At 57.1% G+C, this 137,431-nt stretch overlaps 5 protein-coding genes across 7 annotated transcripts in view; 1 reads left to right on the plus strand and 4 right to left on the minus strand.

Annotated features, from left to right (window-relative positions):
• Window positions 1-21,779: 21,779 nt before the first annotated feature.
• HES2 (hes family bHLH transcription factor 2) lies at window positions 21,780-22,621 on the minus strand. Its single transcript, XM_049775431.1, has 4 exons — window positions 22,577-22,621; window positions 22,382-22,473; window positions 22,134-22,240; window positions 21,780-22,036 (listed from the first exon to the last, which is right to left on the minus strand). Exons 1-4 carry the CDS (start codon window positions 22,619-22,621, stop codon window positions 21,780-21,782), a joined length of 501 nt encoding a protein of 166 aa, XP_049631388.1.
• An 8,771-nt stretch (window positions 22,622-31,392) lies between these two features.
• On the plus strand, window positions 31,393-59,535 carry ESPN (espin). 3 transcript variants are annotated; one of them, XM_049775303.1, is made up of 15 exons: window positions 31,393-31,686; window positions 34,755-34,948; window positions 42,193-42,379; window positions 42,552-42,734; window positions 43,230-43,361; window positions 44,901-45,102; window positions 45,852-46,123; window positions 48,240-48,407; window positions 48,498-48,687; window positions 50,615-50,641; window positions 51,844-51,989; window positions 52,050-52,361; window positions 57,760-57,839; window positions 57,952-57,963; window positions 59,303-59,535. In XM_049775303.1, the coding sequence occupies exons 1-15, from the start codon at window positions 31,393-31,395 to the stop codon at window positions 59,448-59,450; spliced, it is 2,547 nt and encodes an 848-aa protein (XP_049631260.1). In that variant the 3' UTR covers window positions 59,451-59,535. The 3 variants fall into 3 exon arrangements, with proteins under 3 accessions (XP_049631260.1, XP_049631261.1, XP_049631258.1); XM_049775304.1 differs by lacking the exon at window positions 50,615-50,641; XM_049775301.1 differs by lacking the exon at window positions 50,615-50,641 and having other exon boundaries at window positions 48,240-48,687.
• A 1,394-nt stretch (window positions 59,536-60,929) lies between these two features.
• TNFRSF25 (TNF receptor superfamily member 25) lies at window positions 60,930-65,017 on the minus strand. Its single transcript, XM_049775432.1, has 10 exons — window positions 64,979-65,017; window positions 64,508-64,592; window positions 64,258-64,392; window positions 63,666-63,797; window positions 63,474-63,624; window positions 62,698-62,753; window positions 62,486-62,590; window positions 61,945-61,982; window positions 61,429-61,600; window positions 60,930-61,325 (listed from the first exon to the last, which is right to left on the minus strand). Exons 1-10 carry the CDS (start codon window positions 65,015-65,017, stop codon window positions 60,934-60,936), a joined length of 1,305 nt encoding a protein of 434 aa, XP_049631389.1. The 3' UTR covers window positions 60,930-60,933.
• A 2,239-nt stretch (window positions 65,018-67,256) lies between these two features.
• On the minus strand, window positions 67,257-94,089 carry PLEKHG5 (pleckstrin homology and RhoGEF domain containing G5). The gene is made up of 20 exons (XM_049775292.1): window positions 94,073-94,089; window positions 79,991-80,120; window positions 76,336-76,438; window positions 75,836-75,896; window positions 75,574-75,665; window positions 75,324-75,460; window positions 75,004-75,146; window positions 74,383-74,559; window positions 74,112-74,297; window positions 73,829-73,924; window positions 72,821-72,871; window positions 72,300-72,449; window positions 71,934-72,044; window positions 71,048-71,197; window positions 70,822-70,959; window positions 70,184-70,303; window positions 69,695-69,827; window positions 69,122-69,237; window positions 68,850-69,031; window positions 67,257-67,995 (listed from the first exon to the last, which is right to left on the minus strand). The coding sequence occupies exons 2-20, from the start codon at window positions 80,031-80,033 to the stop codon at window positions 67,257-67,259; spliced, it is 2,928 nt and encodes a 975-aa protein (XP_049631249.1). The 5' UTR covers window positions 80,034-80,120; window positions 94,073-94,089.
• Window positions 94,090-126,947: 32,858 nt separating this feature from the next.
• Window positions 126,948-137,431, minus strand: part of NOL9 (nucleolar protein 9) — a 13,144-nt gene continuing 2,660 nt past the window's right edge. Inside the window, exons 3-12 of the mRNA XM_049775433.1 lie at window positions 136,916-137,043; window positions 134,388-134,520; window positions 134,207-134,303; window positions 133,464-133,561; window positions 132,634-132,795; window positions 132,245-132,545; window positions 131,014-131,125; window positions 128,990-129,167; window positions 127,723-127,856; window positions 126,948-127,594 (exon numbers count right to left, since the gene is read on the minus strand). Coding sequence (XP_049631390.1) covers window positions 127,418-127,594; window positions 127,723-127,856; window positions 128,990-129,167; window positions 131,014-131,125; window positions 132,245-132,545; window positions 132,634-132,795; window positions 133,464-133,561; window positions 134,207-134,303; window positions 134,388-134,520; window positions 136,916-137,043 — 1,520 coding nt within the window. The 3' untranslated portion in view covers window positions 126,948-127,417. The remainder of the gene's footprint in view (window positions 127,595-127,722; window positions 127,857-128,989; window positions 129,168-131,013; window positions 131,126-132,244; window positions 132,546-132,633; window positions 132,796-133,463; window positions 133,562-134,206; window positions 134,304-134,387; window positions 134,521-136,915; window positions 137,044-137,431) is intronic.

The following is a 137,431-nucleotide window of genomic DNA, read 5'->3' on the forward strand; positions in this document are numbered from 1 at the left end:
ACGGAACCTCCTGTGCTTTAAGCCCCTGTATCTGATTTGGTTGATGCATTTCACAACAACAGACATCACATTGTCACACGGCAGGCATTTACTGCAAAGGACCTGCTGATGGATAATGCAGTGAAGAGCAATGGCCTTCTCTACACCCTCCTCTTCAAGTTTTTTTTGAACAAGTGCCACCAGTCCATTTTTCCTCCCTGTCATCAATGGCGCTCCATTGGTTATTATTCCAACAAACCTCTTCCATGGCAAACCTTCATTCTCAATGGCATCACACAGATGCCAAAATATCTCATTAGCAGTGGTCTGGCCATGCATTGGAATTATTGTGAGCAGCTCCTCTGTCAATTCAAAATTGCAATCAACATCACGGACATAAATTGTGAGCTGCGCAGTGTCTGTTATATCTGTGCCCTCATCAAGAGCAACTGAGTATGCATCAAAACATTTGGCTTTCTCACAGTTGATGATAAATGTCACTTGACATGTCAGAAATGCGCTCTGCCACAGTGTTGGCAGAAAGGTTGCTAAACTGACCTTTCTTTTCCAGACAGATAATACTTGCAGCCTGTAACATGATTTTTTTAACAACTCTCCTTCTGTGAATGGTTTCCCTGCCTTAGCAATCATCTCACTAACCATGTAACTAGCTTCAACTGATGCAACGTTCTCTTTGGTTGCTTTCTTGAAGAAATCTTGTTGCCTCATTAGATATGCTTTAAGACTGGCAACCCACTTGGCTCTCTCGTTTCCTTGATATTTTGCACATTCCTCAGCATGTTTAGTTGAATAATGGTGTTTCAAGTTGTATTCCTTGTGCACTGCAACTTTCTCTGAGCAAATGAGACATGTGGGGATGCCCCTGTGCTCAACAAAGAAATACTGCATCTCCCACTTTTCCTGAAATTGTCTGTGCTCGTCATCAATCTTTCTCTTCACTGCAGGCTTTGATGAAGTCATGATGAAGGTATGACAAAATCTAATTCTGTAATAAACTTCTCTCCCTTAGGCCTCCGATAATGCAAGGGACAGTGGGCAGGAGCAGCGGAAATGACGTCTGCGCTAGGCACAAAGTATTCACGATTATTTGCTTACCGAATATTCGCAATAAAAAATCGCAAAAAAAAAAATCGCATTAAACATTTGCATACCCTGAACGGAATTGCTCAGGGTATGCGAATGTTTAATGCAATTTTTTTCTTACTAATGCAATTTTTATTGCTATTATTTGGTAAGTGAATAATCGCAAATACTGTGATATTTGAAGGCTGGCTGCGGGCCACAAAATGTGGGGAGAGCCACAAACGGCCCTCAAGTTTGAGACCCCTGCTCTAAGCGCTGCAAAGCAAAACAAAACAAAAACCTGGCATTTTGGAGCCGGTTAGGAAAGCTCCAGCCAGAGAGAACTTGAAGAAGACTAAACCCAACACCTGGGTGTCAGGCCTAGGGCAGCCTATAGGGCACCCCTGGGGTGCCAGGGATGGGCACCAGAAACACCATGCTTGGATGACACCGGATTGATCAGCATTGAAGGAACCTGAGTTTGTCTGGAATTCTGTGCCCAGGGACAGGGGGTCCAGACATGCAGGACCCTAGGATGCGGGGATCCCAGCTCACTCTGATCCTTAGGTGTCCTTTAAGAACATGCCCAAAACGAAGCCAGCTAGGAACGGGGGTTCAGGCCCATCTGCAGGACAGGCATCGAACAGGGGTGCTCGCTGTCTCTGCCCTCCCCCATGACTGGACTACAGGAGCTTGACTTTTGGCACTAATAACCCAAATATCTCACGAGTTGGTGGCACATGGTGAGATCTCTCCCCTAAGGGGCCATATGCTGATGTTCAGGGACTAATCTCAGCTCAGGAGTTATTGCTCACAAAGGGTCTTGGGGCTGAGGCAACGCCAGGGGTCATCGCAAGGATTTCCGTGCTCCAGACAAGAGTTTATGCTATCTCTCCCACTTTTTAGGAGTCTTTCTGTGCAAGTATCTGAAAAACTGTCGGATATGGTTGCAAGAGAAACCAAAGACCAGGCAGAGGACCAGAGAGATAGTACAGAAGGTAGAGCACTTGCCTTGCATGCAGCTCTCTGAGGTTCAATTCTAGGCATCTCATCTGGATGCCAGAAATAAGCCCTGAGCACAGCTGGATGTGGCCCCAAAAGATCAAGAGACAGAAGTTTGGGTGTAGCACTGGTAGGTACAAGCAGACAAATTAGATCTCCATCTCCAAATTCCTCCCAATTCCCTCATCTCCCCATCTTCCCCATTCCCACAGCTCCCTGTCCCCCACATCTACCCATTTCCCTGTCCCAATGTCCCCCCATCACGGTGGTCTTCAAACTACGGCCCATGGGCCACATATTGTATTTGTTCCCATTTTGTTTCTTCACTTCAAAATAAGATATATGCAGTGTGCATAGGAATTTGTTCATAGTTTTTGTTTTTGCTATAGTCCAGCCCTCCAATGGTCTGAGGGACAGTGAATTGGCCCCCTGTTTAAAAAACTTGACCTTTGAAAGGCTTCACATGCTGTATTCCACCGGGGAAACGGGTCTGGAGCAAGGGCTGCTGCAGAAAATAATCCAAAGCAGGCTGAGAGGGTGAATCATGCATGGTCAGGTAGCTTTCTGCCTCGTTGAGTGAGAGCAAGAGAGAACAAGATAGAGAGATCAAAAGAGAGGGGCTGGAGAGATAGCATGATGGTAAGTCATTTGCCTTGCATGCAGAAGAATAGAGATTCGGGGCCGGGCAGTGGCACTGGAGGTAAGGTGCCTGCCTTGCCTGCGCTAGCCTAGGACGGACCGCGGTTCGATCCCCCGGCATCCCATATGGTCCCCCAAGAAGCCAGGAGCAACTTCTGAGCGCATAGCCAGGAGTAACCCCTGAGCGTCACAGGGTGTGGCCCAAAAACCAAAAAAAAAAAAAAAAAAGGAATAGAGATTCGAATCCTGGCATCCCACATGGTCCCCCCCCCCCCATAGAGCCTGCCAGGAGCAATTTCTGAGCATAGAGCCGGGAGTAACCCCTGAGCGCTGCTGGGTGTGACGAGTGACGAGAGAGAGAGAGAGAGAGAGAGAGAGAGAGAGAGAGAGAGAGAGAGAGAGAGAGAGAGAGTGAGAGAGAGAAAGTGAGAGAGAGAAAGTGAGAGAGAGAAAGTGAGAGAGAGAGAAAGAGAAAGAGAGATAGAGAAAGAGAGAGAGAGAGAGAGAGAGAGAGAGAGAGAGAGAGAGAGAGAGAGAGAGCTGCCTGCCAGAACTGCAGTTTTTGCTGACTTCAGAGATTACCTCCAGGAGTAAGGACAAGAGGCCTATCCTGAGCAAGTCCCTCCCAGGTATATTGAGACATGCAAAACAAGATGGTAAGTAGGAAAAAGCTCTGTTTTGGGTAATACCAAATTGCAAATAGTGAGCCAACAATACCTCCTTTTCTGTATACTGAAAAAGCAGAAATATGAGATAAACCAGAATACACCATGTTCTAAAATTCTAGAACTTGAGAACACAGAGGGATTGGGTGAGAATCACCAAATAGGAACTATAAAAGTGTTTGTTATTTTGCATAGGCATGGTAAAAGCTGGGAAAATAAAATAATAAATAAAAAAAATACTTTTAGGGACCGGAGAGATAGCATGAAGTTAGGCCATTTGCCTTGCTTGCAGAAGGACAGTGTTCGAATCTGACATCCCATACGGTCCTCTGAGCCTGCCAGGAGCGATTTTTGAGCATAGAGCCAGGAGGAACCCCTGAGCACTGCAGGATGTGACATAAAATAACAACAACAACAACAACAAAATCTTTTAGGGGCTGGAGCAATAGCACAGTGGTAGGGCATTTAACGGCACATTGCTGACCTGAGGCAAACCTGGGTTTGATTCCCAGCATCCCATATGGTCCCCCAAGCCTGCTGGAGCAATTTTTGAGTGCAGAACCAGGAATAATCCTTGAGTACCACTGGGGTATGGCCTAAAACTCCCACCTTCCAAAAAGAAGATATACACATATCCCCCTTTTTTTCTACGTGAACAAGTCCAAAGGAGCAATACTTTATCCCAATAAAGAAATATACAGGGGCCGGGCGGTGGCGCTAAAGGTAAGGTGCCTGCCTTGCCTGTGCTAGCCTTGGACGGACTGCGGTTTGATCCCCCGGTGTCCCATATGGTCCCCCAAGCCAGGAGCAACTTCTGAGCACATAGCCAGGAGTAACCCCTGAGCGTCACTGGGTGTGGCCCAAAAACAAAAACAAACAAACAAACAAAAAAAAAGAAATATACAGGGCCCGGAGAGATAGCACAGCGGTGTTTGCCTTGCAAGCAGCCGATCCAGGACCAAAGGTGGTTGGTTCGAATCCCGGTGTCCCATATGGTCCCTCGTGCCTGCCAGGAGCTATTTCTGAGCAGATAGCCAGGAGTAACCCCTGAGCACTGCCGGGTGTGGCCCAAAAAAAAAAAAAAAAAAGAAATATACATAAAGAAATGTAGTATATGAAAATATTTCCATGGGGCTGGAGAGATAGCATGGAGGTAAGGCGTTTGCCTTTCATGCAAGAGGTCATCGGCTCGAATCCCAGCATCCCATATGGTCCCCCGTGCATGCCAGGAGCAATTTCTGAGCATGGAGCCAGGAGTAACCCCTGAGCACTGCCGGGTGTGACCCAAAAACCACAAAAAAAAAATATTTCCATAAGATTATTCTTGGAATTGTTGTCTATAAAAATATTTCCTGGGGAGTCTAGCAGGAGGAGGCTTGGCAGGCCCACACCATGCCGGAGGCCTGCTTGGCCAGGCCTAGGGGGGGGTGCGGGATTTGGGTAACCCCAGCACCCCTCTGCCGCCTTGCTCCAGATCTCCAGGGCTTCCCCGGGCCACACCCCTGGGCAAGCCGGTGAGTTGGGTCCCTTGGTGGAGTTTGAAGGTACCCTAGGCCTTCCCCCACTATCCATGCGGCTCCTTAGGGAGGGTCTGGGTGGGGCTCTGAACTTCTGTTCTCCCAGCTTCTTGAAGGATCTCTCCTTCCTGGGAGCCGGGAGTCTAGCAGGAGGAGGCTTGGCAGGCCCACGCCATGCCGGAGGCCTGCTTGGCCAGGCCTAGGGGGGGGGAGCGGGATTTGGGTAACCCCAGCACCCCTCTGCCGCCTTGCTCCAGATCTCCAGGGCTTCCCCGGGCCACACCCCTGGGCAAGCCGGTGAGTTGGGTCCCTTGGTGGAGTTTGAAGGTACCCTAGGCCTTCCCCCACTATCCATGCGGCTCCTTAGGGAGGGTCTGGGTGGGGCTCTGAACTTCTGTTCTCCCAGCTTCTTGAAGGATCTCTCCTTCCTGGGAGCCGGGAGTCTAGCAGGAGGAGGCTTGGCAGGCCCACGCCATGCCGGAGGCCTGCTTGGCCAGGCCTTGGGGGGGGAGCGGGATTTGGGTAACCCCAGCACCCCTCTGCCGCCTTGCTCCAGATCTCCAGGGCTTCCCCGGGCCATACCCCTGGGCAAGCCGGTGAGTTGGGTCCCTTGGTGGAGTTTGAAGGTACCCTAGGCCTTCCCCCACTATCCATGCGGCTCCTTAGGGAGGGTCTGGGTGGGGCTCTGAACTTCTGTTCTCCCAGCTTCTTGAAGGATCTCTCCTTCCTGGGAGCCGGGAGTCTAGCAGGAGGAGGCTTGGCAGGCCCTCGCCATGCCGGAGGCCTGCTTGGCCAGGCCTAGGGGGGGGAGCGGGATTTGGGTAACCCCAGCACCCCTCTGCCGCCTTGCTCCAGATCTCCAGGGCTTCCCCGGGCCATACCCCTGGGCAAGCCGGTGAGTTGGGTCCCTTGGTGGAGTTTGAAGGTACCCTAGGCCTTCCCCCACTATCCATGCGGCTCCTTAGGGAGGGTCTGGGTGGGGCTCTGAACTTCTGTTCTCCCAGCTTCTTGAAGGATCTCTCCTTCCTGGGAGCCGGGAGTCTAGCAGGAGGAGGCTTGGCAGGCCCACGCCATGCCGGAGGCCTGCTTGGCCAGGCCTAGGGCGGGGAGCGGGATTTGGGTAACCCCAGCACCCCTCTGCCGCCTTGCTCCAGATCTCCAGGGCTTCCCCGGGCCATACCCCTGGGCAAGCCGGTGAGTTGGGTCCCTTGGTGGAGTTTGAAGGTACCCTAGGCCTTCCCCCACTATCCATGCGGCTCCTTAGGGAGGGTCTGGGTGGGGCTATGAACTTCTGTTCTCCCAGCTTCTTGAAGGATCTCTCCTTCCTGGGAGCCGGGAGTCTAGCAGGAGGAGGCTTGGCAGGCCCACGCCATGCCGGAGGCCTGCTTGGCCAGGCCTAGGGGGGGGGAGCGGGATTTGGGTAACCCCAGCACCCCTCTGCCGCCTTGCTCCAGATCTCCAGGGCTTCCCCGGGCCATACCCCTGGGCAAGCCGGTGAGTTGGGTCCCTTGGTGGAGTTTGAAGGTACCCTAGGCCTTCCCCCACTATCCATGCGGCTCCTTAGGGAGGGTCTGGGTGGGGCTCTGAACTTCTGTTCTCCCAGCTTCTTGAAGGATCTCTCCTTCCTGGGAGCCGGGAGTCTAGCAGGAGGAGGCTTGGCAGGCCCACGCCATGCCGGAGGCCTGCTTGGCCAGGCCTAGGGGGGGGAGCGGGATTTGGGTAACCCCAGCACCCCTCTGCCGCCTTGCTCCAGATCTCCAGGGCTTCCCCGGGCCATACCCCTGGGCAAGCCGGTGAGTTGGGTCCCTTGGTGGAGTTTGAAGGTACCCTAGGCCTTCCCCCACTATCCATGCGGCTCCGTAGGGAGGGTCTGGGTGGGGCTCTGAACTTCTGTTCTCCCAGCTTCTTGAAGGATCTCTCCTTCCTGGGAGCCGGGAGTCTAGCAGGAGGAGGCTTGGCAGGCCCACGCCATGCCGGAGGCCTGCTTGGCCAGGCCTAGGGGGGGGTGCGGGATTTGGGTAACCCCAGCACCCCTCTGCCGCCTTGCTCCAGATCTCCAGGGCTTCCCCGGGCCATACCCCTGGGCAAGCCGGTGAGTTGGGTCCCTTGGTGGAGTTTGAAGGTACCCTAGGCCTTCCCCCACTATCCATGCGGCTCCTTAGGGAGGGTCTGGGTGGGGCTCTGAACTTCTGTTCTCCCAGCTTCTTGAAGGATCTCTCCTTCCTGGGAGCCGGGAGTCTAGCAGGAGGAGGCTTGGCAGGCCCACGCCATGCCGGAGGCCTGCTTGGCCAGGCCTAGGGGGGGGGAGCGGGATTTGGGTAACCCCAGCACCCCTCTGCCGCCTTGCTCCAGATCTCCAGGGCTTCCCCGGGCCACACCCCTGGGCAAGCCGGTGAGTTGGGTCCCTTGGTGGAGTTTGAAGGTACCCTAGGCCTTCCCCCACTATCCATGCGGCTCCTTAGGGAGGGTCTGGGTGGGGCTCTGAACTTCTGTTCTCCCAGCTTCTTGAAGGATCTCTCCTTCCTGGGAGCCGGGAGTCTAGCAGGAGGAGGCTTGGCAGGCCCACGCCATGCCGGAGGCCTGCTTGGCCAGGCCTAGGGCGGGGAGCGGGATTTGGGTAACCCCAGCACCCCTCTGCCGCCTTGCTCCAGATCTCCAGGGCTTCCCCGGGCCATACCCCTGGGCAAGCCGGTGAGTTGGGTCCCTTGGTGGAGTTTGAAGGTACCCTAGGCCTTCCCCCACTATCCATGCGGCTCCTTAGGGAGGGTCTGGGTGGGGCTATGAACTTCTGTTCTCCCAGCTTCTTGAAGGATCTCTCCTTCCTGGGAGCCGGGAGTCTAGCAGGAGGAGGCTTGGCAGGCCCACGCCATGCCGGAGGCCTGCTTGGCCAGGCCTAGGGGGGGGAGCGGGATTTGGGTAACCCCAGCACCCCTCTGCCGCCTTGCTCCAGATCTCCAGGGCTTCCCCGGGCCATACCCCTGGGCAAGCCGGTGAGTTGGGTCCCTTGGTGGAGTTTGAAGGTACCCTAGGCCTTCCCCCACTATCCATGCGGCTCCTTAGGGAGGGTCTGGGTGGGGCTCTGAACTTCTGTTCTCCCAGCTTCTTGAAGGATCTCTCCTTCCTGGGAGCCGGGAGTCTAGCAGGAGGAGGCTTGGCAGGCCCACGCCATGCCGGAGGCCTGCTTGGCCAGGCCTAGGGGGGGGAGCGGGATTTGGGTAACCCCAGCACCCCTCTGCCGCCTTGCTCCAGATCTCCAGGGCTTCCCCGGGCCATACCCCTGGGCAAGCCGGTGAGTTGGGTCCCTTGGTGGAGTTTTAAGGTACCCTAGGCCTTCCCCCACTATCCATGCGGCTCCTTAGGGAGGGTCTGGGTGGGGCTCTGAACTTCTGTTCTCCCAGCTTCTTGAAGGATCTCTCCTTCCTGGGAGCCGGGAGTCTAGCAGGAGGAGGCTTGGCAGGCCCACGCCATGCCGGAGGCCTGCTTGGCCAGGCCTAGGGGGGGGAGCGGGATTTGGGTAACCCCAGCACCCCTCTGCCGCCTTGCTCCAGATCTCCAGGGCTTCCCCGGGCCATACCCCTGGGCAAGCCGGTGAGTTGGGTCCCTTGGTGGAGTTTGAAGGTACCCTAGGCCTTCCCCCACTATCCATGCGGCTCCTTAGGGAGGGTCTGGGTGGGGCTCTGAACTTCTGTTCTCCCAGCTTCTTGAAGGATCTCTCCTTCCTGGGAGCCGGGAGTCTAGCAGGAGGAGGCTTGGCAGGCCCACGCCATGCCGGAGGCCTGCTTGGCCAGGCCTAGGGGGGGGAGCGGGATTTGGGTAACCCCAGCACCCCTCTGCCGCCTTGCTCCAGATCTCCAGGGCTTCCCCGGGCCATACCCCTGGGCAAGCCGGTGAGTTGGGTCCCTTGGTGGAGTTTGAAGGTACCCTAGGCCTTCCCCCACTATCCATGCGGCTCCTTAGGGAGGGTCTGGGTGGGGCTCTGAACTTCTGTTCTCCCAGCTTCTTGAAGGATCTCTCCTTCCTGGGAGCCGGGAGTCTAGCAGGAGGAGGCTTGGCAGGCCCACGCCATGCCGGAGGCCTGCTTGGCCAGGCCTAGGGGGGGGAGCGGGATTTGGGTAACCCCAGCACCCCTCTGCCGCCTTGCTCCAGATCTCCAGGGCTTCCCCGGGCCATACCCCTGGGCAAGCCGGTGAGTTGGGTCCCTTGGTGGAGTTTGAAGGTACCCTAGGCCTTCCCCCACTATCCATGCGGCTCCTTAGGGAGGGTCTGGGTGGGGCTCTGAACTTCTGTTCTCCCAGCTTCTTGAAGGATCTCTCCTTCCTGGGAGCCGGGAGTCTAGCAGGAGGAGGCTTGGCAGGCCCACGCCATGCCGGAGGCCTGCTTGGCCAGGCCTAGGGGGGGGAGCGGGATTTGGGTAACCCCAGCACCCCTCTGCCGCCTTGCTCCAGATCTCCAGGGCTTCCCCGGGCCATACCCCTGGGCAAGCCGGTGAGTTGGGTCCCTTGGTGGAGTTTGAAGGTACCCTAGGCCTTCCCCCACTATCCATGCGGCTCCTTAGGGAGGGTCTGGGTGGGGCTCTGAACTTCTGTTCTCCCAGCTTCTTGAAGGATCTCTCCTTCCTGGGAGCCGGGAGTCTAGCAGGAGGAGGCTTGGCAGGCCCACGCCATGCCGGAGGCCTGCTTGGCCAGGCCTAGGGGGGGGTGCGGGATTTGGGTAACCCCAGCACCCCTCTGCCGCCTTGCTCCAGATCTCCAGGGCTTCCCCAGGCCATACCCCTGGGCAAGCCGGTGAGTTGGGTCCCTTGGTGGAGTTTGAAGGTACCCTAGGCCTTCCCCCACTATCCATGCGGCTCCTTAGGGAGGGTCTGGGTGGGGCTCTGAACTTCTGTTCTCCCAGCTTCTTGAAGGATCTCTCCTTCCTGGGAGCCGGGAGTCTAGCAGGAGGAGGCTTGGCAGGCCCACGCCATGCCGGAGGCCTGCTTGGCCAGGCCTAGGGGGGGGAGCGGGATTTGGGTAACCCCAGCACCCCTCTGCCGCCTTGCTCCAGATCTCCAGGGCTTCCCCGGGCCATACCCCTGGGCAAGCCGGTGAGTTGGGTCCCTGGGTGGAGTTTGAAGGTACCCTAGGCCTTCCCCCACTATCCATGCGGCTCCTTAGGGAGGGTCTGGGTGGGGCTCTGAACTTCTGTTCTCCCAGCTTCTTGAAGGATCTCTCCTTCCTGGGAGCCGGGAGTCTAGCAGGAGGAGGCTTGGCAGGCCCACGCCATGCCGGAGGCCTGCTTGGCCAGGCCTAGGGCGGGGAGCGGGATTTGGGTAACCCCAGCACCCCTCTGCCGCCTTGCTCCAGATCTCCCGGGCTTCCCCGGGCCATACCCCGGGGCAAGCCGGTGAGTTGGGTCCCTTGGTGGAGTTTGAAGGTACCCTAGGCCTTCCCCCACTATCCATGCGGCTCCTTAGGGAGGGTCTGGGTGGGGCTATGAACTTCTGTTCTCCCAGCTTCTTGAAGGATCTCTCCTTCCTGGGAGCCGGGAGTCTAGCAGGAGGAGGCTTGGCAGGCCCACGCCATGCCGGAGGCCTGCTTGGCCAGGCCTAGGGGGGGGGAGCGGGATTTGGGTAACCCCAGCACCCCTCTGCCGCCTTGCTCCAGATCTCCAGGGCTTCCCCGGGCCATACCCCTGGGCAAGCCGGTGAGTTGGGTCCCTTGGTGGAGTTTGAAGGTACCCTAGGCCTTCCCCCACTATCCATGCGGCTCCTTAGGGAGGGTCTGGGTGGGGCTCTGAACTTCTGTTCTCCCAGCTTCTTGAAGGATCTCTCCTTCCTGGGAGCCGGGAGTCTAGCAGGAGGAGGCTTGGCAGGCCCACGCCATGCCGGAGGCCTGCTTGGCCAGGCCTAGGGGGGGGAGCGGGATTTGGGTAACCCCAGCACCCCTCTGCCGCCTTGCTCCAGATCTCCAGGGCTTCCCCGGGCCATACCCCTGGGCAAGCCGGTGAGTTGGGTCCCTTGGTGGAGTTTGAAGGTACCCTAGGCCTTCCCCCACTATCCATGCGGCTCCTTAGGGAGGGTCTGATTGGGGCTCTGAACTTCTGTTCTCCCAGCTTCTTGAAGGATCTCTCCTTCCTGGGAGCCGGGAGTCTAGCAGGAGGAGGCTTGGCAGGCCCACGCCATGCCGGAGGCCTGCTTGGCCAGGCCTAGGGGGGGGGAGCGGGATTTGGGTAACCCCAGCACCCCTCTGCCGCCTTGCTCCAGATCTCCAGGGCTTCCCCGGGCCATACCCCTGGGCAAGCCGGTGAGTTGGGTCCCTTGGTGGAGTTTGAAGGTACCCTAGGCCTTCCCCCACTATCCATGCGGCTCCTTAGGGAGGGTCTGGGTGGGGCTCTGAACTTCTGTTCTCCCAGCTTCTTGAAGGATCTCTCCTTCCTGGGAGCCGGGAGTCTAGCAGGAGGAGGCTTGGCAGGCCCACGCCATGCCGGAGGCCTGCTTGGCCAGGCCTAGGGGGGGGAGCGGGATTTGGGTAACCCCAGCACCCCTCTGCCGCCTTGCTCCAGATCTCCAGGGCTTCCCCGGGCCATACCCCTGGGCAAGCCGGTGAGTTGGGTCCCTTGGTGGAGTTTGAAGGTACCCTAGGCCTTCCCCCACTATCCATGCGGCTCCTTAGGGAGGGTCTGGGTGGGGCTCTGAACTTCTGTTCTCCCAGCTTCTTGAAGGATCTCTCCTTCCTGGGAGCCGGGAGTCTAGCAGGAGGAGGCTTGGCAGGCCCACGCCATGCCGGAGGCCTGCTTGGCCAGGCCTAGGGCGGGGAGCGGGATTTGGGTAACCCCAGCACCCCTCTGCCGCCTTGCTCCAGATCTCCAGGGCTTCCCCGGGCCATACCCCTGGGCAAGCCGGTGAGTTGGGTCCCTTGGTGGAGTTTGAAGGTACCCTAGGCCTTCCCCCACTATCCATGCGGCTCCTTAGGGAGGGTCTGGGTGGGGCTCTGAACTTCTGTTCTCCCAGCTTCTTGAAGGATCTCTCCTTCCTGGGAGCCGGGAGTCTAGCAGGAGGAGGCTTGGCAGGCCCACGCCATGCCGGAGGCCTGCTTGGCCAGGCCTAGGGGGGGGAGCGGGATTTGGGTAACCCCAGCACCCCTCTGCCGCCTTGCTCCAGATCTCCAGGGCTTCCCCGGGCCATACCCCTGGGCAAGCCGGTGAGTTGGGTCCCTTGGTGGAGTTTGAAGGTACCCTAGGCCTTCCCCCACTATCCATGCGGCTCCTTAGGGAGGGTCTGGGTGGGGCTCTGAACTTCTGTTCTCCCAGCTTCTTGAAGGATCTCTCCTTCCTGGGAGCCGGGAGTCTAGCAGGAGGAGGCTTGGCAGGCCCACGCCATGCCGGAGGCCTGCTTGGCCAGGCCTAGGGGGGGGTGCGGGATTTGGGTAACCCCAGCACCCCTCTGCCGCCTTGCTCCAGATCTCCAGGGCTTCCCCGGGCCACACCCCTGGGCAAGCCGGTGAGTTGGGTCCCTTGGTGGAGTTTGAAGGTACCCTAGGCCTTCCCCCACTATCCATGCGGCTCCTTAGGGAGGGTCTGGGTGGGGCTCTGAACTTCTGTTCTCCCAGCTTCTTGAAGGATCTCTCCTTCCTGGGAGCCGGGAGTCTAGCAGGAGGAGGCTTGGCAGGCCCACGCCATGCCGGAGGCCTGCTTGGCCAGGCCTAGGGGGGGGAGCGGGATTTGGGTAACCCCAGCACCCCTCTGCCGCCTTGCTCCAGATCTCCAGGGCTTCCCCGGGCCATACCCCTGGGCAAGCCGGTGAGTTGGGTCCCTTGGTGGAGTTTGAAGGTACCCTAGGCCTTCCCCCACTATCCATGCGGCTCCTTAGGGAGGGTCTGGGTGGGGCTCTGAACTTCTGTTCTCCCAGCTTCTTGAAGGATCTCTCCTTCCTGGGAGCCGGGAGTCTAGCAGGAGGAGGCTTGGCAGGCCCACGCCATGCCGGAGGCCTGCTTGGCCAGGCCTAGGGGGGGGAGCGGGATTTGGGTAACCCCAGCACCCCTCTGCCGCCTTGCTCCAGATCTCCAGGGCTTCCCCGGGCCATACCCCTGGGCAAGCCGGTGAGTTGGGTCCCTTGGTGGAGTTTGAAGGTACCCTAGGCCTTCCCCCACTATCCATGCGGCTCCTTAGGGAGGGTCTGGGTGGGGCTCTGAACTTCTGTTCTCCCAGCTTCTTGAAGGATCTCTCCTTCCTGGGAGCCGGGAGTCTAGCAGGAGGAGGCTTGGCAGGCCCACGCCATGCCGGAGGCCTGCTTGGCCAGGCCTAGGGGGGGGAGCGGGATTTGGGTAACCCCAGCACCCCTCTGCCGCCTTGCTCCAGATCTCCAGGGCTTCCCCGGGCCATACCCCTGGGCAAGCCGGTGAGTTGGGTCCCTTGGTGGAGTTTGAAGGTACCCTAGGCCTTCCCCCACTATCCATGCGGCTCCTTAGGGAGGGTCTGGGTGGGGCTCTGAACTTCTGTTCTCCCAGCTTCTTGAAGGATCTCTCCTTCCTGGGAGCCGGGAGTCTAGCAGGAGGAGGCTTGGCAGGCCCACGCCATGCCGGAGGCCTGCTTGGCCAGGCCTAGGGGGGGGAGCGGGATTTGGATAACCCCAGCACCCCTCTGCCGCCTTGCTCCAGATCTCCAGGGCTTCCCCGGGCCATACCCCTGGGCAAGCCGGTGAGTTGGGTCCCTTGGTGGAGTTTGAAGGTACCCTAGGCCTTCCCCCACTATCCATGCGGCTCCTTAGGGAGGGTCTGGGTGGGGCTCTGAACTTCTGTTCTCCCAGCTTCTTGAAGGATCTCTCCTTCCTGGGAGCCGGGAGTCTAGCAGGAGGAGGCTTGGCAGGCCCACGCCATGCCGGAGGCCTGCTTGGCCAGGCCTAGGGGGGGTGCGGGATTTGGGTAACCCCAGCACCCCTCTGCCGCCTTGCTCCAGATCTCCAGGGCTTCCCCGGGCCACACCCCTGGGCAAGCCGGTGAGTTGGGTCCCTTGGTGGAGTTTGAAGGTACCCTAGGCCTTCCCCCACTATCCATGCGGCTCCTTAGGGAGGGTCTGGGTGGGGCTCTGAACTTCTGTTCTCCCAGCTTCTTGAAGGATCTCTCCTTCCTGGGAGCCGGGAGTCTAGCAGGAGGAGGCTTGGCAGGCCCACGCCATGCCGGAGGCCTGCTTGGCCAGGCCTAGGGGGGGGAGCGGGATTTGGGTAACCCCAGCACCCCTCTGCCGCCTTGCTCCAGATCTCCAGGGCTTCCCCGGGCCATACCCCTGGGCAAGCCGGTGAGTTGGGTCCCTTGGTGGAGTTTGAAGGTACCCTAGGCCTTCCCCCACTATCCATGCGGCTCCTTAGGGAGGGTCTGGGTGGGGCTCTGAACTTCTGTTCTCCCAGCTTCTTGAAGGATCTCTCCTTCCTGGGAGCCGGGAGTCTAGCAGGAGGAGGCTTGGCAGGCCCACGCCATGCCGGAGGCCTGCTTGGCCAGGCCTAGGGGGGGGAGCGGGATTTGGGTAACCCCAGCACCCCTCTGCCGCCTTGCTCCAGATCTCCAGGGCTTCCCCGGGCCATACCCCTGGGCAAGCCGGTGAGTTGGGTCCCTTGGTGGAGTTTGAAGGTACCCTAGGCCTTCCCCCACTATCCATGCGGCTCCTTAGGGAGGGTCTGGGTGGGGCTCTGAACTTCTGTTCTCCCAGCTTCTTGAAGGATCTCTCCTTCCTGGGAGCCGGGAGTCTAGCAGGAGGAGGCTTGGCAGGCCCACGCCATGCCGGAGGCCTGCTTGGCCAGGCCTAGGGGGGGGAGCGGGATTTGGGTAACCCCAGCACCCCTCTGCCGCCTTGCTCCAGATCTCCAGGGCTTCCCCGGGCCATACCCCTGGGCAAGCCGGTGAGTTGGGTCCCTTGGTGGAGTTTGAAGGTACCCTAGGCCTTCCCCCACTATCCATGCGGCTCCTTAGGGAGGGTCTGGGTGGGGCTCTGAACTTCTGTTCTCCCAGCTTCTTGAAGGATCTCTCCTTCCTGGGAGCCGGGAGTCTAGCAGGAGGAGGCTTGGCAGGCCCACGCCATGCCGGAGGCCTGCTTGGCCAGGCCTAGGGGGGGGGAGCGGGATTTGGGTAACCCCAGCACCCCTCTGCCGCCTTGCTCCAGATCTCCAGGGCTTCCCCGGGCCATACCCCTGGGCAAGCCGGTGAGTTGGGTCCCTTGGTGGAGTTTGAAGGTACCCTAGGCCTTCCCCCACTATCCATGCGGCTCCTTAGGGAGGGTCTGGGTGGGGCTCTGAACTTCTGTTCTCCCAGCTTCTTGAAGGATCTCTCCTTCCTGGGAGCCGGGAGTCTAGCAGGAGGAGGCTTGGCTGGCACTGGTAATCTCTGTCCAGTCTATATTTTCAAAATCGCGCGGGGGCTATCGCCCCCGCGCTTACAAGAAACATTAATAGTACTCTCACAAGAAACATTAATAGTACTCACTATCATTGAATTATGTTTTTATGTATGCAGAATGTCCATTTTGTACTCTGCCCTTTTGCATACCCCTTCATAAGTTCATATTTCTCTTTAACTTCTTTAACTCCTATCATCATTACTCCTTTTTTACCCTTTCTAACTTAAGTACTGTTGAGTCCTAATTCACAGACCAAAGTGGTGCCCTAGAGTTAACACCCACCCAACTATTTTAAAAGGCATAAAAAGGACACATATCTTTTCAACATTTTATGGGTGTTTTCTTTGACGGCTATAACTTTTGCTAAATACTTTCTTATACAGTGATGATCCCCCCCCCCATGTTTTTTATCTTCTCTTTATGAACTGCTCAATATGGAATTTGGTGTGAAAGAATCCCTCAGTTTAATACTTATGTTTGAACCAAGTCATGGGTCTTGTTGGAAATGTTCTTATTCCCCCATATATCTGATAGCACCACGTGGCTTTATATCTTGTTTGCGTAGGCACACTAACATAGGAAAATACTATACATACCAATAAGTTCTTATCTAATAGAAATGGGAACTCACAAATCTTGTAGTGCAATGAGACCTTACACCCTGAACATTGACATAAAGACCTGGCACAGGCCTCAGAAGAATGGGCATTCTCCATTTACCCCTTGATCTACAGAAGACATTTACAAAACATCCAAGGTTGTATATAACATCACCTGGAGGCATTCCTGTACCAGGGACGACCCTACAGCTGCTCTGACATCGATCTACTCAAAAGAGACATCCCTTAACACTGAGAAGACAACAAGAACAATGACCTGTTTACTGGACAGGGCTTGCTGTATTGCCCCTTTATGGTGAGGTTTGTCTATAACATCACCTGGAAGCAATCCTCTACCACGGAAGACCCTACCACTGCTCAGACATCGTCCTGCTCAAAAGAGACTTCCCTTAACACTGAGAAGACTTAACAACAACAACCTGCTTACAGGACAGGGCTTCCTGCATTCCCCTTTCATGGTGAGGTGAAACGAAAAGGCACTCCACATCATGACTTCAATGTAGGACATGCAGATTCCAGAATCTTTAATACAGAAACATGAGACCAACAACAGAGACTGTGTGATAAGTGTGTTGGCGCTACGGACAATGTCTTGGAGCGAACGATAACTTTCCTGAGGCCTAGAGCTGGTCTTATGCCAGGAAACTTCAGGGGTAGGATCTCTTTGTATTTAGGCCAAGGCTATTCCTTTCCATGCCTCTCATATTTTGGAGGGCCTATGCAAACAACAATTGCCACTCTAACACCGTTTTTACTGTGCTCCTTTGACTCTAATCCTTAAAACACACCCACTTAAAATTTGAGGTTAACTTAAGCTAATATGCATGTACATGGAAATGTAAAAAATACTATGCCTCTAATGTTTAAGGAGTTACGTAAGTTTGATGGCTTTAGATTGCCTTGTGTGCTGTTAAGAAATATTATAATGTGCTACAATCTGGGGACTTGAGGGAAAAAGTAATTGCACATGGATTCTGTTTTATTTATCTTAACTTTCTTTGGTGAAAATTCAAAGTTAAGATATCAGCAAGGGGACTTCTTCTGATAATTATGTTATGGGTGATTGTCCTTCCACTGTAACTTTACCTTATCCTCTTTCTTTGCATCTTTTGTTCTCATAATTCATAATAAAAAATTATAAAAAAAAAAATATTTCCTTAGGTTTGTTCTGTGACTATTGCCCCACCTAGACCTTCCAGGTGGGGGCGCTGTGGAGTTGGCAATAAATAGCTTGATGGACAGAGGAGAGGGGATCTTTTTGCCAGAGCTGGGAGCAGGCTGCAAAAGGTCTCTCTCTCTCTCTCTCTCTCTCTCTCTCTCTCTCTCTCTCTCTCTCTCTCTCTCTCTCTCTCTCTCTCTCTCTCTCTCTCTCTCTCTCTCTCTCTCTCTCTCTCTCTCTCTCTCTCCGCCCAACCTTTGACACCCTAACCTTCTTGTCTGTGTGGATTATTATTTGCTGCGGATAAATATTACCAAGATCTCCCCCCCCCCCCGAAAGGGGACAAGGGGATGGGAAGTAATTTCTCATTCTGGGGACTGTTTGTGGGTTCACAAACACCCAACAAAGGATTGAACAGCACAGATTCACAGCAAAGAAACACAAATTAAAGAGGCCAGAAAGATAGCACTGTGGTAGCACGTTTGCCTTGCTAGTAGCAGATCCAGGATGGATAGTGGTTCAATCCCCGGCATCCCAAATGGTCCCCCAAATCTGTCAGGAGCAATTTTTGAGCGCAGAGACAGGAGTAACCCCAGGGAGGCAGTGCAAATGTCCTTCAGCTTTTGGGTGAGGTCATAAGCCAACATCAGTCCTTGAGCCAGGGCCCACCCGAAAAGCTAATTGTGGTTCCGAGAATAGTCCATGGGGAGAGTAAAAGGGTAGGGGGCGTGTAGGCATGTGGGGATAGGGTGGTGTTCCAGGACACAAGGGGTGAAAGGCTAAGTACAACACAGACAGATATTAGATTAACCTAAAGGTGGCCACCATGCACACACATACATAAGCGGTTTTTAATATGTTACAGCTGTAAAACTGACCCATCTGGGAGCTGGAGTAATAGCACAGCGGTAGAGCATTTGCCTTGCACAGGGTCGGCCCAGGATGGACCTGGGTTCGACTTCCGGCATCCCATATGGTCCCCAAGTCTGTCAGGAGTGATTTCTGAGTACAGAGCCAGGAGTAACCCCTGAGTGCCACCAGCCACCAGGTGTGGCCCCAAACCCAAAAATAAATAAATAACAACAACACAACAACAACAACAACAACAAACCCATTTAAGGTTGGTAACTGGGAATGGGTCAAAGCACTTCATAAATATAAAGCCAGCAAGTAATGTGGTGACATTTTAAGCCAGTTACTGTAATAGCTAATTCCTAGGGATTACTGCTAGTGAAAGAGTCCTGGCTGTACAAATATTATAGGTTTGGGGGCCAGAGAGATAGCGCAGCAAGAGGGCATATGCCTTGCTTGCGGCTGACCCAGGATGGACCTTGGTTCTATCCCCAGAGTCTCATATGGTCCTAAGCCAGGAGCGATTTCTGAGTACATAACCAGGAGTAATTCCTGAGCATCACCAGATGTGGCCAAAAAAAGAAAGAAAGAAAGAAAGAAAATCATAGGTTTGTTTATGTATACCACATTCTCAAGCCAAGAGACTTTTCCATATCTTCTCTTTTTTTTCATATCTTTTCTTAAAAATACATGAAAGTTTTATTTTATTTTATTGGTTTTTAGGCCACATCTGGCAAGCACTCAGGGGTTACTCCTGACTCTGCACTCAATATTCACTCCTGGCAGGCTTGGGGAACCATATGGGATGCCAGGGATGGAACCCGGGTTGGCCATGTACAAGGCAAATATCCACCCGTTGTACTCTCGCTCTGGCCCCATCAACCCCTGCTCCAGGCCCATTTCTCTGGATTGGGACACAGCGTGTGCAGCCTTTATACCATTCCTCCCTCCATCCCTTTCCCAGCACCTTGTCCTACATCTCTCCAGCCCCATACATTGCCCAGAGTAGTCTCATGGCCTCCCAGAATTGTTGAACCAAAGCAGCACCACATTAAGGGGCCTGAGCATCCAACCTTCCAGCCTGGTTGTCTGAACCCTGTTAGGGCTCTGAGCACTAGATGAGAGTCCATGCAGGAAGCCTGAAGGTGGGGCTGCCACTGGTTGGATATTCCCAGGACTGACACCTCCCACCCACAGGAACCATTTTACACCCAGGCCCACAGTCTTGTCTCCCACTGTTTCCACAAAGGGTCCAGAACCATGGAGCCTCTGGGAAGCCAAGATTAGAATCACCTGTTTCTGCGGCCGGAGCGGCTCTATGTTCCTTGAACACTTCTATGGCAGCTGGTGTGCCTGGCATTGGGGTTTATCCTGGCATCACGCCACCAGCCCTCACCAAGCTCCAAAGGAAATGAGGGTTTCTGGATCCCGCAGAGAAGGGCCCTGAGCTGAGGACTGTGTTGGCAGCTCGCACTGGCCGGGCACCACAATCCTGGCTGAGGTGCCCTGGACAGGCCTGTTTGCTGGAGATGGACCTGAAGGGCCACGGCTCTTCGGGTCCCACAGACCTGATCTGCAGGTGGCTTCTAGAAACCACACTCAGGGTCTTAGGCTGGAGTGAAGCGATAACACAATGGGGAGGAAGTTTCCCTTGCACGCAGCCAACCAGGGTTTGATCCCCAGCATTTCATCAGGTCCCCAAACCTAGCCAGAAGTGATCCTCGAGCGAGCACAGAGCCAAGAGTCAGCCCTGAGAACTGCCAGTGTGCCCCCCCCCCCCAGAAAACAACAAAAAACCTCAGGGCCTCATGCAAAAGTAGGGACTTTTGCTAGTTAACCCTCCTGGGCCCTACCCTGAGGATTTCAATGCCTCTAAAATGGGGATCCCCACTCTTAGAGATGATTAAGCCGGAGGCCTCCTTTCCTGGGCCCCAGTGACTCCCCAGCCCGATTCCTGCTCTTTGCTGTCCCCTAGTGGATTCCCAGTGTAAAGACGCCACTTGTGAGCCACCTTCTGGCTCTTTGGCACTTTCTCAGGCACCTGAAACCCTTCAAGGTTTTTTTTTTTTTTGGTTTTTGGGCCACACCCGTTTGACGCTCAGGGGTTACTCCTGGCTATGTGCTCAGAAATCGCCCCTGGCTTGGGGGGACCATATGGGACGCCGGGGGATCGAACCGCGGTCCTTCCTTGGCTAGCGCTTGCAAGGCAGACACCTTACCTCCAGCGCCACCTACCCGGCCCCTCCCTTCAAGGTTTTTATTAGGTTTTAATGAGACGCTCTCAGCGCCCCGGGTGCTCCGGGACCTTTTCAACCCCAAGTGAAACCAGTTCCCCACTGGGAATCAGCATTAGACATCTGCCTCCTCTCTCTCCCTGCAGCCCAGGCTGCTGTCAACAGGGAGGTCGGCCACAGGCATGTAGGGGTACACACAGTAATACCAGGGGTCATCCCAGCTCTGTGCTCAGGGTCGCTCCCAGCTGTGATGGGAATTCGCACCCACAGACCCACAAAGTCTTCATTTCCGCCTTGTGGGCCAAGGCTCCCAGACTCCGAGCTGCCCTTTCCCATTGCTTTTGGATTTGGGGCCACACCTAGAGGTGCTCAGGGCTGACTCCTGGCAGTGCTTGAGGGAACCCTATGGGGTGCTGGGAATTGAACCTGGATCAGCCATCACACAAGGCCTGATGCATCGTCAGGTATGGACCCAAAATAAAAAGAATCTGAGTGGAAATGGGACCCCTAAACAAACCAATAGAAAATAAGCAAACAAACAAACAAAAAACAAGCAAAGCAAAGTCTGGGTCCCTGGTGTGTGGGTAGGAAGCAGGACAGCTAGCAGACCTGTCCCTTATCTGCTTATCTTGGGGTACATTCAAAGGGATTTAAGGGCACAGAGCAGGAGTTGGGGCCAAGGTGGGTGGAGTCAGCGCAAAAGAACCACTCTCACACACACAATAGTCTCTGGCTTTTATTGGGTGCTAGTGTTGGGGGCCATGTTCTTCTCTCAGGCCTGCATTTGAGGACCCTTCCTTCTGCCTGGCCAGCTAGGTCAAGAGATGGGACGGACAACAAAATTTTGGGGAGGACTCACCCATGCCCCCCCAAATCACACCAAGTCCTCCATCCTGCCACGCATATGGGCTAAGGTGGTCAGAGTGCCCACAAGCATCAGTGGTGAATCCTGACTCTCACGCTGATCCTCCAAATAGGTCTTGACGCTGAAACTAAAGCAAGAAATCCCCAAAAGTACCAAAATGTGCAGCAAACCCCCATAAAAAGGGTCCACATGACCTGCTGTGCTCATAGACAGTACTGCTGGCTTTTGGGGGAGGTGAGGTTGCCCCCCCCCAGGAAGAGGAACCCCAGCTCTTCTGAACTGGCAGCCCCCTCTCTGCTGGGCTCTGCTCCTACGAAGTGACACTTCACGGAGTCCAGGGACCCTTCATTTTGCCCCACACATGCCCCCAAGAGCCCTGGTGTCCCTGTCCTTGGTGGTATGTACCAGGAGGCAGTGCCCTTGGAGCCAGCTGGTACCCCTGACTCAGCTGAGTTGCAGCAGCCCAGCGCTGGGCGATGCCAAGTGGGGCTGGTGACCTCAGTGGCCCTGGAAGCCACTGGTCCAATCACTGCCATCATCAGGGGAGTGGGGTGGGGACTGACCCTTCTCTGCTGCCCAGACCTGCTCCCCCAGATGGGGTAAGGCAGGGCTTCTCCCCTTTATTCCCCCCAGATGAGTGGCTACCACACAGACCACAAACATCCTGGTTCCAAACTGATTAGGAAGCTAAACTGGTCATCGGAGTTGGGGACACTTCCTGGGGCCACCAGAAGCTTCCTCGACGGTTCAACTCTGGGGCCCCTGATTGGGGGGAAATAGCGCAGGTGGTCTGGTCTGGAGGTTACCAGGGCCGCCAGAAGCTGGGCTGGAGCGGTGGCTGGGGTGGCACAGAGGCGAGCTGGGGCGGGTAGGGCACAGGCGCATGACAGGGCTTCCCAACAGCGCGCACGCCATCGGGGATGGCACGGGCTGCTCTCCATCGCAGATGTTCCAGCAGGCACGCTCTCGCAGCGGGGTCCAGGACCGGACAGGCGGGCAGCAGGCGTGCCAGGCGTGCCAGGCAAGCGCGGTAGCCCTGGTCATAGTTGTCGGTGGCCTCTGCAATCCCAGAGAAGAGGATGAGGCGCCTTTGTCGTCGGGTGGGGAGATGGAGAGGGCTTGGCAGGGGTGAAGCGGGTAGGGCAGGTCCACTCACCGGACTCTGGCTCAGGACTTGTGGGGGACACGGGTAGCCCCCGCAGGAACCTCACGGTCATTTCCAGGATTTCCGCCTTCTCCAGCTTTCGGTGGCCCGAGTCCCGCACCCGAAGAGCGGGAGAGGGATGGACAGAGAGACACGTCTCCTGGGGCTGGCTGGAGTGCGCGGGCCTGACTGCAGCGGGGTGCCTTGGCCCGGCTAACGGGGAGACTTCTCGCAGCTGCACCCCTGCCCCAAGCTCCCTCCTGCCCAGCAGCGGCAGGAGGAGCCCCCCGAGTTGTCCCAGGCTGGCGTTGATGCGCGCGCGCCGCCGCCTCTCCAGCTGCGGCTTCTGGCTCTGGGGAGGCGCAAAGGGCGCGCGAGGTTGGTTACGCGGGTGGTTCGGGGCCCCGAACCCCTAAGTGTCTTCCCGGACTCCAGAACCCCAGCTCAGCTCCTACCTGGCGCCGCTCCGCCTGGTCCCCCACTCTGCGAGGCAGCCCCATGGTCTGGCTGGACGCGGACAAGAAGATGCCCAGCGCGCCCTGCCCCGGGGGCGCAGATTTGAAAATGCTGCGTCGCCCTCCCAGCCCCGCCCCGGCCCGCGGGTCCCGCCTAGCAGAGGCTCTGCCCCTTTGTTCTGCACGGGGTGGGGAGCCAGGTGGGGACGCAAGGACCCCTGAGATCCAGCACCTGGCGGTGGCTTCCCTTCTAAGAGCCCGGTGCCCCCATATCTGCAGCCGTGTTGGGGAGACGGTGGAAGCCCTGCCTTCCAGGGGCCGGAGGGGAGAGAGTGGACATGAAGCTGGTCCAGCAGCTCCCTCCCTTCCTTCCTCCCTCCCTTCCTTCTTCTTCCTTCCTTCCTTCCTCCCTCCCTTCCTTCCTCCCTCCCTTCCTTCTTCTTCCTTCCTTCCTTCCTTCCTCCCTCCCTTCCTTCCTCCCTCCCTTCCTTCTTCTTCCTTCCTTCCTTCCTCCCTCCCTTCCTTCTTCCTTCCTTCCTTCCTCCCTCCCTTCCTTCTTCCGTCCTTCCTCCCTCCCTTCCTTCTTCCTTCCTTCCTTCCTCCTTTCCTTCCTTCCTTCCTTCTTCCTTCCTTCCTTCCTTCCTCCCTACCTCCCTCCCTTCCTTCTTCCTTCCTTCCTTCCTTCCTCCTTTCCTTCCTTCCTTCTTCCTTCCTTCCTTCCTTCCTCCCTCCCTCCCTCCCTCCCTTCCTTCCTTCCTTCCTCCCTTCCTTCCTCCCTTCCTTCTTCCTTCCTTCCTCCTCCCTTCCTTCTTCCTTCCTTTCTTCTTCCTTCCTTCCTCCCTTCCTCGCTCCCTTCCTTCCTCCTTTCCTCCCTCTCTCCCTCCCTTCCTCCCTCCCTCCCTCCCTTCCTTCCTTCCTCTTTTCCTCCCTCCCTCCCTCCCTTCCTTTTTTCCTCCCTTCCTTCCTTTCGTCCTCCCTTCCTTCTTTCCTCCCTTCCTTCCTTTCGTCCTCCCTTCTTTCCTTCCTCCCTTCCTTCCTTCTTTCCTCCCTCCCTCCCTCCCTTCCTTCCTCTTTTCCTCCCTCCCTCCCTTCCTTCCTTTCGTCCTCCCTTCCTTCCTTCCTCCCTTCCTTTCTTCCTTCCTTCCTCCCTCCCTCCCTCCCTCCCTTCCTTCCTTCCTTCCTCCCTTCCTTCCTCCCTTCCTTCTTCCTTCCTTCCTCCCTCCCTCCCTTCCTTCCTCCTTTCCTCCTTTCCTCCCTCCCTCCCTTCCTTCCTTCCTTTTTTTCCTTCCTTCCTTCCTTCCTTCCTTCCTCCCTCCCTCCCTTCCTTCCTTCTTTCCTTCCTTCCTTCCTTCCTTCTTTCCTCCTTTCCTTCCTTCTGGAATTCCCCCACTCATCCAGGGTGGGGATAGAGGGGGAACACAGTTGCCCAAAGCTAGGTTTGGGGGTTGCACTAGGTCCTTCACCTTCTCACAGTGGCTCTGCAGTGATGACAGATCAAAGCAGGGGACCCCCAGGCCCCTAAGACTTACTTCCTGAGGCCCAAGCTAACAAACAGGTAGCCACAGTGCCCAGTAGGCCTTGGCTGGATTTGTATCCAAAGATCCTGGAGAATCTTCTAGTCAATCACCAAATTAAAAAATTCGGGACTGCGTTCGCGTTCTCCCCTAAAAAAAAAAAATCAGGCTTCTAAGAATTCACCTGAAATCACCTTCTCCTAGCCTGGGGAGTGCTGGGAGGATTGGCAGGCCCCAGCTGTCCCCCTCTTTTTTCCCCTGGACTCCAGGCCCTCCCTGAGTGCCGGCTCAGATGGCCAGAAGTGGGTTCAGGTGGATCCTTAGGGGTCCTCAGGCTCCCCCCTCCCTTCGTACTCCAGGGGGAAGGTGCATGGGGAGGAGGTTGGGCAGATATCTGGCTTTCAGTTTCCTCTTTGATTCTGGAGGAATTTTGCCAGGTATGGGGTTTGGGGAGGCCCCATGCTGAAGGCCTTCTCCCTAGCCTGGGGAGTGCTGGGATGCTTGGCAGGGCCCCATCCATCCCTCTCTTTTTCCCCTGACTCCAGGCCTTCCCTGGACACCGGTCCAGGTGGGCTCTATAGCGGTCATCAGTCTTTCCCCTTACCTCTCCCTACACTAATGGGAATGCACTTTGGGAGGAGGGCGGGTCGTTCTAGCACTGGTTTATGTTGGGATAGTCACTGGAAATGTTTTCTCCTTGGTCTCCTATTGACAGTATTGTATGCATATAGTTTATATATGCATAATATCCAACTTGTATTGTGACCTTGATACTGCCCTATAAAGCTCATATATAATCTTTTACTGCCTCAGTCCCAACTCTTATTTTCCCCCATCTACCCATGTAGGTGCAGCTCATGACATGAAGCTCACCACATAGAGTGATGTGCAGTTAGAGAAATAACTACATTGAAAACTATCATAACAATGTGAATGAATGAGAGAAAAAGAAAGCCTGTCTCGAGTACAGGTGTGGGTGGGGTGGGGAGGAGGGATATCTGGGAAATTGGTGGTGGGAATCTTGCACTGGTGAAGGGGGGGTATTCTTTATATGACTGTTATCATACAACTACAATCATATTTGTAATCACGGTGTTTAAATAAAGATAATTAAAAAAAAAGAAAGAAATGTGGGCTGGGGCCGGAGAGATAGCATGGAGGTAAGGCATTTGCCTTGCATGCAGAAGAACAGTGGTTTGAATCCCGGCATTCCATATGGTCCCCTGAGCCTGCCAGGAGCGATTTCTGAGCATAGAGCCAGGAGGAATCCCTGAACGCTGTCAGGTGTGACACAAAAATTAAAAAAGCAAAACAAAACTGGGGTTGTGGACCACCCATCCAAAAAAAAAAAAAAAATACACACAAAGAAACAAATTCAAGCTCAACTGCTACTCTGAGCCTTGGTTTTTGGATGGGGAAACTGAGGCCCAGAGAAGAAAATACCTTCCAGAAACCCACAGAGCTCCAGCTAGTCCCACTTTGGCGGTATCTGTAGGCTTGGGGACGCGACCAGTGGGTCGGGGCGGGAAGGGGCGGGCCGGTGAACGCTGGTGGCCGCCCCACTGCGCCCTGGGACCGCCTCCGACGCGTGGCAGTTGCCACTGAAACCTGGTGGGGCTTCCCCCGCCCATCTGTTGAGGCTGCCCTCCCCCCAACGGACTGACTGGTGGGGTCAGTGTTGGAGGAAGTTGGCTGAGCGCTCAGGCGCTGTCCTGGGTGCTGGAAGGGCCTCCTCCTCACCCCCTCCCAAACTCTGTCCCCTACCCATCCCTGCCCACCCCCATCCTCCAGGGAGATGCTGGGCCACTGGGGCTGTCTCATGCCCAGCTGATGCCCACCAGACCTCAGAATAGCCTTGATTCTAAGTGTAAGTCATGCCACAGTTCTGCAACAGATCTGGGGATCCCTGGGTCTCTGCCCCCCTTTTCATGCTGAGCCCAGGGCACCTGTTGCTCCAAGAAAACTAATATTTTGTTTTTTCTTTTGGGGTCCATATCCTGTGACTTTCAGGGATTACTCCTGGCTATGCACTCAAAAATTGCTCCTGACTTGGGGGACCATATGGAACGCAGGGAATCGAACCCAGGTCCATCCTGGATGGGCCGTGCGCAAGGCAAACACCCTACCGCTGTGCTATCACTCTGGCCCCTGATTTTTGTTTTTAAGCCACACTTGACTGTGATCTCTGCTTACTCCTGTCTCTGAGCTCATAGCAGGGTTAGGATGTGGCGGGGAGGAGATGCGGTCCCAGGGACTGAACTGGGGTGCAAGGCAAATGCCTTCCCCACTGTCCTATCTCTCTGGCCCCCAAATGATTCTTAAAAGTTTTCCTTGGGGACCAGAGCAATAAAAAGCACATGAGGGAGGGTGTTTGCCTTGCACCTGGCATCCTGTAGGTGGGTCCCCTGAGCCTGCCAGGAGTAATCTCTGAGTACTGCCCAAGTATGGCCCAGATAACCAAAAAATATATTTTCCTTTAATTTTTTTCTAAAAACTCAGCGTGTGAATTGCTCAGGGTCTATTCCTGGCTCCTGGCTCAGGAGCGACCCCTGGTGGTTCTCCAGAGCACAGGGGGCCATAATGAAGCCAGGCCCTAATCAGGGAAGATGGGAAGGTCAGTGGAGTACAAGGGAAGTCCCTCTGGATGGGACGCTTGTTCCTTTTTCTTTCCTTTTTATGTGTTTGTTTTTTGTTTCTGGGACATACCCAACAGTGCTCAGGAGGTCCTCCCAGCTAGCTGTCTCCAGTAGTGCTCCAGGGAATCCAATCTGGGTGTCCAAACTGCAAAGCTGCATGTCAGCTATTGGTCTCTCTCCCTGGCTAAATTGATGGTTCTTTGAATGAATAAATGAATTAATTAATGAGTGAATGAATGATTGAATGAATGGATTAAGGGGGGTTAGGTGGTGCTCAGAGTCTATTACTGAGCAGGGCCAGGGATTCAAAACAGGCTCAGGGCTGGCGAATGCTGATTTGCTGCACCATCTCTCCAGTCTGCCAAGAAGGAATGTTTTAGGGCTCAGAAAATAATTTTGCAGACTGGAGCAATAGCACAAAGGTAGGGCTTTTGCCTTTCAGGTGGCCAACAGAGGATGGATCTCGATTCGATTCCCGGAATCCCATATGGTCCCCCAAGCCTGCCAGCAGCGATTTCTGAGTGCAGAGTTAGGAGTAACCCCTGAACGCCACCAGGAGTGACCCCCCCCCCCAAGAAAAAAGGAAAGAAAGAAAGAAAAAGAAAAAAATTTGGCTCCACAAAGAGCTGGAGTGTAGTGAGGGCAGAGAAAGGGCCACTATGACAATGAGAGTTGGAAATGATCGCTCTGGACAAGAAGTGGGTGCTGAAAGGAGGGAAAGTGATAGGCATCATAGCACTTCAGGATCAGTATTGCAAGCCATAGAATCTAAAATGAAAAAGAGAGAGGGAGAGAGAAGAAGAGGAGGAGGAGAAATAAAGAAGAGAAGGAAAAGGTGGTAGAGAAAGAGAAGGAAGAGGAGAAAGAGGGGGAGGAAGAAGAAGAGGAGGAGGAGAACAACAACAACAAGAAAAAGAACATGAACAAGAACAAGAAGTAGTCTGTCATAAAAGCAAGTGGGGGACAGGAGGAAAAGAGGGGGACACTGGTGATTTCACTGGTGGTGAAAATTGTGCCTTGGTGAAGAGACAGATGTTGGAACACCATAAAACTGAAACTCAATCATAAACAACTTTTTCGAAGGGGAAGCTTTTGGGCCATACCTAGCAGTGCTCAGGAGTTGCTTCCAGCTCTTTACTCAGGTATTATTCCTGGCAGGCTCGGGGACCCTCTGGGATACCGGGGATCAAACACCCGAGTCAGCTGCTTGCAAGGCCAATGCCCTCCCCACTGTGCTCTCACTCTGGCCCTCAATCCTAAACAGCTTTGTAACTGTATATCTCCTGGTGATTCAATTAAAAATGTGTCAATCAATCAAAGAATGTAGTGGGTGTCCACCACATGCACTCACTCTGCCAACACCCTGTGCCCACAGCCCCCTGGCACCACTCTGCAGCCTGACCAAGCAAGCCCTCAGCACCTGCTCCCCTCAGACACCCCTGCCAGGCCCAAGATCTCTCCTTTGGAGGTGCAAAGACCGAGGGGCTGGTTCCTCCAGCCCAGACTGCTAAGCTCTCCTAAGCATCCTCTTTCCCCTTCAGCTCAGGGGTTTTGATTTATTTCTCAGAGGTAGGAGTAATTTCAAACTGCAGAGATGGCACCGGAGCAGTGGCACAAAGGGTAGAGCGTCTTCCTATTCTTGCATTTTTACCTAGGGGGCAGTTTGTGCCACTTCCAGCGGTGCTCAGGGATTACTCCGGGCAGGCTTGGGGGACCCTATGGGATGCCAGGAATAGAACCGGGGGTGGTTGTGTGCGCGGCAAATGCCCTCCCCACTATGCTATCTCTCCGGCCCTTGATCTCGCATTTTACAATTCACTGAGAGGTACCCACCAGTGGCCGCTGTTGTGAAAAAGAAGCCATAGGATAACTCTCCTCTGTCTAAATTGAAGACCTCTAGGGTACCCCTTGGCCCCCAGCTTCAGGGATAAATGATCTTGGAAACCTGGTTTAGGGAGAGATGTCACATCAGGTGTCCGTCATCAGGGGGCGCGCCTAAGGGAATCGACTATTATTTTGTTGCTGGTTTTGGGCGGCACCCAGAGGTGCTCAGGGTTTGATCACTCCTGGTAGTTCCTGCTGGGAAATGATCTGGGGTGCGGTGGGGGGTCGAACCCCTGGAGTGAGCCTGGTGGGTGCACAAGCCTTCCCTGAAGTTCTCTGTCCGCCCCGGGGTCTAGATGTTCTGGGAATAATCTCGTTGCGCAATTGCGGCTGCCCTGCGGGGCGGGAGGGACTAGGGCTAGGCACAGTCTGGCCCTGGCATTGCCAGGGGCCTAGGGGGTGCGAGCGCAAAGCAGCTGCTTCAAGGTCCCGGGAGGCGCCAGCCCGCTCCCACGCCAGGCCTGGCCCTGCCCGTGTGTCCAGGCGTGTTCCTCCCTCCACAGCCCTTTGCAAGCTCCCACCAGACTCAAGTGGGCTTGGGTCTGGTGCTAGTCCTAGGCCAGGGGTCCTGACTCTACTCCCACTGCCCCCAGCCCTCCCAGGCCTGCTGGGGACCACTCAGAGTGCTGGGCTTCAAGCCCGGGTCAGCCGGGTGCAAAGCGCACCTTACCCACTGTTTTGTTGTTGTTGTTGTTGTTGTTTTGTTTTTTTGTGGTTTTTGAGTGACACCCGGCAGTGCTCAGGGGAAATTCCTGGCTCCAGGCTCAGAAATTGCTCCTGGCAGGCACGGGGGACCATATGGGAAGCCGGATTCAAACTGATGACCTTCTGCATGAAAGGCAAATGCCTTACCTCCATGCTATCTCTCCGGCCTCTTACCTACTGTGCTTTTTTTTTTTTTTTTTTTTTTGGTTTTTGGGCCACACCCGGCGGTGCTCAGGGGTTCCTCCTGGTTCTCCATTCAGGAATCACTCCTCGCAAGCTCGTGAGAGACCCTATGGGATGCTGGGAATCTAATCCGGGTCAGCCACATGCAAGGCAAACGCCCTTCCTTCTGTGCTATAGCTCTGCTCCCTCCAATTTTATTTACTTTTTATTTGGGGGCCACATCTCAGCTGTGCTCAGGGATAACTCCTGGCTCTACATTCAGGCTCATGAGACCAAAAGGGATGCCAGAGACCAAACCTGGGTCAGCCACCTGCAAGGCAAATGCCCTCCCCACTATTTTATATTAATTCAAGTTTCAATCTGCAAACCAGATTTTTTTTGTGGGGGAGGGTCACACCTGGTGGCACTCAGGGGTTCCTCCTGGCTCTACGCTCAGAAATCACTCCTGGCGGGGCGGGCGGTGGCGCCAAAGGTAAGGTGCCTGCCTTGCCTGCGCTAGCCTTGGACGGACCTCGGTTCGATCCCCCGGTGTCCCATATGGTCCCCCAAGCCAGGAGCAACTTCTGAGCACATAGCCAGGAGTAACCCCTGAGCGTTACCGGGTGTGGCCCAAAAACCAAAAAAAAAAAAAAAAAAAAGAAATCACTCCTGGCAGGCTCAGGGGACCATATGGGATGCCGGGATTCAAACCACCATCCTTCTGCAAGCAAGGCAAATGCCCTATCTCCATGCTATCTCTCTGGCCCCAAACCAGATTTTTTTTTTTTTTTTGTGGGTTCTTACTAAGCTGGCAACCTCTGATGCAAAGAATTGCACACACCAAAACATACAGACCCCCAAACTCCCGGAAAGTCAATAGAGTGTCAATAGGCCAGTGCTTCTCAAATAGTGGGGCACGCCCCCCAGGGGGGCTCGAGGTTCTGTAAAGGGGGTGCGTTTGATCTCAGCAAACACTGTCATAACAAGCTAAGCCCCATGTTTACATCTCTGTATGTCTCTGGAGCTGAGAGCTGCTGTGTCCTGCTTCAAATCCCGCTTCCAAAAGCTATGCATTGCAAAACGAGCTCATTGTAGCCATTCATCCAGACATCACCTCTGATTAAAAGATCAGCTCAAATTATTTTATATATTTTTGTTTTGCAGGTTAAAGTTTTTTTTAAATAAAGATACTATTTACAGTCACGCAGGGGGGGGGTGCTAACAATGTTTTCTTCTTCCTAGGGGGGCATGACAGAAAAGAATTGAGAAGCACTGCAATAGGCCCAGTTTGGGAATCTTAGGGAGTCATCAAGGCATGCATGAGGCAACAGGGGGGGGGTGGAGATGGGGTGGGGGGCACCCATGGTGCTATCAAGGTCCTCAGGCCCTTTTTCTACTGTAGGAACTCTGTCCTCGTGATGTCTCCAGTGTGGTGCTGTACCCCTCCTTATTTGGGGGGGGTCGTGGAACCCAGACTGTCACAAGTGCCAGGCAGGGGCTCAACTTTCTCCCAGGGGCGCACAACATTTTGCGCATCTGATGTCTGTCACCTGTCGCTTGGGTTCTATGACTCGGGTCCCCATGGCTTAAATTTGGGGAGCAATTCTTCTGCGGGCTTGGCTGGGTTTAGGAGACAAATTCAGGGACCCAGAGACGGTGGGGGGGGGCGGAGTGGGGCGGGACAGAGGCGGGTCGGGGCGGGCCCGACGGTTAAGCCGGTCGCCTGCCGGGGCCGGGCCCAGTGCGCTTTGGAGGCGGAGCGCAGGGAACCGGGCAGCTGCGAGCCGTGCCCAGGGTCCCCCCGCCGGCAGCCGGAGCGCTGGGACCCCCGACGGCCGCGCCTCGAGCCCCCGGAGGAGCCGCCAGACGGGCGCATGGGGACCCCAGGGACGCGCTGAGCGAGTGGCACCGTGCCATGGCGCTGGAGCAGGCGCTGCAGGCGGCGCGGCTGGGCGAGCTGGACGTGCTCAAGGCCCTGCACAACGCCGGCCTGCTGGCCCCCTCGCTGCGGGACCCGCTGGACGCGCTGCCCGTGCACCATGCGGCCCGCGCGGGCAAGCTGCACTGCTTGCGCTTCCTCGTGGAGGACGCGGGGCTGCCCGCCGCCGCCCGCGCGCGCAACGGGGCCACCCCGGCCCACGACGCCGCGGCCACCGGCCACCTCTCCTGCCTGCAGTGGCTGCTCGCAAGGGGCCGGTGCAGCGTGCAGGTGGGTCCGAGAGCGTCCTTTGGCCCCGTGTCCGGACACAGGTTCGGGCCCAGAGCTTCCTGGGGTGGGTCCCCGGCTCCTCCTGGGCTGGTTCGTGAGAGTGAGGCTGGGCACCCCAGACTGAAGCTGGCTGGCTTTGGGGCACTTACCAGTGGGGCTTGTTGAGAGTACTCTGGAGATTCTGCTTGCAAGAGGAGCCGGGTTGGGGGATCCCAGGGGCAACAGCACTGGTATTTGCCCTTGGGGACGAAGGGGAGCACCATATATGAATCCCAGAGGAGGAGGATGCACTGGGCCTGGGCGCCATGGTCAAGAGACCCTGGACAGGAACCGGAGAGATAGCATGGACATAGGGCGTTTGCCTTGCATGCAGAAGGTTGGTGGTTCAAATTCCCGGCATCCCAGATGGTCCCCTGAGCCTGCCTGGAGCGACTTCTGAGTGTAAAGCCAGGAGGAACCCCTGAGCGCTGTTGGGTGTGACCCCTCCCAAAAAAGAGACCCTGGACTGCAGTCAAGAAAGGTGAAGGAGGGCCCGGAGAGATAGCACAGTGGCGTTTGCCTTGCAAGCAGCCGATCCAGGACCAAAGGTGGTTGGTTCAAATCCCGGTGTCCCATATGGTCCCCCGTGCCTGCCAGGAGCTGTTTCTGAGCAGACAGCCAGGAGTAACCCCTGAGCAAGGCCGGGTGTGGCCCTAAAACCAAAAAAAAAAAAAAAGAAAGAAAGAAAGGTGAAGGAGTGAAGGGTCTGGGGAGGACAGGAGCTGACCCTGGACAGGGCGTTTTCTGCCCCTTTCCCAGCTCCCATAGCTTCACCTAATCTTTATTTTGGGGGTAGGAATCACACCAGGTGATGCTCAGAACTCTGCACGCAGGAATCACTCCTGGCAGCCTCAGGGGACCATGTGGGGTACGGATGGTGGCACCCCAGTTGGCCACACACAAGCCAAACTCCATACCTGCTGTATAATCGCTCTGGCTTCCCCTCGACTCAGCCTCATCTTAAAGGTGGGGCCAAGCAGAACCCCCACTCACTCAGTGACACTCCCATGATGGTTCAACCTGCCCCCCACTGGAGACAGGAGGCTGCAGCTCTGATCCTGATCAGAAGCTCTTGGTAAAGGCTGGAGGGATAGCACAGCGGGGAGGGCGCTTGCCTTGCACATGCCTGACCTGGGTTCAATTCCCGGCATCCCATAGTGTCCACTGAGCACTTCCAGGAGTGATTTTTGAGTGTAGAGCCAGGAGGAACCCCTGAGCACTGCCGGGTAAGGCCCAAAAAGAACAAAACAGAAAGAGCTCTTCGTACCCAGAAACTGCCTCCACCAGCTCCAGGGGCACAACAGCTCGAATCCAGAACACTGGGCCACAGGGAGGTGATTGGGGAGGTGGCCACAGAAGGTCCCTCGGAGGAGTCTCATGGCTGCCTAGGAGGTGCTCACATGCTGTATCACGCTGGCAGGACATGTGGCGCCCTGAGCCCTGGTCCCTTAGAGGTGGGGCAGAGATGATGCGCAGAAGGTCCTGGTGGGCGAGGCCAGTCCCCAATGCTCGTCCAGGCCAGGGTCAGGCTCTGGGACATGTTGGCATGAGCACTCTAGGGCACAGCACAGCATCAGGGCTTTGGGCTGAGCACAGAGGAACCCAGTGAGGCCAGATGGGGCCAAGAGCTGCCCACAGCAGGCTGGTCTCAGGAACCTCCAGACCTAGCACTGCAAACCTCTTTCTTCCTTTGGGGGGTACTCCCATATCTGCAGGCTAGTGCCGCTATCAGTTGGGGGGGTGCCCCCATATCTGCAGGCTAGTGCCGCTATCAGGGATTCCTGGAACGAGGGGGCCTGCCCACTTGGCTGCTGGCGGGGGAGGTGCCGCCTTCCTCTGTCCGCCTCTGCAAGGAGCTGGAGACTGGACAGATTATCAAGTCCCACTGTGGGAGGGATCCAGGGACACTCTGGATCCCTGCCATGTTGGGTTTGCAAAAATAAGCAGCTTTGGGGTACAGGTCTTCCAGAATATGAGCCTCTATGACCTTCAAGGCAGGAATCCCCACACCTATGCACCCCAATTTATAGCCTGGGCTTTGGGACCCTGGTGGGCTCAGGCCACAAGAACTCTGGGCCTTTCTCTGATTCAAGAAGTTTCTCTGGAGACAGGAGCGATACCACAGCGCATTTGCCTTGCACGCAGACAACCCAGGATAGACTGATTTTGATCCCTGACATTCCATAAGGTCCCCCGAACCTGCCAGGAATGAGGAGGAAGTCCTCCTCACTCAAAGCTCAAACTAAGTCAGACTCTCCCGGGCTATGATCCTCAGCACCCTAGTGGTCCTCCTTGCCTGACTCTCACCTGGTTCCTCCCTCATGTCCTAGGGCAACTGGGAGGTGTTCCTGCCACCCGCTTTCCCCTGGTCCTCACCACACCTCCCCTGAGTGCCCCACACAGCCTTCCTGGGTGGGTCCTCGCAGGCTTCATCCACATTTCCTGTCAGCCCCATGGCCAGACTAATCTGGTTCCCCATCTCTTACCCCCCCCCCCCCGCACCTGAGGGGGTGTCTCTTGCTCAATTCTCCCACCCCAGGGAGGCCTCTGGCTAGCACCTGCCACCTTTGGCTGGCTGCCCCCACTCTCGAGAAGCTTCTACCGCCCTGGGGCAGGAACATGGGATGAGAAACAGTCTGTGCCCATGGCCTGGAGCGGGAGTCTCTGGGAGTGCAGGGAAGACTCAATGGGTGTAGCCACCCTCGCTGGCCTGTGTCTCCCACTCACTCCACCATCTGGGAGCCTGCTGGGCGGGCATAGTGGCCCCCGAGGGTCTCGCTTGAACACCCACAAACTGGCATATCTTGAAAGCCTGGCCCAGTTCTGCCAGGATCCATAGCTGCCTCCTTGCCATTGTAGATGTATGAGGTGGGGGTGCTGATGGCGCAGATAGGAAAGTTGGGTGGTAGGGCGAAGACACCCACCTCTGACCTCCACGTGCTGCCCTCCAGGAAGGGGCTGAGAAAGTGGGGACAGTGCTGGGGGGCACAGGGGGCTCTGACCGGCTTCTTCCCCCCCCCCCCCCACAGGACAGAGACAATTCTGGTGCCACAGTTCTGCATCTGGCAGCCCGCTTCGGCCACCCGGAGGTCGTGGACTGGCTCCTGAGATACGGCAGTGCAGATTCCACCTTGGCCACAGAGACGGGGGCCCTGCCCGTCCACTACGCGGCTGCCAAAGGGGACTTTCCCTCCCTGCGGCTGCTCCTCCGACACCACCCCGAGTAAGCACCCTCTTCTGAGCACCCTGGGGGCCACCAGGCCAGAGACACCTGCAGGTGCACCTGCAAAAATCTCCACACGCAGCAATCCTATAGGCAGGTGCCTGAATCTGGGGTACAGGGGTCACAGGTTTAAGCTTGGGGAACACCCTCTGCAAGGCCAGACTGACTTGAGGTTGGTGTGGTTCGGGGGGAGGAGAGATGAGACAGAGCCAGGTCAGTCCTCAAGCCCAGTCGGATGTGGGAACCCCTGTCCTCCACCTGGGCCTTTTAGTTTGGCATTTCCTGTGGCCCCCAGCCAGGCCCATTACTAGGAAGGCAGCCCCCAAATCTCCTGGGACCCTCACCTGAGTTGTCCATGTTGGGAATGGGTTGGCAGTGGACACAGCCCAGTTCGAGGGTCCTTTGGTGGGCAGGGACCCAGCTGCCAGGCTCTGTGCACCTTGCCACAAAGGGGACTTGGCTCTTTCTCATCCAAATAGGGGCTGAGGGGTTGTGGTGGGCCCCTGGGTTTGCTTCCCTGGCATTCTGGTGGCATCCCTGGCGGCATCCCTGGCATCGGGATGGCATGAGTGGGTGTTCCATAAACCCTCCATGCAGCATCCCAGGGCTGGCCTTGAGCTCACCCCAGAGGACAGAGAGGACCCAGTAAGCTGTGAGTTGTGGCCAGGCTCTGGGCCCTCCTGTACCCCACACACATCATGCTCCAGGAGACTGGGAGGGAAGTGAGGGTGTCCCAGCTGGACCCCAGACTGTGACTGCTGTGATGTATCTGTCCTTTGCAGTGGGACCCTTGGGGGAGTGCGGGGCCCATGACATCAGGGAGCAGAGGTGGACCAGGAATGAGTGTTGGTCTTGGGGGGGGGGGGCACCAGAACCCTCAGGTTAGGGACCCTGGCTGGGACAGAGGCCTGGTCTCCAGGCTGCAAGGCCCGACTAGAGGCCCAGCTTGAGGCTGATGCCAGGCCCTGAATTATTCATTATTCATGACGGCTCAGCAACCCCCAGGCAGGGCGGAAGGACTCTGGGACCTCGGGGAAATCCGATCCCGCCCGGGAGGGGTGGGCGTGGCCCCTCTGGGCGGGAGCTGCACCCTGGGAAGGGGAGAGGGTTCTTGGGGAGATGGGACCCCAAAGCGCTGGGGGTGTGAGAAGGACGGGAGGAGGTCCCCAAGAGGCAGCACAGCGGGATGGGCGTTTGCCTTGCACGGGACCGGAACGACCCAGGTTCCATCCATCCTGAGCATCCCATAGGGTCCCAAGAGCACTGCCAGGAGTGATTCCTGAGCAGAGAGGCTGGAGTAACTCCTGAGCACTCACTGCTGAGTGTGAACCCCCCAAATATGGACAGAAGATGGCAGGAACAGTCTGCACCCCCTTTCCTGCCATCTGTTTTGAGGTGGTGATTCTGTACCCCTGCGGGAAATGTTTCAGCAGGAAGGAGTGGCTGACAGCAGTTGGGCTGGATTTTTGGGAAAGTTGTTTGTGTGATTTTTTGTTTGGTTGCTTGCTTTTTTGGTTTTTGGACTACAAGTGGCGGTGTTCAGGGGTTCCTCCTGAATCTTCGCTCAGAAATCACTCCTGGCAAGTTTAGGGGATCATATAGGGATGCAGGAGGTCAAAGTCAGGTGGGCCGAGTGCAAGGCAAATGCCCTACCAGATGTGCTGTCACTCTGGCCCCATTGTTTGTGTTTCGGTTCACACCCAGTGATGTTCAGAGGTTACTCTTGGCCCTAAACTCCGGAATCACTCCTGGCAAGACAGAGCTCAGGAGACCCAATGGACTGGTGGAGATCAAACCCATGTGGGCTGCATGCAAGGGAAACACCTTTCCCCCAGTGCTATGGCTCTGGCCCCATGGATTTGTTTTTATGTCCTGTCCCTGCTTTCTTGGTTGCTGTTGTTGTTTGGGGTTTGGGCACCCTACCTAGTGGTGCCAGAGGGAGAGGCTATTTCTCGAGGTTTGCACCCAGTGGTCTTGGGGGGGAATATGCTTTGCAGGGGAGGGAGCCAGAGTGGGTCAGCTGCATGCAAGACAGCTTCCTCATCCCTGGTTTATGTTTTGCTTTGTTTTTATTTTGGGGACCACTCCTAGCAGTGCTCAGGGGTTACTCCTGACTCTGCACTCAGGAATCACTCCTGGTGGACTCAGGGAACCATATAGGATGCTGGGAATTGAACCGAGGTCAGCCACGTGCGAGGCAAACGCCCTCCCTGCTGTCCTATCTCTCTGGCCCTCCCCATTTCTGACTCTGGCTCCCCCTTCCTTGATTTTGGGGCCTGAAGACAGCTGTTTCTTTTGCTCACCTCTCAGTGATGGGGTTCACCAGAGAAGTGTGGATTCATTGTGAGTACCCCAGGGGACCCCTTTGGTTCATGTGTGGTTGGAGACCCAACCCTCCACCTCACACATGCAAGCAGTCACTTCGCCATTCAGTCTGACCAGAAACACAGCTGTACCACAGAGACAGATGTTGAGGGGTGTCCATTGGGGCTCAGGCTGGAGAAATAGGCGAGTGGGCAGCACAGCTGATCTGAGATCCAGCCCAGCACCACATACAGTTCCGTGATCCCTGATCCCTGCCAGGAATGATCCCTGAGCTCAGAGCCAGAAGTGGTTCTTGAGCACAAGAGTCAGGAGGAAGCCCTGAGCACCACCGGGTGTGGTTGAGAACAAACCCCCAATATATTGGGGTCAGAGAGATAGCATGGTGGTAAGGCATTTGCCTTTCATGCAGAAGGTCGGTGGTTCAAATCCCAGCATCCCATAGGGTCCCCTGAGCCTGCCAGGAGCAATTTCTGAGCATAGAGCTAGGAGTAATCCCTGAGTGCTGGCCAGGTGTGACCCCCAAAAAATACCCAATATAAAAAGCCATGATGGGGGGCAGGCAGAGCAACAGCACAGTAGGGAGGGCATTTGCCTTGCACACAGCTGACTAGGGTTCGATCCCCTGCATCCCATAGGGTTACCCGAGCACCACCAGGAATTGACCTCTCAGTACAGAACTAGGAGAAACCGCTGAACACCTCTGGGTGTGGCCTCCCCTCCAAAAAGGACCATTATGGGCTGTGGGAAGGTCCCGCTCTATGAGTCCGGTTCTGGGGGCAGCTGCTGGCCTGTACCTGCCGCTCTCAGCCATGCCAGCTGGCTTGGGCCACCTGGAGGAGGCATCCTGGCCGAGTGTCCACATTGCTCTGTGCGATCACCGTGTCCCAGCCTAATGGTTACACTATGTCTTCCCAGGAGAAGAAATCAAGATTTATGTGACTAACAGCTACAGGGATAGCATAGTGGGTGGGGCATTTGCTTTGCGTGAGGCCATCTCGGGTTCCAGCCTGGACACCTCATAGGGTCCCCTCGCCCCACCAGGGTAGTGATCCCTGAGTGCAAAGCCAGGAGAAAACACTAAGCACCACCTGGTGTGGTCCCAAACAGGAAACAAATGTTTGGGGCCAAGTGATAGCCCAGTGAGGAGAACGTTTGCCTTGCACATGGCCAACCTAGGTTCTATCCCCAACATCCCATAGGATCTCCTGAGCATCACCAGGAGTAATTCCTGAGCACAGAACCAGGAATAACCCCTGAATACTGCCAGGTGTGTCCCTCAAACAAACAAGAAAGGAAAATTAAATGTATGTAGTAACAGGTCAGGGGCTCAGGGCATGGGTCTATGGAGGCTGCTGGTACAAGGACCCACTTGGTATCCTTACCATGACAGGGAGGACTTGGGGGAGGCAGCCAGAGACTCACTACAAGCCCAGCCTCATCCTATGAGTTCTAGAAGTCTGGCTGGACTGAGACAACTGAGATCTGTCATTCCCACCAGCCTTTGACCCGGAAGTAGATTTACATGTGGAAAGAAGGACCCATGTCAGGGTTCCCTAACATTCGTGGTCAGACAGAACAATTTTTTGGGGAACTGAGTGATAGATCAGCAGGATGGGCATTTGCCTTGCACACGGCCAACCTAGGTTTGATCTCCAGCATCCATACAATTCCCTGAGTCTGCCAGAAGTGAGCCCTGAAACCAAAAATAAAAAAAAAAATCTTTTGGGAACCCTCTTACACCTTCCCAAAAGAAGCTGTAATGCCAACTGGCCTGTGTGGCACTGAGACTCATGAAGAGACTGGGCAGGACCTGATTAGATGCACTCTCAGGCTCTCTGTATGGCAGAAACTCAGTGGACACCCCTGTCCCCAAAGACCCCGGCGGCCACCAGCAAGGTAGGAAGAGTTAGGATTCCTACACAGCTGCCAGGTGCTGAGGGTCCCCAGATTCTTGGGGTTGGGCAGTACTGCCCACTGGGGGGTGGGGCAAGACCAAGCAGAGTCTCAGGAACCCCTCAGCCCTCTCCCCAGGGCCCAGCCACTGCCCCAGCCCTGCAGGGCTCCAGACGACCCTTGCCCCAGCCCCAGGAAGAGCCCAGCATGCCACAGCTGACAGAGAAGGGACAGACAGATGGACAGAAGTCAGGGAGGTGTGCACACAGACTACAGCTGGTTTTGCCTTTCCACCTTGACCTCTGGCCTCTGTGACTCAGTTTCCCAGCTCAGAGCAGGCGGTGTCACCATCACTAGGAAGTCATTCCCTGATGTATCTGCCATGGTGCCCGTTACAGGGGCCTTATGGGGGGGGCGGGGCCCATTAGAGGTGGAAGTTTCTGTTGAATCCCAACCCAACAGACTAGGAGTCCAGAGGGCAAGAGAGCTGAGGTAGAAGATGGGGTATGGACTGGAGAGATAGCATGGAGGTAAGGCATTTGCCTTGTATGCAGAAGGTCGGTGGTTTGAATCCCGGCATCCCATATGGTTCCCCGAACCTTCCAGGAGCAATTTCTTTTTTTTTTTTTTTTGGTTTTTGGGCCACACCCGGTGACGCTCAGGGGTTACTCCTGGCTATGCTCTCAGAAGTCGCTCCTGGCTTGGGGGACCATATGGGACGCCGGGGGATCGAACCGCGGTCTGTCCTAGGCTAGCGCAGGCAAGGCAGGCACCTTACCTCCAGCGCCACCACCCGGCCCCCCAGGAGCAATTTCTGAGCATAGAGCCAGGAGTAGCCCCTGAGCACTGCCGGGTGTGACCCAAAAATCAAAAAACAGACAAAAAAAAGAAGATGGGGTACCCGGAAGGCACCCCTTTCCCACCAAAGCATACCACAGAGAATCTGCCCTTTTCTCTCAGGTTCGAACTAACAGGCCTGCCATGGGGGGAACCCATGGAAATGCTCCCCCCCCCTTGCAGGCCTTGTGCAAAGCTGAATCTGCACCCAGCGGCTGTTCTGTGCCAGCTTTGGGCGTCCGGGGCACCCTGGGGTCATGGCTGCTTGCCAAAGGGGGCTTCTAGGAGGCTGGAACTCACAGCAGATCTGGCCTCCCCCTTACATTTTATCACAACTGGACAGAGCCTAGCGGGCCCCTGGGCGGGGGGGCCCTCCAACTTTCGCTCTTCAGGACCCCCACACTCAGTGTACCTTGGTTACGGGGTGAATAATTCAGGCTGCCGAGTGTCGCCCATGAAATATTCACAAGGCTGTTACCGACGGGGGAGCCAGTGGAAGCATGTGGGGGCGAGGCTGGCACTGGTGCGTGGAGGTCCGTGGCAGCCAGCCAGCACGGCGAGCAGCAGAGTGGGGGTGTCTGTGCCCCGAGCTATGCCCGCTGGCCCAGAGGACTGAGAATCCAGGGGCAGCGAGGGCGAATCCCTGGGGTTCCCATGGTGTGGTGGGTTGGGAAGAGGCTGCTGGCAGCTGGGGGCCCAGGAACCTGTGAGGGCCTGCTGGGAAGGTGGGGGTTATGGGAGGGAGGGGCCAAGTCAGGGGGGGCAGGCCCCTGAGGAGTGGACATTCAGGGTCCATGGACAGACCAGCTGGCGACTGGTTGAGGAGGGAGGGGCAGGGGCATAGGGTTGGCGCCGGAGCTAGAGGGTGGGGAGACAGACGGGTGGGTGGGAGGTGGCCATGCGGGGTAACAGCCCTTCCTGCCACCACACCCCAGTGGGTAGGACAAGGTCCAGGGGAGGTCACTGGAGGGTCCCAGGCAGCTCCTGTGTTGTGCCGCCATCTGGTGTCCAGTTTTGATCATTGCGCGTATGTGAAGTCCCAGAGACCTCACCTGTCTGGGCCAGCAGCCGCTAGAGACCCCCTCCTTGTGAGGTGTGGGGTGCTGACAGCTGACAGTTAGGCCCCTCAGGAGTGGAGTGAGACATTGGCGGCCCTTTCCCATTTTCTCTTCACCCCTGTGTGCCCACAGGGCATCACAGACAGAAGTGCCCAGATGCAACCTTGTGGCCAGCCTCTGGCCCACGCCATGGGATGCGATCGTACCTAGTACAGGGTCTTCTTTTTTTTTTTTTTTTTTTTGGTTTTTGGTTTTGGGCCACACCCAGTAATGCTCAGGGGTTACTCCTGGCCATGTGCTTAGAAGTTGCTCCTGGCTTGGGGGACCATATGGGACACCGGGGGATCGAACCTCGGTCCGTCCAAGGTTAGCGCAGGCAAGGCAGGCACCTTACCTCTAGCGCCACCGCCCGGCCCTAGTACAGGGTCTTCAATGACAACTGTCTGGGGGTGTGGCCACGGTGCATGAACTAAATCACTGCAAAAGTGCACCTGCTGGGGCCAGAGCGATAGCACCGCGGGGAGGGTGTTTATAGCCTTGCACGCGGCAGACCCAGGTTCGATCCACAGCAGCCCATGAGGTTCCTCGAGCCTGCCAGAAATGACTTCTGCGCTCAGAGTCAGAAGTAACCCCTAAAAGCACTGCCAGGTGTGGCCCAAAAGTCTAAAAGAAGAAAGAGATCCACCTGTTCTACTTCTTTATTATTTGGGGGTCACACCCCGTGCGGCTTACTCTGGGCTCTGTCAGCTGCAAACCAGGCGATCCCTCTTACTGTGCTATAATTTGGGCCCAGCTGTGTCTATGTAAACACCGTCTCCTCCATCTGGGTCGGTTCCAGGCCATCTCCAGGCCCGTCTTTGTGGGTACTGGCCTAAATGCGGGCAGTCTTCTGACAGGGCCTGCTCGGAGGCGCAGGAAGAGGTGGCTGGGGTCCGAGCGAGCGAGCTAGGCAGAGCCAGGCCCTGTGAGCTGAGGATGCCCGAGCTTGCCAGGGCTTGCCAGGGGCCCGGCGCGAGGGTCAGGGGCCAACGCTGGCCCTCTCCCACTCCCACCCGCACACCTGCCCGGGAGATGGCGAGGGGACTTTGGGGGCCGGGCCTGAGACCCCGCGTGCGCGCTGCTTCTCCGCAGCGGGGTGAACGCGCAAACCAAGAACGGTGCCACGCCCCTGTACCTGGCGTGCCAGGAGGGCCACCTGGAGGCGACGCAGCACCTGGTGCAGGAGTGGCACGCGGACCCGCACGCGTGCGCCCACGACGGCATGAGCCCGCTGCACGCGGCGGCGCAGATGGGCCACAGCGCGGTCATCGCCTGGCTGGTGAGCTCGGGGGACGGGCTGGGGCGAGGCGGGCCGGGAGTGGGCAGGTGCCCGCTGCCCACTCCGCCTCCCTCCGTGATCCGGTCGCGATCACTGCTGGCATCGTTGCTGTCAACCTCACGCATATCATCTCCTCATCGTCTCCCACGATCTCCGCCTCCCGCGCGTCCAGGCGAGCTGCACCGACGTGAGCCTGTCGGAGTGCGATCAGGACGGCGCCACGGCCATGCACTTCGCGGCGAGCCGCGGCCACGCTAAGGTGCTCAGCTGGCTGCTGCTGCACGGCGGCGAGATCGCGGCCGACCACTGGGGCGGGACCCCGCTGCACGACGCGGCCGAGAACGGGGAGCTGGAGGTCGGTCAGGCGGGCCCGGCACGGAGCGGGTGCAGATTTCGGGGGGCGTGTCCCGATGCCTGTGGGCGGGGCTTGCCTGGTGGGCGTGAGCGAGGATTGGTGCAGACTCGGGTGGGCGTGGCCAGGAGCTGTCAGTGCACCTGCCAAGGGGTGGGCGTGTCCCGAGGGTGCTGGGCGGGGCGTGCGTAGATGGACGTGACCGGTGATTGGTGCATGCTCGGGTGGGCGTGGCCAGAAGCAGGTGGGTGTGTTCTATGTGGGCGGGGCCCTATGCTGGTGGGCGGGGCCGGCGTTCTAGTGGCGGAGCGGACTCGGATGGGGCGGGGCCTGAGTCGTGGGCGGTGCTAGGGGTGGTGGGCGTGGTCTTATGCTCGGGGGCGGAGCCTGCGGGACAGGCTGCTCCCGGGCGCCCCCTGCCGGCCCCGCTCCGCACTGCAGCTCCATTCCCGCTGCGTGTCCCGCATCCTCACCCGCACCCCGCACCGCACCCCGCAGTGCTGCCAGATCCTGGTGGTCAACGGCGCGGAGCTGGACGTCCGCGATCGCGACGGGTACACGGCCGCTGACCTCTCGGACTACAACGGCCACAGCCACTGCACCCGCTACCTGCGCACGGTGGAGAACCTGGTACGACCCTGGCCCACCCTGCCCACCACCCCAGGGGAGCCTCTGACAGTCACCGGGAAAGTGGGGGCTACCTGCCTACCTGGAGCAAGGCCCAGGGAAGGAGAATAGGAGGCGGGGGTCTTGGCTGGGGAGCCCAGGCTACTCCGAGGCGGTGCCCAGCACCTCAGTCTTTCATTCTTTTTGTTTTGTTTTGTTTTGTTTTGTTTTGTTTTGTTTGTTTGGGGCCACATCTGGCTATGCTCAGGGATTATTCTTGACTCTGCACTCAGGAATCACCCTGACAGGCTCAGGGTTCCCTATGGGGTGCTGGGGATCGAACCTCAGTTGACTGCGTGCAAGGTCATAAGCCCTGGCCCACACACAGCCTACTAGGGGGGGGATCACGCTGTCCCCCCACTTAGTGAGATGGAAACTCAGCTCAGCCATTCCCCCGAGGTCGTGGGTCTCGTATGCACGCACACCCATGAGGGAAGCAAGATGGAAGGCAGCTGCCTGGGTAACCCGTTATCCAGGGGTCAAGCAGGGCGCCAGGAGACCAGCTGTGCCTTTCCAGCCAGCTCCCATGGGTGCCCTTAGCTGATGTGAAGCAAGTGCCACCCCACACCCATCCCCCCATGCACACACACATGTTCACACACACACACACACACACACACACACACACACACACACACACACACACACACGCCCCGCTGGGGCAGCCCTGACTGAAGCCAGCTCCAGGAGGCTGGCCCAGAAAAGCCAAACACTCCCATAGAGCCCCTGATTACGGGGCCAATGAACGGGGCCGCCGCAGCCGTTACCTGGTGCCCGCCTGCCTTCTTCTCCCTGGGGGCCTGTGACACTTCTCAAGGCGAGGGGGCGCGGGCACGCAGGCTGGGCTGGAGGCAGCAAGCGGCGGGCTGGCCAGCATGGGCAACGTAAGCAGGGGGCCCCACACCTGAGCCCACGTAGAAGGGACCGGCCCATAGCAAGGGCATGGAGGTGGGTGGAGGGGACTGGCTTTCAGTGGCCTGGACCCCAGCTGTCAACCAGTAAGGCGGGACTGTGGCGTCTCCCCTAAAGCTTCACTGGGAGATGGGCCGGGCTGGTGTTGGGGTTTACCATGGATCAAGCCCACGCAAAGAGGTAGATTCCTGCCAGGAAATCGGGGAGACCAGACTCTGATGGGGTGTCTGCTCACCTGCTATCCATCAGCACCAGCCCTGGAGCTTCCTCTGTTCACACCCCCATCCCCCAGAGAGGAGCTAGCTAGGCCATCATCTTCCCCCTTGGGTCTCTTCTGCCTTTCTCTGAGCCTGCGCGGTCATGGAGGCCCAGACGTGGCAGTTTACTGTACTGGCTGCTGAGTTTGGGTCGGAGCCCAGAAGATTCTGAGGGGCTCCAGAACGGTGGGCCGGGGAGGCCAGATGGAGCAGTGGCTCTACTGAGGCTGTCCAGCTAGGTAGGGCCCGCCTGGGTCAGAGACCCGTTAGATCTGCAAGCCGGGCCAGTGGGTCATGCCCCCATCCCCCTTGTCCCCATTTCCTTCTGGCCCAGAGCGTGGAGCACCGTGTGCTGTCGCGGGACCCGTCAACGGAGCTGGACGCAAAGCAACCGGACTCGGGCATGTCGTCCCCCAACACCACCGCGTCGGTGCAGCCACTGAACTTGGATTTCAGCTCTCCTACCAGCACCCTGTCCAACTATGACTCCTGCTCGTCCAACCACTCCAGCATCAAGGGCCGGCGTCTCACTCAAGGTGAGTGAATTCTGTCCACAGGTTCAATCCCTGGCACCCCATATGGTCCCTTCCCCAAGCCTGCCAGGATCGAATTCTGAGCGCAGAGCCAGGAGTAATCCCTGAGGGCCGACGGTGTGTCCCAAACCCGCCTCCCCAAAATCTGTCCACAAGTGACCCTGCAACTCCCCGGTCACCAGAAGGGGGTGCTGTCCCAGCGAGGAACAGAGCAGGGGCTGGAGGGGAAAGGGCGCACAGGCCTGTACTCATGAGACATCCTCACCAACACTTCCCTGCCAACACAGGCCCCTGTGCACGGTTCACTCTCCTCCTTCACACCAGCCTCAATTGGATCCCCCAAAATGGACACTCTCACCCCGGGGTTAACCTTCACCCAGCCTACACACAAACCTCGGGCACATGCTGGCCACGCCCTGACACTGTACCCATCCTTGGTCCTGCCCGCTTCGTGCCACTAGGTGGAGGCCTGCCGAGCTGGCAGAGTACTCTGCAAAGATGGGGGTGCAGCCAGACCGCCACAGACAGAGCTGGCCTAGGGACATGCCCGGCAGCTCCACAGCCTGGGCCGCCTGAGCGTCTGGTCCTTCTTCTCCACCGTGCATGGCTGGGAGAGAGCCCCCCATGGTGCAACTGCACCCCTGAGACTGCGAGGCCCCTTCACGAACTACTGCTAGGTGGGAACAGTCCGGGACTTGGTGTTAAGCGCCCCCCACTGCCTCACCTCCTCGCCTATCTCTCTCCACGCACAGGGCTGCCCAGTACCAGAGCTGCAGCCATTCAGAACTACATGGACATGCTGGAGCCGGAGCTGGGCCTGTCCAGGGGCACAGAGAAGACTACGTCGCCACCGCCACCACCCAGCTTCCCGCCGCCGCTGCCGCCATCTGGCACCCAGGTGCCCCCACCCCCGCCGGGCTACCCAGCCCCCAAGCCTCCAGGAGGGCGCTCGGCCTCGGACATCTACGTGCAAACCAAGAACAAGCTCCGCCATGTGGAGCCTGAGACTGGCAAGGAAGAGGTAGCACCCCTCAGCTGGGCTGATGGGGAGCAGCCAGGCCTCAGAGCCTGTTTAAGAGTCTAGGGGGGCACCTCAGAGGACAAGGGGGGCAGAGTGGTGTGTGTGGCAGGCTGCGGGCAGCAGAGGGTTGCAGGGACATTCTCCCGGTCTGTCCTGATGGGTATCGAGGGACTGGCGGCTTCCCGCTTGGTGGCAGGTGGAATGGGGCTGGCAGTGCCTTGGGAGCTCCTGCAGGTGGCAGGTGGGGCCATGGCAGTGCCTGGAAGCCCTCATGTGCCAACCCTTTGGCCCTTTCTCAGTGGGCACTGGGGGAAGCAGAGAATGGAGTCGTAGGTCGGCGCAGCAGGGCGCTGGGACCAGGATGTGACAGTCCTGGTGGGACCTTCATTGGGGCCCAGAGCTTTGGAAAGGGACCTGGGGTTCAGGCTGGCCTGGGAGCTGGTGAGGTGCAGCCTGAGCCGGCAGGCGGGAAGTACTAGCTTTGCTGTGCCTAGAGTGACTGTTTCCTCAGGTGACCCGGCCACTGGGTCCCTGGAGAGGTCTTCTCTCCTGGAGGCTGAGCACTGTGGGATTCCTATGCCCCTGGCTAAGTGCACCCCTTCCCTGTCCGAATACCCAGATCCACACAGCTGTTCCCCCTGCCCCACTCCTGCTCTGTGTGTGTGTGTGTGTGTGTGTGTGTGTGTGTGTGTGTGTGTGTGTGCGTTCGTATAATGCCATAGGCGCCTTGTACCCCACAAAGGGCTCTTTGTGCTTCCGTGGTGCCCCCACCCTGCCCGGGTGCAGGGTCCTGGCATACGTGTCTGGGGGCTGCCGGGCGCGCTGGTTCAGAAAGTAACCCCACTGCGATATCCCATTTCCTGCAACGTGAGCCCAGCGGGAGGCGGGGGCGCAGGGGAGGTCAGGGCCAGCACGGGGCCAGCAGCTGGGGGGGTTGATGGCTGGAGACCGGCCCCCGCAGCTGGGACAGCCTTTGGCCTCTCCACCTCAGCATCTTCTCCCAGCGCCCGCCCCGTGGTGGTATGCGGGGGTGCTGGGGCGAGGCGGGTCGCTGCTGCTGTCACCTGAACCCGCCTCCAGCCCCAGAAACCCGAGGCTGGGGTTTGGTGTCGCGTGTCTCTGACTTGGAAGACAGACAGGTCCCCGAGGCAGAAGGGAAGGGTGGGGTGTGACCCTGAGCCCACCCCCCCAGTCTAACACACACACACACACACACACACACACACACACACACACACACACACATCATGTCACCCCAAGTCTACATTCTGCCTCCAAAGCAATGATGCGCTGAGTGGGGCCGGATGCCAGGGAGTGGAGACTGTAGGGTAGGGGTGCGGTGGCTGGCGGGCATGGGCATAAGGTGTGGCACTGCCCCCCTTTCTCTCTGCCCCTAACAACGACGATGACAACAACGCCCGCAGCCCGGGGGGCTCAGGCCAGGATTGGCGGGTTCCTGGGTGATGTCAGGCGACCGGGCTGCGGGCGGGTGCTGTAACCTGAGCGCAGGGATCGAGTGGCAGGTGTTCTTGGGCCTCCATGCCCAGGTGCACAGCGGGCACAGCAGGTAGGAGCGGACCCGGCCTGCAGGGAAGGTCCCAGGCCAGGCTGGCAGGAGCCTCGAGGGACCCGGGCTCCGAGTGGGCTCCCAGGAGGGCTGCCCCTCGCTGCCTCCCCACTAGTGAAACCCCCCTGAGAGGGTTCGCGGAGCGCAGGGAGGGACCCACCGTCGACTGGGCATGAGGACCGGGCAGGCGGGTGGAAAGAAGTGGGCTGCATGCGGCCGGGCCTTGGCACTGGTGAAACCAAGAGCTGTTCCAGTTTGGGTGTCCACACCAGGCCACCCCGCCCCTGGGTCCGCCCCTTCGAGCCTCAGTGGGCACCCTCCCTTGTGCCAAGTGTCCCTTGGCACGTGCCCAGCACCCCTCCCTCCCCGTCGGACCTGAGAGCCGGTCCTTGCAGCTGAGTCCCCCACCTACCCACCCATCACCCCAGCACTCTATCCCCGGGGTCCGAGAAGAAGCAGAGGGTCGGGGATGCGTCTGGGGCAGAGGAGAGGGAGCAGGGCACACTGGGACGCACGGAGAAGCCACTCCACCCCTTTGTGTGCCCGCTGCAGAGCCTCTGCGACGGGCACGGCCACGACAGGCTGTGGAGGCAGGACTCGGGCCGCAAGCCCCACACCTCCAGCCAGCGGCAGCCCAGCACGGGTGACTACTACCGGCAGCTGAGCCGCTGCCCCGGGGAGCCGCCGGCCGCGCGCCTGGGCATGGCGCACAGCGGAGAGGTGGGTGCCCGCGTGCCCCTGCCACCACCTGCACCCGAGGTGCCCCCACCGGGCCGCCCCTCACTCCCCAGACCCTCCTTTCTGTCGCAGGCGGCGCTGCTCCCCCGTAACCATGTGCACAACGGCTGCGCCTCGGACCCCAAGGCGCCCCGGGAGCTGCCACCGCCGCCGCCGCCACCACCCCTGCCAGATGCCCTGAGCTCTCCGCCGCCGCCCGCCCCACCTCTGCCCGCCGAGGGCCCAGGCTGCGGGCAGCGACGCTCCTCCTCATCCACCGGCAGTGAGTGGGCTCGGATTCCAGAGGGTGGGTGCCCGAGGGCCAAGCTGCAGCGGCCTGCACTCCTTGTACCCCTGCACCCCTGCACCCGGCAGGACTCAGCTAGCTGCTGACCAGTGCTGACTAGGGCTGGCCATGCTGTGTGACCATGCACGGGTGCCAGCCTTCTCTGGACCTGTCTTCCATCCAGCAGGCGGGGCCTCGGCTAACCGAACCCCGGTGCTGGTGTTTCTGGGGAGCTGGTGCAAGATGGAGCCTGAGCCCAGGATCCACTCCCAGGAGGACCCCACTTTCTGCCTCCCGCCCTAGCTCCTCTTTCTCTTTTTGAAATTTTATTGAATTATTTGATTGGGGGGGGGCACAGCCACTGTGCTGAGGGATCACTCCTGGTGAGGCTTGAGGCGGGGGCCCTCTGGAGTGCTGGAGATGGAAGCTGGGTCAGCCGTGTGCAAGGCAAGTGCCCTCCCCTCCCCACTGTGCTATCTCTCCTGCCCCTCATCGCTTTCTCTTGCCCCTCCAAGCCAGCTGCGCCCCTGGGTCCTCAACCTGCCCCCCACCCAATGTTCCCCAGTCTGATTAGGGTGCCCAGGCCTGAAGCCAGGCAGGACAAGCAGGGGTTCTGGCACTGAAAGCTCCTTATCCTGAGAGCGGGGTGGGTCCCCTTCTCACAGCCCGGCGGCCAGTGCAGGAAACTTCTCAGTGGCCCAAGTCTGGAAGCACTGTGGTCCAGCCTGCTTGGGGAGTCCTACAGTGGAACAACCCAGAGCCCTGAATTACCCTCTTACCTACTGCAACTCCAAGAAGGCCCCCAGCTCTCTGCAACTGCAGCATGACTGACCTGAGCTAGAAACCAAAAATTAATGGAACTCGGGGCTGCCCTGGACACCCCTTCTCAGCACGGCACAGGCTGGGTTGGCTACGCCACAGCCAGTATTTAAGACTTGTCCTTCAGGGCCGGAGAGTGCAGTGGGGAGGGCGGTGGCCATTCATATGTCCCATCTAGTTTTTTTTTTTTATTCCTTTTCTTTTTTTTTTTTGTTTTTTTTTGGGGGGGGCCACACCCGCTTGATGCTCAGGGGTTACTCCTGGCTAAGGGCTCAGAAATTGCCCCTGGATTGGGAGGACCATATGGGATGCCGGGTGGATCGAACCTCGATCCTTCCTTGGCTAGCGCTTGCAAAGCAGGTACCTTACCTCTAGCGCCACCTCACCGCCCCCCCCATCTAGTTTTATCCTCGGCTTCTGATATGCCTTTCACCCCATCCCCATCCCCTAAGCCTTAATTCCTGAGTGCAGAGCTAGGAGTAACTCCTGAGCATTGCCAGGTATAGCTCCCAAGCAAACAAACATACAAACAACAAAGACTGGGCAGAGCTATAGCTAAGCAGGTAAGGTGCTTGTCTTGCATGCATCAACCCAAATTCAATCCCAGGCATCCCAAAGGGTCCTCTCGAACATTGCCAGGAGTAACCCCTGAGCACCGCTGGGTGTAGCCCCTAAACAACAACAACAACAACAACAAAATAAAAACACTTTCTGGGGTCAAATAGGCAGTACAGATTTTGAGGCGCTGGCCTTGCACAAGGCTGACATAGCATTCCATCCCCAGCCCTGTGCCCTCCAGGAGTGATCCATGAGCACAGAGCCATAGAGCTATGAACACTGCAGGGTGTGACCCCCAATGACTCTCTTGTTCAGGCTGCCAGCATGAGTCCTGGTCTGCCTGGATGTGGGAGGCAGTGGTCAGGCCGGCAACTGGGCAGAACTGAAAAAACCAGCAGCCCAGGGGCAGGTTGGAGGTGCCTGCAGCCCTTCCTTCCACCTCCCTCCTCCACCTCTCCCTGCACCCCATAGCTCTGTGCTCCCACTGTCCCCCACCCATCCAGCCTGCTCCTAACTTTGCTGTCCCTTCTCTCCTCTCGGTTCTTAGAAGTGAGAGTCCTGAGGCACAGGAAGAGTAAGTACCTGCGTGCTTGGCTCCTGACTGAGGCGTGGGGCGGGCGCAGGAGAAGCAGGCTGTAAGGGGGAGGGGGCAGGACTTAAGGCAGGGGCTGGCAGGTGGGGGGCCTTCACGCTGGCAGGGCCAGGGCCTCCCCTTCCACACAGCTCCCCAGGATCCCAGCACAGAGCCAGAAGTAACCCCTGAGCATGGCCAGGAATGATTTCTGAGTGGAGAATCAAAAACAAACAAACAATAAACCCTGAGCACTGTCAGTTGTGACCCCCAACTCCTTACCCTCCCTCCAAAAACATTATGCTGGGCCACTTGAAACCCCTCTCTTCCTTGTGCCCTTTTCCACAACTGTGCTCAGGGACACCCTCCCCCAGTTCATACTGCCCTCTCCCCTCCCCAAGCCTTTCCTGGGGTTCTACACACAGCCCTTCCCAAACCCCAACCCACGGGGCCGGTCTGGTTGGAAAATGCAAATTCTCCTGCAACAATTTGCCTGCTTTCCGCCCAGCCCCTCTGCCGGACATCCCCAAAGCCCTAGAAAAGGCCCCGCCTTCTGGGGGCCCTCCAGAGCCGAGCTGAGCTTTGCTGGGGTGCTCCGCGGGCGTGCAAGCGGTGTGCGGGCTCGGGTGTCTGTCTGGGAGGACCCGGGAGGGGAGATGGGGCTGATGTCCAGGGTCCTGGGTCCGAGTCCCCAGGGCCACGGAGGTTGCGGGTGACTCGGTCCAAGGGTCACCGGGCTTTGCTGATGCAGAGAGGGCCTGCGGCTGACTCCACCCACACTGGGCAGAGCCCAGCGACCCAGGACAAAGGTCGGGCTCAGCCTCAGGTAGTATATTCCGAGCTGGCCGGTCAGCCAGTGTTCTGGCCAGGACCTTTGCGTGAACGTGCCCAGGGTCGCCCCAAGAGTCACCATGAACTCCCCGGGGCCCCCAGGCGGGGGCCTCTCTCCTCCCAGTGAGTAGAGATGGTGGGGCCTTGTGGGCTCTGGTGGCAGGATGGGGCACATCCCCACCTTCGCCAAGAGCCTCCTGTGGGGTGTGCAGGACCTGGACCAAACGCAGCTGTGCAGATTCCCCAAAAGTCCCCCCTGTGGTCCAACATACAACCGGAATTGGGAGCCGTCCAGGCAGGGAGGGCGCAGCGGGGTGAGGGGACCCGACGGGTGCACCCCTGGCCAGCCCAGCACCTGTCTCCTGCCTCCTCAGGCACCAAGTCCTTCAACATGATCTCCCCAACGGGCGATAACTCGGAGCTGCTGGCCGAGATCAAGGCCGGCAAGAGCCTAAAGCCGACGCCCCAGAGCAAGGGGCTGACCACGGTCTTCTCCGGCAGCGGACAGCCAGGTGCCCAGGTAGGCAGCCTGGCGGCTCGGCGCGGCTCTCGGGGCCCGGCCCGCCTGTCGGGGGCTCAGCCCTGCCGCTTCTCCCTGCAGCCGCTACCGGACTCCTCCACAGCCTCGGGGCCTGTGTCAACCGCCAGCTTCCGGGCTCGGAGTCCTACCCCACCGGCCCCGGGTCCAGCCTCAGTTGGGCCCCAGCCCCTGCTCAATGGCACCTTGGCGCCCGCACCACCGGCCACCCCAGCGCCCGGGGTACAGCTGGACGTGGAGGCCCTGGTCCCCACCCATGATGAGCAGGGCCGGCCCATCCCTGAGTGGAAGAGGCAAGTGATGGTGCGGAAGCTGCAGCTCAAGATGCAGGAAGAAGAGGAGCAGAGGCGGAAGGTGGGTGGGGCCGGCTCCGGCCAGCAGAGGCACCCCCAGACACCCCCCAAGCAAGCACACACACACATATACACACGCACCCCTCACCAGCCCTGCTCTGGCTCTAGAGGTTTAGGGGGAGGCTTTCTCTCCCTGTAGGGTAAACCAAGCTTCCCTCACTGTTCCTCCCAGCCAGTCTTTCGGGATCCGGGATGCATTTCAGAGCCTTTGGGATCTCAGACCCCCAAGCTGGAGCCTAGCTGAGCTAGCAAACTTGGGACTGGCTCCCACCCAGGGGGTGACAGGAGGTGCTGGGGTCAAAGGGCTGAGGTGTGAGTCTGGAACGATACTAGCTGTTCCCTTGCTAAGTTACTCTCCAGCCCTTATTTAAACTTCATCCAGCCTGTTTCCTTTTCTGATTAGCACTGGCTAGCAGGGCACCGACTTTTTTGGTTGTTTGGGATTTTTTTGGGGGGCCACACATGGCGGTGCTCAGGGGTTCCTCCTGGCTCTGTGCTCAGGAATCACTCCTGGCGCTGCTAAGAGGACCCTACGGGATGCCAGGAATTGAACCCTGTTTGGCTGTGCGCAAGGCAAGCACCTTCTCCGCTATGCTATCTCTCTGGCCCCTCGTGGGCACCATGTTATGTGCCAAATAACTTTGGCTCTATTTTTTGGGGGTGGGTGTTTGTAAAGATCTCCAAGTCTGCACTCCAACTGAGCCCAGGGTGGGATAGAAGCAGGGACATTGGGTAGTGTACAGCGGCACCTTTGTGGCAGGCTCAGATAACTGGGCTGTTGAGAGAGGGGACACATATGATGACAATTTTCAGAAGATGACAGCGAGAATGAATGCAGAGGGGCCAGAGAGATAAGACAGCAGGGAGGGCACTTACCTTGCATGTGGCAGACCTGGCTTCGATACTGGCATCCTGTATGGCCCCCTGAGCCCCGCCAGGTGTAATTCCTGAGCACAGAGCCAGGAGTAAGCCCTGAGCATTGCCAGGTGTATCCCCTGCCCCCTCCAAAAAAATAAAAGTTGCAATATTCCTGGTGGGGGGGGAGAAGAAAAAGGCAAATTTGAAAAGGGATAGAAAATAAGATAGAAGCGATAAAGCTGTGGGCAAAATGCTTACCTTATACATGGCTGAGCCGGGTTCCATCCTCAGCATCCCAGATGGTCCCCAAAGCCCTTCTAGAAGTAATCCCTGGGCATAGAGCCAGCTGTATGTCCTGAACACCGCTGGGTGTGGCCCCCCAAAAAATAAAAATGGAAAACAAAACGAGTTGGGTAGTGGAGGTGACAGTTCGGCTGGAGATAATGCGTGAGTCATGGGCAGGCAGGCAGAGCTGGCCGCGACTGGGGTGAATCATGAACTATCAATGGAACTCAGAGCCCCAAAACCCAGCCGGTCTCTGAGAAGAAAATGGCCTACACAGGGCCAGGGTGTGTCTCCGAGGATGAGTACTTGCCCTGCAGACACAAAGCCCTGTGTTTGCTCTTGGCCATCAGAACATGTCCAGGTAAAACCTGGTGGCCTCCAGTGTTTTTACTACAATAAAAAAAAAAGTTAAAAGAGAGAGAAGGAAAAAGAAAGAAAATGGACTTTCTGTCGTAGCACTGGGAAGCTTGGGAGTGGGTGAAGCTGAGAAGTGGATGAAAGGAATTTGTATGAATCCAAGAGGCTGTGAGGAGGTGAGGGGGCCCCAGCTGGAAGCTCTGGGGACTCCAGTAAGAGAGCAGGATAGGGAAAAGGCCAAGGGCTGGGCTCAGTGGCAAAACACATGCTTTGCATGCATGAAGCACTGAGTGAGATCCCAGCACACAGAGCAAACAAGAAGTTGCTCGGAGGCCTGAGCGATAACACAGAGGGTAGGGCGCTCACCTGCCTTGCACGTGCCTGACCCAGGTTCGATACTCGGCATCCCATATGGTCCTCTGCATCCACCAGGAGTAATTCCTGAGTGCACAGCCAAGGTGCTCCCAGGTGTTCCCCCCCAAAAAAATAAACCCCCCAAAGTTTAAATAAACCCCACAAAAAGTCTAGCTCTTTCCACTGGATGATGATTCTGCCCAGGGGATGAAGGCGATGAAGCTTCGGGAACAGCTGGGCTAGAATTCTGGGTAGGGCAGGATGCCGGACAGCTGACGGCAGCAGGGCCAGCTGTGTGCAAAAGGGATCTGGCCCCGGAACCCAGAGATGCCGGCTGGGGCGGGAGAGGGCCTGGAATCAAGCTGCACACCTTTTGCATGTTCCTTCGGTGGTGTAATGAGTGACCAGGCCTGGAGACAGCCGCTCACCCTTCCATCGCCGCGCCCGACCGCTCGGCTGTCTGCCTGCCAACAAGCCAAACGGACACTGCCCAGCGCCCGGAGCCCCGGGCCGAAGCTACTCCCACCACCGTCATGGCCCATGACCAGGCCAGGCCAGGCCCATCCCTGCACCCACAAGCCCTGTGGAGCCATTACACCACCTGGGGCTGGCAAAGGGCGCTGCAGCACGGGGCGGAACCAGAGGGAGACTGGCCGCTCTCCCCTTCTCTTGTCTCCCCCGCCTTAGCTGACGGCCGCCAGCTCCTGCTGCTACCCACGCGAGGGCTGGAGATACTCGCACCAGCACAATGCCATCCTCGGACCCTTTGGCGAGCTCATGACCGAGGCGGACATCCTGCGCATCGAGCAGCAAATCGAGAACTTGCAGGTGCTGCACAAGGCGCAGAAGCTCGAGGCGCGCCTGGAACAGCTGGAGCTGGAGCTGGAACAGCTGCTGCCCCTCTCGGCTGCGCTGTCGGCTCCTCGCTTCACAGTGGACCCGCGACGCATGCACGGCCGCGCTGCCAGCCTGCCCGCCTGGTGCAGCAAGATCGCCACGTTGCTCAAGAACCTGGCCTCGCTGCTGGCCGCCCTGGGAGGCCGGCCCGCACACCTGGCAGAGCTGCTGGCCGCTGACACCGGCCAGCCCTTGGCGCCGCTGCAGGACGCGCCCTGGAGGCCTGGGCCGCTATGCCTGGGGCGGTCACACTCGCTCAGTTGGTGCCGCGAGGCGGTGGCACGCGAGATCCTGGCATGTGGCGTGTCGGTGCGCCAGCTCCGGGCCACTTACGAGCTGCGTGCCCAGGGCGCAGAGCCAGCTGCACGCACTCCACGTCGCCGCCTCTCTCTGCCAACGGGGGCCCCGGATCGCGAGCCTATCTTGGAGGAGGACTGTATGGATGCCGGCCAGCCCAGTCCCTGTGAGGGCCTAAATACTCAAGACCTAAATACCCAAGTGCCCTGTCACCAGAGGGCACAGCCGGAGATGGAGGTGCCGCTGTCCAGCGCGTTGCTCGATGTCCAGGACTACTTGGACTTGCGCAAGGAGCGCATCGTTTACCTTTTCCTGGAGCACTGGCGCAAGTGGACCTTCGGAGGCGCAGGGCGAGGCGTCCAGGCGCGTCTACGCCGGCTGCTGCCCCGCGTGGTGGCCACTGGTGGCAGCCCAGGGCCGGACTCCGAGAGCAGTGACGCACCCCCAGAACCCACTGCAGTTCCCAACCAGGATGAAAGGCTGAGACGCCTGCTGAAGCAGCGGCAGGTGGTGGCCCAGCTGCTGGGACGCTGGCGCAGCTTGGCACGACGAGTGGCCCCCTGCGCACCGCGCGGCCCGGGCCTGGCACACGGCCTGTACTGGCCTGAGCACTTCCTGCCACCCCTGGACGGCGGTGCACCCCCAAGCTATGACAGCCTCACGCTCGACCTCTTCATGCTCGGCTACTTCCAGCTGCTGGAGATGGGCCTCAGCCGCGAGGAGCGCAAGTTCCGCCACCTCTTGTGCTACGAGATGTTTGACCGACTGGGGAGCCAGCCCTGGGAGCACATTCGGAGTTTCCACCGCGCAGTTCTCCAGGAGGTGGAGGCGGGCAGGCGTAGCTGGAGCGATGGCTTTGACGACCTCAAGCACCAGTTCTTCGGAGACGGCTCTGAGATTGACCCAGAAATGGATGGAGGGGCTGGGAGGGCTCCAGAGCGAGAGGAGAAGGAAGAGGAAGAGGAAAAGAAGGAGGAAAAGGAGGAGGAGGAAAAGGAGAAAGAGGAGGAGCAGAAGCAGGAGGAGCAGCAGAAGCAGGAGGAGCAGCAAGAGCAGGAGCCACCAGCCCCAGAGGGGTCCCCAAAATCTGAGCCCACTGAAGAGGACAGGCCAGAGGGGCAACCCCAAGGCCCGGATCCGACGCCCCAACCTCCACCCACACCCACACCCCCGCCTGCTGCACCCCCGCCAGCCTCGGAGGACCCCCCGGGGTGTGACTCCCTGGCCGAGGAGCCCTTGGAGCTGCTGTCCGAGATGGGAGAGTTCAGTAATGAGGACATCTGCCGCTACATCGACCGCAGCTTCTCCTTCTGGAAGGAGAAGGAAGCTGAGCTCTTTGAGATCTGAGCGGCCAGGGGCGAAGCGTCCTCAGAGTGGAAGGAGGAATCCCCGAGAGCCGGCCTGGGCACCCCACTGAGGTCCCATCTGGGTGGCCACGAGGCCTCATGGCACAGGGCAAGCAGGGCGTTACTCAGGGCCTGCAGCCTGGCCTGGCTCTGTGGGTCCAGGCAGATGCAGGCCAGCCTCTGAGTGAGGGGCTGGGGGCCCCCCCAAGCTGTCCTGGCCCTCACAGCCGCTCCTGTGACGCAGGTCAATGGAGCCGCCTGTACTGTGACCTTTTCTCTCTGTATCATGCAGGTAATAAAACTGTGCACTGAGCTGCAGTGTTGAATTGTCCCCCCAAGTTCCCTCACCCCCAATAGCAGCCCCCCCAACTGTGAGCTGCTGTCTGCTGCCCTATGGGAAGAGATCTGGAGGGGGGCAGAGCCTCCTTCAGTCTGGGAACACCAGGGTCACGGCCTAGGGTCCTTTGTCAGCCACCTTTGTGGGAGTCTAATTCTTCGCTCCCTCCATATTTTTTTAACCTCTGCTGCTCCCCTTCAATGCTTTTATTGGGGGGTCCATACCCAGTGGTGCTCAGGGGTTACTCCTGGCTTTGTGCTCAGAAATGACTCCTGGCAGGCTCAGAAGACCCTGTGGGATGCTGGGGATTGAACTCGGGTCGGCTGAGTGCAAGGCAAACATCCTACCTGCTGTGCTACCGCTTCAGTCCTATCGATGTTTTTTGTTTGTTTGTTTGTTTGTTTGTTTGTTTTGCGGTGCCGGGGATCAAAGTCAGCGGATCTCCCTCGAAAAACAAGGATTCTACAGCTGTGTCTCTTACACACCCTCCTCTCAGCTTTCACCTCCCTGCAACTACCACTAGCCAGTAGAGTCTGGGAGATGAGGGGGTGAAGACAAGAGGCTCCTCCCCTGTGGTCTAGCCTCATCCATGAACCTCTAGAAGGGTCTCTCTCCAAAGAGCCCGCCTGGCCATGCCATGCCCGCCCTGAGTCCATGTTATGTTGCAGGAGGAGGAAGAGGAGGCCCGGCTGGCCAATGTGCCGGCCTGGAGGCGGGACATCCTGCGGAAGAAGCTGGAAGAGGAGAGGTGAGAGGGGTGGGGAGAGGCGAGGGGGGTCTGCAGCTGTGCGGGGTCAGGGGTCTGGGGGTCCTGATGTGGTAGAAGCAGTTCATTAACTTTGTTTTCTTTTTCCTTCCAGAGAGCAGAAGCGGTGAGTGCGGGGGAAGGCCTCCCCCCAGCCCTGTAAGACGCCCTTTTCCAGCTGCTCTTTTATTCAGTCCCATCCTCAGAGCCCCTCAGGCCAGCCCCTCAATGGCCAATAATTAATCCGTTCCTAATATAGCCCTGTCCCTGAGTCTAGCTCTTTGTTTTTGTTTTTGTTTTTGTGGGGGGGAGGAGACCCACATCCAGCAATGCTCAGGGCTTACTCCTGGCTCTGAGCTCAAGATCACTTCTGGCGGTGTTGGGGGACTATATGGGGTGCTGGGATGGAACCTGAGTTGGCCACATGCAAGGCAAGCACCCTCCATGCTGTGCTATCATTCTTGCCCCCCCCCCAAGTCTTACTCATACATTCTGATGACGGAGGGACCCTGCGTTACCCAGAACTGTTTTCCATTTATAGCCATTCTGCCCTTCAGGTAGCCTGAGATCAACATGGAAAACATGAGAGAAATCTAGATAAACTCACTTGTAATCTTTGTGGGCTAGAGCTAGGACCGGAAGGAAGGCACTTCCCTTGCACGGCGCAGCCCTTGTTCAATCCCTGTCACTGTGCAGGGGTCATCCCGAGTACCATGAAGTTTAGCTCAAACCCGAAGTTATAACATTTTGGAGGGCCTTACATCTGACAGTGCTGGAGACCGTGCTATCTCAGTTCAGGGGACAATCTCAGGCTGGATTTAACCACTGGGCTACCACATGGCCAGTGTCCAGAGGAACCTGCTGAACCCAGGTTTGATCCCCAGCCTCCGACAAGGTCCCCCAAGCAGAGCCAGGAGGAAGCCAGGAGCACAGCTGGGTGTGGCCCCAAAGTAAAACAAACAAAACCAACAAAGGCAGAAAATGACAAAGCAGACGTTTACATGGCAACAGAAGCATCAGAGAGCTCAGGCCATGTGCTTTTATTGCTCTGCCACTTCCTGTGGCGATGGGTCAGCCCAGTCTGTGGGCCACAACTTACCCCTAATGGCCAGTTGCTGGCCTCTGAGAATATGCCCTCTTGCTCCCCCAATGACCTATGCCCCGTGCCCCATAACTCAGGCTGGCTGACAGCTCCTCTTCCCGTCCCCAGAAACACCCTCTGCCCCCGTGACCCATTTCCAGTTACTCCAGCCCACAATAAAGTGGGCAGCCTCTCACTCCTTCCTCCAGGGGCTCTCACCCCAACAGTTCAGCCCACCGGCCTCCCCAGTTCTAGAGACCCAGTCTCCTAAGCCTAAGCTGGCTTTCACTCATGGCCCTGCCAGCCATGACCCCGTCCCCATCAAGGTGGCCTGGGCTGGCCTCTCTCCCTTGATACCTCTCCCAATTCTTGACCCTGTCCCCAGGAAAGAGGAAGAACGGCAGAAGCAGGAAGATTTACAGCGGGAAAAGGAACAGTCGGAGCGGCTGCGAACGCTGGGCTATGACGAGAGCAAACTGGCACCTTGGCAACGCCAGATCATCCTCAAGAAAGGGGACATCGCTAAATACTAGGCACCGGATGGAGCTCGGGGGTCCCCAGACCCCGCCACCCTGGGTGGATCCCCCTCCCTGCACTCCCCTCCCACTGCACCCCAGCCTGGGCGCACAACCGATGTTTCCGCGCAAGTCTCTGCTCGTGGGCACAGGTGCCCGGCACCAACGTGGGTGGGGGTGGCCATTGGCTTGTGGGGCACGGCCCCCTCCCCCGCCCGCACCCCGGAACCCGCCAGGCGGCTGCATCCTGGGCTGGGCCGGAGGAGGCCCCGTGCTCGGGAAGGGGCTTTCCTGCCTCCCTGACCCAGATCTGCCTGCCAGCCCCGCCGTATTTCCCACCCCCGCCGACGGACCATTTCCTCTCAGTCATTTTGTTTACCAGAAACTGTCATCATCATCGTCGGGGCGTGCTGCCCCTGGTGGGGGGCACCTGTCCCACCCCCCACCTCTCTCCTTCCCGTTCAGTTCAGTCCACGCAGCCCCAGGCCCGGCCAGTCCGCACCCCTCCCGTCCCGGCATCTTTGTCACTGCCCTGGTGCGGGGCGTGGAAGATGAATGTCATGTCGGGGTGCCTGCACGCCCCCCAACCCGCCAGCTCACTCCTTTATTAAAACTCCCTGGTAGCCCGGGGCTCTTCTGGACAGTCATTTGTTGAGCTTCTTTGACTTCTCGATCCCTACGGGGGTCACTGGAATCTCCGGGTGAGGGTCTCCGTGGCGTAGAGCAGGAGGGACCCGCGTGGGGGCCTACGGGCCGCACGCATGCCCAGCCCTAGGCAGCAAGACAGAAAGAGCCTGGCTCTTTCCAGAGAAACCAAGTGGATGGTTTTTATTTGGGGGGGGCTACACTTGGCAGGCTTGGGAGACTCTATGGCAGGGGTCTCAAACTCTCGACCCTCGGGCCATTTGCAGCCCTCCGTACAACATTTTGTGGCCCTGCCCTAGAGGAATCCTTTTTTGTTTTGTTTTAGTTGTTTGGGTCACACTCCCCAATGTTCAAGGCTTACTACTGACTTTGCACTCAAGGATCACCCTGACTTTGCCTCCTGCGGCCCCCAGGTAAATTGAGTTTGAGACCCCTGCGCCTATGGGATTCCAGGGATCGAACCCAGAATGGCCACATGCAAGGCAAATGCCTTCCCCGCTGTGCTATCTGTTCTGGCCCAAACCTAGACAGTTAAAGGCCTCTCTGGCCTGCAAAAACTCAAACAAGCAGTTTGTCTTGATAATTTTAATCTAAAGCCTCCGTGGTGGAACACAGGATGGTGAGGGCTGAGCAAACTTGGATGCCCCTCGAGGTACCCAGCCAGGCTCCCTACAATCCAGAGGCTGGCAGGACCGGGGGGGGGGGGGGCTCTCTCTGATGCTGGCTGGCTGGCTCTGCTATGCAGGGCCGTGCCAGGGGACTTAATAAGTGACATAAAATGTCTACCTGTATAAGTAACTGTACTTAAGGTTTCTGCCAGGACCCGTAACCCATCCACCCCATGCCCGTACCCCGGTCACGCGCCACGCTGCAGGCGACCACGCAAATCCTCTGCACAGCCATCTAGCCCCATGCGCTCCAGGGCCCTGTAGACAGAGCCCAAGCCCGCAGACTCTTGCTGGCGCCAGCGCTTGAGCATCTCGTACTGCTGGTCACGGAATCGGTCCACCTCTACCTCCACCGCCTCGATCTCTGCCTCCCGCAGCCCCAGGGTGCGCACAAACTCCTTCCAGCGCCGAGCTGGGACCGCATCGATCACGTCGTACAGCTGCGGGCCTGGCTGGAGCAGTGCTGCTGTGGCCTCTGGGCCTGCGGGATGCGCTGGCATGGGAGAAGGGAAGGGCGGGGGGGGGGGGGGGGGGCGGATAGACCAAAGACAGCCAATGGGGTGAAAGGTGGTGGGGGCAGCTCTTGGTCAAGACCTCCTCGGACAGGAAGTGTCCTCCCCCACCCCAGGAAGATACACCTCTGACCTCAGGCCTGAGGTTATGGGGTCACCAAGACCTCTTACCCTGACCCAGAGCTGAGCCTGGCAGCCAGTCCTTGACCCAAGGGATAGCAGGGCCAGACTTCTCCAGGCTGGGCACCCAGCTATTGGCTACCAAGTGGGAGGCACTGAGCTTCCTGCTGCTGGGCAGCGCCAGGGCGGTGTGCGCATTTTCCTCGAGGAAGAGGGGGGCATCCTGGAAGCCGGGAGAGAGAGCCCCCAGCCCCAGCTCAGTGGATAGCTGAAGGAGGGCCCTGGCCAGGCCATTGGGGGATCCTCTGGTGGCTCGCCCAGGGCTGCCTCTCATCCACTTGGGTCTGCCTCTCCCTGGACCCCTTGGGTGCAGATCTCATGCCCCTACCCTGGCCAGAGTCTGTCTGGTACAGTGCGCCCCAGGGTGGGTGGGGTACCCACTTCTCTCCTATTCACCAACAGCTGAGCACCCTCAGGGCCAGCCTGCATGTCCCTCAGAGCCTGATGGGTTCTGGGAAGGCCCCGTATCCCAGTTGCTACAGAGGCTGAGGCCCAGGTGAGCCTTACCTGAAGGGGCATGGGTGCCTCTAGCCCGGCTTCCTCCGCTGAGGGAGACAAAAGAGTCCAGTGAGTAAGTGGGCACAGTGCAAGCCCTGGGGCCTGCCAGCTCCTTGTATTCCTGTGGATATCCCCAGCTCTCCATTCCCCTTCTGTGCAAGGCCCAAGTGTGTGTGTGTGTGTGTGTGTGTGTGTGTGTGTGTGTGTGTGTGTCTATATGTCCCAGTGTGTGTATGCCTGTGTGTATGCCTATATGTTTGTATGCGTGTCTGTGTTTGTGTCTGTCTGTGTGTGTCTCTGTGTCTGTGTATGTCTCTGCATTTTTCTCTGTATCTCTGTATGTCATGTGTCTGTGTGTCTTTGCGTATCTGTCTGTGTATATCTGTCTTCGTGCACCTCTTTGTGTCTGTGTGTGTGTGTGTGTGTCTGTCTCAGGGTCTGCATGTATCTGGTGTCTCTGTGTGTCTGTGTGTCTGTGTCTCTGTGTGTGTCTGTGTCTCTGTGTGTCTCTGTATGTGTATCTCTGTGTATATGGAAAGTGCATACTCACCAGACACTAGTCGGGCATGACGACAGCGGTGGTAGATATAGATCAGGGTGGCACCGAGCAAGAGAGGGACCACAAGCACTGCCAGGAACACCTGGACCCAGAACACTAAGAAAAGCAGTTGGTGGGTGCAGGGTGGGAGCTCAGGCCCTGCCTCCACTCCCAGCCACCTTTCTTGGGGGGAGCCCTGTTTGTCTGGCCAGAACACCACCTACTCTGCCTCCAGCCACACACCGCCGCACAGGGCTTGGGACAGTTCCCTAAGGTGGTCCTGCAAAAAGAGGAGTGGGTGGACATGGGGATCAAGGAGGGGATCCCCATCTCTCCCTGATGAGACTTCCTAGGCAATCTGGAACAACATCATCAGTGGGAAAGCCACTAAGAGTTCCGCTCCAAACTGGGCTGTGAGCTCTGGAACTGGCCCCTGGGCCTCTCATGTGCCAGACAGTGCTCCCTGAAATACCCCTGGCTCCAGGAGTCAGACAGCAGAGTGGGGAGGCAATCCTGCTGTCCCCTGAATAAGAGTGCCTGAAATGTGGAAGGTACACATGGCATACTGGCTGGGCAAGAGAAGGGCTGGAACTATTAATGGCCCTGTATTTCCAAGATGGGGGGAGCTCCCAGTTAGAGAAGAGGTGAAGCCAGGATCCCCAGAAGCACCCAGGTTTTCTTTGCCTGTCCAAGGATGTTTGTTGGGAGGTTGGGTCACACCGGGCGGTGCTCAAGGGTTACTCCTAGCTCTGCACTCAGAAGTTGCTCCTGGCAGACTCAGGGGACCATTTGGGATACTGGGGATCGACCCAGGGTCTGTCCAGGGCTGGACACGTGCAAGGCAAATGCCCTACTGTTGTGCTATCCCTCCAGTCCCTGTCCAAGGATGTTGAGGGATGCCCCTCTCCCACCCCAGGGTTAGGATTTAGGATTCTTCTTCCCAGTTCCTGCCCTTCCCCCCACTTCCAGCCTCCCTTTCTGGGGGGCCAGGAAAAGTTACGTGGGGCAGGCCATGCAGTTGTTCCTGTGTTCATAGAAGCCATCCAGGCAGGCCCCGCAGTTCTTAAGCTCACTAGAACCTGCAGGAAGGGATGGTGTGGGTGACACTGGGAAGACAGGAGGCAGGTAGGACGGATGGCGGGGAAGGGCATCTCACAGGAGTTTGGCCCCGGGTGGCGGTGCAGGGTCCCACAGTCCATGCAGGGTTGGCAGCGAAAAGATCTGTCCTTGCAGTCTCGGTCCCAGCAGTTTACGAACCAGCCTGGCTGACAGCCACATTCAGTGTTCTTGTCAGAGGAGCAATTCCGAGTAGGCACCTGAGAGACTGGTGGGGCAGGGGTGTCCAAGGGAGATTGGCGGGGGGGGGGGGGGGGGGAGGCGGCTGGAGAGAAGGCAAGCAACTAACCCAGGACAGGCCTGGGTTCGATCCCTGGCATCCCATATGGTCCCCCAAGCCTGCCAGGAGTGATTTCTGAGCACAGAACCAGGAGTAACCCCTTAGTGCCACCGGGTGTGGCCCCAAACCAAAAATAAATAAACATATATACATACATACAGACATATATACATATATATGGGGATGACCAGGTATGGGGGCAGAGATAGGGCTCCCCCTATGGGAAGGGCTGAGTAGGGCTCCCCAGACCCCCCAGACTAAGGCCTGAACAAGACAAAGCCTCCAGGAAGAGGGACCCCTGCTTGGCCGGGTGGAAAAGCGCCTGCTGCACCTCTCACTTCCTTCAGCCCCCAGCGCTCCCCTCAGCAGACCCCAGACCATGGCTCACAAAACTCATCACAGATTCGGCAGGGAAGACACTTTTCATAGACGTGGTTGTCCATGTCCATGTAGAAGCCAGGTTGGCATGGAGTGCATGTGGGGTTGGCACAAGGCTCTTTGCAGGGGTGCTGTAGGAAGTGCCCTAGGAAACCCGCACTGGGGTCGGCCAGGGGATCCTTGCTCCCTCTCCCAACCTCCCCTTCACCCAGCTCATTCAACCTCCATCTCCCCAAGGCACCCCAATACCCTGAGCTCACCTGCTGGGCAGCCCCTATTCAAAGGGCGGCTCTGGAGGGCACAGTCTCCACAGGGGACACTGGGGGTGCCAAGCAGCAGCATAGCCTGGGGAGCCATAGATGTTGCTCCAGCAGCCTGGCTAGCTGAGGCACGGGGTCCCCTTGCCAGTGCTGCCCATTTTCAATCCCCCACCAGGAGGGTTTTTGGGCAGAAGGGGAGCCCAAGAGGGAAGAGGTGAGATAATCTCCCAAAACACAAAGAGGTACAGGCCAGCGTCCCAGCTGCACTCCCCTCGTCTCCTCCGCCTGCAACCCCAATTTTCCTCTGTGTGCCCCAGGGCGCTTCCTCTCCAAAAAAGCTCAAAGTGCACAACCTCCAGGAGCCGCTAAGCAGGTCGGCAGGAAGGAACTGCCCAGTCTCGCCCCAACCCACCCCACTCCACCCTGGGGACCTCCCCTTTGCCTCGCAGAGACCCCCCCACCCCAACTCACCGCCGCCAGCACTGCACAGACCCTGGGCCGCGGCTCCATGTCCCCGAGCACACTGCGGGGCCCTGGCGCCCTGGCGGGGCAACTTGCCCCGAGCTTCCCCCCTCTGGGCCTCTGTGGCCTCCCAGAGCTCCGCCCCGCAGGTCCCTAACCGCCTGGGGTGGAGTCCGGGCCCAGCCTCCCTAGTCCTCTAAGGGAACCCCTCCCCATCTCCAGTGCCCACCCAGTGCCCCTAGGTCCCCTGGGCTTGGCATGGGCAAGGCAAGGGGCAGGTACCAGGGCTGGGCTGGGCGTGCCCACCCCGTGTCATTCCTGCCATCCTGGCTGAATGAAGCCAGAGCAGCGACTTCCCAGCCCAGGGAGCTTTGGAGCCCCCCAGCACAGGGATTCTGGGGTGGGGTGGGCCTCCCATGGACTTGACCAGGAAGGGGCAGCGATCTTGGGGGCTTGGTTCTGCACCGGGCACTCCCCAAGTTCCCTGGTCTTCTCCGGTTCTCCGGGCTCTTCCTGGGGCATCCCATGTGGACAGAGGGGAGCAGGCCCACTCATTCTCGGCCCCCCCCCGAGACCCCCAGGGAAGAAAGGGGCTGATTCACAAGCAAAGGACTCGTTGCAGTGTCGTATGTACAAGTCTTTATAAAAGAATCCAAAGCTCAATAAATACGCAACTTGGCCCAGAACCCAGCCCAAGCTGGTGGCTGGGCCCTGGCAGGAGGGACAGGGCAGGGGGAGGGCCAGGGTGCACCCCACTTGGGGCCAGATGAGGGCAGAGGTCCGGAGGGTGGCCTGGGGCCCCTGTCTCGTGGTCTGGAGCTGGAGATTCCGGGGAGAAGGGGCCACCAGGGAACCCGCCCGGGCAGGCCAGTGGAGTGTCCCGTCCTGCGCAGGGTTCGTGGCCGAGCCCTCCTCCACTGCCATCCATTCAATGGCGACCGGGCTGGGTGGCGATGGGTGCTCCTGGGTTTGTGCTCCGTGCCCCTGACTGGCTCCAGGACCTTGGCTCAGACCTCCCTGCAGAGGAGGGAGGGGAGTTTTGGGGGGCAGATCAGCCACCTTTGCCTCCCCACCAGATTTCCACCTTCCCAGTACCTGCCTGCACTCTGCGGACTCTGGGATCTGAGGTTCTGCACAGGGTAGAGGCCCCGCCCCTCGGCTGGAGCCTGGCTCCGCCCACCCCGCGCAGGCCACGCCTCCTGGCCGTCACTCACCTGGAGACCTGGCCACGCCCACCGCTCACAAAACCCCGCCCCTGCACCTGTCACTCACCTGACGTCTCAGGTTCTACCGCCCCGCCCTAAACAAGCCCCGCCCCTCCGCGGCTCCTTATTTGGCGTCCGAGGGTCCGTGCTACCCCACTAAACCCCGCCCCCTCGCTCGACACTCGCTGGGGCCCGAGGCCCCGCCCACGCCACAAACCCCGCCCCGCACTGGGCACTCATCTGGGATCTGAGGCTCCGCCCTACTTTATTACGCCCCGCCCCTTCAGCAGCCGCTCGTGGGGCCAGACGCGCCGCCCATCTGCATAAGCCCCGCCCCTTCACCTGCCACTCATCTGGGGTCTGAGACTCCGCCCCTTCCCGGCCCCACCCCTTTACCTGCCACTCATGTGAGTTATGAGGCTCCATCCCCCTTCCCGCTTAAGCTTCCCTCTCCACTGGCCACTCTGCTCCGCCCACCTCACAAAGCCCCGCCCCACACATGTCACTCACTGAGGTCTAAGGTCCTACCCACCCCACGCTACGTAAGCCCCGCCCCTTCGCAGGCCACTTATCTGGGGTCTGAGGCCCCGCCTCTTCCGCCACTCTTGGGGCCTGAGCCCCGCCCACCCGCGTCACTTCTGCCCCTTTACCTGCCATTCCCGCGAGTTATGAGGCTAGGCCCCGCCCCTCCCTGTAAACCCCGCCCATCTCCGGGGGCCTGGGGTTTGGCCCCGCCCCTCCATCTGGCACTCATCTGAGGTCTGCGGCTCTGCACCGCCTCACTCCAATAAGCCACGCCCCCTTCCCCACCACCCACGCGCCTGCAGCTGGACTCCGCCCCTGTCTGCACAAGCCCCACCCCTCCACCTGCCACTCGCCTGGGTTCTGCAGCTTGGCCCCGCCCCTGCCCGCACAAGCTCCGCCCCTCCACCTGCCACTCACTGGGGTCTGCAGCTTGGCCCCGCCCCTGTCCGGACAAGCCCCTTCCCTCCACCTGCCACTCACTGGGGTCTGCCGCTTGGCCCCGCCCCCGCCGTCACCCGGGGCTCCGGTCCCGCCTCGCCCCCTTCCCACCAGCCCACTCACGAGGCGGTGAGCGTGGAGTTGAGCAGCAGCGTGGTTCGGATGCGGTAGAGCTGGGCCAGCGTCAGCTTCCGGTGCTGCGGCGAGATCCCTGGGGGGTGCTCGGGCCGGGCCCGGGGCAGGGCCCCCCCGGGCAGCTCCGGGAGCCCTTCTGGGCAGGGGGCCCCGCCCTCCGGTCCTGCCTGCCGGGGGCCCCCGCCGGGGCTCCGCGTCCCCCGGCCCTGCCAGCCGGCCGCCTCGGCAGGGGCGCCCTGAGTCCTGGACCCGGCGCCGGTGGCCGCCAGGCAGAGTTCCGACACGCTGCGAGCGGGGGCCGCGGGCGCCCGGCTCAGCAGCTGGAGGAGGCTGGCCTCGGACCTGGACTTGAGCAGGCGGGGCGCGCGGGGCAGCAGCTGCACCGGGGTGCGCCGGCGGAGGCGGGGCGAGGGGGGCGGCGACGGGGGCGGCGGGAGCGGGGGGCGCCGGGGGGCTGGCTCCGCGCTGGGGGCCGCCGCCCCGAAGTCTCGCAGGGAAGCCGGGGAGAGGGTGCCGTAGGCCGAGTCCATGGAGCAGGAGCGCGCGTCGGCCGCGCCCAGCGGGAGCAGCTCGCCGGTGGGCGTGATGGACGAGGCGGTGGTCCCCAGGGAGGTCTCGTCGGACTGGGAGCTGAAGGGGCCGCCCTCCGACTCGGGGGTCAGTGGTGTCTGCCCAGGCTCCACCACGACCATGGCCAGGGTCTCCGTGGAGCCGTCTGAGGCACTGCGGGATGGGGGGAGGGAGAGAGGAGAGAGAGAGACACAGAGAGACACAAAGAGAGAGACAGAGAGAGACAGAGTCAGCCCTGGCACTGGAAAAGCAGGATGACCTAGGGGGCGGTGGGACCCCACAGAGCCCTGAGCTGGGAAGCAGGTGGCACTGGTTCCAGAAGGTTCTCTCAGCCCCCAGGATGGGGTGATGGTTATTTCCCATGGTGGGGGGTAGTGCTGGAGACTGACGAGAACCCTTCTGTGCTCAGAGGCGCTGAGGGGGTGCTTGGGCTCAAAGCCCCTGGCCACCCTGGCCAGCCAGTGGCAGGACCGAGCCTTATCTAGCAGTTCTCATCCAGAGACCTTTACTTTTTTTGTTTGTTTGTTTTGGGGGCCACACCCAGAGGCACTTCTCCTGGCTCTGCACTCAGAAATCTCTCTTGGCAGGCTCAGAGGACCATATGGGACGCTGGGGATTGAACCCGGGTCTGTCCTGGGTTGTCCTCATACAAGGCAAATGCCCTACCGCTACGCTATCGATCTGGCTTAGGCCCTTTACTTTTTGCTTTAAGTTTCTTGGTTTTGGGGACTCACCTAGCAGGACTCAGGGCTTACTCTCCTTCCTGGTTTGCTCAGGGGACTCTATGTGGTACCACTGATCAAAAAGGGGTCAGCCACCTACTGCCCTGTGCTGCCTCTTGGGCTGCCAGGAGTCTTTAGATGTGGGGGTACAGCCCAACCTGCCACCTGTCAGTGTCCTCAGAACCAGAGGACATGTGCTGACCTGCTGGTGGGTGCTGGGGGGTGCTGGGGGTCCGGGGCGGGTGTCGCGGTTCTGGGGGGTCCAGGAGTGTTGGGTGGGCGTACCAGTGCTGAGAGTCTAGGCTGTGGCTGTTTCTGCGCAGGATGGTGGGGGAGCTGGCTGCTGAGGTACTGCTTTCAACACCTTCCTCCTCCTCCTCCTCTTCTTCCTCCTCCTCTTCCTCCAGGCTCTGCAGGCTGGGCTGGCTGCCTGGCTGCTCCTGGGCCCGAAGCTGTTGCAGCTGATTCTGGGGACAGAGGTGGGTGGGTGGGGATCTTTGAGCCACAGGTGCCTCTGGGATTCTCCCCCCAGCCCAGCTCCCGCCCCCTGTTCCCACCTGGGCGCTGTCAATGGCGTCCACCCAGCCCCTGCACAGAGCCTGGCCGCTGGCCTGGAACGTGTAGGCCCCCACGGCGCTCTGGAACTCGTTCAGGTGGATGAGAAGGAAGGAGCCTGCTCAGAAGGGGACAATCAGTCTGGTCCGCGGTGGCCTGGAGCTGCCCTGCTCCGCAGCAATTCATTCACTGTGCAGGAAAGGAACCTCACTGGGTCCCAGAGTCAAGGGGATCCCCACCAGGGCCCCAGAATGGGGCTCTGGGGGCCGAAGAGATGGCATGGAGGTAGGGTGTTTGCCTTGCGTACAGAAGGATGGTGGTTCGAATCCCAGTATCCCATATGGTCCCCCAAGCCTGCTAGGGGCGATTTCTGAGTGCAGAGCCAGGAATAACCCCTGAGCGCTGCCCGGTGTGACCCAAAAACAAACGAAAACAAAAACCAGATGGGGTTCTGGCTCTCACCACTGACCCAGAGTAGAGGGTCTTCATCAGGGTTTTCCCCGAGGGGGTAGGGTCCTCATGGGACCCCAGAGTGGATGGCTCCAAACCAGGGCCCCAGAGTAGGGAATCCTCACCAGGGTCCCGGAGCTCCCGGCACACCAGCCTGTCCACCAGCAGAGGTGGCCGGATGACTTTGGTCCTCTCGGCTTTCTTTACCGCCTTGGTCACGAGGAGCAGGTCCGTGAACAGGAAGCAATACACGTCCATCTGAGGGGAGGCCAGAGGTCAGGCGGGGAAAGCCCCCCACTTATCTGAGACCCCCTTCCCTGGGGGTGCTCAGACTTCAACAACAACAACAACAACACCCATGGTTCATATCTTTCTCACAGGCAACCCTCTGGTCACTGTGTCCACTACTGACTCTCCGTGCGAGGGAAGACAAAGAGTGACTTAGGCCCCACCTAAAGAAGGTGAAAGGCTCCAGAACAAGATTTGGGGGCCTGGGGTCTCCCCCCATGGGAACACAGGTGATCCCTCTGGCCCGGCTCCTCCCAGTGAAATGCTCAGACAGCAGCCCACAGAGGGGAAAGCAGGGCACAGGGGGCTGGGTCCGGCCGGGTCACCTTGCTGTCTCTGCCCTCCTTCATCCGCAGGCTCCCCTCCAGCAGCAGCTGCCGAGTCTCCTCTGGGGAGGCCCCGAGGATGGGTGCCATCAGGTCCAGGCGCAGGAATTCCTTCAGGAGCTAAGGCAGGCCAGCAGGGTCAGGGCGTGAAGCCTCATCCCTCCATTCTCCCTAGGTAACTTGATCTTACCTGCAAGACCCTGCCCATTCCTGGGAGGGGTCTTGGAAAAGGTAGATAAGGTTTTGACCAGAGGGGATTAGAGCCTTTTGGTCTTTGACCAGGGAAGGTGGCTGACAGGAGTTAAGATGCAGGGCTAGCTAAGAATGGCTGAATGCTTGAAAGGTTATGATATAGGCCACACATGTGGTGGATAGCACATGAATAAAGCTGATACTTCCTGAAGCCTGTCTCTGGATGAGTCTGATTCCGCCTTTCACCTAAACCTGGGACCCGCCAGCTGAATGGGGGTTGCGGAGCCACGTGGCCTGGGATGGCAGAGAAAGATTCCTCCATCCATCCACCTCTATCCTTCTCCATCATTAATTACTTAATGCAACAAGGGCGGGCACCCCCAGGCCGCCCAGCACCTCCAGCAGGAAGCCGGCCGGCAGGCCAGCGGCGGAGGGAGGGGGCCCACCTTGTCCACCTCGTCGCTGGCGCTCTCCACCACCTCGTAGGCGTCGATGCGGCTGCTCACGGCCGCCAGCCGCTGGCGCTCCTGGCGCTGCCGCATGCAGGAGTTCACGTGGCGGATGAAGCGCTCGACCGCGTCGATCTGGGCAGAGGGCAGCGGCGAGCTCAGGCCTGGGGTCGGACCGGGTGCCGGCTCCGCCGCTGCCCGCTGCCCGCCTCGCCCCGCTCACCATGGTGCCCACGGCCTCCTTGGCGCGCGGCTCGTCGGTCTTCCTGAGCAGCGACTTGAGCAGCAGCGGGTACTTGGTGAGGCGCTGGTGCGGCTTGGCCAGCATGTCGCTCAGTTTCAGCCGCTGGCACTGCTCATGCTTCTCGGCCCACTGCGGGGAGGGCGGGGCTCAGGCGAGGCCTCGCCCACCGCACCGAGTGGGCGGGGCTTGCCGCAAGACACGCCCTTCTCGGCAGGAGTGGGTGGGTTCAAGCAAGGCCACGCCCACAGCAGCGCCCATTCTCAGCAGGAGCGGGTGGGTTCAGGGAAGACCACGCCCACAGCAGCTGCATGGGCGGGGCTTTCCACAAGCCACGCCCACTTGCAGCTGGGTGGTGTTCACTGTAGACCACGCCCCTAACAGCTAGACTGGCCGGAGCCACGCCCACCAGTTGGGTGGGGCCCGCGTAAGTCACTCCCACTGTAGGGGTGGGTGGAGCTCACTAAAGGTGATGCCCGTGGCTGGGTGGGCGGGGCTCACTATAAGCCACGCCCATTTGCAGCTAGGGGGCTGGAATTTAGCGAGGGTCCTGTCCACATCACGTGAGTGGGCGGGGTTCACTGCAGGCCACGCCTGCTGTAGCAGGGGCACCTGGAGCTTAGCGAAGGCCACGCCCGTGCAGGGGGCGGGGCCGCCATAAGCCACGCCCAACACGCAGACATGACTGGAGCCACACCCACGCAGTGGGGTGTGGCCGTGGCGCAAGAGAGGCCACGCCCGCTTTCCTGAGCGGGCAGCCACGCCCCTTGCGGTGGGAGGCCTGGCCCTGGCACAAAGCAGCCACATCTCGGGAAGAACTCCACCAGGAGTTCGGGGCTCCCCTGCCCCGCGACCCCGAGACCCTCACCGTGACGTAGGCTCGGAAGAGGTCGTTGTCGCGCAGCAGGCCTCGCATGTACTCCATGCAGCCCTCCTCCTCCATGCAGTAGCGGATGTAGGGCTTGAAGAGGGAGCCGAACTGCGGGCAGAACACGCGCGTCGTTGCCCCCAGCCTGGGCTGCACGCACGCTCCCTGCCCTTAGGACAGACCGGACGAAAGCCACCCCTGGCCCGGCAGGTGGGGTCACCCGGGGTTCACTCGGGATTCTGTCCGATCACTGAGTCTGGCGGGGGCCCCTGGGGCTGGGACGGGGTGCTGTCCCATCAGCCCAGCCCGACGCCCCACCAGCCCCTTCTCCCCTCCCGGGCGGGCGTTCCGGCGTGGCCTGGGTACCATTTTGAAGCCCTTGAGGAAGTCCCCGGGTTGCATCAAGGACCGCGTGCGCCGCGCCTTGTCCAGCACCGGGGCCATCACGGTGGCCCAGAGCCTGCGGTGCAGCCGCGCGATCTCGGGGATGTTGCTGAACAGGCGCTCGGCCTCCACCTGCCAGGCGAGGCGGGCGAGGGAGGCCTCAGGAAAGATTGGCCCGATCTGCCCTCGCTTAGGCTTTAGGCCCATGAGCCCCGCCTCGGGGACAAGTGTCACCCGTCGGTCCCGCCCACCACCGGCAGACCACGCCCACACGGCACAAGCACCGCCCACTCGCTCTCTGCCCCTCCCCCCTCGGTCACTCCGAACCCCGCCCACCCCTGAACCTGCTTCCAGCCACGCCCACTTGAGCCAAGCCACACCTACCACTCTCAGTCCCGCCCCATCTGCTTCCAGCCACGCCCACCCGATCCAAGCCACGCCCCGTCCCTTCTAGCCACGCCCGCCCGTCTCAAGCCCCGCCCCACTCCCTCCCTGGCACCCACCTCGCACAGCAGCCCTGACTCTTGCAGGTTCAGAAGGCAACACAGGAACAGCTGCAGGGGTGGAGAGGGCCGCAGTGTGTATGTGGGTGTGGGGGGGGGGCGGACCCAAGCCCCATCCTAGCTCAGACTTCACTGACCTCCCTCTGGCTCCAAGGAGCCGCTGAAGCAGCAGGAGAGAGCCAGACCTCCTGGGGTGGGGATGGGAGGGGTCCTCCCGCCTTGGCCCCACCCAGAAGGATGTCCTGGGGTTGCCCCATCTGGCAGCCCTGCCTGGATTTGGTTCCATTGGCCTGATTTGTCCATGTCAGGGCTGGATCCCAGAGACTCAGACGCAAGGCAGGCACCAGCCAATTAAGCTGCACCCACCCCGGTTCTCTGCAGGCACTCTCTCTCCCGTTTCTTTTCTTTTTTCTTTTTTTTTTTTTTTTTTGGTTTTTGGGCCACACCCGGCGGTGCTCAGGGGTGACTCCTGGCTGTCTGCTCAGAAATAGCTCTTGGCAGGCACGGGGGACCCTATGGGACACCGGGATTCGAACCAACCACCTTTGGTCCTGGATCGGCTGCTTGCAAGGCAAACGCCGCTGTGCTATCTCTCCGGGCCCCCGTTTCTTTTCTTTTTTTTGTTGTTGTTTGTTTTGCTGTTTGGGCCACACTTGGCAGCACTCAGGGGTTACTCCCGGTGCTGCCGTCAGAAATCACTCCTAGCAGTCTCCAGTGAACCTCTGGGACACTGGGGCTTCAACTGCCAGGTTGGCTGTGTGCAAGGCAAGCGCCTCCCCACTATGCTCTCTGCTTCCTGGATCCCAGTCCCTGCACACTGCCCACCCACGGCATCCTGGGCCAGCTGTGGGCACTGCTGGGTGGATGGAATTGCTGCTGGATGAATGAATCAATGCATGCGGCCTGCATGTCCCGGAGACCATACCGCAGGGGTGAGAGGCCCACAGCAGCCAGGTGCCTCTCTGCTGCCTTCCCCAAGGGCCCTATGCAGAGGCCCACGGCACTCACATTCGTGATCACCCGCAGTTTCTTGATGTACGAAGCCTCGGTGTGCAGCAGCTCCCACACCGCCTCCTGCTGGTGGCTCTGCCGCCGGCTCAGCTTCTGTGGGTGGTGGAGGGGGTGGCAAGCTTTGAACACTGGCAGAAATGTAGACGTCCCCCAAGTTCTGAGCTTTCCTCTGCCACTAACACAGATAAGTGATGTGTGGTAGTCCCAGCTGAAGCTGAATGGTGAGCGCTGCTGGGTACAGAACCCCCCCATATGGGTCCCAGCGGCAGCCAGCACCCACCTCATGCCCATCGATGAGCTCCCGCCAGCTGTCCTCCAGCCGCAGGCCGGCCTCATCTTCCTCCTCATCCTCGTCCTCCTCCTCCCATGAGTCATGGTCAAAGCGCAGCCGTCGGGGCAGTCGGGGCAGCCCAAAGAGCCCGTAGGCATGCAGTTTGCCTTCCAGCTGCTCCAGCTTGTCCACTTCCTGTGAGGGGCAGGGTGGGGTCCAGGTCAGGGTCCAGGAGCCTGACCCCTTAATTCCTCAAGGGCCGGTGGAAGTAAGTGGTTACCCGGCCGAAGGTGCTGGGGCTGGGGCCAGAGCTGAAGAAACCGCTGAAGCGACTGGCCGCCCGGTTCTTCCAGCTGTCACTGGGCAGAGAACAGCTGGACGGCACGTGGGGCTCCTGCCCTGGGAGGCTCGGCTCCCCCAGGAATTCCGACATGTTCTTGCGCCGGCGGCCCGGGGCCTAGGCGAGCATGGGGAGTGGTCAAGGTGGACTCCAGTGGTTAACCCTGGGGTGCCACTGCTCCAGATACCCACACCAGTGCCAGCGGGTCATCCCAAGCTAGTGCACGCAAGGCAGACAGACGCCTTACGCCCTGCGCCACCGCTCCGGCCCCTCAAACTCACTCTTATTCTTCACACATAATCACAAACATACACACACCCAACAGACATACTCACACACATTCCCTCACATACAGTCATACACACTTGTGCCTACACACACTTCACACCATCACACATTCTCCCAGGACACAGGAAGCTTCAACAGACCCACTTTGGGACCCGGCTGGTTCCAGAGAGGGCCCCCTGGCTCCCAAACCGACCCCCACACCAGACGGGGACACAACACCCCAAGGAGGGAGCATCTGGGGACTCTCCCCTTTAGAGACTTTTCTTTCCTCACCAGGATATCCAGGCTCTCCCGACGGAACTGAGGGTCCCCGCGCTCTCCAGGGGGCACCACCCCGGCTGGCCGCAGGATGGGCAGGCTCAGGGACTTGGGGTCCTTCACGCCTTGGTCCACCGCGCCCTCATCCCCTGGCTTGGCTGGAGTGGCAAGAAGAACAAGGAGAAGCTAAAGGATCCCCAATTCTCTGTCCCAACTGGGCAGCAAGTGACAGGGCTGCCCAGTGGGCACTGGAGAACCCGGACAACAACATCCCTATGTGCCCATGCCTGGGAGCACCCCCCAAACCTGATCTGCCTGCCCAGCCGGCAGCTCACCTTTGACCCGCAGGTAGTGTCCCCCGAACCTGTAGGCCTCAAAGGTGAGGGACAGCGGGGTGTGGGACTGGTCTAGGTAGATGTCCATTTTGCCCAGAGAAAGGCCCTTCCTTTCAAAGACCGGCAGCAGCACCTCCCTGCTCCAGGACAGGGGTTGAAGAAGTTGTTAGGGGGTACCCCTTGATCCCCCCCCTAGCTCCCACCCACTCCACCCTCTGGATCCTGCAGCTGTGGATCCCCCCAGGCCTACCCCAGAGACTTCTTCCTCATGGCCGGCACAATCTCCGTCTTCACGTCCACATTCAGGTCAAACTTCAGGGTAAAACATTCCTTGCTGGGGTCCTGGGGGATGAAGGAGGGTCTCGGCTTCTGTCCCTACACACACCCCCTCTCTCACCCGCCCCCCAGTGTCCAGGCTGGGAACCACAGCAGGGAAGTGAATGCCGGGTGCCCAGAGACAGACCCCACATCCCTGGCCCTGCCTGGCAAGAGCCAGGAGGCGGCTGGCTTACATCCGTGTGTCTCCTCCTTGCCTTCTTCTTAGAGAGCTTCAGGCCTGTGTTCCTCCGATCCCTGTGGGGAAGCCACCGAGGGCAGAGGTGGGCACGAAACAGGACTTGCCAAGGGGTCATGCCAGGGCCCTGCCTCTGCACCCTCGGAACTCAGGATACCCAGATCTGTGCGCCTCCTGGAGACCAGCCACAGAGTCACAGTGTGGAATGGGCCAGCCTTTCGGCATCAGAGCCATCCCAGGGACCGGGTTCGATTCCCAGCATCCCATATGGTCCCCTGAGCCTGCCAGGAGTGATTTCTAAGTGTAGAACCAGGCATAGCTCCTGAGTGCTGTTGGGTGTGGCCCAAACACAAGCAAACAAACAAAAAGAAACAAGTCCATCCCCAAAGTGAGCCTGGAAACTGGCAGTGGTAGGGACGTGCCTGGGGTGGCCCAGAGACCTTGATGCCATTGATCTGGGACCCCCAGTGTCTGCCCAGCACCCAAGCCTTCACCTACCCTTTGCCATCCACGCAGCCTTCCTCCTCCTCCTCCAAGTCCACCGCAGGGCTGGTACGCGGAGGGCAGGACCGTGTGGACACATTGCGGGCCAGGACAGAGCCTGTGGGGTTCGGCAATGGGGATAGTTTATGTCTGTTCCCTTCCCACGCCCCCCTCTTTGGCTTTCACTCATGGTTGGTTTCCCCCAGGACAGATGCTTTGGGTCTCTACCTGACCCTGGGGGCCTCCCATCCCCCCCGCTCTGCCACCTCCCCATATCCCCGAACTCAGTGATCAGAGCTTGTCCTGCATGGGCCCATGGGTCCACCCCAGATTCCAAAAGGTATAGAGGAGGGTGCTCAAAGAGACAGGGCAGTGGTGACATGTGGCTGGCCAGGGTTCGAGCCCTGGTTCCCCCAAACACCACCCAGGGATCACTTCTGGGTGTGGCCCAAAACCGAGGAGTGGGAAAAAGAGGGAAACAAAGGCACAAGGATGAAATCCAGGGGGGTGGCCACCCCCAAGTACCCGTGGGGCCTCAGTTTACCCCCCTCTAACCAGGATCCAAAAGCCCTGCCGCTGGGTTTGTGCGGAAAAGGGAACCAAAAGGGAGCTTCCCACCCCCTCTGCAGAAACCACACCCTGTGTCCCCAAGGACCCCGTCAGAGGGGACAGTCCTTTTGTCCCTCTGACCGGCTGGGAAAGGAGCCCAAAGCTTCACATTTCCTGCGAGGCGGGCCCGTGTCAGGTCCTTGCTGACCGGGAAGGGCTCCCCCTGCCTCTGCCCTGCTTCCCCTGCACCAAAGGCTCAATGGAAGATCCCCCATGTCCCCAACCTCCACCTCTGTCCTGTATAACAGGCAGCGATGGGTGCTCCTGAGAAGGCAAAGCCCTTATATTCTCTCTTAGCAAAAGCTCCTGGATCTGGGCTGGAGCGAGAGCACAGCAGGAAGGGCCTTGTACATGGCCGACCCGGGTTCAATTCCTGGTATCCCATAGGTCCCCCAAGCCCGCCAAGAGTAATTTCTGAGTGTAGAGCCAGGAGGAACCCCTGAGTGCCTCTGGGTGTACCCTGCCCTCCAAAAAAAAAAAAGAAAGAAAGAAATAGAGGCCGGAGCGGTGGTGCAGCAGTAGGGCGTTTGCCTTGTGTGTGTCTGACCTAGAACAGACCAAGGTTCAATCCCCCGGCATCCCATATGGTCCCTCAAGCCAGGAGCAATTTCTGAGCGCATAGCCAGGAGTAACCTGAGCATCACCAAGTGTGGCCCCAAAACAGAAAAACAAACAAAAAAAAGAAGAAAAAATAAACAAACTAAACTAAACTGGGTCAGGGTTGGCAATAGCACAACAGGAAGGATGCTTGCCTTGCATGTGGCTGCCCCGGGTTCAAATCTCAACATCCCATAGAGATCCCCTGAGCCCTCCAGGAGTAATTTCTGAGTGCAGAGCATAACGCCTGAGTACCTCTGGGTGTTTTTATTTATTTTTTTTTGGGTGGGGGCCATACCCTGTGACACTCAGGGATTAATTTTGGCTCTGTGCTCAGAAATTACTCCTGGAAAGCTTGGAGGACCCTATGGGATGCCGGTGACAGAACCTGGATCGGTCCTGGGTCAGCTGCATGCAAGGCAAATGCCCTACCCACTGTGCTATCACTCGGCCCCCCCACAAGTCATTTAAAAAAAATAAATATTCGGGCCCGGAGAGCTAGCACAGTGGCGTTTGCCTTGCAAGCAGCCGATCCAGGACCAAAGGTGGTTGGTTCGAATCCCGGTGTCCCATATGGTCCCCCGTGCCTGCCAGGAGCTATTTCTGAGCAGACAGCCAGGAGTAACCCCTGAGCACTGCCGGGTGTGGCCCAAAAACCAAAAAATAAATAAATAAATAAATAAATAAATAAATAAATAAATAAATAAATATTCATTAAAAAAAAACTTGAGGGCCAGAAAACAAGGGACGGAACAGCGTGGGCAGGACAAAGCCTGGACCTTGTATTACAAACTGATTACTAGTGAGGGGGAGGGCAGGGGGCAGGAAGGGCGGGTGTGTGTGTGTGACTCAGGACAGCTGCAGAGGGTCTGAGCATTTTGGCAGGGGTGAAGTGCATTAACTTCGTACATCCGAACCATTCATGTTAATTCCACCGTGCTCATGCTGTCTAAAATGGCATTGGGGTTTTGTTTGGGGCCACACCCAACAGGACTCAGAGCTTACTCCTGGCTCTGTGCTCAAGGATCACTCTTGGGGGCTGGGGAGATAGCATGGGAGGTAAGGCGTTTGACTTTAATGCAGAAGGACGGTGGTTCTAATCCCAGCATCCCATATGTTCCCCCGAGTGTGCTAGGAGCGATTTCTGAGCGTAGAGCCAGGAATGAGGCCCCCCCCATCCCCAGCGCTGGGTGTGACCAAAAAAACAAAACAAAAAAGGATCAGTCCTGGTAGAGTGTGACGCAGGGCTTGAACCCAGGTCAGCCGTGGCAAGTGCCCTTCCTGCCGTACTATCTCTGCTGCCCCACCAAAATGGTTTTCGTTTTTTGGGCCACACACCCAGCAATGCTCAGGCTTACTCCTTGCTCTGCACTTAAGAATTACTCCTGGGCCCGGAGAGATAGCACAGCGGCGTTTGCCTTGCAAGCAGCCGATCCAGGACCAAAGGTGGCTGGTTCGAATCCCGGTGTCCCATAAGGTCCCCCGTGCCTACCAGGAGCTATTTCTGAGCAGACAGCCAGGAGTAACCCCTGAACACTGCCGGGTGTGGCCCAAAAACAAAAAAAAAAACAAAAAACAAAAAAAAGAATTACTCCTGGTGGTACTCAGGGGACCATATGGAATGCGAGGGATTAAATCTGGGTTGTCCATTTCTTTATTTTATTTTATTTTTTTGGCCCTGGGTTATCCATTTCTTTTTTTTTTTTTTTTTTTTTTTTGGTTTTTGGGCCACACCCGGCGTTACTCAGGGGTTACTCCTGGCTGTCTGCTCAGAAATAGCTCCTGGCAGGCACGGGGGACCATATGGGACACCGGGATTCGAACCAACCACCTTTGGTCCTGGATCGGCTGCTTGCAAGGCAAACGCCGCTGTGCTATCTCTCCGGGCCCCTCCTGTAAATTATTTTTGTTTGTTTGGGGGTCATATCCAGCAGTATTCTGAGGTTACTCCTGGCTCTGTGCTCAAAAATTATTCCTGGCAGGCTTGGTGGGCCCTTATGGGATACCAGGGATCGAACCTGGGTTAGCCACATACAAGGCAAGTGCCCTTAGCCCCTAATTTAAATTTGGGGGGGGGATTTTGGGCCACACCCAGCAGTACTCAGGGGTTAATCCTGGCTCTGCACCCAGAAATCGCTCCTGGCAGGTTAGAGGACCACATGGGATGCTGGGGATCAAACCCAGGTCTGTCCAGGTTGGCAGCATGCAAGGTGAACACCCTACCACTGTGCTATCTCTCTGGGCCCCTAATTAAAAGACTTTTAATTAAAAAAAATAGAACTCCGAAGGGGCCAGAGAGATTGCACAGTGGGGAGGAGCGCAGAGCCACCCCTGAGCACCGCTGAGTATGACCCAAAAACTGGAAGGAAAAAAATGATCTGAGAGGAGCCAGTTAAATCCAGGGGTGTCCTTGTCAGTATGGACCCTGTTCGGGGGCCCGGGTGACCTGGGGTCCCGCACTCACCTGGGGGAGGCAGGTCGAAGCGAACGTGGGTGTCATCATGCATGGCGCTGTGGGCGCTGCCGTCACAGACCCCGCAGAGGCTGAGGGGGCCCTGGCGGTGCAGCTGCTGGCAGTCGACGTGGTGGCATACCTGGGGACGGGGTGAAGAGGGGGTCGGCCTGGACGCACTGGGCAGGCACCTGCTCTTCCAATCACCCGCGCCTTTCTCCCAGGTGCCCGCAGCTCACTCATGCCCCAAGCATGGTTGAGTGAATGTGTCTCCTCTGAGGGCCACAGGGTAAAGCTGAACTCTGCCCGCCAGGATTGGCACCCAGAGGAAGGAACCTTCATGGGCACAGGCTGGAAGTCGCCTGATTCCAGAGAGAAAGTTGGGGATATCAGAGTTTGGGGCAGAATACCCTAAGCTCAGGCAGGCAGGTGACCCCATCCCTGTGTCCTATAACTCCACCCCTTCCTAAGATGGTGACATGAGGGGCAGGTAAAGGGCCCCCTGTCCAGGATATGGTTACTTGATCCCAGATTCTGAAACTCCTGCTTCCCCCCAAATTCCGAACCTCCTTTACTTCTACAACTTCCAACTCCCCTTAATCCATCCCTACCCAGGGTCTCCCAACATTTTGGGGGGGAAACCACACCTGGCAGTGCTCAGGGGTTACTCCTGACTCTGTACTCAAGAATTACTCCTAGCAGGCTCCAGGGAGACCCTATGAGGGGCAGGAGATCAAACCCTGGTCAGCTGTGTGCAAGGCAAATGCCCTCCCTGCTGTACTATTGCTTCAGCCTCTTAAGGAAATTCTGCTCCCCACTTTGATCTTTGTTGCTACCAAGCACCCTCCTTCCAGCAGCCTCCCAGATGCATCAATGAGTCAGAGCTGCCCCCATCCCGACCCCCACAGACCCCCACTCTGGTTACAAGAGATCCATGTTAGGAGTCACACCTCTATCTTCTGGGGGTTCTCATCCCTCAAGCTCAGGACCTCAAGGGCCCCTCCAGGCCTGCCCTGGCTTCTGAGTCACTTAGCTACGCCCACTGGCCCCTGCCCAGTGACCTGGCTCACTGGGCCCCACCCATGACACGCCCCCAAGTCACTGAGCCCCACACACCAGCAGTCTGGCCCCACCCCCAGGTTTAATGAGCCACACCCATTTGCTTTCAAACCTCACCCTCAACTCACTAGCCCCACCCACCAACAATCTGGCTCCATCCCCACCCCCTGGTTTACTTGGCCATACCCAGCCACTTCCTGTCCATTCCCACTGGCCCCGTCCACAGTTTATTGGGCCCCACCCACATGTCATGAGACCACACCCACTGCCATCCTGTCCCGCCCACTGGCCTACTAGGCCCCGCCCACAGCAACTCCTAGATGGGTACCACTCCCCCAGTTACACTGCAGGTCACAGAGGAAGCCGGGGCTGGGGGCTGCTGAGACTCTTACGTGGCCCAGGAGAGAGGCCCCGTGGGCAGCAGGATGGAGAGGGAAAGGTGGGCGATCCCTTTTGTACCAGGCGACCGGACAGGATATGCCCTCGGCCGAGTGCCCCCCACCACAGAGATCCCCCCACTGCCAGCCTGCGCTGCTGGGCTGGTGGTCTCAGCACCCATGGAGTGTATTCTGTTGGGGTTCCCGAGTGTTCTTTCTGTCTCTGTGTCTGTCTCTCCCTTTCTCTCTGTCTCTGTGTGCCTGTCTCTTTCTCAAGCTCCTTCCCTCTCTCTCTCTCTCTCTCTCTAGATATATACACACATAAATACACATATATATGGGTATTTTTATTTTTTGATTTTGGGTCATATCCGGAGGTGCTCAGGGGTTGCTCCTGACTCTGCTCTCAAGGGGGTCACTCCTGCCAGTGCTCGGCAAACACCATTTGAGATGCTGAGGGTCGACCCCAGGTCGACCTTGTGCAAGGCAAGCGTCCGCCCCACGGTGCTGTCACTCTGGCCCACATCTATGTTTTCATTGTGCCCAAGCCTTCCTGGCAGAACCCGCCCTGCCTTGCTCATAAGGCTGCAAGTCCCGTGAGGCTGAGCCCCTCGAGGCCAGCCATGTTCTCGGGGCTCAGAGGTTTGGGAGCCCCAGCACCACGGCCCACCACACTGGGTGCCTTGCCTTTCCTGGGTGCTGTGCCTGCATGTGTGAGCGCTGAGACCTGGCCTCTGAACAACAGCGAGGGGAGAGCATGGGACATGTCACAACTGTGGCCAAAGAAGGGTCCCCAAGCCTCTCTAGTCCCATGGACTGAGGTCTGCCAACTCCATCAGCAGCAGTGCAAAGCTTAAGGGGTTCACAGGGGACCCAGGAGGAAGGAGAGCTAATGGTCCTTCACTTCCAGAGGACAGGAGGCTCAGAGAGGTTAATTCGTTTGAGGTCACACGGACTGTGGCTTGCCAGGACTCAACTGAGACCCCAGATTTAAAGCACAATCACCCCACTACTTGGGGGGTGCATGGTCAGATTGGGGAGCTACAGAAATGAAGAAATGGATCTCAGCTTCATGCTCGACGGTTGGACTCCCATGTGCCCCTGGGACAGAATGGCTATGTAGGAGGTGGAGCCAGGAGGCCTCCAAGAGGCCATCCTGGAGGAGGTGAAGCCTGTGAAGGCCACTGCGGACATGCCAGCTAAGTCCGGAGGTCAGCTTTCCCACCCCCATTCCCGGGCACTGCGGCTCAGGGGCTGGGGGAGGGGTCCTCTGTAAAGGGCAGTCGGCAGTTCTGCCCACCCCACCCATGTGCCAGGACTCTGCCCACAGAGGCTCAGGCTTGGCAGATGCTGGGACCAACCCCCCCATGTCCTCTTGATAGTGACCCTGGGCAGACCCAGCCCCCCTCTGCTGGTCTGCTGGCACCCTTCCATGGCCCTCCCCCTCCACCCAGGCTGGCAGCCCTCATGGTCCCAGCCCCATCCCCCTTCCAGGTGCCTCAAGATGTTCCCAAGAGCTTCACAGGCTATGCCAAGCCGGCAATGGAAGTGTGCAGGTGATGGGGCCGGAGCACGCAGGCACGGGGTCCCAGGGAGTGCTCTGGGCCATGCCGTACGTCCTCTCGGTCCGCACTATCATCTTTGTGGGACCAAGGGATACTCGGAGTCACACACACAGGTGCAGCATATTTGCTGGGGTACCAGGCACAAGAGGGCTTGGGGGATGCCCTGAGCCACAAGCCGTGCGATGTTCTTCATTTGGGGTCCTCCCCAGCCATATCTGGGGCTCCCTGGGACCACTCCCAGCCAACTGGGCCAGACAGTTGGCTCCTTGAGCCTGGCAGTGCTGGGGGTCACCAGGACCACACCCAGCGGTAACTGGGGTCAAGGCAGACCAGGAATAGAACCTGGGGCCTCTGTGTGCTCCGACACTGGGCCTCCTCTGAGCCCCGCAAATGGCCCTCCATACAACATTTTGTGGCCCTGCCCTAGAGAAATCATTTTTGTTTTGTTTTGTTTTAGTTGTTTGGGTCACACCCCCCAATGTTCAAGCCTTACTACTGACTTTGCACTCAAGGATCACCCCGACTTTGCCTCCTGCGGCCCCCAGGTAAATTGAGGTTGAGACCCCTGGAACCAAGAGCCATGTCAGACGCAGAGATGGCAGACCCAGATCTACTCTCGCCCTCCCGGGCCTTCAGGAAGAACACTGCCCAGCAAAGCCCTCTCAGGCACAACAACCCCTCCTAGTACTAACACTCTCCAGCTAATACCCCTCCTAGTATTTACTCTCCTAATACTCCAACAACCACCTCCGCTAGTACTAACATACTCCTAACAATACAACCACAGCGCCTATACTAGCAACACACTCCTAATACTGCGTCCCCCCTCCTAGTACGCCACGTCCTGCCCTACAAAGCCGATGCCACGACCACTCCAGGCACTAGTACTGTTACTTCTCTTACTCCTATTTCTCCTGTTGCCGCCACCCTTGCTGGAGTCCATCCTGGCTGCGATTATGACTGTCCGTCCTCCTATTGCGACCTGCCGGACAACCGGCCCCGCTGCTCCTGCTGCCTTTGCTGGCAAATGACTGGCATTGACTGGCATTTGCCACCTACAACGACAGCGACAAAGCCGTCCCCGGCTGACCTCGGCTAAGGCCGCCCATCCTGATGCTGCCCCCCTCAATCTCATCCCCCCTAAGCGGGATGAAAATAGTATAGAACCCCCAGAGGAAACCACAAGCCCCACTGGTGGAGGCTGGGGAGTGGGGAGGCAGGCAGAGGAGGCTGGGGTGAAGGTGGAGACTGGAGGATTTGAGACAGGAGGCTGGGGAGGCAGGTACCCCATCTGTGGGGACCCTCTGCTCCCCACCCCTTTGCAGGGCCTCACAGCTACTCCTGATGAAGGGGGGTGGTGTTTCCCCTCTCCCAGACCTCATCCTGATCTCTCTCTCCCGGCACCCCTCCTGGTCACAGCAGCATCCCAGAGTGTAGGGCTAAGTGGGCCCCCGGACGGAGCACCCCAACTTGCTGTCCCTGATGAAGGGGAATCCCCTTTCTCAGACCCCAATCCTGGGCTCTCCCTCTCCCGGCACCCCTCCTGGGCACAGCAGCACCCCAGAGAGTAAGTAGGGTTGAGTGGGCCCCGGGATGGAGCACCCCAACTTTGCAGACAGCCAGGCTCACGCACCCCAGAACACACACGTTCAGGTTCCAGAGCTGGAGGCTTTCCGGGGTCCCTGCCAGCCCCGGGGGCCCGATCGGGATGGGGGGACCCACCGCCCCCTCCGCAGCCGGTCCCCGCGGGGGCCCCCATCCCACCTCCTACCTGGCCTTCCCCGCGGAGGGCGGCGCGACCCTGGGCCTGGCGGGGCTGGGGGTCCCGGGGCGGCCGGGAGACGCCCGGGCCGGTACCCATGGCGGCCGGAGGAAGCGGACAAAGCGCCGGCCCGCTTCCTGCCATTGTGCGGCCCGGCCGGGGGGTGCCGGCCCGAGCCCCGCCCGCCCGCACGGCCCCCTGCTCGGCCGGCCCTCCTGGCCACCCCGGGAGGGCACACCCACCTGCGTCCCGGGCCCCTCCTGGGGGGCTCCGGGAACGTGGGGCGTCTGGGGACACTCCCTTAGTCTCCCTCGAGCCCAGCAGAGCCGCCCCCCTGAGTCCTGGAAGCCCCCAGACCCCCTCATTGAGCCTCAACCTGCACCCCCCCCAAGGGAGAACTTGCCCTGGATGCTGATGGCGAAGATGGGGACCAGCGAGGGCATTCCCCTGCCTGTCCATTCTGGGGGTCCCCTCCTCTCTGCTTCCCCCCACAACTTGCCCCTATCCCAGCTGCACATGGGGGTCAGCCCCTCCTTCAATTCATGCATTTGCCACCAAACACTCAGTTTGAATCTAAAGGCTGGGGGACCCCCTCCCCTGCCTCCAGGACCCCCACCCCAAAGGACTCTCCAAGTTCAAGTCCTGTGGTTCCAGGCGGGGCCGCCGCCAGAGGGCGCGGGAGAGAGGCCGCTAGGAATGGGGTGTGGGGCGAAGGTAGGGGGAGTTCTTTAAACCCCAATACAGGGCCAGCACTATCACCCCCATCTATAGTGAGGGGGGACCGACAGGCAGGTCTGAGGCCCCGACCTGGGGTGAGGTGGGCAGCCCTAAACCACCCCCGTGGGACCCACAAGATGAGGGGTGCAGGCTGTGGGGACCCACTCCCCAAGACTGCTGCTTCACAATCTGGCTGCAGGTTGGTGGGATCAGGGGATTTGAGGGTGGTCCGGGGAGATGAGGAATGGTCAGTTAGGGTGCATCCTAATGGTCTGGGGTGCAGCAGCAGACTAGGGCACAAATGCTGTGTCCATGGGCAGGTCTTTGGAAAGAATAAATGTAAGGTGGAGGGATAGCGCAGCGGGGAGGGCATTTGCCTTGCAAGAGGCTAAGCTCAGGTTCAATCCCCAGCACCCCATAGGGTCCCCAGCACAACCAGGAGTGATCCCTAAGTACAGAGCCAGGAGTCACCCCTGAGCTTCACTAGGTGTGATCCCAATCCAAAAACCCAAAACCTGTGATCACGCCAGCTGCCAGGTGTGGCCCATAAACAAACAAAAAGTAATAATAATAACAATAACAATAAAAATAGGGGCCAAGTGATAGCACATTGGTAGGGCATCTGCCTTGCATACGTCCGACAGAGGGCGAACTGGATTCAATTCCCAGCATCCAATATGGTCCCCTGAGCCTGCCAGGAGTGATTTCTGAGTGGCGCCAGGTGTGGCCTAAAAGCCAAAAAAAAAAAAAAAAAAAAAAATAATAATAATAATAATAATAATAATAAATAATGCCACATCTTGTTTAGGTTTGGAGGCCACACCAGCAATGCTCAAGGGTTCCTCCTGGCTCTGCACTCAGTAATCATTCCTGGCTGGCTCAGGAGACCCTGTGGGATACTGGGGATCGAACCTGGGAACCAGCAGCATACAGGGCGAACGCCCTCCCCACTGTCTATCGCTCTGGCCTCAATAAAACCTCGTCCCAGGCGGCCTCCCCTGGGAGGGCAGCGGCCCGCACTGCACTGCCCAGTACTAAGTCCCCTTCGACTGGTGCCAGGAATGACATCAGTGTGGACTGTCCTTGGGATCTGTTCACAGTGGGCGTCTAGGCACCAACGCGTCCTGCCAGGCGCACCCCTCCAGGCCAGGAAGGCCCCGGCCGGCTGGCACGTGCCTCCCTGGGGCTTATGGGCAACTCTGTCTCCAAAGGTCCTTTGTTTCTTCTGAGCAGCCCAGGCTTGGCCTCGAGGGGCCTAGAGGAATCCTGCACCAAAGGCTCCCTCAAATGCAGAGGGGGGGTGCTCCCAGCGCCTGAGTCTAGCTGGGGCAGCAGAGTTTTTACACATCACAAGGAACTATTCCAGCCCAATGAAACTGAGACTTAGAAAGAGGAAAAGGAGTCAGAGAGATAGCACAGAGAGGAGGGCGTTTGCCTTGCACGCAGCTGACCCAGGCATCCCATGTGGTCTCCTGAGCACTGCCAGGAATGATTTTTTGTTTGTTTTGGGGCCACACCCAGTGACGCTCAGGGGTTACTCCTGGCCATGCGCTCAGAAATCACTTGAGGCTCGGGACCATATGGGACGCTGGGGATCAAACCCAGGTCCATCCTGGTCAGCCGCGTGCAAGGCAAATGCCCTACTGCTGCTCTATGACTCAGGCCTGGGAGTGATTTCTGAGCACAGAGTCAGAAGTAAGCCCAGAATAACTGCTGGGTGTTGGAAGCCCCATCAGAAAAAAGAAGGTTGGGAAGTCTGTGGGGTAGAAGTCTGTGATTGGGGCGTCCGTCTCCCTGGGTGCCTTGGTGGGGATATGGGCCACAGAGGTCAACACAGCGATAGTTGGGGGTCAGGAATGATTCCAAAGTCAGCTCAAAGGTGTCCCGCTGGCCAGGGATATGAAAGTCACCTCAAGAGGAGAACATGGATCCCTGGTAGGTCACCGCAGGCCCCCAAGTGACAGGCCTTGGCGGTCCCAAGGGTGCTGCAGCCTTTTGGCCTCCTAGTTTCCCCAGGGTGTGTGGCCAGGGCCAGCCCCAGCCCCAGCCCCAGGCTCCTGAGTCAGACCTGGCTTGTTGTAACGGACACCCGGACACCCGGATGCCCGGAAACCAGATGCTGGGACTGATGAATAATGGACGTTCCTAGGCAGGAGCCCCTCCCACTTCCCCCAGCTCCCCCCAAACTGCCAAAGTCCGAGGGCACCCCCTGCCCACTGCCAGAGCTCAGGGAGCCAGCAGCCAGCAACCGCCGAGGCCGCCCTGCGCTCCACCCCTTGTGCTGGAAAACCTGGCATGGGGGTTCCCTTGGCTGGAGGGCCACCCCGGCTAAACTCCCAGGGGATCCCCACCCCAGCTAAACTCCCCTGGAGCCTACCAGCCCCCAGGCTGTGTCTGCCACCTGGGAAAGCCAGGGCGGAGATGGCGTGCGTGGGCAGGCTGGCGAGGGCGCGGCTGCTGTGCCAGGCGAGCCTCCCTCCAGGCTACCCACTCCGCCCTGCCCCTGCCCTGCAGCCTGGGCCTCCACCCTGGCTTCCCATCTCAAGCTGCCCAGGGTCCTGCCCCGCGTGGGAATGGGCGGGTGGAGCTCCCTCCTCTTCTCCCCCAGCCCCTGCCAGAGCCCAGTACTGGCCCCCCAGAGGCCAGTTGGCTCCCCAACTTCCTCCCCAGAGCCTTGTATGTGGTCAGGCTAAGGGCCAACAAGGTCCTCGCTCCAGCCGCATCCAGGCCTCGTGGCCGCCTGTTAGCCAAAAGGTCCCAGGACGGAATGGACAGATGGGAAGGCTAGGACTCATCTCCCTTGGGTCTCCCCCTCGGGCCTCAGTTTCCCCACCTCTGCAAAAAAGCATGATTGCCTAGAATTTTCTCTCTAGGGAGAGCCACGGGGTGTCCCCTGGCAGGGGGCGCAAAGGAACAGCCAACTTGAGAACCGGAGGCAAGAACCTGAAGCCCCGGCCCCCCCCCCCCTACCTCTCTGGGAGTACACAGTGACCAGCCCCTTCACACCCCCAAGCAGGCTTCTCGTACCCCCTGCCGGCCTCTAAAGCACCTTCCCCGACCACCGACCCCTCCAAGCATCCTTGCCCCAATATCCCTCTTCCCCCCACCCCACCCCATCCCCTGACCCAGGGCTCCACGCTGCTCTCCTTGCTCAGCCGGACATGGTCATTGATTGAGGGGTGCGGAGGGGAACCCCAAAACTTTCCCATGAGACTCACCTAAGGACGAGAGTGTCTTCTCCCAGGACTGAGCTTGGGAAAAGCAGCTGAAGCTGGGAGCAGGGGCGGTGTGGGGCTCCCAGGATTCAGCTCTGGGCGCGGGCGGGTGCGGGATATCGGCGAATTACGGTAAGGCCGGCTCGGGCGCTACCACCTGGCCAGGCTGGGCCGGGCTGTACCATCGGCGGGTCCCGAGGGCCGGGGGGGAGCTGTGGCCAGGCCGGCAGGAAATGGGGTGTGCTGGGGGGGGCCCAGACTCCAGCTGCGACGGCTGCCCCTGCACCCCTGCAGGCTCCCCTTGCCAGATCTTCCTGCCATTCGTCTTAAATGTGCCCCCCAGTACCTACCCAGGGGCTGGGGAGATGCTTCCCCAATCTGGGGTGTCCTGGCACAAGGAGGAGCCTGGCAGGAATTGCCCCCCCAGCTCCCATCGCTTGCACCCCTTTTTGAAGGGCTGGATTATTCAGACCTCACCCCACACCGGTCTGTCTGGGAGCCCCCACTTTCTTTCCTGGCTCCTGTCTGTCTGGACTAAGGGCCCTTCTGCCCAAGCTCAGAAAAGGGGTGTCTGGAAGCGTATGTGGGCACCCAGGTTCTGTCGCAAACAGAACTGCCCCTGCCCCAAAAGGGCCGAGACCCCCTTGACCCCCAAGACCCCTGACACCCAGAGGTACAGAAATTCACACCCACCACACCAGGCAGAACTTGCAGACCCCCAGGGGTTCCTAGCAGGCACTGCCCTCGCTGGGCAGGGCTCACTCACCCCAGGGTGGCTCCTGGGGGGAACTCTGAACTAGAAGCCTCCTCCCAGGCCTTCACTGACCCCCTCCAATGAGTTGGTCAACACCAAGGACTCCCCACCCCACCCCCTGCCCTTTCTCCAGTTTGCGGCATCTGTCCACAGCTGGCCAGCAGCAGTGTCCCCAAGGTCAGTCACTCCAAGGAACCCCAGAGTGTGCTGGACTTGAGGGCACCCTGGCCTCTGTCTGTCCCTTGACCCCAAAATCTTTGCTCACAAATAATACAGAGGGGAGGGCGTTTGCCTTGCATGCAGCTGACGCGGGTTCCATTCCTGACATCCCATAGCGTCCCCCAGAGCCTGCCAGCAGTGATTCCTGAGTACAGAGCCAGGAGGAGCCCGGAGCACCGCTGGATGTGGCCCCAAAACAAAATAAATAAATAAATAAAAACTTTTTTTCCTGTTTTTGCCCAGAAAAAGTGAGGGTGAATCTCTCTCCTGTCACATCACCTGGTGCCCAGACCTCAGACTTACCCCTGCCTCCGCCCTCTTCCATCCACCCATCTCAAAGCCCCACGATTCAGCTACAAAGACCACCCAGGTCACTGTGCCTCCAAAGCGCTCCCACTAAGAGCTAGGAAGAGCTCCTGTTCTTTCTAGCTTCCCTGATTTCTTTTATTTTTCTTTTATTGTTTGCTTTTGGGGCCACACCCAGCAGTGCTCAGGAGTCATTCCTGGCTCTACAATCAGGAATCATTTCTAGCAGTGCTCAGGGGACCCTATGGGATGCCGGAGGGTCATACCGGGTCGGTTGCGTGCAAGACCAAAGCCCTCCCCTCTGTCACTCAGGGCCCTTCTCTGGTTTTTCGGCATCCCTTGTTTGATGGGGCCCTCTCCAGGATAAACACAGCCCCTGTGTCACCTCACACACGGTGACCCTGCGCCAGGAATGGGGCTCTGGATTGGGTCCCCAGCACTCCAAAAAAAAAAACAGAAACAAAGGACCCCACACATAGTACAGTGGCCAAGATGCTTGCCTCGTACCCGTCTCACCTGAGCTCTATCCCTGACACCACACAGGGTCCCTGAGTCCTGCTTCAAGTAAGCCCTAAACACTGTCCCCCCCAAAACAAGATCAAAATCCCAAACCAAAGCCTGGTGACCAGGTGAATACCTCAAGGCAGGTACACACCCCATGCCCTTGCCAGACTTTGACCAAGTTCAGGCACCAACAGGCCCAGCTGGGAAGTAGGGATTCAGACACCATCCCTGTGTCCTGAAGCTCTGCTGATGAAGAGGGGACACCCCACAGCAGTGACTATCCCTCTGCAATGAATGAACGGGTGAAGGGGGGAACCCCAGCTCCAACTGCCTCCAGCACACCCAGAATCTGGGCCCACCTAGCTGGGAGCTTCTAGCCTGTGTGCACTAGCTGGGTGGCCAGGAGCGAACACCAGTAGGTTTTAATTCTCAGCAGGAAGGGGTCACTCCTGTCATCTTGGAGTTTCCCTCTGTCCTTGCCCCTGGAGGTTCTTGCCCATCAGAATGGACCAGGCTCTATGCTGGGCACAGGAGAAGCTCTGAAATCTCCCCAGAACTCCAGATAGGGAAACTGAGGCCAGGAGACACCTCTTCTCTCCAGGGGCCTCTGTGGCTGAACCATAGGGTTGCCCCCCACCCTGTTTATCCAGCTCTGCCATCCCACTCCTTCAGACCCCAACATCCCTCCTCCTTCCTCCCAGCCGTCTCCCACCTCAGCTCACTCTTCAAGAAGCCAGCTGTCTCCTCCAGGAAGTCTATCCAAGTTACCCTCCTTCTCTCCCAGAATGAGAGCCGAGGGCAGGAGGAGAAAGGGCGGCGGAGACATTACAAAGTCTGAGTTCCCTGGAAAAGCTCCCATAAAACCTCAGTTGGCCCAGAGGGGAAGGGTCTGGAGTGCTGAAAGAAGACCCCTCAGGTACAGTCCAAGAGATGGCATCTGAGTAGCCCAGTCGTCCCCTTCTGTCCCCACTGCTACCTGGGGGCAGCCCTAGTTTCCCGGGAGACCCGAGGACTTAGACCAGGGCCTGGCAGGGCAGATACAAAACCTCTTCACCAGGGGCCGGAGAGATAGCATGGAGGTAAGGCATTTACCTTTCATGCAGAAGGTCATCGGTTCGAATCCCGGCGTCCCATATGGTCCCCCGTGCCTGCCAGGAGCAATTTCTGAGCTTGGAGCCAGGAAAAACCCCTGAGCACTGCCGGGTGTGACCCACAAAAAAAAAAAAAAAAAAAAAAACCTCTTCACTGGACACTGATCCCTCTGCACTGACCACAGGGGGGTTAACTTTTCTGTTTTACTTTGTTTTTTGGGGGGAGGGACCACACCCTGAAATGCTCAGGGGCTCCTCATGACTCTGTGCTCAGTCCTGTCAGGCTCAGGGAAACCCTACGGGATGCCAGGGATCGAATCTCGTTAGGCCTCATGCAAGGCAAACCCCCTCCCTATCACTCCAGCCCCAGCACAAGGTTGATTCTCTTTTGTTTGTTTTATTGGGGGGGGGGGGTGGGAATCGCTCAAGGGATACTCCTGGCAGGCACAGGGGACCATATGGGATGCTGGGATTGGAACTACCATCCGTCCTGGTTTGGTTGGTGAAAGGCAAACGCCCTATGGTTGTGCTATCTCCCTGGTCTCAAGGTCGACTCTTGACTTCTCTCTCCCTTCCCCTCGGTCCCTATCTGCTCATTCCCTCAGCAAAACCAGCCAGCAGAACCCCCTTTTCCTGCCTCTGTCCCGCTGCCCTTCTTCGGCTTTCCCAAGCGTTGCTCTGACCCTTCACCTGTTCCTTATCCTGGAAGACACCTCCTCCGGGATCCTCCCTGATACATCTTCCTGCCATATTCTCACCCTGCAATAAAACTGTCCCACTGATTGGGTTTTCTGCGCTGTAGGCTGGGGCATACCATGACTGCTGATGTTCGGATTCTCTGGGCTGGTACTGGAGGGGTCCTTGGGGGGGGGCTCACACCTGCATGGCATAAGCCCCTCTTTCTCGGGCTGCATCAGCCTGGGGTGGCCCCCCCAAGGCACAGCCCCTGAAGAGGTAGGGCTGGTGAACACGAACACCCCAAAACCAAGGCCCCCAGCTATGGAGGCTCCCGGTTGAACGTACAGTGAGAGATTGAGGCCCATCTGGGTACCAAGAGACCCCCATCTGGGAGAGAGGCAGTCAGCCAGCAGCTGCACCCCAATGCCAGGCACCATCTGAACCAGAAGCTTGTCTGACGTCCCAGCCGCCCCCTCACCAGGTGACCGCACCAGCTGAGAGCCCCCACGTTCGGGGGCCGCCCCCAGAACAGTCGTCCCCACACGGCAGGCGTCCTGTGCACAGTAGCTGAGCCAACCCTGGGCCAGGCTGTGGGGGCGAGAGCGGCGCTATGGGGTGATGAAGAACAGCAGTGGGTAGCGTACGGGTCCCCCAAAGTACAACAGGATGTGACGTGAGATTAGCACAGAGCCAGGATTTCGGGGTGTGATGTAAATGTCACCACCCCCTCCAAAAAATAAGCTTCTAGCCCAGGAGATGCCTCTGCTGGCTGGGGGGCATATCTGGGTGCCCAAAGGTCTGTTCCTGACACCCCATGGCCACCGTGATATAGCCCAGTGCAGCCCCTCCTGGATCCCACCAAAAGCAAGAAATCTAACCCCAAACTGAGAATACAGGATTCAATACAACAGGTCTAGGGCCGGAAAGACAGCACAGCAGGGAAGGTACTTGCCTGGCATGCAGCTGACCCGGCTTCGATCCCTGGTATCTGATAGAGTCCCCCCGAACCTGGCCAGGACTAACTTCTGAGCACAGAGCCAGGAGTAGTGGTAAGCCCTGGGCATACCGGATGTGGCCCCAAAACAAAAACAAACCAGCAAAAAAAAAAAAAAAAAAAACCAAAAAAACAAAGTTTAAAAAAATAAATTCCAGCCCTAGAATGCACAGAAAGGTCTGGATCTGGGTGTGGGTCCCTTCCCCTCCCAGCCAGGCTCATATGAGCACTTCAGTCTGAGTCTCCGTCTGTCCTGGGGGCAGGGACAAGACAGAGGACAGATCCCAGAAGGCCTGAGGATGAGATGCAAGCATGGAGCATGGTGTGGCCCTCTCTGGGTTCCAGGCGGGGAGGGGTGCCAGGCACAGCAAGTCACACAACCCTCTGTGAACCCCGGCTGCTCTGTCTGGAAGCCAGCACCAGGGCCTTCCCAGCAGCGCCCGGGGCCCTGGGGTCCCTAAAAGGCAGAAAACTGCCAGTCTGGAGCCTGGCACTCAGGATCTACGAGAGCCTGAGTCATCCGAAGGGTCAGTCCCTCTCCCCAAAGTGTGTGTCTGGGCCTGAAAAGTGACCTGGGCACGGGAAAGAATGCCAGCATAGCCTGGGCACAGATTGTAGAGTGTGTGTGTGTGTGTGTGTGTGTGTGTGTGTGTGTGTGTGTGTGTGTGTGTGTGTCATTTCCCTCGTCCATGACCCAAGGCTGCCACAGGGGAGGGACCACAAGGCCAGACAGGGCTCAGCTGGTCCCCTGCCTGCTGCCCTGTCCCTGCACTTCTCCCCTGAACCCCTGGATCTCAGTGCCCACCCAGATAAAGAAGCATGGGCCTTTGCAGGAGGGGGGTCTGAGACCTACCTTGGCCTCGTGCCCCTTCTCCTCGGCGCAGTCGGGGTTCCCACAGTCCAGTCCCTGGTCCTCGGCCAGGCTCCCCGCATCTGCGGAGAGAGAGGGTTATCAGCGGGGTGGGGCGGGGAGGGGCGTCCCAGGCAGGTGGGGCCCCACCGGGGCTGCCTTGCCTTCAAAGGAGCCCAGTGTCCCTTTCCCTTTCAAACCAACTTATCGGGGCCGGGGATCTGTTTGCAGAGCGCTGGGTGCAGCTCGGGGGGGGGGGGGGGGGACACGACTCCAGAATCCACGGGGAACCCAACAGCTCTGAAAACAAGTTCTGCTCCCCTTTGTCCACTTTGGTCTGCATGTGCGTGTGCGTGAGTTTGGGTTGGGGGCTGGGATCTTGGAAGGGGGGACCCCAGAGTTCTGGGCCTGTGCGTGTGTGTGTGCAAGTGCTTGTGTGTGTGTGTATGTGTGTGTGTGTGTGTGTGTTTGGGATTTGGGGCCGGGATCTTGGAGGAGGGGGGACCCCAGAGTTCTGGGCTTGTGTGTGTGTGTGTGTGTGTGTGTGTGTGTGTGTGTGTGTGTGTGTGTGTGTGTGTGTGTGTGTGTGTGTTTGGGATCTGGGGCCGGGATCTTGGAGCTCTGGGCTTCCCCTTGCAAGGCTGATCGTGTGCGGGAGGGTCCGGACCCTCCCCGCCAGCCCCCCACCATCACGACCCCTCCGGAGGAGCCCCCCGAGGTCGGGGCGGGCCCCCACTGCCCGCCTTGGACTTGGAAGCCGCTCTCCCCCCCTCCCTCCCCTGGGGGGCGCTGGGGTGACCCCTCTGGCAGGTCCTGGACAGCCCAGCGGACGGGGACTCCCTCCGGGCCTCCTCCTCCTCCTCGGACTGGACGCGGCTGCGGGTCCCCGGCGCGGCCTGCACGGCGGGGCGCCCGGGACCCCGACTCACCCACTCACTCACTCACTCACTCACCCATGGAGGAGGCGCCGCATTCGCCTCGTCTCGCCTCGCCTCGCCGGGGACGCGGCCGGGACCCGGGGGCGCCGTGGAGGCGGCGGGCGGCGGGAGGAGCCCGGGGGGAGGCGCCCGCCTCGCCTGCGGGGCGCCCGCACACTAAGGCCCGGCCCGGCCCGGCCACGCCACGCCACGCCCCCAAGCCACGCCCCTCGTTTGCATAGCCGCGCCCAAACAGCCGGTGTCGCCGCTCTAGGTCTCAGGGCCACGCCCACATCAAGAGGCCGGGTCCCGCCTCTCATTTGCATAGCCTCGCCCCCGAGCAGGCAGCAGACGCCCCTCCGTCTCCTGGCCACGCCCACAACAGGAGGCTGCGCCCCAAGCCCCGCCTCTCGCCTGCCTGGCCATGCCCTTCCACCTGGAGGCACTACTGCAAGCTCCTCCCTCGACCTGCACGCGGCCACGCCCCCTAAGGGCGGGTATTATCTCCTTTGCCACGCCCTCCCAGGAGCAGTACCACTAAGCTCCTTCCCGGGTCCCTCGCCACGCCCCTGACTGTTGGCCACGCCCCCCAAGATATGTCTCCCGGGCTCATTGCCACGCCCCCGAGTAATGACTCTTGTCACGCCCACACGGAAACCACGCCCCGGTCCGCCCGTTTTTCCGCCACGCCCCTCTTGTGTGCCACGCCCCTGCCTCGCCCCCAGCCACGTCCCGCCTCCCCCAGGTTCCCCAAGCTCAGCTCCCAGCCCCACCCCTGTCTCCCTAACTCTGCCCCTCCTGCTCCTTAGAGGGGAACCCTCACCCCAGTGACCACCCCAGTGACCACCCCAGTGACCACCCCTACAACACGAATTGTTGCAAGGTCTGATCCCTCCACAGTCAGCTCCCAGCCTGCTACCACGAAAGGGAGCCCTTGTGCAGTATTCTTTGGTTTGCTTTGTTTTGGGGTCACACCCGGCGGTGCTCAGGGGTTCCTCCTGGCTTCTACACTCAGAAATCGCTCCTGGCAGACACAGGGGACCATATGGGATGCTGGGATTCAAACCACCGTCCTTCTGCATTCAAGGCAAACGCCCTGCCTCCATGCTTTATCTCTCTGACCCCATCATGAAGATATTCTTGATGAACTCAACAACCCTTTGAGAACTCATCCTGGGGGTCTGGGGCCCCCCGGAGGCTCAGCAGTCTTGGGGCCTGGCTGGTTCTAGGGCACTTTGCTCCAGCACCCGCAGAGTCCTTAGCCTCAGTCTTCCCTTGGGCCACTGGAGTAGGGACAGCTTTTGGTGGAGAGTCCCCCCACCACCCCCTGCCCCTGCCCCAGGGATTTCTAGGAAAGAATCAGACAAGTACAAATGACTCAGTTCCTGGTGCTCCGGCCTAGAACTGGGCTTAACACTGACCTCCCCCCACCAGTTCTGACTCCAAATTCTTTCTGATGGTCCCTCAAGCACCGCCAGGAATGAGTCCTGAGTCAACTCTGAGCACCCTGGGTGTGGTCCCAAAACAAAAACAAACAAAAAATTCTTTTGATTGGAGGACACACCTAACGGTGCTCAGGGCTGACCCCTGGCTTTGTGCTCAGGCATCACTCCTGGCTGTTTTTTTTTTGTTTTTTTTTGTTTTTTTTTTGGGGGGGGTGGGGGGGTGGACCCTAAGGAATACTAGGGACCTGCAGAGGGGAAGCCTTGCAATAGTGCAATGGTTGGCAGCGAAGAGTACAAGGCAAGTGCCTGACCCATTGTGCTATTGCTCCAGTCCAGGGCCCAGATTCTTTTTTTTTTTTGGTACATACCCAGCGGTGCTCAGGTGCTCCTGGCTCTGTGCTCAGAAATCGCTCCTGGCAGGCTTGGGGGACCGTATGGGATGCCAGGGATCAAACTTGGGTCCGTCCAGGTCGGTGGCATGCAAGGCAAATGCCCTACCGCTGTGCTATCTGCTGTGCTATCGCTCGGGCCCTCCAAAGTATTTATTAACAGTTGATTTGCTAATAAATACTTTGGAGGGCCCGAGCGATAGCACAGCAGATAGCACAGCGGTAGGGCATATTTATTAACAGTTGATTTGCAGGCCCGGGCGGTGGCGCTAAAGGTAAAGTGCCTGCCTTGCCTGCGGTAGCCTTGGACGGACCGCGGTTCGATCCCCCGGTGTCCCATATGGTCCCCCAAGCCAGGAGCAACTTCTGAGCATATAGCCAGGAGTAACCCCTGAGCGTTACTGGGTGTGGCCCAAAAACCAAAAAAAAAAAAAAAAAAACAGTTGATTTGCTGCTGGGGAGAGAAGCCAGGGCCTCCCTCCTCATGTGCTCTCAGTGCTCTATGCCTCAGTCTCTCTCCAGCCCAGGACACTGAGGTCTGACCGCCCGCCCTCCCCCCAGGCTTCTGGTCAGTGTCTGTCCCAGGCCCCAGGCGGCCCCAGGGTCGTTGACCTTCAAGTCTGGATTTCTTGGGCCTGTTTCTTCCAACCCAGGTTCCACAGCCAAGTTCTTTGACCCTTATGGGGGCCACGCCCAAAGGCCTTTTGCAGCCCCCCTGGGAACCAGCTCTCTCTGCTCTGAAGCTGAATCCTGAGGGGGGGGGGTCCCCTTTGCCTCCTTCCTCCTCCCATCCCGGACCTCCAAAACCTTGGAACCTTGCTGAGCTGAAGGTCCTGAGAAGAGCCCCTGCGGTGGAGAAGGGAATGGGTGGGGCTGGGGCCCCCAACCTGCCATGTCACCCCATCTCCGGGCAGCCTCACCCTGGACAGCTCGTGGTCAGGACATCCCTTCCCAGGACCACCAGCCACCTGGAGGGTTTCACGCCCTGGAGAATTTCCATAGAAACTAATGATTTCGATGGTGCCCTGAGCCCCAAGAGCAGGAATAACATTCCAGGCAAGGGTTATACCCATAGTTGTTGGCAAGAACAAGGGGAGCAAGAACTGGAAAGATAGCACAGTGGGGAGGGTGCTTGTCTTGCATGCAGCCGACCTAGGTTCAATTCCCGGCGTCCCATAGGGTCCCCTAAGACTGCCAGAAGTGAGTGATCCAGGAGTGCAGAGCCAGGTTTAACCCCTGGGCGCTGCCAGGTGTGGCCCCAAAACAAAGCAAACCAAAAAGAACCAGAAGAGAGAAGTCTTAGAATAGCACAGCAGAGGGGCCGGAAAGATAGCATGGAGGTAAGGCATTTGCCTTTCATGCAGAAGGTCATCGGTTCGAGTCCCGGCGTCCCATATGGTCCCCTGTGCCTGCCAGGAGCAATTTCTGTGAATGGAGCCAGGAATAACCCCTGAGCACTGAGGGGTGTGACCCAAAAACCACAAAAAATAATAGCACAGTGGAGGGGCTGGAGAGATAGCACAGCGGCATTTGCCTTGCAAGCAGCTGATCCAGGACCTAAGGTGGTAGGTTCGAATCCCGGCGTCCCTTATGGTCTCCCATACCTGCCAGGAGCTATTTCTGAGCAGATAGCCAGAAGTAATTCCTGAGCGCCACCGGGTGTGGCCCAAAAACCAAAAAACAAAACAAAGAATAGCACCTCGGGAAGAGCTACTGCCTTGCCTTCAGCAGACATGGGTTCAATCCCTGGTGTCCCATAGTGTCCCCCAAGCCAGTTAGTAGTGATTTTTTTTTTTTTTTTTGGTTTTTGGGCCACACCCGGTAACGCTCAGGGGTTACTCCTGGCTATATGCTCAGAAGTCGCTCCTGGCTTGGGGGACCATATGGGCCGCCGGGGGATCGAACCGCGGTCCGTCCAAGGCTAGCACAGGCAAGGCAGGCACCTTACCTCTTGCGCCACCACCCGGCCCCTAGTAGTGATTTTGAGTGCAGAGCCAGAAGTAACCTCTGAACACCACTGGGTGTGCCCCCCCCCCAAAAAAAAAAAACAATAAGCAACAGGCAGCCTGGGCAAGGATCCTGTCCTGAACAGGCATGGGGAAGGGCTTCTGGTTAGAGCATCTCCCTGCTTGCCCTAGGGTCCACCCTCCTGTGGTGACCCCCTCCTTTATCCTAGATGGACACCACCAGGTCTGACATCCTGGAATGCCCAGTGCTCCCCTCTCACCCCCATCCCAGATGCCCGAGACATCGTCCTGGGTCTGGACGAGCCCAGTTATAGTTAGTCCTGTCAGGAGCCAGGTGGGCCCCTGGGTTCTGGGCAGGCAAAGGAGCCCCCTCCCCTGCTCCCCCACTCCACCCACCCTGGTCCTCCCAGGGTGCCGCCTCTGCACCCCCTGCCCCCATCAATGGGGCCTGGGCAGACACCAGGCAGACGATGTGCTTTGTTTGGCCAGGCTTAGGCTTCAAAAGAATTTGAACCAGTTGCCAACTTCACAAAGTCCAATTTCACATACAAATCCAGATTTCTGGCTTCTCTGGACAAAAGCGAGGTGCCTAGCTCTTGCTGAAATCAGTCTGAGCTCTTGTTCCTGGCATGCTGGTTTGCCAGACCCTGCCTGTCTTCATTTAATTGCATCTTCTACACCCCTCACCTGTTGTTGGGTGCCCATCTTCCTTCTGGGGGAAATTCAACTCTTCTTTCTCGCTCCAAGACTGTCCCCCATCCTGCCCACTGTCCCTGGCCCAGCTGCACCTGGGCCCAGCAGCTTCCTCCACTCTGTGTATTCAAGCCCAGGTCTTACAGTGGGATCTTGAAATGACCTTTTTTCCTGATCTAGCTCCCCCATTCCCTTGGGAACAACTACCAACCACACCTGATTTCCAGGACAAGGCCAAGCATCATGCTGTCCGCACATGGTATTTCTTTGGGTTCCCTCTGCAATGCCCATTTACCCCAGCATCATGGATTCACAGAAGCTAGGACTCTCTGCAAGGACTGGATGTTCATTAGGCTTGGAAGATTTGGTACAAAAAAAAAAGGCAAAAACCGGGAGATGGGGCCTGGGTGATAGCACAGTAAGGAGGGCATTTGCCTTGCACGCAGCCAATCCAGGTTTGATTCCAGGCATCCCATATAGTCTACCAAGACTGCCAGGAGTAATTTCTGAGTACAGAGCCAGGAGTAACCCCTGAGTGCCTCCAGATGTGGCCCAAAAGACAAAAGAAAAAAATAAGAAAGAGAAGAAAATGCTTAAATAAATTATATGAATAAGGAGGCTATTAAGAGCCAGAGTGATACCACTGGAGTCAGAGAGATAGCATGAGGTAAGGCGTTTGCCTTGCATGCAGAAGGATGGTGGTTCGAATCCCAGCATCCCATATGGTCCCCTGAGCCTGCCAGGAGCGATTTCTGAGTGTAGAAGAGCCAGGAGGAGTCTCTGAGCACTGCCCGATATGACCAAACAAATAAACAAACAAACAAAAACTGAATGATACCATAGCACGGAGGGTGCTTGCTTCGTAGCAGCTGACCCAGATCTGATCCACGGCATTCTATAGTGTCTCCTGAGCACCACCAGGCGTGATCCCTGAGTACAGAGCCAGGAGTAAGTCCTGAGCACCACCATCGGGTATCACCCAATCCCTCCCACAAAAAGACTGCTATAAATTATCATCATTCTTTTGGTATGGCGGCATCCTGCGAGATGCTAGGATCAAGCAGGCATTGGCTCTATACAAAGCAAGCACCTTCCCCACTGTACTACCTCGCCGGCCTTATAAATATCATCATTAACATTAATTTTCATGTACGAAAGAGACTCCAGGGTGAAGACAGGTTTTGCATGTAAGAGGCCCAGGTTTGATCCCTGGCACCTCATGGCCCCCAGGCATCCTGAGAGTGATCCCGAGACATTCAAAAGCAGGTGGTGTAAGCACTGTGCTCATTTTCAGATGAGGCTGTGAAAACCCAGAAGGTCGCATGTCCTACCCACGATGATGTGGCTGGTGATGGGCCCATGAGATGAATCTATGCTTCTCACAGCCAGGTACAAGCCACACAGTGCTCATGGTTTTTGAATGTTCAGTGCTGGGCTCTTAGCACCTAGTTCCTAAGACTGCTTCTCCCCATTTTCAGTTAGCAGCTGCCAAAGAAATAGCACAGTGGGGAGGGCTCTTGATTTGCACAGGCCAATCTGGATTCGATACCCAGCATCCCTGAGTGAGGTCCTAAAATTTTAGTCTTCATTCCTGGTCAGAGATAGTACAGTGGATAGGGCTTTTGCCTTTCAAATGGTTGACTTAGATTCACTCTCTACCATCCTATATCACCCCCTGAGCACCACCAGAAGTGACCCCTGAGTACAGAGCCAGGAGTAACCCCTAAACATTGCCAAGTGTGGCCCCAAAACAAAAACAAATAAACACAAGAAAACTGGAGTGTAAGAGACAGGGTATTTGCCTTGCATGCAGCTGGCTTGGGTTTGATCCCCAGCATCCCACAGGGTTCCCCAAGCATCACCAGGAGTGAATTCTGAATGCAGAGCCAGGAGTCACCCATGAGCCATCACTGGTTGTGGCCAAAAACAAAAATAAAAACAAACAAAAATTTGGGTCTGAAGTGGTAGCACAGCGGTAGAATATTTGCCTTGCACGCTGCTGATCTGGGACAGACCCAGGTTCAATCTCTGGCATCCCATATGGTCTCCTGAGCCTGACAGAATCAAATTTTTAGCACAGAGCCAGGAATAACCCTTGAGCGCCACCGGGTGTGGCCTAAAAACAAAACAAACAATAAAACTGACTCTCTTCCTAAAGGGAGCAGGCCCTGAGAGGAAGGCTTGTACCCCAGGAAGGCCAAGCTGCCCTGCCCACTGCCGCCCCCAGCAGGCAGCTGTGGCCTCAGATGCCCCCTCCCACACAGAGCCGGTGTCCGGGAGCCGCTGATTGATGCCAGCTGCAAGGTCCATGCATCCCTGTCCTCACTGGGTCAACTGGGCCCAAACTCTTTTTTTTTTTTTTTTTTTTTTTTGGTTTTTGAGTCACACCCAGCAGCGCTCAGGGGTTACTCCTGGCTCTGTGCTCAGAAATCACTCCTGGCAGGCTCAGGGGACCATATGGGATGCCAGAATTAGAACCATTGTCCTTCTGGATGCAAGGCAAATGCCCTACCTCCATGCTATCTCTTCAGCCCCTGGACCCAAAATTGGCCCAAAGCCAGAGGCCAATTCCAGCTAGTTGCCCCAGGAACCATGAGTGCCCCATCACTCTCAAGCCCTCCATTATGCCAGGACAAGGTCAGAGGTCATTGACTCTAGTGTGCCTCTTTCCCAAGGCCCCATCTTTGGGGAGTGAGCAGTGAGTGAGTAGAACCTGAGATGAGAGTCTTTGATGCCTAGCCTATCATGTCACCCCACAGCACCCAACCTTCAGGCCTAGAACCCCAGTCAGGGCCCCATCTGTACCCCAGCCCTCATTAATAAGAGGAGGCTACCGAAGAGGGGGCCAGAGCGATTGTGCAGCAGGGAGGGTATTTACTTTGCAATCAGCTGACCCGAGTTCAATTCCTGGCATCCTATAGGGTTCCCCAAGCACTGCCAGGAGTAACTCCAGAGCACAGAGCCAGGAGGAACCCCTGGGCACCACCAGATGTGGTGTCCCCCAAGCCCAAAGAAGACACATTCTAAGTCCTTTCCTAGGTCACACAGACTGTGCTCAAAGCTTGGGCACCAGGCCTGGAGCTGTTGGCAACACTCTTTGGCAGCCGCCGCCATGGGCACGTGCCCACTTGGCCAATACCGGCTTCCTCCCCCGGCTCCTCAGAGCAATGAAAGCAGCCACGGGGGTGGGGCTGAAGAATCGGGTTCAGGGTCCAGCCAGGACAGTCTGGTCCTTCCAGAGTGCTGTCCCTACGACATATCACCCCCTACACAGACAGCTGTGCCCCTTGGTTTGGGCGGCTCCCATGCCCTCACCTTGGACAGGGCCAGTACAAGGAGCCTGAAGAGAGCAGGACATTGGCCCGTGGCTGGGTACTGAGGTAGGCACTGCCACCCCTAGCCCCCAGAAAGGCCTGTCAAGAAACTCCTCTGGGGGTTGGAGCCATAGCACAGCAGGGAGGGCATTTGCCTTGCACGCGGCCAACCCAGGTTTGATCCCCAGCATCCCATAGGGTCCCCTGAGCCTGCCAGGAGAGATTTCTGAGCACAGAGCCAAGAGTAAGCCCTGAGCATCAACCAGTGTGGCTCCAAAATAAACAAACAAAAAACCCACAAAGGAGACCAGGCACGACCATGCTGCTGAGAGATGCCAGTGGTTTTGCCTCCCTCGGGAGAATGAGCTCGGAGCCAGATGTGGGCAGCACCCCTCCGCTTCCATCCCAATCACTCCTAACCATGCTCAACTGCTCCAGCGGAGTTTCCCCAGCTGCCTGCACCCCAGGGCCTGGCCCTCCATGGCCCTACAGCTCCTTCCAGGGGCTCCCCCAAGTGCTCCCCCTCCCAATGACCTTCCCCCACCTTCCGCCACAGAGGTGGGACAGGAAGCTGGAAGCCTATGGCCTATATCACTTGTGTCCATTTGTCCTTATGGAATCTGCCTATTGGAGCCTAGCTGAGGGGTTTCCCACGATTGTCCCATCCCCTCTGCTCAGGGCCGGGACAGGCCAGGCTGAGGGAAGCCAGAGGAAAAAGGGAGACAGAACCCCAGGACCCTATATCAAGCAGGTCAGACTTGAGGTCTCTCGGGCACAGGATTCTGGGTTCTAGCAGAAGGGTAGCAGCCCAAGGCTGAACGCTCTGTAGGCCATTGTTTTCTGGGGCTGAGTCAAGGTGAAAAATCACAGAGCTGGAGTTATAGGGAGGGTGTTTGCCTTGCACATACCCTACTGTGTTTGGTCCCTGGCATTCCATAGGGTCCCCGGAGCCTGCCACAAGTGATTTCTTTTTTTTTTCTTTTTTTTCTTTTTTTTTTTTTTTTGGTTTTTGGGCCACACCCAGCGTTGCTCAGGGGTCACTCCTGGCTGTCTGCTCAGAAATAGCTCCTGGCAGGAACGGGGGACCAAATGGGACACCGGGATTCGAACCAACCACCTTTGGTCCTGGATCGGCTGCTTGCAAGGCAAACGCCACTGTGTTATCTCTCCGGTCCCGCAAGTGATTTCTTTTTTTTTTTTTTTGGTTTTTTTTTTTTGGGTCACACCTGGCGGTGCTCAGGGGTTACTCCTGGCTGTCTGCTCAGAAATAGCTCCTGGCAGGCACAGAGGACCCTATGGGACACCGGGATTCGAATCAACCACCTTTGGTCCTGGATCGGCTGCTTGCAAGGCAAACGCCGCTGTGCTATCTCTCCGGGCCCACAAGTGATTTCTGAGCACAGAGCCAGGAGAAACTCCTGAGCATTACTGGCTTCAGCCTAAACACAGAAACAAACAAACAAACAAACAAAATAGCAACTGGAATCAGAGAGATGGTGCAGGCAAAGTACTCTTCTTCTTGCCCAAGCTCTATTACTTCACACCAGAGTGGGACACCCGAGCACCGAGCAACAGGAGGGGTTCCCCAAATGCAAAGCCAGGAGTAAGACATGATGATCACCAAGCGTGGCCCCAAATCCAAAAAAGGACTCCCCTTGTGTGTCGGGGGCCTGAGTTTGGTCCCCATCACCACAAAATAAGAAAAACAGAAACACCAATAGCAAGCTAGTGAGTGTTATGGTCTCAACATAGCTCAGGGTGTTGAGCACTGACTGCATGCAGGAAGCCCAGATTTGAGCCCTCTATGGTCTCCCATGGTCTACCAGGAGCACCCCCTAAGCACCACTAAGTGGGATCCCAAGAAAAATCCCAGAAAATAGATTCTGTGTGTGCCTACAGTATGAGCGGACCAGTGTTCTGTGTATCGTTTTCCCCACCGCTCACAATTAGAAAGTGCATCGTCCAAACCCCCCAAACCCAGGCCAGAGAGAAGCACAGCCCATTCCTGTCCTGCCTCTCAAGGGTGGGTTTCAATCTCAGCGTCCTCCTCTGCACAAATACACAGGCCTGGCCTGAAGTATGAATGTTCTGGAAATGCTCGGCCCATCCCATGAGCCTTTGGTTGACCCTCTAAGGCTGGGACTGAGCCAGCCCCCTCTCCCAGCAACCCTGAATCCAGTCATGGGACCCCATGTTCTCATAGGGTCTCATCACCTGCCTGACGCTCCCCAACTTTCTGTGTTCCTGGACTCCAACCCTCAGACTGAGAGAAGACACTCAGGTGAGTGGGATCTGGCCAGAGGCAGCGGAGGGTAGACCAATGTCCGGCGGCAGCCCCCAGCATGTATGTAGGAAGAAGGGGTATAAGACCTACCCCCCAAGTCTTCGATGATGTCCAGGGTGGAGCTCCAGGAGAAGCGTGCCACGGCTCCCAGCTCCAGCTCTGCCAGGGTGCCAGGCAGGGACCCCAACTCATAGGCGCCTCGTTTCTTCCAGTAGAGGAACATCTTGAGGCCGGCCGCCTTCCCACCAGCAGCCTGGGGTCTTGGGAGGCACGTGGCCCCGGGGAGCCGGCTCCCCGAGGCCCCGGGGTGCAGCAGGTGTGGGGGGGACCCCAGGGGCTGGCCCAGCCAACAAGGCCTTTCCTGGGTCGGGGAGCATTCTGGGAGCTCCGGGGGCTGCGGGCTGACCAATGGCCGGGGTCCGGCCCCACACAAAGCTCCTTTCTTCCCCTCCTACAGACATTTTACAAATTTCGACTTCCCGGCCCCCCCAGAGCCCCCACAGAAGGGCTGGGCCGGCGTCTGGGGACCACAGAGGCCCGGAAAAGAGCGTGATTGTTCCGAGGGCCCCGAGCTGAGATGAGTTTCCAGAGGAGAAAAATGTGCTGCCGAGCCTCCAGCCCCCACCCGGCCACCAGCCCAACCCTCGGCAGGCTCACAGGGCAGGGTTCTCAATGAGGAACGGACCACAATACAGGGGTGCTGGGGAGCCCCCTCCAGGAAGTTCAGGCTTGTCCGCCAGCACCCAGGATCTGGAGTCAGAGGGCAAGTGTTGCCAAGAAGCCAGAACTGACCTTGGTAACCCCTCGAACCTCACTTCCCAAGTGCTGCCCTGGCCCACCCGGACCTGGGCCTAGCTGCCCAGTGCCTGGCCTTCCCCCTCAGAAATGCGCACCTACCACCTGGCCTCCCCCCGCCCCGACCTGCACACCTACCACCAGCTGCACGCCCCCCAGACCTGTAGCTCCACAATGGTGCTGGCCATGTCTCTGGGTGCAGGGCAGAAGGTGGGTGGGTGAAGCAGAGTTCGGGAGATGGATGGACAGAGACGCCCACCAGAGACCCATCAGAAGGGAAGCTGGCAGGATGCTCACATCTGCCCAGAGAGACCTTCAAGTCCCAAACAGGGTGCTGGGCCCAGCTCTGCCGAGAAGGAGAAGAATTAGCTTGGGAGTAATAGTACTGGGGGCAAGGTTACAATCGGGGTTTGATCCTCAGCACTGCATGTGTTTCCCCAATACTGTCAGAAGTCACCCCTGAACACAGAGCCAGGAGTGGTCCTGAGCATCCCCAATGTGACCCAAATCAAACCCCCTAATAAAAATAACTGGATCTGAAGCCAGAGTGGTAGCACAGTGGTAAGGCATTTACCTTGAACACAGCTGACCCAGGACGGACACAGGTTTGATCCCCAGCATCCTATACAGTCCCCCAAGCCAGGCGCGATTTCTGAGCTCATAGCCAGGAGTAACCCCTGATCGTCTTTGGGTGTGGCCAAAAAACCAAATAAACAAACAAAAAACTGGATCTTTGGCGTGGTGGCACTAGAGGTAAGGTGCCTGCCTTGCCTATGCTAGCCTAGGACGGACCTAGGTTCTATCCCCTGGCGTCCCATATGGTCCCCCAAGCCAGGCGTGATTTCTGAGCTCATAGCCAGGAGTAACCCCTGAGCGTCACTAGGTGTGGCCCAAAAACCAAAACAAACAAACAAACAAACAAACAAACAAAAAACACTGGATCTTTGGAGCTGGAGCATTTGCCTTGTACGTGGCTGACCCAGGTTCAATCTCTGGCATCCCATATGGTCCCCTGCGCCTGACAGGAGTGATTTCTGAATGCAGAGCCAGGAGTAGCCCCTGAGGGTTGCCAGATGTAGCCAACTTCCCCCACAAAAAATAAGATAATAAATAAGTAAAATAAAACAAATAAAAAACACAACTGAGGGGCCGAAGAGATAGCATGGAAGTAAGGCGTTTGCCTTTCATGCAGGAGGTCATCGGTTTGAATCCCGGTGTCCTATATGGTCCCCTGGGCCTGCAAGGAGCAATTTCTGAGCATGGAGCCAGGAATAACCCCTGAGCACTGCCGGGTGTGACCCCCCAACAAAAAAAAACCCACCAAAAAAAAAAAAAAGGGCCCGAGAGATAGCACAGCGGTATTTGCCTTGCAAGCAGCCGATCCAGGACCAAAGGTGGTTGGTTCGAATCCCGGTGTCCCATATGGTCCCCTGTGCCTGCCAGGAGCTATTTATGAACAGACAGCCAGGAGTAACCCCTGAGCACCGCCGGGTGTGGCCCAAAACCAAAAAAAAACAAAACAAAACAAACAAACAAACACAACTGAGGGCCAGAGAGATAGCACAGTGGTAGGGTGTTTGCCTTGCATGCAGGACGGTGGTTCGAATCCCGGCATCCCATATGGTCCCCCAAGCCTGCCGTCGGTGATTTCTGAGCGTAGAGCCAGGAGTAGCTCCTGAGCACTGCTGGGTGTGACCCAAAAAACCAAACCAAAACAAAACAAAACAAAAACCACAACTGGGGCCGGCGAGGTGGTGCTAGAGGTAAGGTGTCTGCCTTGCAAGTGCTAGCCAAGGAAGGACCTCGGTTTGATCCCCCTGCGTCCCATATGATCACCCCAAGCCAGGGGCAATTTCTGAGCGCTTAGCCAGAAGTAACCCCTGAGCATCAAGCGGGTGTGGCTCGAAAAACCAAAAAAAAAAAAAAAAAAAAAACAAAAACCACAACTGAATCAGGCCCAGAGCTTCAAAGTCAAGGTGGGTTCTGGGCAGCTGCGTAGGCCAGCGACCCAGGTCAGAGGCGTGAGCTGTCCAGGTGAACCCAGAAGGCTTTTTGCTGCCCCCCCTCCACGACCCCTGCCAGATGTCTAGCCCTGGGTGCCTCCTCCCCCAGTCTCACAGCCTGCCAGGAGACGGCCTGGGTGGGCGGCAGGGCAGCACCCCCAGAGCAGAACCTGGCCGCCTAGGAGAGCTGGCAGCAAACTCTGTGCTTTCCAGGGGTGGGGGGTCCCCCCAGGACTGCGGCGGGTGGGGGGGTGAGAGCATGGCGTGGTGGGCACACCCCCTGCTGAGGGCGGAGGTGCCAAGAGACAGCCGGAGTAACTCAAACCAGATGCCCGCCCGCCCCCAGCCCCAGGCGGCTGGCCGGACACAGACTACGTCCCTCTCCCCTGGCACCACGTGGCCTGGACCTGAACCCACAGGACTGGGGGTGGGGAGGTCCCCCGCTGTGAGCTTGGGCATGTGGCCAAGGTGGGGGCATGAGCCCTGAGTCCCCTGTAGCTCTGACGCGGGAGCCCCAGAGCAGGCTGTAGGGGTGGAGCGTTCTTCTTTCTGTGCCCCCAACAGGCATGAGCAGACCCCCATGAGGTACTCTGTGCCCAGAAGTACCTGCTGCCCCCTCCGCCTGGCTGTTCTCAGCTCCCACACCCCTCTGTCCACCCACAGGAAAGTAGACTAGAGTGAGCCTAAGTGCACCGTTAATGCCAGACAGTGGGGGCAGCTTTGGGCGCAGGAGGCTGGACATGGCCTGTCTGCTATCCTGCTGGCCCCTGTCCTGGGGAGGGGCCACAGAGGCTGCACTGAGCATGCTCCCGTGAGAAGGCTCTGGAGGGGGTCTCCAGCCCCTCCCCGCAACTGGCCAGAATCTGTTCAGGGCTACATGAGGCCTGAGAGTCGGGGAGTCAGAGATTGAATTCCAGAGCCTGTGCTCACCACTGCACCACATTGCCTCACCGCAGGCACCACTAGCTAACTCAGAGACCAATAAGGTGGGGTATGCAGAGAGAGCGAAGGCCTGACCACATGCCCCTTTGGGACAGGCCCCAGAAGTCCTCCTGAGCTATGCCTTTTAGTAGCCGGAATGCCATCTTTTTTTTTTTTTTTTTTTGGTTTTTGGGTCACACCTGGCAGTGCTCAGGGGTTATTCCTGGCTCCAGGCTCAGAAATTGCTCCTGGCAGGCACGGGGGACCATATGGGGCGCCGGGATTCGAACCGATGACCTCCTGCATGAAAGGCAAACGCCTTACCTCCATGCTATCTCTCCGGCCCCCGGAATGCCATCTTATGCCTGCATTGAGCTGGCACCCGGCAGGTCGGGTCCTGTGCCCATCTCGCTGCTCCCTGATGGTGGAAGATCCACTTGTTCAAAGACCCCGTGGGCCAGGGTGGTCTCTGCGGGAGACACTTGGGGTGGGGGGCGGGAGGCACACACAAACTGTGAATGACAGTCATCTCGATTCTGGGGGTCTTTCCCTGCTGTGCCCTGGCACCCCTCAGGGTACCCCTGGTTTAGGGGTCCTGCCTCAGACTCTGCATCTGGGGAATGGGCTCAGAAATGACTTGGGGCCGGAGAGGTGGCGCTAGAGGTAAGGTGTTTGCCTTGCAAGCGCTAGCATAGAACGGACCATGGTTCAATGCTCCGGCGTCCCATATGGTCCCCCCCAGCCAGGAGCAATTTCTGAGCTCATAGCCAGGAGTAACCCCTGAGCATCAAACAGGTGTGCCCCCCCCAAAAAAAAACAACAAAATAAAAGAAATGACTTTGTACCCCACCCTCAACAAAGAGGACCAAGATCTGGAATCCCTTTGTGACGTGCTATGACCCAGGGATGCTCTGAGGGTCCCATCCACTTCCTTGTTTGTTTGTTTGTTTGTTTGGGGCTATACTCGGCAGCACTCAGGGGTTACTCCTGGCTCCGTGCTCAGAAATTGCTCCTAGGGCCCGGAGAGATAGCACAGCGGCGTTTGCCTTGCAAGCAGCCGATCCAGGACCAGAGATGGTTGATTCGAATCCCGGTGTCCCATAGGGTCCCCCGCGCCTGCCAGGAGCTATTTCTGAGCAGACAGCCAGGAGTAACCCCTGAGCAACGCTGGGTGTGGCCCAAAAACCAAAAAAAAAAAAAAAAAAAAAAAAAAGAAATTGCTCCTGGCAGGTTTGGGGGAACCATATGGGATGCTAGAGATAGAACCCGGGTCAGCCGAGTGCAAGGAAAACGTCCTCTCTGCTGTACTCTGGTCCCAGTTCACTTCCTATGTGGGCACACCCCTGAGCTGAGGGAACACATGGGGAGGGACCCAGAGACCCCAGAGCAAACCCCCAACTCTGTGCCCCCTGGCTGCAGTCTGTTTGGAATAAAGCGCTACCAGTCAGGAACCCAGCCTGGAACCCAGCCCAGCCCTCCAGTCCCCAACCGTTCAGGGGCGCAAGCCAAGAATCCTGTGGCCCTGTCTGTGGGTGCGGTGGGAGGTCGGGTGCAGCTGATGGAGGGAACTTCCATAGGCCCAGCCCGAGCCAGCGTGCAGCCCCTTCACTCCAATCCCCTAACCCTTGGGACGTCTGCCACGGGCACCGGGAAAGTGGGGCACTTCCTGCTCTCTGCTGGGGGGCAGGAGGGGCGGACAGCAGCTCCCTCAGGTCCGGCCAGCTGAGCGGGGGCGGGGCCCGTGAGGTGGGAGAGACAGTCACTGTCTGGCCTGGTCATTGTCACCCCCTCCCACCCACCTCAGTTCGGGAACAGGCCTGGCCTGGGGCCTGCTAGCCTTGGAATTAGCAGCCCATGGCCTCCTAAGTGGCCTCTCCCAGGCCCCGGCTTACCCGGGTCACGGCCCGCCCATCCGGCCCTTAGATGGCTCCTCCCCCGATGGGCATCACGATGTACCCTGGCTCCCAAGGTGGGTACCACAGACAATGGCTTGCATCACTCCAAAGACAGTCCCTGACCACTGCAGGCCCTGGCATGGTCTTTGGACCCTTGGGGACTAGCCCCACCATGCTGCTTGGGGTGACATCTGGTGGGTGATCCCCTGGGCCTGACCCTGCAGTGGGTGATCGGGAGTGGGGGTCCCCATCTTTCAGCTGTGGAAGTTTTGGGGGTCCACCCATGGCAGTGCTGAAGTGACTCCTGGCTTAGTGCTCTGAGTAGCATCCAGGCTGTGTGTATGTTTGGAGGTCACACCCAGTAGTGCCCACTCACTGTTTGGGGAGCTAGTCCCCTCTCGTATCCACTTCTCTCTCTCTCTCACTGTCTCTGGTCTCTGTCTCTCTGTCTATCTCTGTCTGTCTGTCTCTCTCTCTCTCTCTCACTCTTTCTCTCTCCTGTCCTAACTGGAAAACCCCAGGGATGACTGTGGGTTTGTCTCCGCCCAGACAGGCACGTCCTGGGGGAGCAGGAACCGGCTTGAAAGTGAATCCAATCTCACTCATTCAGTCTTAGGCACCTCACAGGCCTGTCTCCTGCTCCAGCAGGCAGAGAGATCCCAACTCCTGAGGAGAAGCTTCATGGGGACCCGCAGGACCGAGCCCCCAGCCCAGTCTGCTCAGGCCAGCACACACACCCCCCTCAGTGCCAGCTGGAACCCAGCCCCCATGAGCCTGGGGTGGGGGCGAGGAGGGAATTTGTGTCTGTGACCACATGCCTGTCTCCCCGCCGGTCGCTGGCCACTGCCGACCTTTAAACCTGGCCAGACAGGCCAAGGGACGGGGCCTGCCAAGAGCCGGGGAACAAAGGCTTCTGGGCTCGGCTCCTCACCACAGGCCCGGCCAACACAACAGCCAGGATTTCAGAATCGCGTCGGAACCCGGAGTCTGGGGATTAGAGGCTGTCGTCGGGACTGGCCCCTGAGACAGGCCCAGCAGAGAGCCAGGCGGCTCTGTCTGCTGCCCACAGGCTGGTTCCGAGGGTTGCAGATGGGCCTGTGAGTTTCTGCCTGCTTGCCTCTGCTCCAGAAAAAAAATAAGGTTCCCAGAAAACAGGGTACAGCAGCCTTGAGGAGCCATAAAACTGCCATCCAACAGGCTGAAATGGCCATCTGTGACCCGAGCACAGAGCGGGGGTGCTAAAGTGAATGCAGTCAGGAGAGGAGAGTTGGAGGGGTTGGTTGGGACAGTGCCAGTCCTGCCAGGAGTGAACCCTAAGCACTGCCTGACAGACAGACAGACAGACAGACAGACAGACAGACAGACAGACACACACACACACACACACACACACACACACACAAACCCCCACACACAAGCACACAAATAAAAGTCAGGAAGAGAAAGACAATGTTAGGAAGGTTCCAAATAAGGAAAAGGATTCATAAAAGCCAAGGAGGGCCCAAAAGAGAGGACAGTGGGGAGGGTGCTGGCCTGGCACATGCCAACCAGGTTTGATCCTGGTACTTCCTGAGCCCGCCAGGAGTGAGTCCTGAGGTCAGAGCCAGGAGTCAATCCTAGGCATTGTAATGTGTGGCCCAAGACACACACACACACACACACACACACACACACACACACACACACACATACGGCAAAGGAACTTGACTCTCAGACTCAGTGAAGGGAAAGGGTGAGAGGGGGATGGGGGGCCTTTGAAAGGTCAGATGGTGCTAGAATTTTGGGGGTGGGGTGGTGACTATTATATATACATTTAGAATGGAGTAAATTGCACAGTACTGAAAAACAAGGAATCAATAAAGATAGTTTTGCTTTGTTTTGTGTTTGGGCCACTCCTGGCGCTGCTCAGGGGTTACTCCTGGCTCTGTACTCAAAAATTCCTCCTGAGGGCCAGAGAGATAGCATGGAGGTAGGGCATTTATTTGCCTTGCAAGCAGAAGGATGGTGGTTTGAATCCCGGCATCCCATAGGGAACCCGAGCCTACTAGGAGTAATTTCTGAGCAGAGAGCCAGGAGTAACTCCTGAGCGCTGCCAGGTGTAACCCCAAAAAACAACAGCAACAACAAAAAAGAAATCACTCCTAGCAGGCTCGGGAGACCCTATGGGATGCCAGGGGATAGAACCTGAGTTGGTTGCATGCAAGGCAAACATCTTCCCTGCTGTGCTATCGCTCCAGCCCCTATATCAAGAATTCTCCCAAACATTTTCTCCCTCTCCATTTCCCTCTCCCCTTCATCCCTTCATTTTATTCTCCCCATCTCCCTGCTGGGGCTACACCCAGCAGTGCTCAGGGCTTCCTCCTGGCTCTGTGCTCAGAGAAACATGGGATGCTGGGGATAAAACCTAGGGTGGCTGTGTGCAAGATTTCCCGAGCCCTGATTTTTTTGTTTGTTTTGGGGTTGACAGTCAGAGAGTCAGTTTAGGAGGTAAAGCTTGTTTGGGGGGTTCAAACCAGTGTTCAGAGGTTACTGCTGGCTCAGGACTTGGCAATGTTGGGGGAAAACCTAATGTTGGGAGCACAGAAGATTCCTGAGTCCTTGTGTAGGCTTTCCAGTCAACTTCCCAGCCCTTTCCTGGGGCTCTCATGCTCATCCCTTTGTGACTATTGATGTGGTTATTATGATGGGGGGGAGCTACCTACGTGACTGGACACTTGTGGCCTGTGTGGGACTTACAACTGTGGAAGCGACTCAGACTCCTGCAGAATCTCTGAGACTCACACATGTGCTACCCAGGGCAACACTTTCTGACCACAGTACTTGCATTTTGTTTTAGCTGAAGGCTGTGTGTGTGTGTATGTGTGTGTGTGTGTGTGTGTGTGTGTGTGTGTGTGTGTGTGTGGCCACACCACTCTATGTGGCCTTTATGTGGTTGTGGTACATCCAGAAATCACTTGCAGCATCTCAGTGACAGACAGATGGATGCCAAGATGATGCTTGACATATTGCGACACTAGGGGTTTCAACTCCTGGCCATTGTTTTATTTTGGGGAGCCACATCAGGCAGTGCTCAGGGGTTACAGAGCCTAAAAACTGGTCTATAAAAGTGATCTGACCCAGGCCAGAGAGATAGCATAGTGGTAGGGCATTTGCCTTGTATGCAACCAACCCAGGATGGACCCGGGTTCAATTTGCAGCATCCCATATGGTCCCATATGCACCCATACTGAGTGCAGAGCAACCAGTAACCCCTGAGTGCTGCTGAGTGTGGCCCCAAAACCAAAAAATAAATAAATAAATAAAAACAAAATAAAAATAAAATAAAATAAAAGTGATCTGACCACAGTGGGAGTGAAGGCGTAGGTAGGGGAGTCTCTGCTGGAGGGGGGGGGGACTGAGAGCATTGTGTGCGCAAAATTTTATTGGTGGGGCCAAGATATAGGACAGTGGGGAGGGCACTTCTCGTGCACAATCAATGCAGGATTGATCCGTTACCCCATTTGGTCCCACAAACCCATAAGGAGTGGCCCTTGAGCACAGGCTAGGAGTAAGCCCTAAGTATTACTGGGTGTGGCCCAAAAACAAAAACAGGAGGGAAAACATTTGCCCTGCATTCGGCTGATCCAGGTTCGATCCCCAGCATCCCATAGGGTCCCCTGAGCATGCCAGGAAGGATTCCTGAGTCCAGAGCCAGAAGGAACGCAAATGCCGCTGGGTGTGGCCCAAAAGCAAAACAAACAGGGGCTGGAGAGATAGCACAGCGGTAGTACACTTGCCTTGCATTCAGCCGATCCAGGATGGACGGTGGTTCGAATCCTGGCATCCCATAAGGTCCCCTGAGCCTGCCAGGAAGTCTGAGGGCAGAAGCAGAAGTAACCCCTGAGCCAGGTATGACTCAAAACAAAACAAAAATAGGATCAGAGCAACCCCGGATTCTATCTCCAGCCACCCGTATTGCTTTGCCCCATCAGGGGTGATCCTTGAGCACAGAACCAGGTGTAAGCCCTAAGGACCAGTGGGTGTGACCTTGAAACAAACAAGCCTGAATAAGTAACTTAATTGTAAATCACAGAGCTTAAATATTTTAGTTGTTTTTTATTTTATTATTATTGTTCTTGGGCCACACCTGAAAAGCCTGAGCCAAGGTGACAGCTGAGTTTGTTCTGCAAAGAGCGATCCTCCCTCCAGCCTGATTCCAGGGTTCCCCGAGGACCAACTGGCAGGGTTCATCTCCTGCCTACAGGGGGCAAAACAAGTGGGCTTCAGGCTCATCTTCCCAGCTGCCTCCTGGGCCATGCACTCCATGAGAAAGCCCATGCTGTGTGAATACTCAGACTACACTCCACCAGTCTGGACCCAGGTCAGGCATGCCAGGGGCAGAGGTAGGGGGAGCAGAAAGAGAAACTCTTGACTGGTAGCAATAGCACAGCAGGCAGGGCCTTTGCCTTGCAAGCAGCTGACCCGGGTTTGATCCCTGGCATCTCATAGGTCCCCTGAGCCCATCTAGAGTAATTCCTGAGGAACTGGAGCAATAATAGCTCAGTGATAAGACATTTGCCTTGCACACGGCCAACAACGGTTCAAATCCCAGCATCCCATATGGTCCCCGAGTCTGCCAGGAGTGACTTCTTTTTTTTTTTTTTTTTTGGTTTTTGTTTTTTGGGTCACACCCAGCAGTGCTCAGGGGTTACTCCTGGCTCTATGCTCAGAAATCGCCCCTGGAAGGCACAGGGGACCATATGGGATGCCGGGATTCAAACCACCGTTCTTCTGCATGAAAGGCAAACGCCTTACCTCCATGCTATCTCTCCAGCCCAGGAGTGACTTCTAAGTGCAGAGCCCTTAGTAAGCCCTGAGGACAGCCAGGTGTGACCCGACCCCCCACCCCCCAAAAAAGAGTAGGGGCTGGAGAGATAGCATGGATGTAGGGTGTTTGCCTTGCATGCAGAAGGATGGTGGTTTTGAATCCCGGCATCCCATATGTTCCCCCGAGCCTGCCAGGAGCGATTTCTGAGCATAGAGCCAGGAGGAACTTCTGAGCACTGCTGGATGTGACCCAAAAACCAAACAAACAAACAAACAAACAAACAAAAACCCCAGTAATTCCTGAGCACAGAAGCAGAAGGAACTCCTGAGTACTGCCAGATGTGGCCCCCAAACCAAAATAAATAAACTCTTTCCTCCAGGCGATCTCCCCGTCCCTCCCCATACATCCCGCCAACATCATAGTTTTTTTCTTTTGGGGGGCATATTATCAGAGCTAAGGAAATCTGAGCCCCCCTCCCAGCAATACTTGGCCAATAGGACTAGAAAGGCTCAAGAAGCTCCGCATTCTGGGTATGATGTCTATAGTTCATAGTCACTGAGCACCACCGGGTGTGACCCCCAAACAAACAAAGCAAACCACCAAACTTGAGGATTCAGCAGCTACCCCGAGAAACCCTGCTAAGAGCTTTGAACATGAGGAACATCCGAGTGGAGCTTTGCTTCCTCCTGGCGAAGATGAGGTGAGTCACCCCAACCTGCCTGTGCCAGAGTCATGGAATTTTAGAATCATCAAACCAGCCCCACTCGGTGGAAGGGGCTGAGCACTGAGCAAGGGAGTTTTTGCTAACAGGGTATGTCACATTCCAGAGAAAGAACAGAACGACATGGGAAAGTTCCTTTGATTTTTCTTTTCTTTTTTTTTTTCTTTCTTTTTCTTTCTTTTTTTTTTTCTTTTGGTCACACCCGGCAGCGCTCAGGGGTTTCTCCTGGCTCTATGCTCAGAAATCGCCCCTGGCAGGCTCGGGGGACCATATGGGATGCTGGGATTTGAACCACCGTCCTTCTCCTTGCAAGGAAACGGCCTTACCACTGTGCTATCTCTCCAGCCCTATTTTGTTTCTTTATTTGGGGGCCAAACCCCCAAAGTTCAGGGCTTGCTCCTGGCTCTGTGCTCAGAGGTAATGCTGGGGTTCTGGGGATTGAACCCATCAGTCACATGCAAGGCAAGTGCATGAGGTAACATCTCTTCAGCCCTTTGGTTTCAGGTTTTTTTTGGTGGATCACATGTTGTGAGGCTGCAGATGAATAGGGACCTGAGCAATAATACAATGGCGAGGGCGTTTGCCTTGCAAGCAGCTGACCCAGGTTTGATCCTGGCATCCCATAGGCTCGCCCCTGCACCATCAGGAGTAATTCCTGAGCACAGAGTCAGAGAAATCCCTGAGCATTGCCAGGTATGGCCCCCAAAATAAAATAAACAAACAAAACAAAAGAAGCATGTGGAGATATATATATATATATATATATATATATATATATATATATATATATATATATATTGGTTTTTGGGCCACACCCAGCGTTGCTCAGGAGTTACTCCTGGCTGTCTGCTCAGAAATAGCTCCTGGCAGGCACGGGAGACCATATGGGACACCGGGATTCGAACCAACCACCTTAGGTCCTGGATCAGCTGCTTGCAAGGCAAACGCCACTGTGCTATCTCTCCGGGCCCCTTATGTGGATATTCTTGAATCATTCAGAACCTTACATTTTTCCTAGAAATTATCATTAGAACAGTAGAAGCACACACACACACACACACACACACACACACACACACACACACACACACACACACTTAGAGGTAGGAGCTGGAGTGATAGTGATAGTGGGGAGGGCATTTGTATTACCCGTAGTCAACCCAGGTTCAATCCTTGACATCCTCTAGGATCCTCCGAATCCCACCAGGAGAGATTGCAGAGCTGGATTGCAGATTGTAAGGTGTGAGCATCACCAGGTGTGATTCAAATTCCCGCTTGTCGGAGTAGCCGGTTTTCACTCTATTCAGGATAATTCTTTGCTTGTGCTGGTCCCTCAAGGACTGGGAATACCTCTGAATTGGTCCCATACCCTTAGCTGCTCTCCACCCAAGCGGGTGGTCTTTCTCTTCCCTATGAAGATCTTGGGTCTCAGGGAGAAGCTGCTTGTAGTTTCAGTTTCCACAGCTAGTCTGCTGGTAGGTAGTCAGTAGATAACTCATGGTGGAAGCTTTCTTGAACCTGTTCTTTCTCTGCTAATTTGTGTGAATTATTTGCTGTGCCAGCATTGCTTCTAGACCCACATTTCCCCAATCCTTAGGGAAGACCCCCCCACCAATGATGGTGAATGACTTGACCATAATCACCATGATGGCATTCTTTGTGTGGTTTTTGGGTCACACCTGGCAGTGCTCAGGGGAAACTCCTGGCTCCATGCTCAGAAATTGCTCCTGGCAGGCACAGGGAACCATATGGGAAGCCGGATTCGAACTAATGACCTTCTGCATGAAAGGCAAACGCCTTATCTCCATGCTATCTCTCCGGCCACCCATGATGGCATTCTTAAGCTGGACTGAGTGTGCAGTGTCCTTCACCAGAACATCGGTGCACATGGCCCCTGTTCTGAGTGACTGAGGCCCCCCTCAGGTGGGACAGAAACAGGAAGACAGACTAGCTGTGGAAAACAAAACCACAAGTGACTTTTCCTTGTGACCCAAGGTCTTTATCAGGAAGATAACTGGTGGATCACAGGGACCAATCCAGAGGTACTTCCAGTCCATGAGTTATGAGTACAAGCAAAGAAGACTTATCCTGAATAGAATGAAAACCGGTTACTCCAACACCCAACACCCCAACACCAAAAAAGCCAGAGAAATGAGATGGGACGTACTCCTCTCACCCACCTCTAGGACAGCCTTCAGCACTGCCATTAGCTTTGCTTTAAAGATAAAACAAAGCTGGTGATTTGCCTGCAGTCACACAGCTCCTAAGTAAGTGAGAGCTGTAATTCAGCACAGGCTGAGTCTCTAATCTGTAATGTGAAAAGCTCACCGTGTGTTTATGGCAACCCTGAGAACACAGGTGCAGCATTGACAGCTGAGTTTTGTTTCTGAGTTAAAAGCATGGAGACATGGAACCTACAGGGCAAGGTTTCCCTCCAGACAGGCAATGATGGTTTGATATCCATGATCCCATGTAGTAAGGGGATACACACTTTACCAAATACAGTGCAAAAAGGCATGTGAGTAGGGCCCCATAGGGGACTCAGAAGCTTATATATGGGGCTCTGAGAAACCCCAGAAAACCTATATTTGTGGATGCTGGCCTCGATGTCTCTGCTCTCTGAGCCCAGCACTGAGCCTTGGCTGGACACAGATGTCAACACCATGGCCACCCACTCAGCACCACAACTGCAGGATCCTGGGTAGCAGGAAAGTGAGTGGACCCTGTGAATCCCCCAGTGCCAAGTGCGGGACCCCAGTTAAGGAAGAAGAACAAAGATAAGGTGAAAGAAAGAAAGAAAGAAAGAAAGAAAGAAAGAAAGAAAGAAAGAAAGAAAGAAAGAAAGAAAGAAAGAAAGAAAGAGAAAAAAGAGAGAGAAAGAGAAAGAGAGAGAAAGAAAAGAAAGAAAGAAAGAAAGAAAGAAAGAGAAAAAAGAGAGAGAAAAAGAAAGAGAGAGAAAGAGAGAGAGAAAGAAAGAGAGAGAAAGAGAGAGAGAAAGAAAGAAAGATGGGGCTGGAGAGATAGCATGGAGGTAAGGCGTTTGCCTTTCATGCAGAAGGTCATCGGTTCGAATCCCGGCGTCCCATATGGTCCCCCAACTGTTTGATGCTCAGGGGTTACTCCTGGCTACATGCTCAGAAATTGCCCCTTGCTTGGGGAGACCATATGGGATGCCGGGGGATCGAACCATGGTCCTTTCCTTGGCTAGTGCTTGCAAGGCAGACACCTTACCTCTAGCGCCACCTCACCGGCCCCCAGGAACAATTTCTGAGCATGGAGCCAGGAGTAATCAATCCCTGAGTACTGCCAGGTGTGACCAAAAAAAAACACAAAAAAAAAAAAGAAAGGAAGGAAGGAAGGAAGGAAGGAAGGAAGAAGAAAGAAAGAAAGAAAGAAAGAAAGAAAGAAACAAAGAAAGAAAAGAAAGAAAGAAAGAAAGAAAGAAAGAAAGAAAGAAAGAAAGAAAGAAAGAAAGAAAGAAAGAAAGAAAGAAAGAAAGAAAGAAAGAAAGAAAGAGAGAGAGAGAGAGAGAGAGAGAGAAAGAAAGAGAGAAAGGGAGAAAGGGAGAGAAAGAGATAAAGAAAGAGAAGGAGGGAGGGAGGAAGGAAGGAAGGAAGGAAGGAAGGAAGGAAGGAAGGAAGGAAGGAAGGAAGGAAGGAAGGAAGGAAGGAAGGAAGGAAGGAAGGAAGGAAAAGGTGACATGGGACAAGCCCTAATGTGATTTTCCTCTGAGATGAGGAAGAGCTGCTCTCTCCTCTTCTGTTCAACATGGTACTTGCTGTCTTAGCCCAAGTAATTAGGCAAGAAAAAAAATACATTAACTAGGAAAGTAACTAGAAAAGTGGGGCCTGAAGTTTAGCACAGCAAGGAGGGCCTTTGCCTTGCATGCAATTGATCCTGATTCGATCCCAGCATCACATACAGTTCCCTGAACCCTGCCAGAAGTGATCCCTGAGTGCTAAGCCAGGAGTAAGTCCTGCTGAAAACCAGTGGGTGGCCCCAAAACAAGACACTTGGACTTAGGAGCACAATTCAGTGTAAAGCACTTGCCTTGCATATGTGAGATTCCAAGACCATCCCCAGCTTCTCTCTTTCTCTCCTCTCTCTCTCCTCTCTCACTCACTCACTCACTCACTCACTCACTCACTCACTCACTCACACACACACACACACACACACACACACACAAGCAAAATTCAACTCAAACACACACTCCACTCAAAATCTGAGTGATTCAACTCTTAGTTGTTTTTTGTCTGCTTGTTTATATTTGGGGGCCACACCCAGTGACACTCAGGGGTGCAAGTTGAAGGCCCTACCCACTTGTTATGACTCTGGCCTGTGGGTTGTTTTTGTTTGTTTGTTTGTGGCTTATGGCTGTGTTTATAGCTCACTCCTGGCTATGAACTCGGGTGGGCTACCTAAAAGATCAGTGCCCTCCCTGCTGTACCCTGAATTATCTTGGCAGCCCCAGAGAGATGAAATCCTTAGCAACAAACAAGCAGAAAGCCACTGGGCTTGGTCTGACATGTTAGATCTGGCACCGACTGCAACAAAAGTAAAAATAAGCAAATGGAAAAATCACCCAACCCAGAAGTTCTGCACAGCAAGGGAAAGCACCCAAGAAGGAAAAAAGGCCAGCTACCTCTAAGAGGAAATATTTGCTAAAGATCTGATAAGGAGCAGCTATTCAAAACAGATACCGACTCAACCAACTCCACACCAAAATTCAGCCAGCAGTTTGACCAGAAAATGGGCAGAGGCTCTGAAAAGACATTTCCAAAAGAACCATCCCGGGTCTCTGCCCGCACCATCACCAGAAAGAAGCAGAATCTCCGCAGGTCACCTGAGAGCCCCAGAGCAGGAAAGAACAGGGAACTCCAGGAAGGTGATCTGCAAAGGCACAGTGGGTGGGGATGGAAATTAGCACAGCCAAAGGGAAAACAGAATGGAGGCGCCTGCAAAAGGGACAAAGAAGGCTGAGGGTGTGGCTGGCTGGCAAAACACACGCCTTGCATGCACAAGAGACCTTGGTTCCATCCACAGCAAAGGTAAGAAAAACGGAAAAGGGAAAAGAGATAGCTCAGTGATAGGGCATTTGCCTTGCATGCAGCCAACCCAGGACAGACCTGGGTTCGATCCCCAGCGTCCTATATGGTCCCCCAACCCTGCCAGGAGTGATTTGTGAGTATAGAGCCAGGAGTAACCTCTGAGCCCTGCCGGGTGTGGGCCAAAAACCAAAAAATAAATAAATAGTGTTTGGTTTTTAACAAATAATAAAAAGGAACCGAAGCAGTGGTACAACCTGTAGGGCAGGGGTCTCAAACTCGCGGCCTGTCGTACAACATTTTGTGGCCTGCAGCCAGCCTTCAATATTGCAGTATTCATGACTATTCGCTTACCAAATAAAAATCACATATTTGAAGGCCGGCCACAGGCCACAAAATGTTGTATGGAAGGCCGCAACAACTCGTGGACTACGAGTTTGTGACCCCTGCTGTAGGGCATTTGCCTTGCACTCACTGACCGAGGATGAACCACGGTTCGATCCCCTGGCATCCCATATGGTCCCCCAAGCCAGGAGTGATTTCTGAGCGCATAGCCAGGAGTAACCCGTAAGTGTCAGAGGGTGTGGCCCAAAAAAACGAAGGAGAAGGAAGAGGAGGAGGAGGAGGAGAAGAAGAAGGAGAAGGAGAAGAAAAGAAAGGAAAGGAAAAAGAAAAAGTGGAGTGGACATGCTGAGGGGCTCCCAGTTTAAGGTAAGCTCCTGTAGCCAGGCCTGCACCCCACTGCATTACTCAGCACCAGGAGTGCCTGGCCCTCTGGGCTCCACGGCTGTGGTTTCTACCAAAATTAAAGGGTGTTGGGCCTCAGCGGTAGGACAGCAGGGTGTTTGCCTGCATGTATCCAATGCAGGTTCAATGTCTGGCATCCTAGATGGTCCTGTGAAGCCCCGCCAGGAGCCAAGGAGCAAGCCCTGAGCATTACTGAGTGTGCTTCAAAAGAACAAAAACAAAAGCAAAGCTAAACAAAAAATTAAAGGGGGCTGCGGAGATAGCACAAGAGATAGCATGAGGGCCCGAAGAGATAGCACAGTGGCGTCTGCCTTGCAAGCAGCTGATCCAGGACCTAAGGTGTTTGGTTCAAATCCCGGTGTCCCATATGGTCCCCCATGCCTGCCAGGAGCAATTTCTGAGCAGACAGCCAGGAGTGACCCCTGAGCACCGCCGGGTGTGGCCCAAAAACAAAAAAAGAAATAGCATGCACTTACTTTGTGGCTGACCCATGTTCAATTCCCGGCACCGCATACGATCTGATCTGTGAGCACAGAACCAGGAGTGAGGCCTGAGAACTACCAGAGCACTACCTGAGCACAGAGCCATGAGTAGTCCTTGGGTGCCATCGGGTGTGGTTCCCAAAGGAAACTAAATAAAAAAGTGCAGTCAGGTCTGCTCAGGAAATGGCCTTCTCTGTCTTCCTTTCAGGTCCCCCATAAAGGACCTAAAAGATCTCTTCTGGGGCCAGAGCGATAGCACGGCAGTAGGGCGTTTGCCTTGCATATGGCCAACACAGGACAGACCCCAGTTTGATTCCTGGCATCCCAAATGGCCCCCCATGCCTGCAGGAGTGATTTCTGAGTGCAGAGCCAGGAGTAACCCAAGTGCCACCAGGTGTGGCCCAAAAACCAAAAACAAACAAAAAAGATCTTTTCTGTCACCTGTCACTGGGCAAATTTGGTTGACATGGGGCACCAATTTTCAGGTGCCAGGCCATGCCCGCATGGCCAGAATGCTGAGATGTCTCTGGATGCCCCCTGGAATCATGGGACTGGGTGGCCTTGAAAGGATGATCAAGCAAAATCAACATATACGTCCCCTCAATCGTTTCAGGGCTGGGATGAGGCTGGAGGTGGGCAGGGCTGGTTCGACCCAGAGTCAGTCGGACTTGATGCTGCTGTCCTTCGGCTTCTCCTTCGGCTCTGGGCAAACCTGGGGGGCTGGAGGCTGCTGAGCTAATCCAACCCTAATGGCGCTGTTTGCTCCTGGGAGAACTCTGTGATCAGTCTCGGGAAGGACCGAGATTCACGCCAATGCACACCAGAGCCATGGAAAACTAGGCATTTGCGAATGGCATTGGTGCTTACACGGGGGACTAAACAGTTCCAATGACAATGATAGCAGAAGGCAGGTTTGGATGCTGTGTCCCGGCAAAGGGACATCCCTTTGGTGTTCCAGTATGATAGCTGGAAGGGTGCTGGGCTCTCCCCAGCCTTTCCCCTTGCTCAGTGGCTGCATGAAATAGCACCCCGGGCCTCACCTAAGACATGCAGCCCTGTACCTTCTCGCTTTCTTCCTGGGTTGGAACCGGAAGCGGCACGCACTGCTGCTCCACACACACAGGTCTAGCAGAGCGGATGCTAGACCTCTCTAGAACTCTCTAGAACTTTGCTTCCAGGCTCACTTTAGCAAGTCACAGATCACAGGATGGAAGGAAGCACCGCCTGGGATCCTAGTTCAGCTAGCAGGGGCGAGGGTGGCCCAGACTTCAACTCTAGTTTCTGGGAGAGCCAGATAAACAACTCACAGTTTCCCCTGAAGTTTGTTGGGGAGGGGAGTCCTGGATTCCTCAGAACTAACCTCATGCCTTAACTCTGGGGTCCTCACTTCACCTTTACCACAGGCAAAATGGGGCTCACTGTTCACAGGGAGCTGGAGGCTGAGGGCTCTAAAGGCCTGAATGGTTTGCCCTCAGCACCCTGTGCCGCACATATAGGCCGTGGCTCATAGCTCCCTGAGGGCCACACCCACCCACTGTCTTCTCCATCACCCCACAGGCTGCCTGCTGGGGTGGGAAGGTCATACCACAGACACTCCCCATTATAATCCCAGCAGCCCCCACTAGTTGGACCCCTCCACTCCAAGATGAGGGGCTGGAACTTTAGGGGCTTCTTCCTACCCAACAGCTGAGACACACCACGCGTTCCAGTCCCTGACAGGCTCTTGTGCAAAACATTGGAGGCCTAACTCGGTGCCATTTCTGTATTTGGCTGACGATGGAGCCCTAGGCCTGCCCCGTCAGCTCCCAATACCACACGTGAACCTGGCCCCCAGCCCCAAGTGTCCCTCCATTCTGACACCCCCAAGCCACTCTTGCTGGGCACCGAAGCTCTCCCTTGAACTGCAGATGCCCGAAATTCTCAGCATGGCTCACGCAGAGCCAAGTTCTGCTCTGCCCGGGGTCACTCAAAGGAACGCAGGGCTTGCTCTTAGCTCTTAGCTCTTAGTGGGTGTTTGGGGAACCATATAGGGCTCCAGGGATCAAGCTGTGTTTTTCTTGGTTTATGAGCCACAACTGGCAGCACTTAGGGGTTATTCAGAAATCACTCCTGGCAGGTTCAGGGGACCCTATGGGATGCCAGGAGTTGAACCTTGCAAAGCAAACGCCTTACCTTCTGTGCTATTGCTCCAGTCCCTCTTTTTTTTTTTTTTTTGGTTTTTGGGCCACACCCATTTGATGCTCAGGGGTTACTCCTGGCTATGTGCTCAGAAGTCGCTCCTGGCTTGGGGGGATCATATGGGACGCCAGGGGATCGAACCGCGGTCCGTCCTACGCTAGCGTTTGCAAGGCAGGCACCTTACCTCTAGCGCCACCTTCCCGGCCCCTCCAGTCCCTATTTCTTATCTCTCCCATTTCACGTAGAACTTTTCAGGGGACATAAGTCTTTTCCCTTTGTTTTAAGCCACACCTGGTGGTGCTCAGGGCTTGACTTGGGGGACCACAGATAGAGTTGGGATTGAATTAAGGTCACTTATGTGCAAGACCAGTATCTTACTCGGTATGATCTCTTCAGTCCCCGTTATTTTCTAGGAATCATCTAGAAAAGACAGAGCACCCCATTTGCAATATGGGACGCCTTATTGCAAAGGCAGTTCTTGCTGTGCTTGTTAGAGAAAGGGCTAAGAGGAAGGTGTGGGACTATAATGGAGGCTCCCCATTTCTTGGCCATCCACAACCCAAGCCTCGAGAAAGCCTACTGGAAAGTGGCCTAACCATACCCCCGAGATTAGACAAACTCACATCCTCAGAAATACCAGATGAGTCAGACACTGACATGCTGTGTGGAGGGAGTCGATGAAACCACATGCCTGGCAGGGCACCATTCCTCGCCCACGTACGCACGCAAGCACGGAAGTATGATCCAGGCCTGGCTGAGGCTCTTCCTGCAGTGCTCCACGCAGCCGTGGCAGTGACTAGGGGCAGACAGTCCTATGAAGCTTGTGTACGTCTTTAAAGGTGCATGGACAAGATTTAAAAGACCACCTCTGGCCTCTCCTCAAGCCCTCCCCTTTGGGTCCATCTCGCCTGTCCAGTGTCCAGTGGGTCCAGGGAGCACCTCACACACTCTGCCCAGGGACCCATTGTTGAGGGATGTACTCACCAGTGGCCCCCTCCCCCAGACCCTCTTGCTTCAGCGCCCACACCCTGGGCTGGGCAGTGCGCCTGTCCCGGGCTCTAGCAAAGACAGGGCTGTTTACAGATGAGGCAGCAGACACTGTCATTTCAGAATCCTGTCATTTATCTTGATATCTATCCTCTAAGCAGGTCTCTAAATCTAAACAAGTGATTTGAAAGCACAACTGGGCACATAGGGCCGCCTCTTCCTTTCATTTCTGGGGAGCTCTGGGGCTCCTGTGGAGTCAGGTGTGTGAATGAAGGTTCCCAGGGCTCACTGCCTGTGGGCTGTGTCCAACACGACTGGCACTTCTGGAAACGGGTTTGTGTGCCCACCAGGACTGGCAAGCCTGCACTGCTGCTTCTTTAACTGGCTGGGGCAGACCCCTAGAGGCAGATGCAGGCGTGCCCTGAGGCGGCCATGGAGGCAGGGGTTGGAGGAGACAGGGGACAACACCCCTGGGGACAAATGCCCAGGTTCCGGCCAACTGAGCAACACAGCACAGCACAGCACATAGCGCCCCCTGGCGGCCAAGCCTGCCCAGGAAGCGATGCCAAGGAAGCCAGGCTGCGGGCAGGGCTGACCAGGGCTCCGAGACCCACCCACAGCCTCTGTGAGTGACGAGCTAAAGTAGCTGGGCACGGAGGCAGAGCAGAAGGTCACTGGGGAGATTCTTGGCAAGACCGGAGTAACAGAATCCGGACAAGCTACATAAACGTGGGTTTAAGCAGGCCACCAAGAAACTCGACCTGAGATAAATCTCTCCGAGTTCATCCTGGAGACGAGACGCACGCGTATGTGTTACTTGTCTCCCCAGGTGCCTGCCACGTCCTGCCTATGGGTCTAGGACTCCCTACGGGGCACCCAAAGGCTGCCCAGTAACTCCCCACCAACAGAGGTGTCAAGCCCACATCACCATCTTTTCTATTTGGAGCCCTGAGTGGGAAGTGGAGGGCACTTTGCCTTGCATGCAGCTGACCCGGGTTTGGTCCCCAGCATCCCATCAGGTCCCCCCGAGGCCCACCAGTCCTGAGTGCAGAGCCAGAAATAAACCCTGAGCACTACTGGGTGTGGCCCCAAAGCAAAACTAGAGAAACTCAAGATCAGAGAGGGCTCCCCTTTATTCTTCATGCTCTCTATTAGGGAGACCGCAACGTGCGATCCAGAAATGCTGGGTCCACAGGCAGACCCCACCTTTGGTCCCTTTCCCCAGCCTGTTGCAGCAGGCGGATACATGGGCACCCCTGCCAAGGCATCTGAGGCTGCTAACCACATGCTTTTATTTTTGGTTTTTGGGTCACACCCGGCTGCGCTCAGGAGTTACTCCTGGCTCTGTGCTCAGAAATCACTCCTGGCAGGCTCGGGGGACCATATAGGTTGCCGGGATTCGAACCACCATCCATACTGGATCGTGCGAGGCAAATGCCCTACCGCTGTGCTATCTCTTCGGCCCTAGCCAGGTGTTTTTAAAACGAACAGTTGGGGGTCAGCAGCTCGCCACTCTGATCCAGGCCTTCTGAGCCCCCTCTGGGTCCTTCTTGGTCCCTCTGTGTGAGCGGCAAACAAGGTTCCCCGTCACTTCATCGAGTCAGAAAAGAAGACAGCACTTGGGAGCACCCATCCGCTCAGGGGCTGGAGAAACACTGAGTCCCAATTTTCAGGGGGCAGTGCAGTGCAGTCTCTGTGTTGCTGTCACCCCTGCTGGGGCCACCAGCATGGGCACGGGATTGGGGGGACCCCTACTCAGCGCTGGTTAGGAAGTTTTCCCCTCAGTGATCTTTTCCTGTAGAGCCTTGCTCTAGGGGGCAGTTTCTCTTTCGCCATATCCTCCATTTCTCGAGACCTGATTTTCTCCATGGCACCCGGGAGTTTGAGGTTGTAGTCAGTGGTGACGTAGGGGATGGTGCCTTCCGGGCCTCGCTGCAATAGAGGACAGACCGAAGGGACATTGAGAGGGGGCAGTGGGGCTCCCACGGAGCAAGGCACAGCACAGGCCTCGGCAGTGGGAGACAACACCCACCCCAGGGATGGGGGCCCAGCTGCTGCACCTGGATCTGGAAGACAAAATGCGGGATGGATATGGCACCCAGCAGCAAGCAGTTGACGGTGCGCAGCTTCTCTGGGAGTATGGGGGTGAGGATGTGGTAGAGCTTCTTCTCCATGTCAATCCCCCGGCAGATCCCTGAAAAGACACAAGTCAGGGGAAGGGCTGCATCACCCCACTGAGGGCTCGCCAGCTACCATTTCACTATTCCTTTTTTCTGGGGCCACACCTGGCCAGGCTGAGCGGTTCCTCCTGACTGCCAGGAGTCCAGATGTGTTACCAGCTAGGCAAGCGCAAGACCCTCGAGACTCTCTCCAGCCCCATCACCCCCACTTTTTTTGTTTTTAGGCCATACTGGGCAGTGCTCAGGGGATCTCCTGGATCTGCACTCAGGAACCACTACTGACTCAAGGGTCTCTAGGATGCCAGGAACAGAACCCGGTTGGCCACATGCAAGGCAAATGCCCTCCCCACTGTGCTGTCACTCTGGACCCTTTTGTTCTTTTTTTTTTTTTTTTTTGGTTTTTGGGCCACACCCGTTTGACGCTCAGGGGTTATTCCTGGCTATGTGCTCAGAAATCGACCCTGGCTTGGGGGGACCATATGGGACGCTGGGGGATCGAACCACGGTCCGTTCCTTGGCTAGCGCTTGCAAGGCAGACACCTTACCTCTAGCGCCACCTTCCCGGCCCCCCTTTTGTTCTTTTGTTTTGTTTTGGTTTTGGTTTTTGGGTCATACCTGGCAGGGCTCAGGGGTTCCTCTTGGCTCTATGCTCAGAAATTGCTCCTGGCGAGCTCAATATGGACGCTGGAATTCGAACCACCGACCTTCTGCATGGGAGGTAAATGCCTTATCCATGCTATCTCTCCGGCCCCGACCCTTTTGTTCTTTCTGTTTGTTTGTTTGTTTGTGGTTTTTGGGTAATACCCGGCAGTGCTCAGGGGAAACTGCTGGCTCCATGCTCAGAAATTGCTCCTGGCAGGCAAGGGGAACCATATGGGAAGCCTGATTCGAACTGATGACCTTTTGCATGAAAGGCAAACGCCTTTCCTCCAATCTATCTCTCCGGCCCGACCCTTTTGTTCTTATCTTTGACTTTTTTCCCTCACCTTTCATATAAAAACTACCTACTATGCGTCACCCATCTGCAGAAAGCAGGGTCAAGACCCACAAACTCAGAAGAGAAGATATACCAAAACCAAGAGACTGGCCCCTCACTGCTACGAGTCCACAGCCCTGGGGAGGACAGAAGGTCCCTCTTGCCACTCACCAAAGCCCAGGCAGTCGCAGAGCGGGGTCTGGGCCAGCAGGATGGGCCCGTGCGTGTCACCCCGCACCTCGTCCACGATGTGGCACAGGCCTAGCCAGCTGGCGTTCACCGCGTACAGAATGTGGGTGGGCGCCACATCAGCGTGGAGGACCCGAAGAGCCACCGCATTGAAGGGGACCTGGGGGATGGAAGGCTTGTGGGGCACAGGCCAGGGCTGGGGCACTGTGTTCTCCGAGCACCGGGGGAGGGGGATAGGGAGGAATGTGGGTAAGGAGGCGCACCAGGTGCAGAAATCCCGGGTCCTCGGGTACCACCAGATCAAGCCCTCAAGAACCAAGAAACAGGGAGTAGACACCCCTGGAAGGATGCGTGTGTTATGAATGACAAGGTGGGGACTTTGCACCAATCTGACTTTCTAATTTAGACCGTATTTTCCAATGTATAAGACGGCTTTTGAAATAAAAAAAAAAAAAAAAGTCAACCGAAAATCGGGGTTTGTTTTATACACCGAGTATATCCCAAAAAACATTTAAATATGCCGCTAGGGGCCGGAGAGATAGCATGGAGGTAAGGTGTTTGCCTTTCATGCAGAAGGTCATCGGTTCGAATCCCGGCGTCCCATATGGTCCCCTTGTGCCTGCCAGGAGCAATTTCTGAGCATGGAGCCAGGAATAACCCCTGAGCACTGCCGGGTGTGACCCAAAAAAATCACAAAATAAATAAATAAATATGCCGGTAGACAAAAATGGTCTGGATATTGCCACGAAACGAATCTTCTAACTTGATCCTGCACCAGTCACTGCCAGGCTGCTCGGACCGCCTCTCTGCCTCTCTCAGCCAATCCTAGCAGGCTTTTTATGCATGCAAATTAGACAATGTTCTGGACCCGAATCTACACTGTCAAAAGCTGCTCAGATTGGCCAGAGTCAGAGAGGAAGTCTATGGCAGTAGAACCTTTGAACCTTTGCTTGTTGGATTGGCTCACTGTGGTACATACAGTTGCAGCACAGGAACGTTCTGTCTGATACAGCGAATATAGGCATAAACCTATGTTTTAACTGCAAAATTAGGGGGTTGTCTTATACGCCGGAAAATACGGTACATCTCCTTTCTTTCCATGGTGCACCTACATTAAGTTTTTTTTTGGGAGGCCACATCCGTGGTGGTCAGGTCTTTCCCCTGGCCCTGCACTCAGGGATCATTCCTGGCAGAGCTAAGGGACCCTGTGGGGTGCCAGGGAGAGAGCCCGAGTTAGGCCTCTTACTTACTCTCTCCTCTCTCTGGCCCGTTTTTGGTTGGCTTTTGGGTCACACCCGAGTGTGCTCAGAGCTTACTGTTGGGCTCTGGCTCCAAAATCACCCTATTTAGCAGGGCTGGGGAGACCCTGTGCAAACCTGCATGGGCCACGTATCACGCAAGCACGCTCGCCACTGTCCCATAATGCTGCCCTTGGTGATGCTCAGGGCTCTGTGCTTGGGAATCATTCTTGGCAGGCATACGGGGTGCCAGGGATGGAACATGGATGGGCTGTGTGCAAAGCAAGACTCCTCCCCGCTGTGCGTGGCTCCAGGTTCCCACAGAGCAAGGCGCCCAGGAGGTGGAGGGGGGGTAGTAGGACCATGCCTACAGTGTCTTGTCCCAAAGGACAGAGCTCCCCTGAATCACATCCAGACACTAATACCCCAGATGCTTTGAGAACAAGGAGTGGCCCAGGCTTCAGAGGTCTGGCAGGTCACAGGAATCTGGGGATTGAAGGCCAAGATGATGCTCCAGGGGGGTGGGGAGGAAGGGGAGAAGGAGGCAGAGCGGGGTCCCCTGGGGGTGGTGCTGGCCCTGCCCCCCACTCGGCCGGGCGCCTCCAACCTCCATTTATGAAATGGGGCCACGAGCAACAGGCAGGCCAGGTGCTCTGCGAGGAGAAAGGGCCCGGCTTGTGTGGACGTGATGAACAAAGTTGGGCAGGGCAGGGCAGGGCAAGCCAAGGAAGGAACCGAACCTCAAAACCTCTGCGCGCACAGAGTTACCTGGTAGGGGGTGAGGCCTTGCAAGGGGCAGAGCGGCTTCGGCACAGGCGGTTGCAGCAGGCCCAGGTAGCCCAGCACAGCCAAGTCCCGTAGGACCTTGTTATGCTGCTCTCTGCAGGGTTAATGAAGCCCAGTCAGGTGGGGCGGAGCAGAAGCCCGCAGAGCACCAGTGTGAATGCTTCCCACAGCGGGACTAGAGCACTCCCTGATGATGCAAAGAGACCCACCAGGGTGCACTCCCCAAAGCAAGACCTGGAAATACTTCCAGGGGGCAGACAAGGAGCAAGAGAGAAAGTGGAAACGTGGCCAGGCACAAACTGTGGCTAGTGCCAACAGTCTGACAGGCTTGCATATGGGAGACCTTGGCTCCGGCCCTAGCCCCGCAGGAAACTCCCACCCCTGGCAGAAAACAGGGATATAGCCCCTTAACAGAAAATAAGTTAAGCCTTGCAAGCACTAGCCAAGGAACGACTGCAGTTTGATCCCCCGGTGTCCCATATGGTCTCCCCCCCCCCCCCCCCCCCCCCCCGCCAAGCCAGGGTCGATTTCTGAGCGCTTAGCCAGGAGTAACCCTTGAGCATCAAACGTGTGTGGCCCGAAAAAAAAAATAGTTAAAAAAAAAAAAAAAAAAAAAAAAAAAAAACCCGGGGCCGGGCGGTGGCGCTGGAGGTAAGGTGCCTGCCTTACCTGCGCTAGCCTAGGAGACGGACCGCGGTTCGATCCCCCGGCGTCCCATATGGTCCCCCAAGCCAGGAGCGACTTCTGAGCGCATAGCCAGGAGTAACCCCTGAGCGTTACCGGGTGTGGCCCAAAACCAAAAAAAAAAAAAAAAAAAAAAAAAAAAAAAAAAAAAAAAAAAAAAAACCCACATTGGACCGGAGCTATAGCACAGTGGGGAGGACGTATGCCTTGCATGTTAGCTGACCTGGGTTCTATCCCCAGCATCCCACAGGGCTCCCTGAGCAGTGCCAGGAATGGTCCCTGAGTGCAGAGCCAGGAATACCGGTAAGCATTGCTGGGTATGGCCCAAAAAAGAAAATAACACCAAACCTGGGAACAGGAGAACCTGAAAAAAATGGATGGAAACAAAAATCCTTCAGGTCCAGAAAGCAGCAAGGCCGAGCACAAGCTCCGCACGCAGGAGGCCAGGTCTGTGGGGATGCAGGGCAGGACTAGGCCCATTGCAGGGGGGCTCAAAATCCAAAGGCACCAACCAAGAGCGCTCGCCCACCTGTTACGGTCAGTTTTCCTGAACAGGAACTTGGTCTGAACGATTAGCAGCTTGTGGTTGGCGAAGATGACGGGGCCAGAGCCCTCCTGCTCCTCGTCCGTGAGCTCCGCGTCGGGGAACTTGGGCAGCTGGAAGCCTCGGTCACGGGCCAGGACCTTTCTCCTGGTATACAGCCCGTCCATGACGTCCACGTCGCTGGCCGTGAGGTTGGGCATGTACGGGCTGTGGTTCGACTGCAACTGCACCACGTGGCTGGGTGCCAGCAGGCGGATGAGGTCGACGAGCAGCTTCAGCCCTTGGCCTTGTGGGGGGGTGTGGGGGGCCGTCATGGCACAGAGAGAAGCAGCCGCACCCCCAACCCCCCTGCAGTCACCTGCGCCCGGGCCCACCTGTCACCCAGCCCATGGTATTGATGATCAGCGGTGCTTCTCTCCTGTAGGCTCCGAAGACAAATTTCACCGCCTCAATGAAGTTCTCACAGCTGTCCTTACATGTCGGCTGACCCAGGTACACCATCTTCTGGGGGGTCCTCTGGTGCATGAAAGGGGGCCCTGAGAAGACACAGAACAAGCAATCAGGCGCCATTGACACTGGAGGGAGGGGAGGAGAATCAATATCCCTGCAGCCAGCAGCGAAGGCAGGAGCTGGCTTCCAGGAATCACATCCAAGAGCGGGTGACCCAGAAGGCAGGACCCGGGGTGGGGAAAGGGCAGCCAAGCCAGACACAGATGTGGGGATGGGGGTGCACCCCAAAACTGACCACCAGTCCATAAACAGAGATGTGGGAAAAGGGGTGCAAACCCCAAAACTGATGTGCCAGGGAATGTGACTCAAGTGGCAGAGTGCAGGCCTGAAGTACTGGCCTTGCACAAGGCGGACCCCAGTTTCTCTCCCCAACACTGCACAGGGTCCCCTGAGCATTGTCTGGAGGAAGATATGGCACAAGTCTGTGCCCCCTCACCTCCAAATTAGACAAAACAAAAGGACCGGAGCAGTCCTGCAGGTCCTAGTCACTGCCTTGGCACGTGCCAGACCTGGGTTCGATCCCTGACATCTCATATAGTGGCGCGAATTTGCAAGGAGTGAGACCAGAGCAAAGTCAGGCGAGCTCTGAGCACCATCAGGTAGGTTCGAGTCCCTCCTCCTCATACCAAAAGCCTTGTCACCCTTGAATTTCAGAAGGCTGACAAGATGTGCGTGGAAGCCAGGTATTCCATACCTAGAACGGGTTCTGTGATGTTCAGTAAAGAAATGCAGCCCGGAGGGGTAAATTCCGTCTGTCCCAGGTCACACTCCAGGTAGTCAACACAAGGGAGACTAGAAATAAAGAAATGGGCTGGAGCGACAGCATACTGGGGAGGGAGACTGCTTTGCACGTGGCCAAACCGCCAGCATCCCACAGGGTCCCTGAGCCTGCCAGGAGTTTTTTCTGAGTGCGGAGCCAGGAGGAAGGCCTGAGCACAGCCAGGTTTGGCCCCAAACAGAAACAGCTATCTGGGGGCTGGAGCAAGACCACAGTGGGTAGGGCATTTGCCTTGCACGCCACAGAGCCAGCACCAACCGAGGTTCGATCCCCAGCATCCCTTTTGGTCCCCCAAGCCTGCTAGGAGTGATTTCTGAAAGCAGAACACGAGGAATCCCTGAGTACAGTCGGGTGTGGGACCTCCCACCAAGAAAGAGGTCCTTACTAGGAATCTCTGGCTCCGAACCACCAGGTCCTACCAGTGCCTCCTCCTTCGTAGGCAGGGGGTCTGAGCCGCTGGTGCGCCCAGGGGCACCTGCTTTCACTTTTCCCACAGTAGAGCCACCGCTCACCGCTGCCCAGCCAAGACCCTCACTGGCTGCAGAGACGGAGTGCAGCTCCGAGTAGAGTGAGTACCTGGTTCCTGACCTATCACCATCCCCCGCCCCACTCCCACCCCCCCGAAAGCTCAGTGCTCATGTCTAGCGCCAGGCACTCACCTGTTGAGGAGCTGGTTGATGAGGTACCTGGTGAACGTCGACTTCCCCACGTCCTGATGCCCGCACACCAGGATGACTGAGCAGCCATCCACCTCTTCTGCGGGGGAGAAAAGCCTGGCGTGAGGTGCAGCACTCAGCGCAGGAGGAGTTCCCCCTGCCCAGGACCCGGGCCTGGGCTCACCACAGGAGTCGTTGACCAGCTCCTCCAAGGCGGAGAGGGCGCTCTCGGTCAGGCGCAAGCCGTTCTTAAGCTTGTCACTCTTGATGCCCGTGTCCTTCAATTCTGGATGCTCATAGACAGCCTGGGAGGTTGAATTTTGGAAACACCGAGGTCAGGAAAGGTCAGCGGGCACCTTCTCGTCCACTTACTGGCATAAGCCCCGTCAGCTGTGAGAAAGCTGGACCCGGCCCTATTTCTTTCTTTTTCTTTATCTTTTGGTTTTTGGGCCACACCCAGGGGTGCTCAGGGGTTACTCCTGGCTGCCTGCTCAGAAATAGCTCCTGGCAGGCACGGGGGACCATATGGGACACCGGGATTTGAACCAACCACCTTTGGTCCTGGATCAGCTGCTTGCAAGGCAAACACCGCTGTGCTATCTCTCCGGGCCCCTATTCTTTTTAAAATAAAATGGGGGGGGGGTGTTTGGAGCCAGAGCAATAGCATAGCGGTAGGGCGCTTGCCTTGCACACATCCACCAACCGTAGTGGACGTCGGTTCGATTCCTGGCATCCCATATGGTCCCCCAAGCCTGCCGGGAGCGACTTCTGAGTGCAGAGCCAGGAGTAACCCAACCCCTGAGTGTTGCCAGGTATGACCCAATAAACCAAAAAAAAGAATTAATTTGGGGAGGCCCAAAGTGATAGCACACTGCTGGATGTTTGCCTTGTATGAGGCTAACCTGGGTTTGATCCCAGGCATCCCATAGGGTCCCCTGAGCCTACCAGGAATGATTTCTGAATGCAGAGCCACAAGTAACTTAAGAGCTGCTGGGTGTGGCCCAAAAAAACCAACAACAAAAAAATTTTTTTGTTTGTTTTTGGGCCACACTCAGTGACACTCCAGGGTTACTCCAGGCTATGCGTTCAGAAATCATTCTTGGCTCAGGGGACCACACTGTACGCCAGGACTCGGACCCAGGTCTGTCCTAGGTCAGCCACATGCAAGGCAAAGGCCCTACCACTGTGCTTATTACTCTGGCCCCAATTTATTTATTTATTTATTTATTTATTTATTTATTTATTTATTTGGATTTGGGCCACATTCGGCGGTGCTCAGGGGTTACTCCTAGCTCTGTGCTCAGAAATCACACCTGGCAGGCTCGGGGGACCATATGTGATTCTGGGGATCAAAACCGGGTCTGTCCCGGGTTGGCCGAATGCAAGGCAAAGGCCCTACTGCTGTGCTATTGCTCTGCCCCCTCCCAATTTAATTATTATTTTATTTAAGCACCATGGATACAAAGTTATCCGTGTTTCGAGTTTCAGTCAGTGTGTATCACCCTTCACCAGTGCATATTTCCTGCCACCAATGTCTCCAGTTTGCCCTCACCCCTGTCTGCCTCTGAAGCAGACATATTCTTTCTTTTCTTTTTTCTTTCTTTTTTTTTTTTTTTTAGTTTCTGGGCCACACCCGGCGACGCTCAGGGGTTACTCCTGGCTCTGGGCTTAGAAATTGCTCCTGGCAGGCTTGGGGGATCCTATGGGATGCTGGGAATGCAGGTCCGTCCGGTGTTGGCCGCATGTAAGGCAAACACCCTACTGTGCTATCTCTCTGGCCCTCTCCCCCCACTTTTTTTTTTTTTTTTGGTTTTTGGGCCCACACCCAGCAGCGCTCAGGTGTTCCTCCTGGCTCTACACTCAGAAATCGCTCCTGGCAGGCTCGGGGGACCCTATGAGATGCTGGGATTCAAACCACTGTCCATCTGCATATAAGGCAAACACCCTGCCTCCATGCTATCTCTCCGCCCCTCTTTCCCTTTTTGACACTGGTTTTGCACTACTGTTAATGAAGGGATACCATGCATATCACTTTCAGCACCCAGTTCTTGTCCAGAGAGATCAGTTCCGACTGTCATGGTCATAGTGGACCCTTCTTTACTCGAACTGCATTCTCCGCTCTTTATGACAAACTTCCTACCATGGGCTGGTCCTTCTGGCCCTCATCTCTATTGGCCCTGGAAACTATTACCATATTACCTTTTATTTTCCTTATGTCCCACAAACGAGTGAGCTTATTTGGTGTATCCCTCTTCCTCTCCACATCCATCCATGCATAAGCGAATTTCTGTCCTTATTTCTTAGTCCCGACCCCACCCCAGCCTAATTCTCCCTGACTCCCTTCTTTGGATCCAGAGAGCCAGAACAGAAGTTTCAGTGCTCGCTATGGACATACTTGCCCATGGCCCAAGACCCATCACAGCGGGTTCTTTAGGCCACGTCACTGTCTTGGAGATCACCCTTCCCAGCCCTAACTCAAAATTAAAAGCCACAGCACCCCCAAGGCTGGGGATGCAGTTCAAGTAGGTGCGCACACACCTAGCACATACGTGTGGCCCTGAATTTGATCTCCAACACCCCATTGCTCCCAAGCAATGTCACAAGTCTGCGGTCCTCAAGTGCCCTGGTCTGTCAAGTGCCCAACCAGACAGACCTGGCCCCACATGACAGAGCCAATCAAAGGGCAGGAAATGAGCAGGGTGCTGGGTCTACCTCTTGGAAGAAGATCGAGGACAGGCCTGGGTGGCTGAGTATGTAGTTCACTGTGGCGTTTTGCAGGCGTTCCAGCAAGATGACAGAACACAATGGGGAGAATTTGCTTATCACCCAATTTCTGTCCTCTGCAGAGACAAAGAGAAACAACCTTAAAACCTGCACAAGTCAAGTCTAGCCCACTGGGGCTGCCCTCACAGGCCCATGCAGGGACACTGCCTCAGAACCCCTCGAGGGGGAGGTGACCCATATAACAGGAACACACTAGGGACCAGAGAGCCCCAACCAGGATGCTTCCGACTGGCTATGTGCAATTTGTCTTTTTTTTTTTTCTTTTTGGGCCACACCCGGTGACGCTCAGGGGTTACTCCTGGCTATGTGCTCAGAAGTCGCTCCTGGCTTGGGGGACCATATGGGAAACCGGGGGATCGAACCTCGGTCCATCCAAGGCTAGCGCAAGCAAGGCAGGCACCTTACCTCTAGCGCCACCGCCCGGCCCGCTATGTGCAATTTGGA

Source organism: Suncus etruscus, chromosome 6, assembly GCF_024139225.1.
Source record: "Suncus etruscus isolate mSunEtr1 chromosome 6, mSunEtr1.pri.cur, whole genome shotgun sequence".
NCBI classification, from domain to species: domain Eukaryota; kingdom Metazoa; phylum Chordata; class Mammalia; order Eulipotyphla; family Soricidae; genus Suncus; species Suncus etruscus.

Excerpts from the sequence above, each read along its gene's own strand:
- HES2 (XM_049775431.1), bottom strand. The coding sequence starts at position 22,621 with ATGGGGCTGCCTCGCAGAGTGGGGGACCAGGCGGAGCGGCGCCAG. Across the intron at positions 22,474-22,576 it reads ACCAGGCGGAGCGGCGCCAG|AGCCAGAAGCCGCAGCTGGA; the intron begins GTAGGAGCTGAG and ends GCGCCTCCCCAG. Across the intron at positions 22,241-22,381 it reads CTCCTGCCGCTGCTGGGCAG|GCGGGACTCGGGCCACCGAA; the intron begins GAGGGAGCTTGG and ends CGCTCTTCGGGT.
- ESPN (XM_049775301.1), top strand. The coding sequence starts at position 31,393 with ATGGCGCTGGAGCAGGCGCTGCAGGCGGCGCGGCTGGGCGAGCTGGAC. Across the intron at positions 31,687-34,754 it reads GGGGCCGGTGCAGCGTGCAG|GACAGAGACAATTCTGGTGC; the intron begins GTGGGTCCGAGA and ends CCCCCCCCACAG. Across the intron at positions 51,990-52,049 it reads GCGGACAGCCAGGTGCCCAG|CCCTGCCGCTTCTCCCTGCA; the intron begins GTAGGCAGCCTG and ends TCGGGGGCTCAG.
- TNFRSF25 (XM_049775432.1), bottom strand. The coding sequence starts at position 65,017 with ATGGAGCCGCGGCCCAGGGTCTGTGCAGTGCTGGCGGCG. Across the intron at positions 63,798-64,257 it reads CCGAATCTGTGATGAGTTTT|TCTCTCAGGTGCCTACTCGG; the intron begins GTGAGCCATGGT and ends CTGCCCCACCAG. Across the intron at positions 62,754-63,473 it reads AACTGCATGGCCTGCCCCAC|GACCACCTTAGGGAACTGTC; the intron begins GTAACTTTTCCT and ends CTCTTTTTGCAG.
- PLEKHG5 (XM_049775292.1), bottom strand. The coding sequence starts at position 80,033 with ATGCATGATGACACCCACGTTCGCTTCGACCTGCCTCCCCCAG. Across the intron at positions 72,450-72,820 it reads AGTCAGGGCTGCTGTGCGAG|GTGGAGGCCGAGCGCCTGTT; the intron begins GTGGGTGCCAGG and ends CTCGCCTGGCAG. Across the intron at positions 71,198-71,933 it reads TCTTCCGAGCCTACGTCACG|TGGGCCGAGAAGCATGAGCA; the intron begins GTGAGGGTCTCG and ends CCCTCCCCGCAG.